The 121,910-nt window shown below is 47.6% G+C and overlaps 5 protein-coding genes, 1 long non-coding RNA gene and 1 other non-coding gene across 23 annotated transcripts; 6 read left to right on the forward strand and 1 right to left on the reverse strand.

Moving 5' to 3' along the window:
- The first annotated feature begins 18,593 nt into the window (after positions 1–18,593).
- ASIC1 (acid sensing ion channel subunit 1) lies at positions 18,594–43,813 on the forward strand. 3 transcript variants are annotated; one of them, XM_025284116.2, is made up of 12 exons: positions 18,594–18,897; positions 19,757–20,133; positions 20,731–20,926; positions 38,168–38,318; positions 38,943–39,070; positions 39,367–39,517; positions 39,886–39,942; positions 40,401–40,554; positions 40,959–41,050; positions 41,248–41,327; positions 41,415–41,519; positions 41,677–43,813. In XM_025284116.2, exons 2-12 carry the CDS (start codon positions 19,772–19,774, stop codon positions 41,779–41,781), a joined length of 1,581 nt encoding a protein of 526 aa, XP_025139901.1. In that variant the 5' UTR covers positions 18,594–18,897; positions 19,757–19,771; the 3' UTR covers positions 41,782–43,813. The 3 variants fall into 3 exon arrangements, with proteins under 3 accessions (XP_025139901.1, XP_025139900.2, XP_006075844.2); XM_025284115.2 differs by lacking the exons at positions 18,594–18,897; positions 19,757–20,133; positions 20,731–20,926 and adding exons at positions 25,802–25,938; positions 34,752–35,611 and having other exon boundaries at positions 39,364–39,517; XM_006075782.3 differs by lacking the exons at positions 18,594–18,897; positions 19,757–20,133; positions 20,731–20,926 and adding exons at positions 25,805–25,938; positions 34,752–35,611.
- Positions 43,814–44,538: 725 nt separating this feature from the next.
- Positions 44,539–56,981, forward strand: SMARCD1 (SWI/SNF related, matrix associated, actin dependent regulator of chromatin, subfamily d, member 1). Its single transcript, XM_025284117.2, has 13 exons — positions 44,539–44,911; positions 45,577–45,764; positions 46,035–46,077; positions 46,173–46,295; positions 46,745–46,867; positions 47,924–48,040; positions 49,557–49,658; positions 49,955–50,116; positions 50,196–50,293; positions 51,676–51,811; positions 53,827–53,949; positions 55,053–55,154; positions 55,283–56,981. Exons 1-13 carry the CDS (start codon positions 44,735–44,737, stop codon positions 55,334–55,336), a joined length of 1,548 nt encoding a protein of 515 aa, XP_025139902.1. The 5' UTR covers positions 44,539–44,734; the 3' UTR covers positions 55,337–56,981.
- A 2,329-nt stretch (positions 56,982–59,310) lies between these two features.
- Positions 59,311–65,696, forward strand: GPD1 (glycerol-3-phosphate dehydrogenase 1). 2 transcript variants are annotated; one of them, XM_006075779.3, is made up of 9 exons: positions 59,311–59,435; positions 59,997–60,183; positions 60,692–60,869; positions 61,676–61,816; positions 62,386–62,524; positions 62,766–62,878; positions 63,557–63,790; positions 64,012–64,118; positions 65,057–65,696. In XM_006075779.3, the coding sequence occupies exons 2-9, from the start codon at positions 60,143–60,145 to the stop codon at positions 65,151–65,153; spliced, it is 1,050 nt and encodes a 349-aa protein (XP_006075841.1). In that variant the 5' UTR covers positions 59,311–59,435; positions 59,997–60,142; the 3' UTR covers positions 65,154–65,696. The 2 variants fall into 2 exon arrangements, with proteins under 2 accessions (XP_006075841.1, XP_025139903.1); XM_025284118.2 differs by having other exon boundaries at positions 59,330–60,183.
- A 153-nt stretch (positions 65,697–65,849) lies between these two features.
- Positions 65,850–71,905, forward strand: LOC102394446 (cytochrome c oxidase assembly protein COX14). Of its 11 annotated transcripts, none has more exons than XM_025284124.2 (4): positions 67,715–67,868; positions 68,380–68,474; positions 71,362–71,399; positions 71,490–71,905. In XM_025284124.2, the coding sequence occupies exon 4, from the start codon at positions 71,511–71,513 to the stop codon at positions 71,682–71,684; it is 174 nt and encodes a 57-aa protein (XP_025139909.1). In that variant the 5' UTR covers positions 67,715–67,868; positions 68,380–68,474; positions 71,362–71,399; positions 71,490–71,510; the 3' UTR covers positions 71,685–71,905. The 11 variants fall into 11 exon arrangements, with proteins under 11 accessions (XP_006075840.1, XP_006075837.1, XP_025139909.1 ...); XM_025284122.2 differs by having other exon boundaries at positions 71,503–71,905; XM_044941735.1 differs by lacking the exon at positions 71,362–71,399 and having other exon boundaries at positions 68,380–68,482; positions 71,503–71,905.
- Positions 71,906–73,571: 1,666 nt separating this feature from the next.
- Positions 73,572–73,644, forward strand: TRNAW-CCA. Its single transcript has one exon. It is a non-coding gene; the product is annotated as a tRNA-Trp (tRNA).
- An 11,689-nt stretch (positions 73,645–85,333) lies between these two features.
- Positions 85,334–88,787, forward strand: LOC123333301. Its single transcript, XR_006550596.1, has 2 exons — positions 85,334–85,396; positions 88,602–88,787. It is a non-coding gene; the product is annotated as an uncharacterized LOC123333301 (long non-coding RNA).
- Positions 87,184–116,985, reverse strand: CERS5 (ceramide synthase 5). 4 transcript variants are annotated; one of them, XM_025284141.2, is made up of 11 exons: positions 116,620–116,747; positions 115,684–115,805; positions 97,925–98,030; positions 97,046–97,176; positions 96,296–96,353; positions 94,518–94,568; positions 93,236–93,328; positions 91,514–91,642; positions 91,304–91,410; positions 90,334–90,490; positions 87,184–88,101 (listed from the first exon to the last, which is right to left on the reverse strand). In XM_025284141.2, exons 3-11 carry the CDS (start codon positions 97,937–97,939, stop codon positions 87,952–87,954), a joined length of 891 nt encoding a protein of 296 aa, XP_025139926.1. In that variant the 5' UTR covers positions 97,940–98,030; positions 115,684–115,805; positions 116,620–116,747; the 3' UTR covers positions 87,184–87,951. The 4 variants fall into 4 exon arrangements, with proteins under 4 accessions (XP_025139926.1, XP_025139925.1, XP_006075834.2 ...); XM_025284140.2 differs by having other exon boundaries at positions 115,661–115,805; XM_025284137.2 differs by lacking the exon at positions 115,684–115,805 and adding an exon at positions 89,380–89,488 and having other exon boundaries at positions 87,937–88,101; positions 116,620–116,985.
- Between the last annotated feature and the right edge of the window lie 4,925 nt (positions 116,986–121,910).

Consider the following 121,910-nt stretch of genomic DNA (forward strand, 5'->3'; position numbering starts at 1 on the left):
CTGCGATTCATGGGGTTGCAAAGAGTCAGACATGACTGAGCGACTGAACTGAACTGAACTGAACTGAGTGACTTCACTTTCACTTTTCACTTTTACCTTGTACTGCCCCCCATCCCCCCTCCCACCAACACTAGTATACTCCCCTTCTCATTGTGCCCACCTCAGCTGACCCAGCAAGCCCTACTGCCTGCCCATACTTCATTCAGAGGATGCTCAGCTACTCTGAGTTCAAGGTGGCTGGAACTGTAGGGAGACAGGCTGAGAAAAGGAAGAGAAAAGTAGCTGGTTCTGAAAAAAGGCCAGAGATTTATGTAAACTGTAACAGGTAGCAACACTACTCATTTTTAACCCTGAAAGTTAAGTCAAGAGCCAGTTCTTAGAGTCAGGCCTGGAATCAGATCTGGGCTCTCTCCATCTCTGTTCAACTTCTACTGTCTGTTGATTTAAGGTTTAAAAAGGAGATCATGGATTCAAAGTTCTCTTCCCCAGCTGTTGCTGGGGAACTTTCACACACATTTCATTAGATTCTCTGAACAGTCCTATGGGACAAGCAAAGTATTATTCCCACAGAGAGGGGAAAGTTCAACTGCCAGTTCCCTCCCATTTTACAGACGACAAAGGTGAGTCTCAGAGAAGTTAAAAGACTTGTCTGAAGTCTGCGCAGTTTGGGTAAATAGGGGAAGTGCTGGAAGCAGAGCAGACTGTCATCTCTACTTATTCTCTGTTCCTTTGCTCTATCCTTCCCCTGGGTCCCTTTTGCAACCCCTCTAGGCTTGTTTTACCTGCTCTGAATGGAAGGAAGATGGGGTGCACTCTCGGCACTTCTTGGGGATGATCTTGCTCTCCTGCCCATCATCCAACCTTCTGCCTGCAGCTTCCTCCCTAGTTAGGCCCCTGCCAAGTCGCTTCAGTCGTGTCCGACTCTGTGCGACCCCATGGACAGCAGCCTACCAGGCTTCTCTGTCCATGGGATTCTCCAGGCAAGAACACTGGAGTGGATTGCCATTTCCTTCTCCAATGCATGAAAGTGGAAAGTGAAAGTGAAGTCACTTAGTCGTGTCTGACTCTTAGCGACCCCATGGACTGCAGCCCACCAGGCTCCTCCATCCATGGGATTTTCCGGGCAACAGTACTGGAGTGGGGTGCCATTGTTTCTCCCAGTTAGGCCCCTATAGGACTGAAACTGGCAGTCCCTGGGGCACATATCTACCCTGAATTCAAATTCTGGTGCAACCAAATTTAAACAGACCTCTTCCGTTCTCCAGGCCTGTCTCTGCATCAGTGACATAAGGAGTGGTTTAAATCCATGGTTCCCAAATTTAGAGGCCTTGGAGTAATCACAGGAGATTTAGCCCGTGGCGCCATAAAGACTATGAGTAACCCATCTGTGTGTAACTGATTGACTATGTGTAACTGTATGATTGCTGGGGGATGAATAAAATGCAAATGAGTTTTAATGATGAGATCCAGAACTCAGTCATTATGGTGCTTTCTCAATCAACAGATATCAAAAATACAACTGCTGGAATTCCCTGTCAGTCCAATGTTTAGGACTCAGCACTTTCACTGCCAAGGAACTGGGTTCAGCCCCCGTTGGAAATTAACATCTCGCAAGCCGTGCAGCATGACCCCTCCCCCAAAAACAAAACAAAACAACACTAATAACATGTCAAGGTCTTGGAAGTGTTTTGGAATGAAAAAGTTTGGAAATCCTTTGGAGTTGAGCGGCCATCCTGCAAAGCTACAAAAGGGAAGGGATTTTAGGCCACTAGGGGGCGCTGCAGCCTGGAAACGACGTGGAAACGGGGTGAGAAAGCGGTTCCAAACTGAGAGAGGATACCACCCAGGTTCCAGTCCTGTGTCTAGAGACAATAACGAAGACATGTTACACATAAGGCTCTGTAAGGGAGATGTACAGATCTGAGGGAGGTAAGGGACCCAGAGGGGACCCAGCATATTGCATACACCTCAGTCAGTCCCTTCTCGTTAGACCTGGAGCTCCAGTTCCTGGCCTGGCTCATAGGAAAGTTCTCACATTCCACTTCAGCTATCTTCAGACAAGGAAGGGAGGAGGAAAAAAAAGGTACCAACAAGGCACAGATGGCCATCCCGAGGGAGTGGTCTTGGCATGAACCTCCGGAGTGTGGGGAACAGATGGAGATCTGGGGAGGCAGGGACTCCTTTCTGAAGGAGTTGGGGAGCAGTAAGAAAGGAGCAGAAGGTCAGTTCAGGCAGAGATTCTGTCTGGAAAAGGAGTAATTATGAGAAGACCTTTGCTGAGATTGGGGCTGCCTCACCCGGCAGTAAGCAGCAGCAGCTCACTGCCAGAGGGGAGGACAGAGGCCAGCACCCTTCTCCACTTTCAGCCCCTTGCCCACCCCAGCCCAGCCCTGCTGAACCCCGGGCAGAGCTCTGACCCAGCTCAGGCTCTCCAATCAGAAGTTTCTCCCTGGCAAGGGCCAGAGAACTTTGAAGAGAGAAGTGGATTTCCACACAATATACCCCCAAGGCTGAGGCCCTGTCACACTCATAGACTGTCAGGATCCAGAAAACTTTCTAGTTTAACCTGAAGGTGCACTCAGACAGACAGGCACTCCCCATGACGCAACACAGGGGCTCTGCCCTGCCCTGGGACAGACAGACACACACACACAAGCTCAGGCTTGATTTTAGCCGAGCAAATGAAAGACCCAGGGCCAGAACATTGCCTCACTCCCCCAACTTCTCCTCCCTGCCAAGCTCCACTCACCAGCTGTTCCCTTCTCACAGCCCCCAAAGGCTCAGAGCAGCAGATTCCTTCCCATAGTCGTCTGTTTGCCCTACCCGACCCCTGCTTCTCTTCCTGGCCTCTAGACCACCAGCCCTGACCCCCAGGCTGAGTGTCTCTCAAGAGCCGCTCCTCCTGCCCTCCCAGACCCCGAGGCCTCCCACGAAGCCTTTTTGAGGTTGCCAAGCAGGGTTGGAGGGCATCACCGATTCAGTGGACATGAACTTGGGCAAACCCCGGGAGATAATGAAGGACAGGGAGGCGTGCTGCAATCCTTGGGGTTGCAAAGTGTCGGACATGACTTGGCAACGGAACAACAACAACAGAACCTGAGTGCTCACCTAAGCAGGGAAGACCAGAAAGAGAGGCAGCCAGGGGAGCATGGGGGCTTCACACTGGTGAGGCTTCTTGGGTAGCGGAGTGGACAGAGGATGGACAGGGTGGGTCAGTCACTCTGGAGTGCGTGGACAAACCCTGCCTTGCCCCATCTCGTCAGGACCATCTCCCAAGCTTACAATTTTGGCTCCAGCACATACACAAACACACATGCCCAGGCTTGTCTGCTCTGCAGAAGTCTGTTTCCCTGGGGCTCCAGGCCCTGGTTCTTCATTGCCCACCAAGCCTTTCCCATCTGCTTTCACAGGGGACCCTTCATCATGGGTCCCCCACAGAGATCTCCAAATTTTCTAGCCTTTTTCTGCCTTCCAGAGACAAGGCATATCAAATCTGCGATCACTGCAACTGTTCCCTTACAGCCCAGCCCCAGCGCCTCCCATCTCAGTGCCTCCCCCCTGCCTCAGGAAGGCTTCAAGGCTGGGAGGGAGGTCAGAATGGAGCCCATCCTGGTGAAATGAGAAAAGATTAGAGCAATACATTTGCTGTCAGTAGCAATAAGACTGCCTGAACAGGGGAGGAGGAGTATTTGATTTCAGGCTCTCCGGGGGTTCTTGATGGAGGAACACTGGCAGCCTGCAGCCCCAGGCCTGATGGAGTGGGGAAGGCTGGTCCCAGCCCCAGCCAACGAGAGGCCCAGGTGCCTCAGCCCTCCCATCTCAGTATTGACCCCATCCTCCACAGTCACCCGCTGGGTTCCAGCTCCCTCCTCTCTCCCCAACCATCATTTCTCCTTTTCCACTGCCAAACTTGCTTCCCCACAGCAGTTTTTCTACTGGTGCAGGGTGATGGAGCAGAAAGAACACTGCTCTAGGGGCTGGAGAGGAGGCCTAGGTTCTAACCCCTCTACTGCATCGGTCCAAACTGAAAGGCTTCCTGTGAGTTGCTAAGCATCTCTGAGCAGGGTGGGGCTGGAGGACAACATGACCTTTGACATCCTGAGGTCACTCAGCCATTCACTGCTTCAGTGGTGTTGGGCAACATCACTTAACCTCTCTGTGCGTGCATGCTTAGTCACTTCAGTCTGACTCTTTATGATCCCATAGATTGTAGCCCACCAGGCTCCTCTGTCCATGGGGATTTTCCAGGCAAGAATATTGGAGTGGCTTGGCATGCCCTCCTCCAGGGGATCTTCCCAACCCAGGGATTGACCTGTGTCTCTTACGTCTCTTGCATTGGCAAGTGGATTCTTTACCACTAGCACCACCTAGGAAGCCTCTCGCCTCTCTGAGCTCCCATTTATTCATCTATAAAGTAAAAGTGGAGCAAATAACAAAACCTAGCTATGTCCTGGGTTTCCCTGATGGCTCAGATGGTAAAGAATCCACCTATAATGCGGGAGACCTAGGTTCAATCCCTGGGTTGGGAAGATCCCCTGGAGGAGGGCATGACAACCCACTCCAGTATTCTGGAGAATCCCAGGGACAGAGGAGCTTGGTGAGCTACAGTCCATGAGGTCACAAAGAGTCGGACACGACTGAGTGACTAAGCACAGCCCAGCCATGTCCCAGGGCATTGGTCATATGAAATCTGTAAACAGTTGCATAATCTTGTTTATATGGAATTCGTGGTATGTTTTTTGGCTGAAGAATGGACCTGAGATTCATCCAGAAGCTCTAGATGTTTCTTTCCTGCCCTAGAATCCTGGCTCTGGACCCTGCCCTCCCCAGTGGGTAGAGCGTGTAGTCTCTCTGGCAAAGTGACGGTGACGGTGAAAATCACTCACTCATGTCCGACTCTTTGTGACCCTATGGTCTGTAGCTTGCTGGGCTGCTCTGTCCATGGAATTCTCCAGGCCAGGATACTGGAGTGGGTGGCTGTGCCCTTCTCCAGGGGAAATTCCCAACCCAGAGATCGAATCCAGGTCTCCCGCACTGCAGGCGGATTCTTTACTGTCTGAGCCACCAGGGAAGCCCTCTGGCAAGGTGGATCAGGGGATTTCTTGGTCAAACAGGCCTGAGCTGAGGCGCTGAATGTCCTGGACCAGTCCTGAAAGACATTCAGAAGGGGGGAGATTTTATTTTATTTTAATTTTTTGGCTGTGCCGTGCAGTATGCGGGATCTTAGTTTTCCAAGTAGGGATCAAACCTGTGCCCCTGGAGTGGAGACTCAGAGTCTTAACCACTGGACTACCAGGGAAGTCCCAGGAGGGGGAGATTTTAGGCACAGTTGGTCAATAGTATCTACTCCCTAAATCCTCCTATCCTTGGGTCCACATGCGAATGGTGCCCCCTGAAGCTGTGCAGTGTGGCACACTAGAGCAGTGTTCTGGAGAGTGTCCTCTCCAGCCCCTAGAGCAGCGTTCTTTCTGCTCCATCACCCTGCACCAGTAGAAAAACTGCTGTGTGGTCTGCCTGGACGGGACTGACACAGCTGCTGTCCAATCTCCAGGTGATGGACAAGGTGCAAGGCAGGGAGACTAGGGGATGGACTTAACATTTTATTTTGAGGCTGCCTGGAATCACATGCAGTGTTTTTCGTATGACGTCTGGTCTACGCAACAGCCTAAGAGGCAGGCGTAACTGACAGAGAATAACTTGCCTATTGGTGTCCACTGGGAGGAACTGTGACTCAGGTTGACTGGGTCCCGTCACTCACACTGCCTCCTGCTTGAGCAGAAGGCTGGAGGCTTCAGCCTCAGGCCTGCCTCCCCCTGGCTGAAGGTTATTGGTTGTGTTGTGCTCAGTCGCAAGCCCACGGACTGTAGCCCACCGGGCTACTCTGTCTATGGAATTCTCCAGGCAAGTATACTGGAGCAGGTTGTCATTTCCTCTTCCAGAGGCTCTTTCCTACCCATGGATCAAACCTGAGTCTCTTATGTCTCCTGCATTGGCAGGCAGATTCTTTACCAATGCGCCACCTTGGAAGCCTGGAAATGGGGCAGATTTTTAAGAGTATGGCTCTTCTAAACCAACTGAGCACAGAGAATGCTTTGGAAAGTGCAGAGGCCTGCACAAATGCATTAGAAATCCATGTGCTTCTTGTCTGGTTCCAACCTCGTTCTCCCGACTCTTCCTCCTCTGCTTGGTCTTCCCCTCTGGCCAGATCTCCTCGCGTCATTTTCCACCGGACACATCAAGCTGGTTCCTGTCTCCTTCCCCTCTGCCTATCCTGTCACCATCCTCTGAAGCTTCACTTCAGGGCCTCCTCCTCCATGAAGGCTTTCCTACCACCCAAAGTGGCAATAAGCATCCACTTCCTCGACTTAACTAGTCTCTTTTTATGAATGCGTCCTGATTTCCCCGAGAGAGACCCCAACAGATTCTCCGAAGACACAGACCGTGTCTCCTACTTCTTTGTAATCTTGGGGCTTGCCTAGAGTCTGGTACATAGTGGGTGTTAGAAAGACTATTGTAGCTGAAGGTAATGATTGTGGTGAGAGCTCTTATGACAGAATTCACATTTGCGTTGAAGGTAGAAGTGGGAGAACTTCCCTGGAAGCCCACTGGTGAAGACTGTGCTTCCACAGCAGGGAGCATGGGTTCGATCCCCGGCCAGGGAACTTAAGATACTGCTTGCCATGCAGTGTGGCCAAAAAATTTAAAAATTAATTAATTAAAAAAAAATAGAGGTGGGGATGATGGTGACCAGGGGTCATGACTGTGATGGCAGCCATGGTGGTGAGCTTGAGAGCGTGGTGGCGTCGGGTGGTGATATTGATGACATGAGTTTAATGACGATGGTAGTAATGGTGGTTAATGATGGAGACAGAGGCTGTACTAATTATCACTGCATAACAGATCACTCACAAAACTTAACAACTCAAACAACACACATTTATTATCTCATAGTTTCTGTGGGTCAGGAATCTGAGCATGGTTTTAGCTCAGTGCCTCTGGCTCCAAGTCTCTCACAAGAACACAATCAAGGTGTTAGCATGGGTTGTGGTCTCATCTATGGTCTCCACCGGAGGAGAATCTGCTTCCAAGCTCAGTTCCTCTTGGGCTCCTGGATCTCACTGGGTGTCGGCCTGGCTGGGCGGGGGGAAGGGGGGGGGAGGGTGGTCCCTTGCCACATGGGCCTCTCCAGAGGGTTGATGGCTTTCCTCAGTGCAAGAAAGAAGCCACATCTTTTTTGTAGCCTCATGTTGAAATAACATTCCATCACCCCTGCTGAGTCCTGTCCACTAGAAGTGAGTCATTAAATACAGCCCACTCTTGAGGGGTTAGGATTACACAGAGGCATGACCGCCAGGATGGAGGGGTCACTGAGAGTCACCTTAGGGACTGCCTACTATCATGGCCGTGAAGCTGATGATGACAGTGGAGGACAGTGGCTGTTCTGATGATGGAGAATGTGAACGACTGGGGATGGTAGGGTATCTGAGAGCAGAAGTATCAATGTCCAGTCCATATTAGAGTGGAAAAGAGGTTCCTCCAAACGAGACCTGGGGCTTCCCAGGTGGCGCTAGTGTTTAGAGCCCACCTGCCAATGCAGGAGACATGAGAGACTCAGGTTCAATCCCTGGTTGGGAAGATCCCCTGGAGGAGGGCATGGCAACCCACTCCAGCATTCTTGCCTGGAGAATCCCATGGACAGAGGGGCCTGGTGGGCTACGGTCCATAGGGTCACGCAGAGTTGGACAGGACTGAAGCGACTTAGGATGCATGCAAACTAGAGCTGAGCAGAGGAGTCCACTTGACTAGAGCCAGTTATACAAGACTGCTCTCCTCCACCACACTGCAGTCCATTCTCGGTCCAAGTCCAGGTCCATTCCCCTAGAGTCCTCCTTCCCCATTACTTTCTTTGCCAATTTCCCCACCCTAGGCTGATGCCCTTCTTTAGGCAATTAATGAACTAAATAATCGCCAAATGGAGAGCAATTACCACCAGCAATCGAAGGGAGGAGGGAAAAGAGAGTGGTCAGAGGCCCAAAGGAGACAGAGATTCTGCCGGTTTGGGGGCTGGGCTGTGGTTCTTTCAAGCTGGGTAAAATGTCCACCCCATCCTGTACAGAGCCCTCATGTCCTTGGTCTCCAGCTCCACTTCCCACTAGGACACAGCCCACCACCACCACCACTACTGAGCTCCCTTCTCGCGATCCTTCACATGGCTGAAGCTTTAGGCCACAGCTTCACTGAGCCCAGGGGAACCCAGCCCCATGCCTCTATCACTTGCCTCTAATCTTCTCTCCCTACTGCTGACTACCTGTTTCTTTCTTTTCTTTCTTTCTTTTCACCACACTGTGCAGCATGCAGGATTTTAGTTCCATGACTAGGGATCAAACCCGTGCCCTCTGCAGTGGAAGTACAGAGTCTCAACCACTGGATTGTCAGGGAATTCCTTTACCTGCTATTTCTTAAAATCCCCCCAACATCACTCCTGCTTCAGAAGGAGCTTACCTTTTCTGATGCTTCATACCTTCAACGACCACCACCAAGCCTCCTAATCCAATGCCATGGTTTTCAGGTCTGGCAAACCCAATAAAGCCTACTTCTCTGCAAAAGTCTCCTTAGGCAGCCAGATGATATTGGGTGTCAAGGGGCCAAGTTCTCTTGCAGTACATTTGCCAAGTTGAATGACAGGGATAAAATATATTAGCTTGAGAGGCAGGAGGCTAGGGCTCTAATCTCAGCTTTGTCACTCATTAATCATGCCACTTATATTCTCTGGCCTCAGTGTCCTCATCTGTTAAATGGTGGGAGTTGAAGGTGGGGGGTAGATTAGGTGATCTCTAAAGACCCTGCTGAGGACTTCACTGGTGGCCCAATGGCTAAGACTTCCAACTCCCAAGGCAGGGAGCCTGGGTTCAATCTCCTGTCAGGAAATCCCACATCCCAGGGTTTGATCCCTTGTCAGGGAACTAGATCTACATGCCACAGCTGAAAATCCGGTGTGCTACAACCGAAAGATCCCACATGCCACAACTAAGACCTGGTACAGCCAAATAAACAATCAAATATTTAAAAAGAAATGTATCATTTTTTTAAACTGTCTTCAAAAAAATTTTTTTAATAAAATAAAGATCTTGCTGGAGGACTTCCCTGGTGGTCCAGCAGTTAAGACTCCATACTTCCACTGCAGGGGGTGTAGGTTCAATCTGTGGTTGGGGACCTAAGATCCCACATACTGCACAGTGCAGCCAAAAAATAAAAGAAGAAGATCTTGCTGGTTCTAAACTTTGATTCTGAGTCCCATGAGGAGGCCGGAGGGTGGATGGAGGGTCAGCAATGCTGGAAAGCCAAGGGCCACATGGCTAAGGGAACAGTTTCTGTTTGCAAAGGCTCATCAAACTTGGTCACCATGGGGAGCCTTCAACCTTCGCGTTGTAAAAAACCCAGGGCCACTCCAGCCTTCCTTTTCTGGGTCTTCCCAGGCCCCCCAGCCCCAGGTGCATGCCCTCAGCATTGCCAGCTTCCCCTGTGGACCCTCTGCAGCACGTCCAGGCAGTCACCATCTCCCAGCCCTGTCTCCAACACTCACTTCTTTCCCTTTCTTTCCTCCTTCCAGACACACCCATACTGTCCCCACCTCGCTCAGACCAGACCTTTGCCTATTCTCTTCTGTGCATGCTAAGTCACGTCAGTCGTGTCCAGCTCTTTGCCACCCTATGGACTGTAGCCTGCCAGGCTCCTCTGTCCATGGGATTCTGCAGACAAGAATACTGGAGTGGGTTGCCATTCTCTTCTCCAGGGGATCTTCCCGATCCAGGGATCGAACCCACATCTCCTGCAGCTCCTGCATTACAAGTGGATTCTTTACTACTGAGCCACCGGGCTTCCCCAAAACACCCCTGCCTGTTCTGGGGCCTCCCACCCCCTTAGTCTATGTGACCTCTCTCCCTCCTGGTTCTTCTCTTTGACAGTCTCAGTTCCCTTTGCCTTTCAGCCCCCTTTCCTGCCTCCGCTCCTCCCGTTTACCACTTAAACCTATGTGAATTCCCTAAGGCTTTGTCCTTGGCCATCTTAAAATGACAACACAATAACAAAAGCAAAAACAACCACGATTTAATGGTGCTTATACTGTACAAAAGAGCCTTCACATGTATTTTCATTTGATTCTTTGAGGTAAGCCATTCTCTCCTGTTTAATAGAAGTCAGTTCTGCCTTCATAGAGTCTCTGAAAACTGTCTTTTCTTTTTTATTTTCTTTGCCACTGCCCTAATTCAAGCCCTTAATGCCTCTTCTTAGACCCTTGCTTCAGCGCCTAGCTGACAATAGCGTGAGTCTTAGCAGCTGCTGAGAAGGAAAAGGAGGTAGTTCCAGTTAACCAATTGACCAGGGGCTTTAGACTTAACTGAACCAGACCGGGCCCCACTCAGAACACAGCGGGCTGTACGGTAAAGATAAGGCCGTCAGAACCAGAATCATCCTAGGGAAGAGATTAGGGTCACACACGAAAATTCAGAATCTATGATTGGTCCAAGCGTCAAGAGGAGAGTTCCCGATGAAACAGGCCAAGGGCTGCATAATGAAGTCTAGGAGAATCTCCCTGGAAGCCCCACCTCACCAGGATCTTTGTGCCAGTCCCAAATCATCTCCAGTCAACCCAGTCTGCAGCCTTAGCCTGCTGAAAGCAGGTCAACCTTGACTCTCTAGTTTAAGTCAGGAAAATACTACCCCCAGCAGGGAAGAGAGTAAGAATAAAGAAAATAATCTTAGAAATACTAAACAAAGAAATTGAAATGCAGGATATTTTTTTTGTACTGGACTTTTGGGGGGCAATCAATGTAATACCATTTGTTTTGTCTGCTTTTAAAGATGTTTACGGAGAAGGCAATGGCACCCCACTCCAGTACTCTTGCCTGAAAAATCCCATGGACGGAGGAGCCTGGTAGGCTGCAGTCCATGGGGTCGCTAAGAGTCGGACACAACTGAGCGACTTCACTTTCTCTTTTCACTTTCATGCATTGGAGAAGGAAATGGCAACCCACTCCAGTGTTCTTGCCTGGAGAATCCCAGGGACGGGGGAGCCTGGTGGGCTGCCGTCTATGGGGTCGCACAGAGTCGGACACGACTGAAGTGACTTAGCATAGCAAAGATGTTTAAAGCTTTTAGGAAAACCTGATTTATGAAGAGTTTAATTGATTTCATTTGCAATCAAAGTTTAAATATTTGGGGGAATGTAATTTGCTAAATTCATAGGTTTTGGACATAGTGGTTGTATAAGTAGTATGATAATATTTGGAGGGATGTTAATAATTGAATAAAGATTAATAAATTGGACATCAAAGTATAAAAAATAATCAGTATTCCTCTCCATGCCCCAAAGTGCCCGAGACATTAAAGAATTTATCAGCCTAAACTTTCCATCAGTGATTTCTGCTGTCTTCAATTAATTTCCATCTATAACTAACACCTCTGTGACCCCATTTCCTCATCTATAAAATGGGATGATATCATTACCTACTAAAAGGATAGTTATGAGGATTTAATGAGAGAATTCCTTCCATTGCACTTAGAACAACACCCAGTATACAAACACTCAATAATGCTGGCTGTCTTTATCTTCCCCCAGTACCACTTTGATCATGTCAACTCCTGCTCAAAGGCCTTTTTTAAAAAATAATTTTATTTGTTTACTTTTGGCTGTGCTGGGTCTTCATTGCTGCGTGGGCTCTTCTCTGGTTGCGGTGAGCGGTGGCCACTCTTGTTGCAGCGCTCGGGCTTCTCACTGAAGTGGCTTCTCTTGTTGCAAAGCACAGGCTCTAAGGTGCACGGGCTTCAGTAGTTGTAGTGCTTGGGCTCAGTGGTTGTGGTTGCCAGGCTCTAAAGCACAGGCTCAATAGTTGTGCCACATGGGCTTAGTTGCTCCGCAGCACAGGGAATCTTCCTGGACCAGGGATCAAACCTGTATCTCCTGCATTGGCAGGCCGATATCTTTACCACTGAGCCACAGAGAAGCCCTCAAAACCCCTTAATTGCTCCCCAATCACCCCAGACAAATGCAAGCTCCTCAACATGATGTCAGGACCCTCTCTGTCCTTACCTCTCTCTGCTTCCCAGCCTTGGTCCTCACTATTGCCCCTCACCCACCAGACAAAGTTATTATCTCTTTGCTTCACCCTGGTCCCTGTATCATCACTTCTTCCATATTCTTCCTCTTCCCAAAATGCCATGCCTCCCTCCCTGCCATTAGGGCCAATCCCAACTCCTACCCATCCGTCAAAACCTGTCTCAAATGCTACCTCCCACAAGACCTGCTCCTGGTTACCATCAACTCTCTTCCTCCATGGAGCACTTCATTAGTAGCTCTTTCCTGGCAAACAGCACATTCAGTCTCCTGCACCAGAGCCAAGACTCACTTCTAATTGATCTCGGGAACACACATCTACCCTGCTCTGGGCCTGGTATATAATAGGTACTCAACTAACAGGCTGTGGCTTCCTCTAATTCTGGGTAGTTGTGTCAGCTAAGCAGAAGCAGCAGGCTCCCCAGTGTCCCTCTGCTCGCTGGCCTCCCTGGACCACGAGGGCACAGGAAACAGTGGCCAGGCCTGCGGGGACACGTGGAAAGATGGCAGGCACACGGGGAGCTGTATCTGCTTAGCTCATCAGTGATTCCCCAGAGTTCAGCCCCTCAACATTTTTTTAGACGCCTCTGTGCCAGGCTCTGTGGGGCAGACAGCAAGACCACTGCCACTTCCTGAAAAGGTACGCCCTTGTGCCCCAAGCTCCCGTGTGTGCACATACACGTGCCCCTGTGTGCACCCCACTCAGGCTGAGTCCCTCTCTCGACAAAGCGAGCGTCGTCGGCAAGCCCAGGCTGAGGGCCGTCTTTCCCCCAGTTTCCAAACAACTCCCCTGTCCGTGCCAGCGCCCACCGTCTGCTTGCCCTGCGCCTCCTCCTCCCTCTGTTGGGGCTGCCGCTGATGATGAAATTTGGCTTGCAACACTCTCTTCCTCCCTTTCCTTCAGGCCGGGGAGAGGATTAAGCCGCTGGAGTCTGAAATCGGAAAGATCCCAGCTTCTGCTCTCCAGCACCTCCCCACGCCCCCTCCCCTCCCCGCCCATGCAAAACCAGAAAATTAATCTCCCCTTCTGCCTGTGATATGGCGGGCTGCATTACAAGCTGGGCGTCGAGATAAAGCGAGGAGCCTCGGGACGGCGGCCCAGCACTGGGGCCCCGGGTGGGGCCGGCCTGGGAGATAAGGGCTTCCCAGCCCCATGAATTATTCACCCACACTGCCTCCTCCGGCTCAGAGGCCGCCCAGGGCGCTGAGATTGCACCTTCCAGAGAGGCCTGGTGAAGGTGGGAGGAGGGTCCATGGGGAAGGTGTGGGCTGTAGAGGGGTCCCCAGTGGGAGCAAGAGGGGAGGACTGTCTTCAGCTGGGGAACAGCTCAGAGACACAAGCTCCTTGCAGAGCCAACTGATGCAGAGGAAGGAAAGTGTCCCCAGCCTAGGGGACCCCAGATCCAGCCATGACCCCCAGGCTGCACTATTGAGCAGCTGCAAGGGCCAGGCACGGCCCAGGTGCTGGTATTCTAGAGCTGGAGATGCAGACCACCCCACCCCCAAGGTGCTCAGGACCCCATACACCTACTGATGCGGGCAGAGCACAGGCCACCCTCCCCTCCTCCGGAGGTCAAAGTAGCCACTGCCCACTCTGGGGGAACACCCTCCCTTGGGAAGGGGTTGTCAGGGGAGGACAGAGGACAGACCTACTCCCAGAGCAATCAGAGCCCACAAAACAGAGACGAGGGTCGCTGGAGCAGGAGGAAACTGGAGGTCAGGCTGCCAGCATGCTAAGTTGCTCAGTCGTGTCCGACTCTTAGCAACCCTGTGGACTGTAGCCCGTCAGGCTCCTCTGTCCACAGGATTATCCAGGCCATTTCCTCCTCCAGGGGATCTTTCCTGCGGGACTGATGCGGGATTGAACCTGCATTTCTTACGTCTCCTGCATTCGCAGGCCGATTCTTTACCACTAAGTGAAGCCAAGGAGGCCAGGGTTGGGTAAGGGATTAACCAGGGAGTTTTCTGGAAAAAGAAAAACTCCAGGTCCTCTACGGATCTTTTGTTTCTCCTTTGTTCACTTCTCTCAAAGACCCAGAATTTTAAAGCAGTGAGGGACCTTAGTGGGCTCTTCCCTATTTCCAAGTCTCCATTGCTCCATCTCTAGTTACCCTCTCTCTCTCTGTCTCAGTCTCTCTCCTCCACCTCCCTCCCCACATCTGCCCTTTCAATCTGCCTTGGCCCCAGTTTCTCCTCCTCTCTCTTGCTCTCTGCCTTTCTCTGTCTCCCAATTTATGTTTTCTCTTTAATCATCCCTTCCTTCTGAAGCTGTGACCCACCCCTGCCAAATGACAGGATGACACACAATTTGGGACTTGTGACGGGAGAAAGGTGGCCATCTGCCAGGCCCCCAGGGAGGAAAAGAGGAAAAAGAGGGCTCCAACGTGATCCTGGAAGTGCAGATGAACTGCCAAGACCCCGGGGAGGCAGCAGGGGCAGTATGGGGAGCCTCCCAAAGGTGTTCTGGTACAGGAAAGAGACTGAGTTACCTAGAGTGCCAGGAGAGAGAGGAGCTGGGAGCAGGTGAGGATCAGAGGAGACTCCTTCCAGGCTGCATTGCTGGGGACCCCACCCGGGAGGCAACCTTGAACCCACTGATTCCTGTAGCAGATACAAGCCCAGTGAACAAGGCTCTGTTCTGAGACCCACATTCATGCTGGAGGGGGAGGGGTGATGTGCGGAGAAGGGGAGGAGCAGAGGGTGAAGAGGGACCAGAATGAGAGGTGAACATGGAAAGGAGAAAAGGGTGGGCCCTGCAAAGATGGAGAAAGCAGTGATTTGGCTGGGAGACAGAGGAACAGCCAAGTGGGGCAGGGGAGAGATTAGAGAGAGGAATGAGGAAGAGAGAAGACAGGACAGGCTTGGGGGAGGAGTGTAAGCGGGGAGGAGTGAAGGGCAAGGGTAGCAGGGAAATGAGGGAAGAGGTAAGAGGAGCATTTGGACCAGAAAAGAGAATGAAGCGGGAGAAGATGAAGGTCAAGAGACAAAGTGGAGTCTGGAGGGGTGGAGGAGAGGTGTGTTGATGGGGCTTGTCTGCCTCAGGTCCACAGCCCCTTCCCACTGTCTGCTAATTAACTCCTTAATTGTCTCCACATTTGCTGAGCTGGCAGATGAAGCGGTTGCAGACAGATTGGGGTGCGTGTGATTTCACGCACTGGGGAGCGGAGAAGAGCTGCCGGGAGTCCCAGGGGGCCTTGCCCTCCCCTGTCTCCCTCTTCTCCCCCCTGTCTCCGAGAGCTGGAGGGCGCTTCTGCACCTAGAGCAGATGGGGCCATTTGTAAGGGAAGTGTCCGTGGGGAATTTGCCCCATTAACCTCTCAGGGATGAAAATAATACTTGCTACTGTTGATGGGACACCTACTGTTTACCAGGAAGACTTTTTTTTTTCATCCCTGTGGGCATTAGCCAGATTTTATGGTTTGTGGAGAAAAGGAGTCTCAGATGAGTTAAGGAACTTGTCTAGGATCACAGAGCACTGGTGTGACCGAGGTGGGATTTGAATTCAGGTCAGTATGATGCCAAAGCCCTGGGTGGGTCTTAGCCAGATGCCTTGTGCAGGGATGGACGGATACCTACAGGCCTATTTCTCTCTCAGCCCCAGAAGAGAAAGGCTATCGAGGTCGAGGGACTGCAGGCGCCAGAGAGGAGCAAAGTGTGGACAAGAAACTGGGAGGAAGCTAAAGGAGCGAGGATCTGTTAAGGCCTGAATAAGAGGGAGGTGGGCCCAGAGAAAGAAGAAATGTGACACTAATCACAATCCTTAGATCCCTCACATGTCATCTTACCAAAGCCAGCTTCCCTTTTCTCTCATCCCTGCACTTGTCAGTAGGACTTGCCCTTCTGCCACTTGATGCTGGTCCATCCTTCAATTTCACTCTTGGTTTTTGCTAGACTGGAGTCAGTTGTCAGCGTGTTCATCTCTCCTTTGACACTGAGAGAATTTGGCCCGTGACTCCAGGGCCAGTCCTGGGGCTGAACACAAGAAAAGCCACAGTGGAAGTTTGCCAAAATGTACAAGGATCCATCTCACCTCAAATGAGGAGGAAACAATAGCCGGGGTCTGATATACAGGAGTAAATAACGGAAGATTTGATCCAGACCTGTGGATTCTGAAGATCTAGATTTCTCAAGACTGACTGCTATATATCACAGATCTCGAGAAGCTGGGAAATCTGGACCCCACCTCTGGAGATTCTGATTTCATTGGTCTAAAGCGGGGCCACGGCAGCAGCATTTGAAAAAGCTACCCAGGTGACTCAGATGTGTAGCTTGGGCTGAGAACCGCTGTCAGATTCTACCCTGATGTGGCTGCACTGGTGGTTTTATTACTCGATTCAAACAGTAATGCTAATAATAAGTTACTACTTATTGAGGATTTACTGAGTACAAGCTAATGTGCTGAGCTCTTTCTATGCATTAGTTCATGTAATTCTCAGAATCTCCTGTGAAATAAATATTATCCCCATCTTACAGATGAGGAAACTGAGCTCAGAGAGGTCAAGGACCTGCTCATGCTAATGAATGGCAGAGCCAGGTCTGGGATGTGAGATTGCCCGATTCACACTCTTACTTTCCCCCAGACTCCTCCTGAGGCTGCTCCTTGGCCTCAATCAGTCCTTGCCTGCCTCCACCTCACCTCATCACCTTCCTTCCACCCCCGCTGCTCCCTCAGTAACATCCCAGGTGACTGAAGCAATTTGCAGCCATTTGAAGAAGCTTCCATGTGTCACTCAGCCTGCGAGGGTGGGGAGCTAGGGAAATTACAGATGCTTCAAAATGGCCCACCCCTCCTCCTGAAGTCATCTGGAATTCAGGAATCAGACTCTGCCCAAGATTTCCTCAGATTTCTGCTTGGGGCCCTCCCAGGCTGAAATCCCACTCCCAAATGCCCCTCTTCGTTGATTCTAAGTATCTGGGAGGGTGCTGCCACCCAGTGGCTGCCCGGGCACATGGCGGCTCTCTGGAACAGCCTGGTGCTGCTGGACAGCTCCCCAATTCAAGAGGAGAATCTAAGATCCTCCCTTCCTCTTGGTAGCACCTTGACCAAGAATCTAGTAATCGGATCCCAGTCTCCCTCCTCCTCAGCCCTAAGCCTACACTCCCTCTTGGGATCTCCAGCTCCCTTCCCTGTAGTTCCATGTGCCCCCTGCCCCCAACCCCTCACAACTTCTCATCCAACTTCTTTTCTCCATGCCAGCCCCTTCTCATTATATGTTCTCATTCTGACTTAAAACCCTGGGAACACACCTCTCACCTCCCTCTCCCAGAGCTGCACCAGCCCACAAGTGGAATGAAGGAGGGGCTAGAGATAGAATTCTTGTCCCCCACACTCCCCTCCTCATCATCTGACACCATCAGACCTCAACAGCCTTTGTGCTAAGAGCCCCTAATGAGCATCAGCAAATTAACAACTTCCCTTTGATTGCTCCTACTCTGTTAATTGAATAGCGAGGGCCCCCCAAGGCCTCTTAGAGAGGAGAAGGGAGGAAGAGGAGAGAGGTGAGCGCTACAGGAAAAGACCCCCCCCCCCAGGCCTGGTGTCAGTGGCTCAGAATTTAGCTCCAAACCTGAGTACAGCTTCCCTCTCCGTCCCTTCCTCTCCTGTCCACCTCCCCCAACCTCCCAACCTCCCACCTCTCCCCATTCCCTTCTCTTTCCCTGTTTCTTGACGTCTGTCCAAATTTCCTTGACCTCTGGCTATTTCTCCTTCCTTCTCTGCTCCTTCTTTAGCGGTTTGGCAATGAGAAGCTGCAAACCTGCCGCCGCCTTCCACCCCAAAGGCAAGGCCAGTGTTACCAGGATGGGGTTTCTGTGGCCAAGGCTCTGTGTTTGTTTATATATGTACATGTGTGTACGTGTCACTTGTAGGTGGGGAGCCAGGATAAAAGCAGGTGAATACTTGTAAGCTCATGAGTTTCTGCTCTGTGGGCCAGGCCTCCGGGGTGTGTGGGTGTCTGTGGGGGGGTGCATGTAGCTGTGAGTGGCGTAATGTGACTCTGGTCTGTATATGTGTCTATGTCTCCGCACGGGCAAGTGCTTGAATCAGTCAAGTGTGACTCGGAGCTTGTGTGTGTGTGTGTGTGTGTACGCGCGCGCGCACACGCGCTTGTGTGCCACCAGAGGAAGCAGCAGCAAGAGGCAGGAGCATCGATCCGAAGGAGACAGCGCGGGGAGGGGGACGCTGGGGGCAGACACCTTCCCTCCCGTGAGCGCGCGCGCGCGCGCGCACTCATACACACACACACACACACACCACAGTCAGACACAAGCCACAGGGCCTCGCAAGCAGGGAGACGGCTCCGGGACCCGAGGGAGGCAGCGCCGCCGAGCGCAGCCAGGAGGAGGGGGCGAGGCAGCGGGGGGAACCCTCGATCCCGCTCCCCGGTCCGGGGTCCCCGCGCGCACACCGGCCCAGAGACACCCTCGCAGACACTCGTAGGCGCGCACGCGCACCCTCTCCCCTCCCCCGCCGCCTCCCCTCCCGCCGCCTCCCGGCCGGACGATGGATCCCTGCAGATCCCGGGGCTGAGAGCACCGCGCACCGCGCCGAGCCCGGGCGGACCGAGCCGAGGCGAGCGAGGGAGCGCGCGCGGCGGGCGGGCAGACGGAGCCGAGCCGATCCGGGCCGGGCGGGCCGCTCCCTGCAGGGCTCTGCGCGGCGTGCCGCGGCGGCCGCCGGCTCCCGCTCCGGGCCATGAGCCCCTCCGCGGCTCGGCGCTGAGCCCACGTCCGGCCCCGCGCCCCAGGACCCGCCGCCGGTTGCCGGGTTCCCGAAGCCCCCTCAGGTGGGTCTCCGATTCCCCCGCCTTTGGCTGCGGGACTCCCCAGCGCCTGGAAGCCGGGACTTTCCTCCCCTGTCGCTTTCCCTAGCTTCTGGGGCGCCTCAGTGGCTGGGGAGGGGGGCGGGGGCCGAGCAGGGCATCTGGCTGCGTCGAGAAGCTAGACTGGGGTGGGGGGGGGGTGCGTCCGGGGCGGGGACAGCTCGCTGTCATAGGGAACCGCGCCCCCCATTTCTGTGCAGCCACCTCGGGCTGCCCTCTACCCCCCACCCCCCACCCCAAACATGCACACTTACAGCCTGCGCCGTTCTGAGAACTGGAGACGCCTGCAGGTGTGGACACAGGCTGGGCCCCTCTCTGCCTCCCTGGGGGTTTCTGACCCAGGTTTAGCTCGTGGGGTCGGGGTCGGGGGTGAAAACCCAGACCTAGGGACACCCTTGACCAGGAACTCCTGAGGCCGGGTTCAGCCCATTTGGGGGAGTTTCCGTCTCCAGGATGGGGTGGACATTCCTGTCCCAGAGTGACCCCACATCTGGAGGGAACTCCTGTGCCTGCCTGTGGGAATATGGGGACTTCCCTCTCGTCCTCGGATGACCACATCTGGGGTCACCCCTGGCCCAGGAGGCTTCCCTGGGAGGGCATTCTTTTGGCCTAAACTGACCCCCAAGTCCCTGCATTGGCAGGAACCCTCTTCTGGGAGGGTGTCCACGGGGCAGCCACCTTTGGGCTTGCCCACCAGAGAAGTCTTCTGCCCCCAGAGGCAGTGACCTCTGGAGGGGGGGACTCCGGATGGACCCAATTGGAGGGACACCATGTGCACTCTCAACCCAGGGCAGTGACTGACTCCCCACCCCTCTCCCCCCAGATCCCCTCGGCCAGGATGGAACTGAAGGCTGAGGAGGAGGAGGTGGGTGGCCTCCAGCCGGTGAGCATCCAGGCCTTCGCCAGCAGCTCCACCCTGCACGGCCTGGCCCACATCTTCTCCTACGAGCGGCTGTCTCTGAAGCGGGCGCTCTGGGCCCTCTGCTTCCTGGGCTCCCTGGCTGTGCTGCTGTGTGTGTGCACCGAGCGTGTGCAGTACTACTTCCACTACCACCATGTCACCAAGCTCGATGAGGTGGCTGCCTCCCAGCTCACCTTCCCTGCCGTCACGCTGTGCAACCTCAACGAGTTCCGCTTTAGCCAAGTCTCCAAGAATGACCTGTACCACGCCGGGGAGCTGCTGGCCCTGCTCAACAACAGGTGGGGGGCTCCCACCCATCCCCACTCCCACACACCCCATCTGGGTGCTTATTCTCTAGTCCACCATACAGCCTAGACAACCCTGCCCTCCAGCCCCCAAAACCTGCCACTCACAGCAAAGGAATTGGGGTACTGCCAAGCACCCAGTTAAGGGCACCCAATCTCTGATCCCAGCGTGGTTCAAAACAGCTCCGCCCTTATCCAGCCTGAGCTGTGCGACATGGTCACACTCTCTGGAGTGACCTCTGCCCACCCTCTTGCTACTACGTCTCAATTGTCTCCTCTCTTGGGAGATCCGGGCATACTGTCTTTAAAGGGTAGAAACCACGGTATGAAAGCCATAGTTCCTGCCTTGAGCTCTCTGCCCACCCACCCTTACCCCTGTGCTCAGATGCCCGACCCCTGGGCAGCCAGTGCAGATCCTCTGTCTTCTCAGACCCTAGGGGGCAGATCCTCTAGACACGCTCAGCTCTTCTTTTGGGCCTCTGCCCAGGGCTGGATGCTGCCCTTCCCCCTGGGCATGGGACACTGGAGGCAGAATGGAGGCAGGAACCGAAGATCCTGCCAATCCATGCACTGCTCACCCCTGGGCTCCAGGTATGAGATACCAGACACGCAGATGGCAGATGAAAAGCAGCTGGAGATACTGCAGGACAAGGCCAACTTTCGCAGCTTCAAGCCCAAGCCCTTCAACATGCGCGAGTTTTATGACCGTGCAGGGCACGACATCCGAGACATGCTGCTTTCCTGCCACTTCCGGGGGGAGGTCTGCAGTGCCGAGGACTTCAAGGTGGTGAGTGAGTCCCCTGGCTGGCGGGGCATGAGTCAGCCGGACCCCTGAGGAGGAGGAGACTAGGAGCCGGAGGGCCTCTGGGAGGATGTTGTATGTTCCTAGGGTTCACTTCTGGCAGAAGCGGGACTTTGTTTAGTTCAGGGGGGCATTTGCTGTTAGTGAGGGCCTCAGCCTTGTGTCTGTGATGGCAGGAAAGAGAGCCTACAGTGCATAGATGTGCGTGTGTGTGCGCACACACATCTAGCAGAGCCCCCCACCCCATCAAGCTTACCTTCTGGGCCACAGGTGTCAGAGCTGGGGGTGGCGGTGGATAAGCTGCAGCCTTGTTACTCAGAATGAGATCCAAGAACCACCACCTGGGAGCCTGAACAAAAGGTAGAACTTTGCCACCCCATTTCTCAGACCTACTGAGTCAGAATCTGCAGTTTAACATAATCCTCAGGTGGTTTGAGTTAAAGTCTGAGCTGCAGCATGAAACATGGGAAGTAAGGGAAGGAGCTTTCTCTTAAAAAATTGGACAGGTAATTCTCTCTGTGCCACCCCTGCCCCTGGCCACTACACACACACACACACACACACACACACTGTCTGGTTGGGTTCCCCCCTTGCCAGCCCATAGTCAGGGTCTGAGGAAGAAGAGATGATTTGGGGCTCATAGCATGGCTGAACTGGAGACTCCCTTTGCTTCTTGAAGTAGAGATGCCCCATAAATACTCATGCCCCCCGCCCACCACCACAGATGGGGCTGACTGGCATCTCATGTGACAGGTGATTATGAGTAAGTCATACAGGTTGCTGGAGGGTTGAAGTCAGGCAGAGTGTGGAAAGGGGCCAGAGGAACTGGAGCCATGTGTGAAAAAGAGTACCAAATGTGAGGATGATGCCTGGAACTCTTCTGAACACTCTCTAGGCTCTCCTTCAATCCCCTGGATGAATAGTCATATTTATCTCTATTGAACAAGTGCATAAGCTGAGACAGAGAGGTAGAGTGAGTTACCCAGATCACAGAGCTGGTTAGTGAGAGACTCAGGATTAGAACTCATGTCTCATTCAGTCCTAACGCAGTGTGCTCTTTGCATTAATATTGCTGACCCTGGAGTCACCATGTTCACTTCCAATTCTGGCCGTTGCTCTTGAAAGCCCAGTCTCCTTAGGACTCTTTTTCTATGTGTGCGTGTGTTAGCCACTCAGTCATGTCCAACTCTTTGCGACCCCACGAACTGTGGCCCCACCAGGCTCCTCTGTCCCTGGGATTTCCCAGGCAAGAATACTGGAGTGGGTTGCCAGTCCCTTCTCCAGTTTTCTCTCCATGTCTGCCCCTAGTTCTCCACTCTCAGATTCTCCCCTTTTGCTCCCTGCCCATTTTCTCCCACGCTTGCTTCCTCCCTAGCATTAGGGGAGCATGAACTGCATTTGTGTAGAAAGGTTAGAACTATGGTCATGCTTGTTTTTTCCTCTGAAGTTATTCAAGACTTCCCAATCTCTTTAAGCCTTGCTCTCAGACCAGTTTTCATGGGCCTTTGTCAATCCTGCTGGACAAAGTTTACATGACCACAGTCCTTGCTGAGCCAAGCTCATAGGGAGCTTGCTGCTGCTGCTGCTGCTGCTAAGTTGCTTCAGTCGTGTCCAACTCTGTGCGACCCCATAGATGGCTGCCCACCAGGCTCCCCTGTCCCTGGGATTCTCCAGGCAAGAACACTGGAGTGGGGTGCCATTGCCTTCTCCGATAGGGAGCTTAGTGTGATGCAAGAACCATTTCCTTCCCACTTTTTCTTCCTCAAAGCAGGTGAGTGCTAGATTCCCCAGAGCCCAAGACCAAAGGGCTCCCAGACTCACCAACTATATTTCCAAGGGTAGTAGAACTGTAGATGAAGGTGGAAATGAAAGCCAGAGCCCTCCTCCTCTGCAGCATATTTCACACAAGCAAAAGGGACCATCAAGAAAGACAGAGGGATGACCCTGGGGGATGGGATGGGGAGGGAGGCGGGAGGGGGGTTCTGAAAGGGGGGAACACATGTGCGCCGTGGCTGATTCATGTCGATGTATGGCAAAAACCACTACAATATTGTAAAATAATTAGCTTCCAATTAAATAAATTAATTTTTTTAAAAAGAGGGGACTTCTCTAGTGGTCCAGTGGTTAGGACTCCACACTTCCACTGGAGGGGGGGCGGTGCAGGTTTGACCCCTGGTTGGGGAACTAAGATACCACATGCCACGCAGCCAAAACAATTAAAAAAAAAAAGAAAACCTATTAGATCGAATGGTTTGTAGTGTTTGGATAAGGACAGGAATTTGTTGGCTTGACCTGGGAAGGTGCTAAGGCAAAAAGTGGGGTTACCATTAGGTCATAGAAAGTGTATAGTTGAGGCTTCATTTGTCCTTTATATCCAGGAAGATTCCTAGTGGTGATGCTAACATATATTTTGGTTCATGGAAATTGAGATACTGAACTGTGATTGGTCTATGTTGTCTGAGGGGACAACCCCACACAATTAGATGGAGATATGATTGGTCCACAGAGTTCCAGAGCAATGAGATTTCTTCCTCTTGCTGGGGAGAGATGCCTGGCTAGAATCCCACAGCCCCAACACTGGCACTTCTTGGTCCTGGGTTGTCAGGGAAGATTAGGTTTTTGCTGTTTCTAAGCCCATGTGAAAGACCTGACCTGAATCTCGCTGGATCCAAACTTCTCAGACCTTCCTTCTACCCTCTCAGGTTGCCCTCACCGCATCCCTTTCTACTCTGCCCAAAGGGATGTCCCTATACATGGGAGTCTGGCTGACATCTCCCTGGTGGAGAAGGGTGCTGGCATTCTCCAGCTCTCTGGCCCTAAGGGGCAAAAACACTCATGCCTGATATTCCACCTTCTTCCTTCTTAATTAACACCTGCCTCTCCATCCTTGCTGGTCTCTGCTAGGCCAAGAGGCGTGTATCCAGCCCCTGCACAGATGAAGCACTGATAGAAAACATCTGTCTGTCAGATCAGAGCTTAGGGAGACCATCCTGGCATCTTTTGCTCCCTTGAGAGTAGAGGTTCTTAACCGGGCATCCAATGCCAGCTCAACGTGTTCACAAAATAGAGCATGTGTGGACACATGTGAACTCTTCCGCAGGTTCCAAGGGGAACCTTCATCCAAAAACAGGACCCCTGAATCTGGAGGACAGTGCAAGGGGCATAGGAAGGGCATCCTATGGTCCACCAGCTCCCCCGGTGGGGTCTGCAGTCACAAGCGTTTCCCCCAGATCTGCTTCTGAATCCTGCTCAACCTCAGGGGATGACCTGGTGATCGAAGAAGTGGCTTGGCCAGGTCCATCCCCCAGTGGTGGCAGAGTCAGCTCAGGAGAGTGAGGGGAACCTGGGCTAAATCTGGGAGAAGCTGGTTTGGAAACCTTTGGGGACTGAAAAGGCAGAGGGCCATGGGGAAGAGCTTTCCACAGCAGCCCAGTTGGGTTGACCTCAAAACTTTCTCCTGAGCTACCAAAGACCCACCCACAGGCCCCCTCTTCCCTGGCCTCCTCTTCTCCTTCTTGATGGGGTGTCTGGTTGCCAGGGCAACAGGGTCTGAGACTCCACTCACCCCCCCCCCGCCACTTTGAGGCCAGCTAGGCCAAGGCAGGGCAGGGGTTCCAAGAGGGGGCCGGGGGCGCAGCTGTCTGCTGGTGTCTGGGTGGGGGCCGGGGGGAGCGAGCACAGTCGCAGCTGGTGCCAGCCTCCAGCTGCACCTTATCTGTCCCTGGCAGTGGGAGCGCCGATGTGGCTGGAATGCTGAACAGTTCCAAGGGGAGGGGGCTGGCAGATGGTGGCCTAGTGTGCCCTATGCCACCCCCCTTCTCCAGCTGAGACCCAGAACCTTCGCCTGGGGGACAGAGAAGTGGGAATTCATCTCTGAACCCTGCAAGAGATGGAAGGGAGAGGCAGAGAATGGAAATCTCTGGGTGGGTGTGCAGGGGGGATAGTCTTCTTTCAGGAGGGGGTGGACCTGGGGACAAGGGATAGGGGACAAGAATCCCTGGGGGACCCTGGAGTGGCAGCATAAGCCTCTCAGAGGAGAGGTGGAGTGAGGAGGTGGACAAATAAATCCCCTCAAGTTTCTGGACCTGGACAGGGAGCTTCTGGAGCACCTAGGGGAGGTGAGATGCTGATATGAGAGGGGCGATCCTGGGACCCAGAGCGTGGTGGCAGAGGTCATCTTAAAGCGAGCAGAGCCAGGCATGGTCGGTCCCAGGGAGAGCCAGGACTAGCAATGAGAGCTTCCTTATCTCCAGGGCTGGCTCTTCCGGTTCACTGACACCCCTCACTCCATACGACCCCACAGCAGCTCAGACCTTGGGTCCCTGGGGAGGGCCTGACCTCACTCCTAAGGTCTGTTCCCTCCAGTTGGGCAGGGAGTGGAGGGGCTGCGGTGGGGGGCTGCTCAGACTGCTACTCTCAGAGAGAGGAAGGAGGGTCATTGGGCTACCGTGTCCAGAAGCCTGGTGGTCTTTGTCTATCGGGGGAAGTGGGGGCGGATGGGGGAGCATGCAGGGATTGCGGAGGGACAGGAGGAGCTGGCGGCAGAAGCTAGCTGTGGGGAAGGGGCACCCCGCCTTCAGGCATTCTTGGGTGCCTCCTTCAGCCTTACCCTTCCCGTCTCTCCCTCCCGCTCTCAGAAGTGTCTGAGGTTGGAGGGGAGGCAACTGAATAGAGCCCATTGCAAGAATCCAGGGGACCCTGCATTGGGGTCTCTCTCATAACACACACACACATAACCCTTGGGTGACTCAGTTTCCTCTCTCACCGCCTCCCTCTCCTCCTCCCCCATCCCTTGCTGTTTCTGACTCCGCCCCTCTCCCAGACTGCTGTCAGCTAAGAGGTTACTCTAAGTTAATTGATCTCCGGCTGTTGGCTAAAGTAATAGGGAGTTGATGTAAGTGCCTCTGGGGGCAGAGCCGGAAATGGAGGGGTGCGGAGGAGCAGCTTCCAAGCCTTGGGCTTTCTTCTGCCCCAGCCAGCGGAGAACCACCTCTAAGGTAGGGCCACCTTGGCACCTGGTGTGCATCCAGAAAGCAAAGGGGAGGCCTGCTGAGAGGTCTGAATGTCTGTGCTGGCAGACTCTGGAGGTGGCTCGGAGCATGCTTCAACTTTGTGGAAGGCAATCTGAATTCCTGGGGATGGTGAGGGAGACTGGATGTTAGGCAGGAGGGCTGGAGTTGGGAGAGTCAAGCTTCGCTGAATTCCTTCCTGTGACCCTCTGAGCCCCTTAGAAGTGCCAAGCCCTGCGCTGGGCACCAGGGGGCAGTGGTGAGCATGCAGATGGTGTCCCTGCCCTCAGGGAGCTTAGAGCCACGTGCTGTAACCCCAGGAGGCACAGAGGGTAGGGGCGGTGCTCAGGGAAGCCTAAGGGTTTCAGAGCAGAGACTCACATGCCAAGCATGAGAGGACCCTCATCATCTGGGTGGAGTCCTTCCAATCTCCCCAGCCCAGCTCAGCTATTCCGAAACTCCAGTTGTACAGAAAGTATGGTGTCTCCCAACCCCAGCCTCCTCCCGCTGATGACCAGTCTAGTTCTCTCCCTCAAGGGTCCTTGTCTTTGGTCAGGCTCTGGAGGCAGGAGCTGTCCCTCACTGTCCATCTGAAGTGGCTCCAGGGGTCTGTACCCTTCAGCTGAGAACCTTGGGATCAGAACTCTGGCGAGGGGTTCTGGGAGGCAAAGCAGGGAAGGACACAGCTTGAAGGAGAAGAGTGTCTGGTTTGGGTGGAGGGTGCAGCTGGGCACTGGCACTCCTGGGATCTCTTTTGGGCATAGTTTCATCTGGCTCCATTTCTCAATTTCCTGTGAGCCAAGGGGGCTCTGAATGGATTTTTAAATTTGCCAGGGGGCAGCTTCTCCTTCAGCTTCTGGGACTCTCTGGCTAGCCCCTGCTGGCTCATGGGTGGAATGGGTGTGCAGTACGTTTCCCAGATATATGCATCAGGCATCTTTGTGGAAAATTTTGAAATGAACATGAAACTGCAGTGTAGTTTCAGTCACCTTGAGGGGAAGTTCCCTTAAGGAACTCTAAGGACAGAGACGCTCACCCCAGGCTCTCCAACGCCATTCCTGAAGGAGAAGGAGGGCAAGTTGTGTCTTTTCTGAGCTCCTATGAATTCTTGGAAAGACAACCCTTTCCCTAACCCCCTCCATGTGGCCAACAGTCCTCGAAGCCTGGGAGGCTGGGCTTTATGGCTGAGTATCGAGTGTCTCTGGTATGTCGGCTCTTTCGTGCCTGGCTGGGAACATCCCTGGGGAGAGAAAATGCTGCAGTGGCCTTGACCCTGGACAGCAGCCAGCTCAGGCTTCCTCACCACACGCTGCACATGTGCCCTAGGTGTACGAGAACCCGTATGCACCTCTCTATGTATGTCTGAAAGTGAGAGTGTGTGGATGTGGATTAGGTTGTGATGTGGACAGGGATGGATGTGCGTGGGGGCACATGCAGCTCGCTTCATGTGGCCGCGGGAGAGAGCGTGTGTGCCCATGAACCTCGGCCCCATGCAGAGCACATACCAGCAAAATCAATCCTCTCTTTCGGTCATGCTTTGCAGCTTACAAATTCCCTTTAAATCCTATGATCCTTATAATTCTGGGAGGCAGGAAGATGTTAATATCTTCACTTGAAAGATGAGGAAACTGAGGTCCAGAAGTGTTACATGAACTGCCTGAGGCCACAGAGCCAGTAAATGCCAGAGCGTAAGCTTGACTTCAGATCTTCTATGCCTGATTCTTTGTGGGTGACCACAGAAGTGGGAATGTGTGTAGTGGAAGAGGGTGCCCAGCTCCCCATCTGTAAAGAGACAGTGGGGGTGAGACAGGAAGGAGAAGCAAAAGGATGTAAAAGAGAAGATCCCCAGCCTCAGGATGACTGCACCATCTTGTGACTCCTGCTTCTTTGCTGCACCATTTGGCCAAGTCCCAACCTTAGAGGGCTTCCCAGGGCCCTAGGGGTAAAGAATCTGCCTGCCGATGCAGGACACATGGGTTTGATCCCTGGGTCAGGAAGATCCCCTGGAAAGGGGCATGGCCACCCACTCCAGTATGTTGCCTGGAGAATCCCATGGACAGAGGAGTCTGACAGGCTACAGTCCATGGAGTTGCAAAGAGTCGGACACGACTGAAGCAACTTAGCACAGCATACAGAGCACGGCCTTAGACGGACCCACTACTGGCTTCCTCAGCCACGCTCTACCAGAGGAAGTCACATGACAGGCAGGCTCAGAATCACATTGTGCTCATGATCAACATCCTTATAAGGGCCTGCAGCACTGCCCTGGCAACCCCACTGTTTTCCTGGTCAACCTGCTCTCCCCGTGATTACTGTAAATTTCTCCATGCTTCTCGAAGCGCCACCCTTCCTAGCCCTGCTCTCACCCTCAGCAGATGACCTCGCCTCTTGCTTCGCAGGGAAGATAGAAGCCTCAGATAAGATCTCTCTGCTTCTCTGGGTTCGTGCCCCCAGAGGGGAACATCCATCTTATCTAAGCTGAAATCTCAACCTATTCTTACCATCTGATCTCCTTTGACTTTTGTGGGAATTTTACCTTAAAGATCCTGCCTCTCCCTCCTTTATAGTCAGTCTCTCTCCAGTGGAACCTCCCCATTGATAGTGAAACATGCTTGAGGTTCTCCATCTTAAATGTATAGCTATAATGACAGCTAATATTTACTGAGCACTTACTATGTACCAGGCTTTAGGTTAAAATAAAAACAAAACAAAAAATCTCTCAACTCCACTACACCCCCCACCCCGCCCAGTTCCCACAGTCTCTCTCTGCTTTCTTTCACAGACAATATCCTTAAAATTGATGAATAGATTCCAGTATCTCCATTTTCTCATCTCGATCTCACTCTCTGATCCACTCAGGCTGCCTTCTTCCTCTGTCCTCAGCACTCCTCCAAAATGGTTCTCGTGGAGGCCGCTAGTGACTGCCATGTGTCCAAAACCCACAACCATTTTTTTATCCTTGATGTCTCGAAAATCATTCAAAATGGTTTACCACCACCTTTATTTTTTTTTAAGCAGGTTTGCTTTATTTATTTATGGTTATTATTTTTGGCTGTCTCGGGTCTTCATTGCGGCATATAGCCTCTTCATGGAGGGCCGCTGGCTTCCTCTGCTGCAGCGCAGGGGGGTTTCTCTCCAGTTGGTGCGTGCAGGCTTAGTATTTCCCCCAAAGTGAAAGTGAAAGTCGCTCAGTCGGGTCTGACTCTTTGTGACACCATGGACTGTACAGTCCATGGAATTCTCCAGGCCAGGATACTGGAGTGGGTAGCCTTTCCCTTCTCCAGGGGATCTTCCCAACCCAGGAATTGAACCGGGGTCTCCTGTATTGCAGGTGGATTCTTTACCAATTGAGCTATCAGGGAAGCCCAGTATTTCCCTGACCAGGGATCAAACCCTCATCCCCTGCATTGGAAGGCAGATTCCTAACACTGAGCCATCAGGGGAGTCCCCCACAACCTCTTTTTCACATGACTGTATTGCCTGATAACGGTATTCGCTTGATTCCCCTGCTTTGTCTCAGTGCTCCTGTGTCCTTGCCAGTTCGTTCTCTTCCACTTGGCCATTAAATGTTGGCACTACCCAAGTCTCAGTCTCAAGCTTTCCTCTTCTTCTAAATCGTGATTTAATGGTACAGCTTGATGCATTTTTCATTCGTATATTTTTACACTGGTGTATTTATGTAATATTTTATATATTACATCAGTGTGTACTTACATTGATTTAAAATTGTAAAACATGTCTAGAGTCCCAGAAAGTTCCTTCAGACCCTTTCCTAGTCAATCCTACCCACAAGAGTTAACCACTGTTCTGGCTCCTGTCAGTGGAAGTAAGGTTCACCAGCTCTTTTTTTTTTTTTTCATTAGAGGATAATTACTTTACCATACTGTGATGGTTTCCCCAGTTCTTGAACTTCCTAGACTATGTAACCTTAATGCAATATATACATGTTTGTGTTGGTCTTCTTTTGCTCATGACTACATCTGGAAGATTCAGTCTCTGAGTTAATATATAGTTAGTTCTTTTTCAATGCTGTGTAGTACCTCATTATGTAAATAGCATAAAATTTATCCATTCTACTCTTGCTAGACATGTGGGTTGTTACTAGTTTTTGGCTATTATACATAAATTTACTGTAAACATGCTGTTACTTGTCTTTAGGTTGCTATATGCACTCATTTCTCTTGGGTATATGACTAGGAGGGCTTCCCTGAAGGCTCAGTCAGTAAAGAATCTGCTTGCAGGACAGGAGACTCGGGCTTGATCCCTGGGTTGAGAAGTTCCCCTGGAAAGGGACATGGCAACCCACTCCAGTCTTCTGTCCTGGAGAATCCCATGGACTGAGAAGCCTGGCGGGCTACACAGTCCATAGGGTCGCAAAGAGCTGGACACGACTGAGGGACTGAGCATGCGTGCACAAGGACCAGGAGCTGTGGTTAAATCATAAGTTAAGATTCTGTTTAGCTTGAATGGATCCTACCAAATCAGGCCACTTTTCTGTCTTTTCTAAAAAACTTTATATTCTATTCCTGAGCGGTCTTGTCTTCACTCGTGACTTCAGTCACCATGTACACACAGATAACTGCCAAATGTATATCTCAGCCCAGCTCTCTCCTCTTAGCATCAGCTTCAGTGGCCAATTTTTCACTTAACATCTCCACTTGGATCTCCCCAAGGCTCCAAGAACCCAGCATATGCAAAGCCAAATTCATCATCTTAGCTCCCAAACTTGTCCTGTACTTGTGTTGCTGATCTAGTGAGCCATTCACCCACTTATGCAAACTAGAAACCATCCCGGGCACTCCATCTCCCTCTCCTCCCTACCCAGGTCTCCCAGTGTTGCCTCCTGAATATGTCCACTCCATCTCCATGTTTGAGGCCACCCCATGGCTCCATGTCCCACCTAGACTGCTCCAATGGTTTCCTAACAGAACTTGTAGAACCCCTCAGTCTCTTCCAGAGTGGTCTCTTTAAAACACTGCTCTGATTGCTTGAAATCCTTCCATGGGGAAATGGACCAGAATCCTAACCCTGAGGGGTCTGGTCCTGCCTGCTCTCTGGCTACATCCTTCTCCTCTTAGCTGTCTCCTCTTGGGACTTTGCAGTGACTCTGTGCTCTGGAATTTCACCCCCACCCGCACCAACACATACATAAGCAGACCTTTACCTAATTACTCCTCCTTATTCTGTAAGTATTTACCCGGCTGTGTTGGGTCTTAGTTGTGGCATTTGGGACCTTTCATGTGGCGCATGGACCCTCTAGTTGTGGCATACAGACTCAGTAGCTGAGGCACTTAGGCATAGTTGCTCTGTGGCATGTGAGATCTTAGTTCCCCAACCAGGGATCGAACCCCTGTCTCCTGCATTACAAGATGGATTCTGAACCACTGGACCACCAGGGAAGTTGTCCTCCTTATTCTTTAGATTTCAGTCCAAACATCACTGTCTCAGAGAAGCCTTCCTCAGTTTCTAATCTGGGTCAGATTCCCCTGGCACTCACTTCCACGGAATCATATTATTTTTTTCATAGCACCTATCATACTTTGCAATTAAGTATTTATTTTTGCAATTAAAAAAAAAACAAACACTGTCTCCCCCACTAGATCATAAGCTCCATAAGGGCCCAGTCCTTTATCTTTTTTCCCACAGTGCTCAGCACAAGCACACTCAGGAAAGATTTGATGAGTAAATGCAAAAATGGAGATGGAAGGGATTTAGTGAGGAATGACCTACTTATAGTGTCAAGCCCACTGCTTGCTCTCCATGAGACTTGAATGGGTCATTGTGCCTCAGTTTCCCCATTTATCAAATGGGGAGAGATTACTCAAACTTGCTTATTTTGCTGGGTTTTATATATGAATCCCCTGAAGCATCAACTGAAAAGCAGGAAATACTTCCATAGAGGTGAGGGGTGGGTGGAGTTAGAAGGAGATGTGGAGAAAGTCAGAGAGAGCTGGGTGGCCAGGCTTGGCTTGAGAGAGGTCCTGGGAAGGCAGTGATGCGGGGAGGAGCTGCGTCTTTGGATGGAGAGTGCAGAATCGAGTGGTGTTCTCAGGGTGTGTGCTGCCTGGGCACTTCTCCCGGGGTCCCCTGTGTGTGCTGGCGGGGGAGTCTGTGTGTTTGGCTTAACCCATTCCTCATCTCCCTATTACTGTGACAAATGTGGATTATCTACCTACCGGAACAAGATGAGGAGGAGAGAAGGTTAGAGGATGGAGGAGGGAGGAAGAGCAGTTGAGGAGGGGTGTGTGTGTGTGTGTGTGTGTGTTCCCTGCCCACAAGAGGGCTGTGTAGGTGTGGGTGTGGGTCTTTGTGTTCGAGTGGGGGAAGAAGTGTCCACCCACAGCAGATTTGCTGCCCTCAGGAGCTGCTCCGTGTGTGCTTGCCCTGCTCTCTGCGGAGGCCCAGCACAGGGAACTTCCCTGCCTTAGTTTCTTCCCTCTGGAAGTCCAATCTACTTCCTCTTCCAGGGAGGCTGCAGGAGGGGAACGATGCCCTCTAGTGGGCCTGGGGTGCAAGGGCAGCTGCAGTTTCCCCAGCCCAAGCCTCAGTTTAGGCTGGCCCACCCCCAACCGAGTCTGGAACTCACCTCTGAAAAAAAAGGCATCCTGGGCATGCACAAAGCACTGCAAGAGCTGAGGTTTGGTAAGCAGGAAGAAACGCACAGGGGACAGGAACCAGAAAAAGAACCCGTAAATTCATACAGGAGAAGCCTGAGGACAGCAGCTAAATGCGGGAGGTCTCGCCTCATCTCTACAGTGACTTAGCTCTGGTTGGCCTGGGTGTGCCTGGTCTTGTCCCTCCTGTTTCTCCACGTGGTCCCTGGGTCCTGCTCTTTCATCCTCATGGCCCCTTTCCTTAAGGAGCTACTGATGACTGTGCATGCCCAAAGGGACTTGAGCATCCCTGGATCCTTCAGTCTGTTCTGAGTAGGTACTCACTATGCCCTGGAATCAGGGGAGGCTTCTTGGAGGAGACAGCATGTGAGTAGGGTCTTGAAAAATTAGTAGAAGGTTTCCAGAGAGTCTAGGGAAGGCATGATACTGTGGATGAGCCTAGCGTGTCTGTGGAATGAAAGAGGGCCTGGTGGCTGGGCGCTGGTTGCTGGACTGGGGAGGGTGGGGAGGTGAGGCTGGGGGATAAACTGCCAAGGCCTTGTAGGTTTCGGGGTGTGGGGTAGGGGTTCAGGGGTGGGGAATTGAATTTTACCAAGAGGCCCTGGGGAGTGATAGAAGGTCTTGAAGCGGAAGAATGGTCAGAATTGCATAGCATGGACTAAAGGTGGGGAGAAACTGCAGGGAGGCGGGGAGTGAGGGAGACCAGCTGGGAGGCGTTTGTTTAGGGGAAAAAGGAGGTGGCCAGTCTGAGGGCAGTGGCTTAAGGATGGAGAGGGACCAGATCTCGAAGGCTGCTCTTCTTCTGGGGCCTCTGTGTCCCTGGCAGCAAAGCTGAGGCTACAGGTCCCACATCAGTCAGTTCTGCTGGAACCTGGCACCCTGCCTCCCATCCTTGACACACTCTAGGGTCTCTACATACAGACGGAGGAGGAGAGATGTGTGAGAGCAGGGAGGGGCAAGGAGGAAAAGGAGGGGAGGGAGCCTGGGGCTGTGGGTTGGTTAAGGACTAGAAAGGCCCAGGGAGACTTGCCTGACCCCCTCTGTTCCTCCTCTGGCCCTGTGGAGGAAGGGTTAATTCGTTTCCCCTCCCCCGCCCCTCCTCAGGTCACCTTCTAGGCCCTGGAGACTTGGCTGATGGCTCAAGTTCCTCAACCAGTGGCCCTGAGTAATCAGAGCACAGAAGGGCCAGGGGCCTGGGGGTGGGGACTGATGAGAGCAAGAGGAGCATCAGAGATGCAGGGGCTGGCGGTACTTGCGAGGCTGAGGATTTGGGGGTACCCCAGGTTGATTCCCAGCACTCTCTCTACCTGACCCAGGACCCTGTGTCAGTGTCTCAGAAGGGGAGGCCTGCAGCTGCTCTCCTGTACCGTTGTGGGTGGGCAAGCTGGGAGGGGGAGTGGTGATCTGCCAGGAAGCTTTTGAGCTGCGAGAGACAGGGTCCCTCCCCCCATTGCCGGGAAATGGCTATAAATGAGTCTGTGGTCAGTGAGAGACCTCTGCTAATGGAACCTGGGCTGCCCCCCAAGCCACAGAAGGGAGTGCAGCTCAATGTGTGTTGGGGGATGCTGACTGAAGCAGAGCAGGGGTCAGGGGAGGGTGGGGAGGATCCATGGTGTCAAGGATGGCTAGAAGGAACTGGAGGCTGAGGGAGCGATTAGGGGTTCAGGGAGTAACCGATGGTAAACTATGGTCAGCTCAGTGATGAGAAGCAAGTTGAGAGTCAGGGGAAAAATTAGAGGGGACCTGGGGTATAAGAGTGTATGGGGAGAAGTGGGGGATAAATTAGTTAATTGGGGAGATTATAAATCAGGGGGAGTTAGAGAAGAAGTAGAGCTTAATTAGAGGTACTGAGTGAGTATGGGGGCTCAGATAAGTCAGAGGAAAGGCCAGATCAGGTGAGAATGAGGGTGAGAAGGCTGAGGGATGACTGGAGGGTGAGAGGGAGCCTGAGGGGGTGTGTGTGTCTTCGGGGAGGGGCAGAGACTGTTGCTGGCTGAGCGAGAGCAGAGGACTTGGCTAGGTCTCATTTCACCTGGAGAGGTGGGTACCAGGAGCCCCAGGGCTTCTCCAGGGTTTCCAGTCTGTCCTTGACCCTGTCAGTCCTGCTGGAGCTGGCGACAGGAAAGGGGCTCCAGCCCCCCTCCCCTCCATCAGCCTCCCTTTCTCACTGCCATCAATTATTCATAGGCTCAGACACCCGCCCTCCCTGGCAGGGCAGGCTGGCCCTCCTCTCCACGCCCCGCCCCACCTCAGCCACGCTGCCACGGAGGCCCTGGCGAGAGGGGGGACGGCCAGCCGGGCGATCAGAGGACCGGAGGACCCTGCCTAGGGTAACAGCCCCGTCCCCACTCTCCCGCCAACCTCCCGGGGCCAGGAAGCCCCCGGAGAAGATGCCCATCCAGATCTTCTGCTCCGTGTCATTCTCCTCTGGAGAGGAGGCCCCTGGGCCCTTGGGAGATGTATGGGGTCCCCGTCAGCAGCAACAACGGGATAGCTCAGACTCAGAAGAGGAGGAAGAAGAGAAGGAAAAGGAGGCAGAGAGGAAGGAGACCAGAGAGGTGGACTCACCGATGGACCTGGTGGCCTTCGCCAACAGCTGTACCCTCCACGGCACCAACCACATCTTCGTGGAGGGGGGTCCTGGGCCGCGGCAGGCCCTGTGGGCAGTGGCCTTCGTCCTGGCACTGGGAGCCTTCCTGTGCCAGGTAGGGGATCGAGTTGCCTATTACCTCAGCTACCCACATGTGACTCTGCTAGACGAAGTGGCCACCACGGAGCTGGCCTTCCCGGCGGTCACCCTCTGCAACACCAATGCAGTGAGGCTGTCCCAACTCAGCTACCCCGACCTGCTGTACCTGGCCCCCATGCTGGGGCTGGACGAAAGCGATGACCCGGGGGTGCCGCTCGCCCCCCCAGGGCCCGAGGCCTTCTCCGGGGAGCCCTTTAACCTGCACCGCTTCTACAATCGCTCCTGTCACCGGCTGGAAGACATGCTGCTCTACTGCTCCTACTGCGGGGGGCCCTGTGGCCCTCACAACTTCTCGGTGGTGAGTGGAGCCCGCGGTGTCTGCCGTGTTCACGCTGACTGTGAGCGTGGCGACCGTGCTGGTGACCGTCCCGCCCCTCCTCCCTAGGCTACCCAGCTCCTGTGACATGCCTCAGAGAACCCTCACCTGGGAGCCCCAGGGTCTGCAGCTGGGCTCCATTTCCAGGGCTGTGCCAGGACTGCCCTCCCTGTTAGAATCCTGGACACACAGTTGGTAACTAGTTGCTGCCGCAAAGCCTCCAGCGTCTCCCCGAATATCCTCCAGCGTGTCCAGCCCTTTACCAAACCTCCCTATGATCCAGCAGTGTCCACACCTGACTCTGTCACTGAGGTCAGCCTTCGATCTGGTGGCCAGTGCCTATGTGTGGCCTTAACAATTTTGACTGTCATCCCCAGACTGGAGCTGGGACCAGTGCCACCTGGTCTCTGGAGGTGCAGGAGAAGGGTGTGGAAGGGAGGCAGAGGGGTAGGGGTACCCCCTGCACCCCAGCACCCCCGTCAGCAGCATCCTCACGTGGCCTTCCTGTGCTTCTCCTACCACCTGTGTGCATGTGTGTGTGTGCACATGCGTGTGTGTGTGCGTGTGTGTGCGCACGTGTGTCTGAGGGAGAATAACAGGTCTCCTCCAAATCCTCCCCTTCCGCTTCCAGTTCAAAGTGGCCAGGGACCCGATTCCCAGGGGAAGTCTAGGAACGTCTAGGGCCTTCCCTGGTGAGGGACCAAGTGACACCCCATCCTCTTCCCCAGCTCAGCTTCCAGTTTCATCTGGCCTGACAGGTGCCCTCCTGTCCCCTACAAGTGCCAGATGCCAGGCCTCTCCTCCCAGTACAGCCATCTCTCAGCCCCCCACCTCTTCCCTAGTGCAGGGGCTGGTGGGTGTCATCATGTCGGTGTATCGTGGACTGACTACAGACAGACAGGGACCTGGAGGTTTCGGGCTCTGGATCTCAGACAGGCAGGGAGTTAGAGGAACACGAGACAAGGAAGGGGTCAACCTGGTTTCTGGGATCTAAGAGTAGAGGAGGCACTTCTCAAGCAGAACCACCAGGTGGCAGCAGAGTCCACTGGTCCTCAGCACAGCCCTCGAAGCCGGCGCTCGGGCTGCAGGTCCCAGCCCATCTCAGCCACCAGGAGTTCCTCACTCCCTGGGTGAGGGGGAGGCAGGGGTGCGTGTTCAGCCTGGACTCTGTGACTCACTGCCACAAAACCTGGTGGTGGGGCTGGGGGATTAGGAGTTCTCTACCTCATCTCTGGACCTCACCCACAAAATAGGGGAGTGCTTTTGTTATTTTTTTCCAGAGGGGAGAGGAGGAGGCTGTTCTAGGAAGGGGGCAAAGACTCTACTGCCTAGCAACCCACACACCCTCCCCACCCTAGTCCAGCCTGACACTGTCTCTTTCTCTGGGCTGTGTCTGCACTCACCTTGTGACTTGCTTTGTGGACTCTGTCACCATGTCACAGGAGTGAAAACACACTCGCCTCACATAGGGGAACTTGGAGGCATTCTGGGATGCTGTGGGGAAAGGACCATGAAGAACTGGTTCACTTTTCTCTCTGTGGCTGTGTAATCAGAGCTGCAGTAAGGGCTGCTCTGTGACATGGAGTGGTGGTGGTGGTCGGGGGTCCTGCCCCCGGGGCTGAGATCTCTTCTGCAGCCCTCATCATTCTGCACCAGCATTAGCGAATATGCCAGGTCCTGGATAATTCTGGTGATAAGGGGACAATGATGGCCATGAGGGGCTAATGGCAGAGAAAAGGAGCACGCTTAGCGTGGTCTCGGGCAGAGCAGGGTTTCAAATGCCTGGTGGGGGGCGGAATTTAGGAGAAGAGAAGATATGTCTCAGAAGGCCCTGGGCCTGAGGAGAGGGTCCCAGGAGGGACCAGAGGTGTGGCAGGGATGGGGTCAGATGATGGAGCTATATATGCAGGGGTCCTGCAGGAAAAGGGTCACCCTTCAGATGGTTTAGTTGGAAAGACTGACAAAGGGACTGTTTACAGAGCTGCAGGAGAGTAAAGAAAAACAATGAGGGGGGCTGGGGCACCAGAAATAGTGGGAAATTGTCAGAGTCAAGCTAAAGGAACACAAAGAGGCAACAGTGGTAGGCAGGGAGCCCCCCTGGCAGGATTTGTAGTCAGGAAGGGTCTAAGCCACCTTCAGAACCCTCGCAGATAAATGGCTCGGTCTTTCCCTCCTGTCCTGGTAGACTACAGTCCATGGGGTGGCAGAGAGTCAGACACGACTGAACAAACGTCAGCAGCTCCCTCCTCCCATCCTCTGATCCCTCTCTGATACCTCTAATAGGTGGAACCCAACCTGAAGCCAGTCAGATAGCAAAGGCGCACAGGCAGCGCACCCTGCGGGGATCGGGCTTCCAGGGCACACAGCCGGCCAAAGGACGACGGAGTGGGTGGGAAGGAGGACAGATGGGGAATGGGCTGCTCAGGAGGGATTATTCCTAAAGAGCTGAGACTCCACTAGCTGGAAGGTCCGGAGACAGTCCCCGGAGGGCAGAGCGTATTGGCAGGACTCTCAGGCTCTCCACTCTGCCCTGGCCAGGTCTTCACGCGGTATGGAAAGTGCTACACGTTCAACTCTGGCCGAGATGGGCGCCCACGGCTGAAGACCATGAAGGGTGGAACGGGCAACGGGCTGGAGATCATGCTGGACATTCAGCAGGACGAGTACCTGCCCGTGTGGGGGGAAACCGGTATGTCGCCTCTCTCGGGGGGAGCCCCCTCCCTGTGGCTCCAGGCCTCAGCCTCTGGCAGGGTCTCTGAGGCAGGGCGTGGACTCTCTTCCCTTCCTCCCAGCATCTCCAGCTCCCACTCTACCTGACGGCCACACTCACATTTCCCTGGCTCCCCTTTTCTGGCTCAGTTACTCTCCAAGGTAACCAGCCATCATTTTCCACCCGTGGCCGCCACTCACTCTATAAATAACTCTGTCTCTTCTTGGGCTGCCTGCCGTCTGTCTGGTCTCAGGGGCCTTGGGACAGAGAGAGATGGGGGAGAAGGGAGAAAACGAGGGGCAACAATGGAGAGCCTCTGAGACAGTGAGAAATAATCTGAAACAATGAGATATGTAACGGAAGCCAAGTAAGAGAAGAAGTGTGTAGAATGCAGGCGTCACCAGGGCAGCATGGGGCTGGTGAATCCAGAAGGAGCAAACGTCATGCAGCAGCTCCCTGGGGAAGGGCCAGGGCTCCTTGGACTAACTATCCTCCCCTAGTCTCATCATGGTCGTCTCAAGAGAGGGAGGAGGCCCCTAGCTCTGAAGAAGGTTAGGGAGGAAGAAGAAGCCCTCCCAACACACACCCCTCTCATTCCCATAGATGAGACGTCCTTCGAAGCAGGCATCAAAGTGCAGATCCACAGTCAGGATGAACCTCCCTTCATCGACCAGCTGGGCTTTGGCGTAGCCCCAGGGTTCCAGACCTTTGTGGCCTGCCAAGAGCAGCGGGTGAGAGGGCCACAGGAAGCTAGTCCCAAGGGTGGGGCCTGGGGGCTCAAGATGGAGGCGGAGTGGTGGGCAATCAATAATGGGAAGGACAGGTGAGTTAGAGCCTGGGTAGCCATCTGACTAGTCAGGAGCGTGACTGGTCTAATGAATGGGATGCTCCGTAAACTCTGAGACCCTCAGAGGCTGCAGAGGGAGAGGGGGCAGGACTCCTGAGTTCTGCATCGTGTCAGAGGAGTCCATCAAGGTGACTCGGGGAGAAGTCCCCACACCCCCCAGCTCCCTGGCTCTCCCAGCAGCTCATCTACCTGCCCCCGCCCTGGGGCACCTGCAAAGCTGTTACCATGGACTTGGATTTCTTCGACTCCTACAGCATTACCGCCTGCCGCATCGACTGTGAGACGCGCTACCTGGTGGAGAACTGTAACTGCCGCATGGTGCACATGCCAGGTGAGGCCCCGGGCCCCTCAGCCCGCCATGCCCCCCAGCCCGCCGTGCCCCCACCAGCTCCCTGTGCAGGCCAGCCTCCGGCCAACAGGCGAGTGAGACCAGTTGGCCTCTCCTCACCCCGGATCCAGCACAGTCTATCCCCTATAGTTCTTGCCTCTCTGACCTCAACCCCTGGCTGGACCCATAGGGATTGGTGAGAAGGGTCCAGGAGAGATGGACTGTAGCATGGGTCACCTCCAGTACAGACTAGGCACCGACTATTCCTGCCCTCCACCCTCTCCCAGCTCCCAGCATTTAGGCCTCTGCTACCACCAGTCATAAGACCCCTTTCATCTCCATCCTGTACTGCTGTCTTTTCTCCTTTCCAGGGGACGCCCCATACTGCACTCCAGAGCAGTACAAGGAGTGTGCAGATCCTGCTCTGGGTGAGTGCCCCTGGCCCAAGGAAGTCAGGGGAGGGAAGGAAGTGCTGCCAGCTGTCTGCATAGGAGTCTCAGAGCAAGCTCTCAGGAGCTTCTAATAACTCCTGGATCAGGCTTCGTGTGCACCCTCCTGTCTGACTCTGGCAAGACTGGGCATAGCATCTCTAGAGGCCCTGTGAAAAATGAACAGGGGTCACCTGGTGGCCCTCACCAGCTCTCATCAGCACCTCAGCTGATTGACCCCGGAGCGCCCTGAGAGAAGGAGATATGGGGATTAAGAAATATCCATGGGGAGGCTGGGTGAGGGATCAGCACTGCTGGGCACAGGGCTGTAATGAAGGACAAGTCAGAAAAAAAGAAGGGGGCTCGAGCTTCCTTTGGGCAGAGCCAGGTTGTGGGTGTTGGGAAGGTGCTGGCAGAAGGGCACCACTCAATTGGCACCTCTCACCTGGCTGGCACAGACTTCCTGGTGGAGAAGGACCAGGAGTACTGTGTGTGTGAAATGCCCTGCAACCTGACTCGCTATGGCAAGGAGCTGTCCATGGTCAAGATCCCCAGCAAAGCATCAGCCAAATACTTGGCCAAGAAGTTCAACAAGTCTGAGCAGTACATAGGGTAAGGGCTCTGGCTGTGAAGGGTAAGGGACGGGCCCTGTTGGGGTTGGCAGACAGGACCAAACTGACAACACAGGGAAGGCCACCAAAGAGTCTCAGATGGGCATGGAGGGAAGATCAAGTCAGAACACGTTAAGGAGGCACCCCTTTCTCATTCCTCCTCTCTTCATCCTCATGGCTATAACTGGGATCGCCTTACAATTGGCAGTGTGTGGAGCGGCTTTTCAATTACCCCATCATATTTAATCCTCACAACACCTCTAAAAGGCAGGCAGGTAGCCACATCAGCAAGTTTTATAGATACGGAGACTGAGATTCGGTGAGGATAGCTTGCTGAGGTCACCCAGCTAGTAGGGGACAGAAATGCAACTTGAACCGAGGTCTCCTCTCCCACCCCCTCTGCAGGGAGAACATCCTGGTGCTGGACATTTTCTTTGAAGTCCTCAACTATGAGACCATTGAGCAGAAGAAGGCCTATGAGATTGCAGGGCTCCTGGGTGAGCTGCTGGTAGCACCTGTCCCCTTCCCACGACACGGGTATTGTGTGACACTTTACCACCCAAAGCGGGCTGCTCACCTCTGTCCCACAAGGCTTCCTCCCCTGCCGGCCCTAGGGGGCTTCTCCTGACCCAGTGAGCTCCGCCGCTCCCACTGTGTCCTGACTCCCCTGACCTCCCTGTGGGCCCCCCTGCAGGTGACATTGGAGGCCAAATGGGGCTGTTCATCGGGGCCAGCATCCTCACGGTGCTGGAACTCTTTGACTACGCCTACGAGGTGAGTGGGGGTGGGGTGTGGGGCGGGGCCACGGGAGGGGCGGGGTTCCAGACTGCCCACCCACCCGCCACCCCACTTCCGTCCCAGGTCATAAAACACAAGCTGTGCAGAAGAGGGAAGTGCCAGAAGGAGGCCAAACGGAGCAGCGCGGACAAGGGCGTGGCCCTCAGCCTGGATGACGTCAAAAGACACGTGAGGGAGCGAGAGAGGCGCGCCCTCCAGCCCCATCCCTTACCTGACCACCCCAGGACCACCCCCCTTGCCACCTCTTCTCCTTTGCCTCCCCCACGCCCCTGGGGCACCTGCGGCCCTTCCGATAACCGGTCCCTGTCCTGTGCCCTTCCCCCAGAACCCGTGCGAGAGCCTCCGGGGCCATCCTGCCGGGATGACGTATGCGGCCAACATCCTACCTCACCATCCGGCCCGAGGCACTTTTGAGGACTTTACCTGCTGAGCCCCGAAGGCCACTGTACCAAAGGCCTAGATGGGGAGGGCTAGGAGAGCAAGGGGGCCCCCAGCTGCCCCCCACATCTGCCCTGGGGACTCACTCCCCTCTCCCAAGGCAGCCCCCCACTCCTGGGCGGTCCTTTCCTCTTGAATGTGGTGAGGAAGGAGTCTGGAACCACAGAGTCCTCTCCCCGCCTCAATCCCTTTCTTTTCTTTCTTTCTTTTCTTTTTCTTTTTTTTTTAACAAAACTAATCTAAAACAGAAACTTAAAAAGAGAGAATGGGGCAAGTGACCTCAGGCTGCCCCTCTCTGCTCCATGCTGCCTCCCACAGCTCCCAGCCTGAATTCTGTCTGTCCGGCTGTCTGTCATCGGAGTGTCCACCTACATTTTGCTGCCACCAGTCACCAAAGCCCCCTTCCAGTGGGGGGTGGAGGGGATCCCTTGGGGTCTGGAGTTTGGTCCTAAACCAGAGAATGTACCTTGAAGGGGAGGGCTAGTAGGGGGGGCTTCCCCAGCCTTAAGAGACCCTCTGAGCCCAGTGACCCCCCCCCCCAACCCCAAGTCTCCAGGCAGGAACCCTAGTCCTGTCTGTTCTCCCCCCACCACCTGGTAACCTGTGAAGTCTCTAGGGAGGTGGGGGTGGGGGATCCCCTGAAGAAGTGGAGCTGGGACACGATGTGGCCCTGGTGCTGTAGGCCACATCCTGATACCTGCAAGTTCACCCCCCACCCCAGAGCTGCTGGAGAGAAATCGCAAGAGGCAGCCCTCCTCTGCCGTCCCATAAGAGATCCAGCTGGTTGGCCTCCAGCTCAGGGAGCCGGGCACTGGTGCCTAGCCTCACTGGTCCCTCTCCCCCAGGCCCCTGCAGAGGGCCACATCCATAAATTTTCTTATGGAATTCTCCCAAGTCCTCTTCTGAAACATTTGCTTCTCTCAACAACTTCATCTGCATTTTCTATTTCTATACGATACAGACTCTATATTGCTATATCTCTGTATATACTTTCCCCGACTCTGTCTCTATTTCATCCCCTTGTGTCTCTAAGAACAACCCTCTCCACCCCTCCTACAAGTTCCCCTTCTGTGTTTCCACCCCTTCCCTGGTCTCTGAATGCCTTCTCCTGTATAAAGAGTTGGACTCTCCCCTGGTGTCTGTACTGTGTACACACATCCCTCTAAGAAGCACAAGGAGACGACACGCGCATTGTAACCTTCGCACTGTCTCGGTGGCGACATAAAGGAAGCTGTGAATTACAAGCTCTGCCTTTTTCTGGCCTCACCCTGTCCCCCCAGCCTGGGTTTCCTTTGCCTTCCCTGCAACCTTAACATTCCCTCCCCTGCTCCACCCACCCCACTGTCCTTTGCCTGGCTGACTGCAGCCTCCCCAGGGAAGGGGTTGCTACAGCGAGAGCCCCCACCCATGGGATGGAGATCTGCTCTGCGCACTAAGGCAAGGGTGGCAGAGACAGAGGGAGCTGTGAGCTGATGACTGCAGCAGAAGCAGCAGGGTGTGGACCGGCAGAGGCCTTCAGTCAGTGGCCTTTGCCTCCTTCTGGATGCCCAGGCCTCTTTGCTCACCTAATACCCAAGCCCACCCCTTATACTTTCTGGTGAGGTACCGTTTGATAGTGGAATGAAAGAGACAGGCCTAGAGGGGACATTGAAAGCTCTGCTATTCTGTTCCTCCTTTCCTCCCTTAATGAGAAACCAGCGAGATAGAGGACCTGCCATGCCCCCTCCACCAGGCACTCCTCCCAGACCAGAGCCCTGCCCCTTCCCAGGCCTTCTCTGTCCAGCTGCCTCATAGCCTCCAACCCCAGAACAAGACCTGTGGCAGGTCATCTGTGCATTCGCCTGGAGCTGGAGAGTGAGACCATAGGATCTTTGGCAACTCTTGGTTCCCAGGAGTTCCTTAGAAATCAAACCTCTCCAGAGGGAAGCAGGAGCAAGGCCAAAGGGTGTGCAGTGGATGGGGAACAGCAGGCAGGGCTATGGGTGACGCATGCCTCTGGTCTAATAAACTGGGTTTTAACCATCTCTTCTTCAGTGTCGTTCTTCTCTTATTTGAATAGTATTTAGGCCTTCCCACTAAGTGTCTAGAGCTGATTTTGGCTTGGGGCCACACAATCAGGGGAGGAGTAAGGAGGCGGGAGCAGGGGTGCTCTGGTCCTCCTGGGATGGGACAGGCTGACCATCACACTAGGAATGGTTTGAACCACTGGGCAGGGAAAGAGGAAGAGGTCAAAGGCAACAAAGATCCCCAAAAGAAGTTCTAGCAGAAAGGATTCCTTGGCGAGGAGGGAGGGTCACACTTAGAAATAAACTTAAAATCTGGTAGCAGTTTAGGTTAAAGGTCAGGGGCAAAGCTGGGTTGAAGTTCCTGTAGTTATTGAGGCACTTTATGGAATGAGCCCCGGACTATGAACCGGAAGATCTGGATCCTAGGTTTCGACTTTACTGCTAACTTGGTTGACTTCACCAAGTTATTTATTGAGTTCACCTCGCCTGTTTGTAACATGGAATAAACAGTGCGTTCTCTTCAGTGTGCTGGGCTTAGAGCCGGAAGAGAAAGGAAAAACGCACTGCGTTTGGAAAGTTAAACGCACTGCGCCAAGATAAAGCCTTTACTCCATCACCCTCGCGTAGGGATGGTGCAGTGGTCCCCCTTTCCAGGTCCTTGTCTCCCTCCGTCGGCCTGGGGGCGCCCTTTCGCACGGCCTCTCTATCCCAGAGCTCTTCTCGATGGTTTTCCCTCCCGGATCGTGAAGGCTGGAGGGAGTGGTCACACGCCTTTTCCCCTAGTCGCCCCCCTCTAGCCCACAGTCTCGCTGCCCTGAGCCTCCCGTGCCGGCGGGCCGGCCGGGCGGACAGGAGGGCGCGCGGGGGGCGCGCGGGGGGGGGGCGGGGGGAGTTCCGGTTCCGGTTCTTTGTGCAGCTGCAGCAGCGGCTCCGGGAAAGATGGCGGCCCGGGCGGGTTTCCAGTCTGTGGCTCCGAGCGGCGGCGCCGGAGCCGCAGGAGGGGCGGGTGCGGCGGCTGCCCTGGGCCCGGGCGGGACACCGGGGCCTCCGGTGCGAATGGGCCCGGCGCCGGGTCAAGGGCTCTACCGCTCCCCGATGCCTGGAGCGGCCTATCCGGTGAGTGGGGCAGGAGGAGGGGCGCGCGGGCCGGGGGCGGGGCCGAGCGGGGGCCTGGGAGTGACAGGAGGGGGGAGGAGGAGGAGGGACGCGCCTGGGAGGGATTCGGGCGCCGAGTTGGGGTCGGGGGAGACGCTGCGGGGAAGGGAAGGGAGGCTGTTAGCATCCCCACCTGCTCCTAGAGGCATTGTTTTCTTGGGGAGTCAGGATGTAAAACCAGGGTGGACGAAGTGAGGCCAAACGTGGGCCTGTGAGACCTTGAGTGCAAATGGCCTAGGCAGCTCCAGTGCCCAGGAACACAAGGTGTAGCTGGCAAATTGAGGTCAGCTTCTGAGGAGATAGTGCCTGACAGTACTCTGAGTAAATATGGCACTAGAAGAGATGTCCAGTGTGCCAGACACAAAATAGACGGGGGAGAATTTGAGTATAGTCTTGCTGTCTTTGCTTTGGGGCTATATTCTCCCGTGGAGTCAGGGCTGGAGAGTGGAAGTTCCAATTACTTGGATGTCAGAGAGGTAGAGGGCTCTCCTCCCACCTCACCATTGTGCTCCACCTCACCCCACTGCCTTGTTTCATTCAAAGAACTCAGGCCTCCCCCACTTTCCCTTTCTTGGTGGGATTTGCAGGGGAAGCCATGACATCTCTAGGTCCTCTCCCCTCTGTAGAGACCAGGTATGCTACCAGGCAGCCGAATGACACCTCAGGGACCTTCCATGGGACCCCCTGGCTATGGGGGGAACCCTTCAGTCCGACCTGGCCTGGCCCAGTCAGGGATGGACCAGTCCCGCAAGAGACCTGCGCCTCAGCAGATCCAGCAGGTCCAGCAGCAGGCGGTCCAAAATCGGAACCACAAGTAAGATGATCCCAGGGTGGAGGGAGGGAGGGAGGAGGCCTGTGCAGATGCAGGTGCTGGGGTACCTGAGCAGAGAAGTGGCAGTGCTGTGTCAGCAGACGGTGCTCATTCTTGAAATAATCGCTTCGTGTTTGTTAGGGGCGGGGGTGTCTTTGATTTGAGACAAGCTTTGCAGTTCCTTCACTTTACTATAAATGGAGGTGCTGACAGCCTGTCTTCATGTTCTGGCTAGTTCCATCCCAACCTGATAACAGTATTTATTTCAAACAGTGCAAAAAAAAAGAAGATGGCTGACAAAATTCTACCTCAAAGGGTGAGTCCAGGCTATAGACCTTCTTGAGGGTGTGGTGAGTTGAAGAGTAGAGATGGTCAGCCTTAGATCCCAATGATATCTTTCTGTTCCCTAAGATTCGTGAACTGGTACCAGAATCCCAGGCCTATATGGATCTCTTGGCTTTTGAAAGGAAACTGGACCAGACTATCATGAGGAAGCGGCTAGATATCCAGGAGGCCTTGAAACGTCCCATCAAGGTAACACAGGAGAGTACTAGGCAGAGAGCCAAAGGAGAGGACTCGGGAACCTTCAGCAGGCTTAGGATGAGAAATCAAAGGCAAAGCACAGCTTTCCTTGGCATTTAAATTACATCTCTTCCACCTACGAACTGAGAGTTACATTAGAAGCATAAGAACAGAACAGCAAAGGGGGAGGGGCTTTTGATATTTCTTGCACCAGAAATATACCCTGTTGGTGTTTTTGCCGTAACTGCTCTGCCACCTTGGGAACCTGGCATCCCAGTGAATGCATTTGCACTCAGGCCAGTGGCCTGTGCTCCTCCTCATTGGAATCTCCATCCAACCACCCCAGGGACTGGGTAGACAGTAAGCCAGTCTGTTAGGAGTCATTGTCGGGTTTGGGGAGACCCTTGTCTTCAATCAAACCACTGAAGCCCCCCTGTCAATCCTGTTTCTGCCTTCCTCAGCAAAAACGGAAGCTGCGAATTTTCATTTCTAACACTTTCAATCCGGCTAAGTCAGATGCCGAGGATGGGGAAGGGACGGTGGCTTCCTGGGAACTTCGGGTGGAAGGACGGCTCCTGGAGGATGTGAGTTCAAGGTCCACTGTGGTCGGCGTCTAGGGTGGGAGCTTCTGGGAACAAGCAGTATTGTCTGGTTGGCAGGAAGCCTGACTGGTGCTTACAGCTCTTGTTGGGAACAGCAGGGAGAGGGTCACTGTGTTCTCTGCACTAACAGACAATGGTTCTTTGTGTCTGGCTCCCACAGCTTGGCCCTTTCTGTGGTATCACATCGAGAACCTTATTGTCCTGGGATTTGATTTGTTGTTTACCTCTCTCCTGATGCTGCTAGCCATTGGATTTGGCAGTATCTGCAGATTTTTCAGTTATTTTTTTTCTTTTAAACCAAGTGAATTTGCACTTAACATTTGGGTCATGCTTTCTTCCCTGAGTCCTTGAGGTCCTTGATTTCTGCTGTGCCCTCTCTGTCTTCCCAGCTCCTGTCGGAAACAGCTTGCAGTTTATGTGGGATTGATTTCTCTGACAAGCTCTTTGTTGTTTCATGGGGAACATCAGCTGTCAGGTGATAGCCCCCAAACTTCCCACCCCAGAAGCTCCTTGGAGAAGCTCCCCTGCCATTCCCTTACACTCTCTGGCTCTCTATTTTTAGCTGTTCACAGGCAAGCCAATATGAAAGCATTTTTCAGAAGAACCAGCGGTCAATGTCGGAGCCTCCGTTTTCTCTATATAGGTCCAGTCCATCTGCCAGTGGTGTCATGTCATCCAAATAAAGCTGTTTTTGTTCTGGCTGCTTATTACCTGTGATTCATTTCTCCTCTAGAGTCAGAATTTTCTGTGTTCAGACTCGCTTTATTATGTGTAAAGGTTTGGCTTAACTTGCATCATTTCCCTTGGGAAAAAGAGGTGGGCAAGGCAGTGAACCTAACACGTTATAGGCTGCTGCTTCAGGGTTCTGTTGCTACTGCAACTTGTTTAATAGACACCTACCTTGCCATCTCCTAAGATACACTCAGAAGACATTTTTGAGTTTTATTCCCATTGTTTTGTGTGTTCCTTGTTTACGGGACTGTCTTGGGGAATTTCTTCTGGCTTTTTCTAACACGACGTCTCATCTCTCTTCTCCAGTCTGCCTTGTCCAAATATGATGCCACCAAACAAAAGAGGAAGTTTTCTTCTTTTTTTAAATCCTTGGTGATCGAACTGGACAAAGACCTGTATGGACCAGACAACCATCTGGTAGAAGTGAGTAGTTCTGTTCTCTAGACTTTGACTTTATCAGTAGAGGATGATGGACTTGGGAGCTTAACTTTAATGTCTAGGGAGGGAGTGGGGGTGGGTACCTCCAGTGCAGTTTGCACATTGGCCTCCAGGTGGCACTAGCTGTTTGGTTTTGGTACTGTTTGGACCCAAGAGTTCTTATAGTCTGACTTGTCCCGCCTTTTAAATTTAATTATCTTGATTGCTGCCCCCACTCTCAAGAGAAAGTTTAATGGAGGCTTTTTATACATGCCAGGAATGGTGAGATGTAGCTATCCACACGCCATTCATCTTTTTTCCTGGTAACAAGTGCTTTGTTTAAGGGGGTTCATTAATAGGATTTAGTCCTTACCAAGGCTACTTTTCGGAGAAGGCAGTGGCACCCCACTCCAGTACTCTTGCCTGGAAAATCCCGTGGACGGAGGAGCCTGGTAGGCTGCAGTCCATGGGGTTGCTAAGAGTCGGACACGACTGAGCGACTTCACTTTCACTTTTCACTTTCATGCATTAGAGAAGGAAATGGGAACCCACTCCAGTGTTCTTGCCTGGAGAATCCTAGGGACAGGGGAGCTTGGTGGGCTGCTGTCTATGGGGTCGCACGGAGTCGGACACGACTGAAGCGACTTAGCAGCAGTAGCAGCAAGGCTACTTTTACAGATCTGCTGCTTGCTTTTGGTTCCTGCTTTGTTTAGATTCACATTCCAAATCATCAAAAATTCTTTATTATAATGCCTGATTACATAGTGTTCTAAAGACCATGCTAGCAACAGTGTTCTTTGTGATACAGTCAAAACCAGAATGAGATAGCCTAGCACTCCAAGTGAACTTAACCTGCTCCTTTCTTTGCCGGTGTAGCCGCAGCCCCTTAACCTCAACCACTAAGAAACATGGGAAGGTCTTTACCATCTAATAAGGGAAATAAGTCATAGAATCAATAGAAATTTGTAAATATATTTAACTTTATAGCGGTAGAGCATAGTGCTTGAGAATGTGGACTGTGGACTCCAACACACCAGAGCTCAGATAACAGCTCCACCACTTATTGGCTGTTGACCTTGGGCAGCTTGCTTCATTCTTGTAAGCATTAGTTTTCTCATCTGTAAAATAGGTTTAATTGTGCCTTTTTCATGTGGATGTTGTGGGATTCAATGTGATAATCCAAGTACATGTCCTAGAATACTCTGGCACATAGTAAGTACTCAGTAAATGATAGCTACGTTATTTTACTGTACATGTGTATATTATCCATTTTGTGGATAAAATTATCACTGAAAATACAGGCTAATTTAAATGTGACCCTGAGCAATCAGAATTAAAATGTCCGTCTACTTATAGACAGGAATCCCAAAGTCATATGCGGTGTTTTAAAATGTCTCATGCTGTTGCTCTTCTCCAGTAGCCTCATTAATCAAAGTTGAAAATTCAGTCATTACAGAAGCTCTTCCCTCCCACCCCAGCTCTTCCTCTGGGAGAGCACCCCCTGACATCTTCCTCTCTGTAGTGGCACAGGACCGCCACTACCCAGGAGACGGACGGCTTCCAGGTGAAGCGGCCGGGAGACGTGAATGTGCGGTGCACTGTCCTGCTGATGCTGGACTACCAGGTATCTGTGCTGCCCTGAGGAGGCCCAGCTTTCAGCCCCATCCCATCAGCAGTCTGACATTTCAAGGCAGTTTAAGTCTAGTTGCAGGTAATTTGCCATCAGACTGTTAGCTCCCTAAATGTCTTTAAGGGATAGGGTCTTAGTCATTTCTGAGTTCCTCTTCTGTTTTTCTGCTCCAGAGAAAGCACAACATGAATGCCTGTTGAACGGCATGAATGTATGGCCACACCAAATGCCCCATAACAGCACATAGACTCAGCTCACTAGCTTCACCTCTATACCCTCGTTCTCTCTAGCCTCCTCAGTTTAAATTAGACCCTCGTCTGGCTCGGCTCCTGGGCATCCACACCCAGACCCGTCCGGTGATCATTCAAGCACTGTGGCAATATATTAAGACACACAAGCTCCAGGACCCACATGAGCGGGAGTTTGTCATTTGTGACAAGTACCTCCAGCAGGTAAGAAAAGTTTCCATTCTTTTCTCAAGTCCACTGCAGCACTAGTTGTACTCTTAGCTGCTTCTCCTCTTTCCCATAGATCTTTGAGTCTCAACGTATGAAGTTTTCAGAGATTCCCCAACGGCTCCATGCCTTGCTTATGCCACCTGAGCCCATTATCATTAATCATGTCATCAGGTAAGCATGTGTATGCAAGGCAGTGGTGTGCTGGAGCTGGCTTGTACCACCTGCACAAGTCAGTTCTCAGAATTTAGGAAAATTATAAGCAGGTTATTAAACACGGTCGGTATTTAGGATTATATAAACTTGCGATTAAATACAATATATAAAAAATAAGTGTAAATGTACTCAGAAAGTCGTCATCTCTGAGTTATTATGTTGGTTTACTGGTGTTTGGGCTTCCCTGGTGGTTCAGATGGTAAAGAATCTGCCTGCAGTGCAGGAGACCCAGGTTCAATCCCGGAGTCAGGAAAATCACCTGGAGAAGAGAATGGCAACCCACTCTAGTATTCTTGCCTGGAGATTTCCATGGACAGAGGAGCCGGGCCAGTTACAGTCCATGGAGTCTCAAAGAGTCAGACACGACTGAGCAACTGACATACACATACTGGTGTGTGTGTTTTCGAAGTTACTTCTGTCTGTTGTGCCTGTGTGGTGGAAATACTATCTAATGAGATGTTACTGCACATCCTTTTCCAGTTCCTCGATCAGTGATATAATGTTGGCATCTTGAAATCAACCATGTTGAGAATATTTAAAACACAGAAATTAGCAAATGCTCCAAGTCAGGCTTTTTCTTTTTGTTCTTTTTCTCTTTTGGAGAATCAGTTATTAGAATTTATCAGCTCATCACTGATGAACTCCTGTCTTTTCTGGTAGGACATTCCATTCTGAGACTCCAGCTCCTTTACCTCTGTCTGCTTTTCTGTTCAGAAGATGGTGAACAAGGCATGTCTAGGCAGATAACAGAGTGAAAGAAGGCACTTTCTCCTCAAAGCACCATGTCTTTTGGCTCTACATAGTCTTTGCCTTCTTTCCCTTACTCCGTATTAACTCCAGTAAAGCCTTCCTTTCACTAGACCCTGAATCATCATCACTCAGCTGATAGTAATTCCTACAACCCATACGCTGGGTCAGTAGAAGCTAGTTTGTCCTATATTCATGTGATTAAATTTAGGCCACGTTTTATTTTGTGTGGTGTATATTTACTTGAATGTATTTTCAGAGTCAGTTTAATAAGTGAAGATACTGTAGCAGGGGTTTCTTTGTGGGGAAGGAGAAACTTACTTTTCATTGTCTGTCTTTTGTACCATTTGACTTTTTACCATTATTACTGAGGCTTATATGCAATATATTGCACCCATTTAAAGTCTGATGATTTTTGACAAATGTGCACGTCCTATAGCCACCACCACAGAGAGAGTATAGAGCGTTTCTGTCACACCAACAAGGTCTCTGGTACCCTTTTGCAGTCAGCCCCTTGCCCTTCAGTCTAAGACTTGTGTAATTAGGTCTTAGGGAACAAGTCCTTTACCAGGCCCCCTTGGTTTCCTCCTCAGTGTTGACCCGAATGATCAGAAAAAGACAGCTTGTTATGACATTGATGTGGAAGTGGATGATACCTTGAAGACCCAGATGAATTCTTTTCTGCTGTCTACTGCCAGCCAGCAGGAGATTGCTACTCTAGACAACAAGGTAGGGATCATGGCCTGGATAGTTGGGTGTCACCAGCCCTCTATCACAGCTTCTTGGCTTCTTTTATTTTTGATATTAGTTCAAAATATATTGATACTCAGTATATGCTGGGCACTCTGTTTGGTGCTGGTTGGAGCCAGATACACATAAGTTCTGATTCTTAACTATACCTCTTAATAGCTTTGAGCCTCAGTTTCTGATCTGTGAAACCATAATACCTATTTTTCTAAAGTTGTTATGAGGATTAAATGAGACAATGTATGTGAAGACATGACCTTGTATCTGGCACATAAAAGCAAATGGCAAAACAAACAAACAAACAAAAAAAGCAAATGGCAGCTGCTGCTTCTATTGTTATTACCATGAACATTATTAGACATAGTCCATGCAAGTAAAGCCAGAAAGGCTCTGGGAACACAAAGGAAAACAGGAAGGCTTTCTTGGAAGATGTGATGCCCCAACCTAATCTTAAAGGACATGGGAGTCAACATGGGAGTTGGACTATAAAGAAAGCTGAGCAGCAGAGAATTGATGCTTTTGAACTGTGGTGTTGGAGAAGACTCTTGAGAGTCCCTTGGACTGCATGGACATCAAACCAGTCCATCCTAAAGGAAATTAGTCCTGAATATTCATTGGAAGGACTGATGCTGAAGCTGAAACTCCCAATACTTTGGCCACCTGATGCGAAGAACTGACTCATTGGAAAAGACCCTGATGCTGGGAAAGATTGAAGGCAGGAGGAGAAGGGGCCAACAGAGGATGAGATGGCTGGATGGCATCACTGAGTCAATGGACCTGAGTTTGAGCAAGCTCTAGGAGTTGGTGATGGACAGGGAGGCCTGGCTTGTTTCAGTCCATGGGGTCGCAAAGAGTTGGACACGACTGAGCGACTGAACTGAACTGATGGGAGTCAACAAAAGGGGAGAAAGGATGATGGTACTTAAGGGCGTGGGGGGCAGAGGGAGCCCAGAAAGAGGGAGCAGGGTATATGCAGGCCCAAAGGTGAGCAGAGAACCTGGCATATTGAAGAAATACAAGCTCTTCACTGTGTTAGATAAAGCTCGGGGTGCCAGGGAGAAGAAACGAGAGGGAAGCAGGAACCTAGTCCTGAAACCACTTTGAGGCAGGGTAAACTGGTTTATACTTTGTCCTGAAAATGGGAGGGCCTGGTGCTGTTTTATTTTGAACGCTCACTGGCAGGACAGTGGGAGGTGAACTGTAAGGGGGTTGGATCTGGGGGAAGGAAGCCTAGGTGGGGGATGGTGCAATAATGCGCATGACGTATGGTACGGGCCTAACTTTACAGCACTGATCGTGAGGACGGACGTGAGTAGCTAGGTTTGGAAGGTGTTGAGGTGGAACTGTAGGGATCTGGACACTTGATGGAGAGGTGGGGTGAGGTGTGAGGGAGAAGAGTTGTTATGAAGACCTCCAGGTTGTCAGCTGGAGTGTGCAGTTGTACTCCTTCAGATTGGGAGCGGGAGAAGCAAGTCTTGGGAAAAGGTAGTGATTTTGTTTTGGGGAGTTTAAGGTCCCTTGAGGTGTCAAGCAGATGCATTAGTAGGAGCTTAGAAAATGGACTGTGATCTGCAGCCTGGGGACTCGTTACCCTGTCAGTGGTGCTGGAAGACATACAAGTAGATGAAATTGCCAGGAAGAGCATGGAGTATCAGCGAACAAAACCCACGGACCACAGCTACAGAGACAGCCCTGTGTACCACTCCTTTTCTGCCTGAGAGTTTCCAGGCCCATTTGTGCTGTGGATTTAAAATTTCCCATGTAGTGTCATCCACAGTGGACATGGTGCAGACTGGAAGGAAAACTTCACTCACGGGCGGTGGACAGACGGCGCCAAGCGCCAGAGCAGGTGGGGCCCTGGGCAGCAGTGCCATTCTTGGGCTGCATTCTGTTCCTTGGCTGGGAGAGGCACAGGAGAAGTCATACACTGCCTGCCGCTTACTTTGCTTTTCCCCAACGTGGAAATGTTATGAACTTCCTTTCTTTCTTCCTTTCAGATCCATGAGACAATAGAGACTATCAATCAGCTGAAGACCCAGCGGGAGTTCATGCTGAGCTTTGCCAGAGACCCTCAGGGTTTCATCAATGACTGGCTTCAGTCGCAGTGTCGGGACCTCAAGGTAGAGAACCGGGGACAGGTCCAGAGAGACTTGGGCCCGAGAGGCACGCGTTTGCTCTGTGTCTGTGGCATGTGGTGGAGAGCCAGGGAGGCGAGGGGCCAGGCTTTCTTCAGCGTGTCCCAGTAGGGAAGTGGGAATGAAACCGTCAGGTGTTTATCTCATCTGTACTGTGTGCTGTCACTGTGCACGTTGTAGGGGGTGCAGAGTGCAAAACTCGGCCTCTGCTTTCAAAGTAGCATCCATTCTGTTAGAGAAACCAAGCTAATGGGATTTTAAAAGTAGTAAATCATGTACGACATTATCAGAATTTCACCGGTACCAATAAGATAAAACAAAGGAGAAGGGAGACTGGTGAGACTAGGATAGCTTGGAAAGGCTTTCTGGAGAAGTTGGGATTTGAGAGAGGGGTGCTCTCTGAGAGGAGCTCCCAGAGCGAGGAGCACCGCAAGCTCAGCAGGAAGGTAGGAATGAGCACAGTATGTGAGGCGTGCCCTCAGTTCTCGCCTGTCCTGTGCTGACTGCAGTCAGCCTGACCAGAGGAGCAGGGGCCGGGGGTGCCAGGAAGGATCCCTGAACAAGGCAGGGACTTGTCCACAGCATGGGTGGCTTGGGGTGCTGTTTTAGTGGTTTGCTATGGCTGCCGTAGTAAAGTACCACAGCCCCGTGGCTTAAACAAGGGAAATGGATGGTCTCACAGTTCTGGAGGCTAGAGCCTGAAGTCAGTGTCAGCAGGGTTTGGCTCCTCCCAAGGGTGGGGAGGGAGAGTCTGTTCCAGGCCTCATTCCTGGCTTTTAGTCACTCAGGTGTTCCTTGGTTTGCAGATGGTGTTCTCCATGTGTGTTCACGTTGTCTTTCCTCTTTACGTGTCTCTCTGTGTCTGAGTTTCCCCTTTTTATAAAGATACCCATCATTGGATTAGGCCCACCCTAACGACCTTATCTTAACTTGATCATCTGCAGAGACCCTATTTCCAAAGAAGGTCACATTCACAGATACCAGGGAGTTAGGATTTCAGTATCTTTTAGGGAACACTATTCAGTCCGTAACAGATGACAAGGAAGGAAACAAGCCTGTTCTCTCTCCTGCTTCCCATTCTCTCTCAGGTCATGACTGATGTGGTGGGTAACTCAGAGGAGGAGCGCCGAGCAGAGTTCTACTTCCAGCCTTGGGCCCAGGAGGCCGTGTGTCGATATTTCTACTCCAAGGTAGGCACCTAGGGTGCAGAGGAGAGACTGACAAAAGGCAAGGGGTCTGCACCTGGTGGGGGTCAGTGGCGTCAAGAACAACTTGTGGTTTGTCTCATCCTCCACTCCCTGCACTATTTTCTCCTTAGGTGCAGCAGAGACGACAAGAATTAGAGCAAGCTCTGGGGATCCGAAATACATAGGGCTTCTCCCACAGCCCTGATTTGGCTGCAACGATTTCTTTATTGGGCCCTGTGCTGCCTGCCTCATGGCACCTGCCTTGGTCTTGCTTGGGGCTTTCCAGGGGATGCTGTCGGTTCTAAGACAACACCAGAATGAAGAGGGTCTCACGTGACACCGGCTCTCCTCTTCTCCCACCCCATCCCTTCCTATCCCCAGCTTCCCTTTGCCCCACAAAGTTCCCATGTGCCTCTCCCCTCCCCTGGTCTGCATAGGACCTCTAGATAGTATTAGAGAGAGAACCTGTAGTGGTAATCAGTGCATTGAATGGATTGGGCCTAAGGCCAAGTGGTCTTCAAGGGGACCAGCTACACTGATCCTGCCCTTCAGAGACCCAGGAGTTGGGAGCTGTAGCCCCTTCTCCACGACTCAGGCCTGGGGGCACTCTATAAGCTAGTTGATCTTGGCTCTCCTGATAACAGAATCCAATTTCCTTCCTTCCCTCCACAGGTTTGGAGCAAACTCTCCCTTCACTTGTTGCCCTCTAGCACTAAAGGAACCCTGGCTCTCGGGCTCCACTGAGCCCCAGGTCAGCCTGCAGCCCTCCAGAGGGGCCTGTTCTCTCAGTGCTTCTCTCCTCCCTTACAGGGGGTCCACATCAGTATTAGAGTTTGTTCTCGTAGTATTGCTCCCTCCCAGCACACTCCCTGTAGCTGCTGTTGAGGATTCCCTCCTGTCTGTCCCAACTGAGGGCATTCGGATGGGGGAATCTTGCCTTTCCCTGTCAGAGCCCCGGGGACCTCACCTAGGGTGCTGTCATTGCCAGCGGAGGCTGTTCCTTTCTGCTGTAGTGTGGAGGTGTGATTCATTCATTCACTCCGCCCTGCCTCTCCCATCCCTTCTTGGAGAAACAGGCCTGCAATCAAACGGGTAAAAGCCCTGGGCCACCCCTGTCTTCCTGTCCCTTGTCTGCCCAGTTGACACCCACTGGTGACTGCTAGGGCACTGAGGAGTGAAAGCGCCTAGGGCTGGAGAGAGCTCTGACTCGGGTCTGTGACTCTCCCCTCTCCCTGCTTCACGGGATTGTGACTCCCCAGCCCCCGCCCTCAAGGCTTCAGACCCCTCAGGTAGCAGCAGGACCTTGTGTGATCTTGGCCCCTTGGAACTGAGATGGTTTTGCATCTTTCCAGGAGAGCCTCAAATTCTTCCAGGTTGTATCACCCCCCAAGTTAGCATATCCCAGGCTCGCAGACTCAACACAGCAGGGTGGGAGACAGCTGGGCACAGAGGGGGAATTCCGTTCGGCATGGGCTGTAAACCTGCAGAACTGACAAAGCCCCTGCTTCCCCACCCCCTCCTCAGGCTCCTGCGAGCACATCCCCCAGCCCTGTGTCCCTGCCTGTTCTACGCTGGGGACAGCAGGACTCGCTCCTCATCTTCTTCCACTCATTAATCCCCCCCTCCCTGAAAGGTTCTCCCCACAGTGACACTGGACAACCTCTGTCCCTGGGGCTGGAACCATGAGAAGGAAGCTCAGCACTCCTACAGTGTCCCTGTTGAAGATAACTGTTTTTATTAACTGAATTATTATGTTTTTTTCATGGACCAAAATTTTTTTTGTACTGCCCTTATCGATGTCACCCAGTTTTAATAAAAGAATCTTCTGAAGAGTGGGTCCCCCTCCGTACTGATGGAGAGCTCTTCCCTGAGTGTTCCCAGTGCCATTAGCCATGCTCATGGTGTTTGTTCATTTGACAAGTGTTTATTGAGCACCTGCTGTGCGCCATCTGTGGTTCCAGGCACTGGGGATGTGGTGGAAAATAAGGTTTCTACCCTATGGGTCTCAAAGTTTTACCTTCGAGCTTGTTCTGTCAGCCCCAGTGGTCCAAGCAGGGCAGATGCTGGCTGAGATTAGCAGGCTTCATCACTGCATCTGAGTCCTGCCCTCAGTTCCTGTTAAGGAACGTTCTGACAAGACAGTGGCACTGCCATCCTCTTCCTTGCCCTTCTGCGCTCCCCAGGGCACCCGCTGGCTCAAATGCACTATCCTTGGGCACCTGTGATCCCTTACACTCGATGATCCTCAGCCTCTCGAGTGCTCAGGGCTCCCATCTGCTGTATCAGGGCTGGAGATGTTTGTGTTCTCTGTGCCTGTCACTCTAAGGGTCCACTTTCTCAACCCTGAGTAAGATTTTGGTTCTTAAGACTGGCGTGGACGTGCTCTCCTATCATCCTTGTACTGTAGATGGCCAACCCCTCACTGGTAGAACTAACACTCTCCTCAGGATTGGTTCCCAGTAGCAGAAGCAGGAAATTCTGCCTCTGTTGCCATTATAATAGGCTTGCTTCCCACCGGGTGGCTCTTTCCTTTCCTCCCCTGTGCCATTATCTAGCTTGGTTCTAACCAAGAAGGGAATTTAGGATTCAGGACGAAGGCAACCACATTTCAAAACTGTAACTAAAAAGTTAACCTTTGCCTCTGTGGATGTGAATACTCAAGTATTGCCTATGTGCAGTCAAACCCAGCAAGGATACAACCACTGTTGCCAGTCTGGAATGTGGGGGTTTATCAGACATGAGTAGGAAAAGCAGAGAGAAGTGTGTGTGGGTGATAACTTGAAGTGGAAAAAATTGATGTCAAGGACATTGAAATGGCATCTGTTTTCACCCAGGCTAATTACATGTGTAATGAATGGCTGATGAACCATTATTAATTTCAAGCAAATAATCTACAGTTTGCTCTTGGGAAAAGAACTCTTGTGTAACAGATAAGTTCCTGTGACAAGCCAATTCTGAATCTCTGCACACTTCATTCCTATATAAATGAACAAATTCTTTGTCTCCATACTACTAAAAATGATGGTAGGGACAAAATGAGAGATGGAAGCAGTTAGGCAAAAACAGGAGGTTATTTTATGCATAAACATCCATTCTTTGGGGTTCTCCTCCTATGTGCCAGGGACAGAAGCATTCTTTCTCTTCATCACCCGTAATCGGAGCTCCCAGCTGGCAGCCTGGCACTGGTGCCTTTTTCTCGATGCCAGTGCAATAACAGTAGTCTGCAGGAAGCTGGCTCTGTAGTAGGCTTAATTTTATTCCTAAGAGAAACAGTCAGCTACTGATTTCATTTATGTCCCTGTAAGGGAACTCCCTGGCCATCGGAGCAGAGTATGGTGGGCTTTTCCAGGGCAGTCCCTAGAACTTAGAAAACCATTTCTCCCCAGTCTTGCTCTCAGGGCCACTGACCCTGATTCAGTGGTTGCACACAGACTCCCCTCTGGCCCAGTGCTTATCACAGTTTGCGGCCAGCAACAGCCCAGGGGGACGGAAACACCCACTCAGCAGTCGGCCAAGCCAGGAGGTCAGCACGTGAGCACACAGTGGTGTCTGCCTTCCAGGCCAAGGTGCACAGACAGCCGGAGCGTTGGGGGCCTTTGCCCTGCTCTCCACATCAGCCTAGAAACTGAAGCTCCCGCTTAAACGTTGCTGTGGGCAACATAGTGCCTCGAGCTACTCAGTGTGCCCCTTGCATTCTCTCTCCTCCCAAAAGCACACACCCCACTCAGTTACAGCATCTGAGACCACAAGGCCCTACAGAGGTCACAGCTGCCCCAGGTCCTGCCTCCCTCCCCTTTCTGGCTTCTGCACAAGAGCCACTAATCTGAAGGAGCCCCTGGCATGGTAGTAGCTGGGAAACCCAAGAGAGAAGTGAAGGAAGCTCAGTGCCTCTCAAGGGCAGTGAACACTTGGGCTGCCTTCCTTCTCCTGTCCTCCTCAAGCCCAGAGTCTGCAAAAGACTTGTGGACCACTTTGCGTCCAACTTTAACCCTTCCTGCCCTCCTTTCTCTCCAGTACTCTTGCCTGGAAAATCCATGGACAGAGGAGCCAGGTGGGCTGCAGTCCATGGGGTCGCTGGGAGTCAGACACGACTGAGCGACTTCACTTTCACTTTTCTCTTTCATGCATTGGAGAAGGAAATGGCAACCCACTCCAGTGTTCTTGCCTGGAGAATCCCAGGGACGGGGGAGCCTGATGGGCTGCCGTCTATGGGGTCGCACAGAGTTGGACACGACTGAAGTGACTTGGCAGCAGCAGCAGCCCTCCTTTCTGGAAGGCATTCAGGTGAGGAGAGGCCCACTGGTGGGTTCTGTTTCTCAGGCTAGCGGGGTCTTCGTATCCTTCGGCTGCCCTAAAGCAGGCCCTCCCCTCACCTTCTGTGGCCTTACCTTGCATAAAGGAGCTCACACCCCCACCTCACTCACGCCAGCGCTGCAGTGGAGCTGGAGTGGGACCAGTGACACATGACCCATCACTGCCAGAGGATAAATCTGCAGAGCAGTTTTGGGGGTCCTGGGAGATCACGTGGGGCAATTCCTATCTTGGAAAACCAAGCATGCCTGTGTCTGCTGCTATGACTGAATACAGCTTATTCCAGGGCTAGGGGACAGAAGGGAGTGCAGGGGACTGGTCACTTGTTCCTTATCTGGGCTTGCTCTTGGCAGACCTCAAGATGAGCCCATTGTGGGGAGGGAGGGGGGTGAGGACCTGGGCTGGAGCCAAGGGAAGAAGCCTGCCAGCACCGTCAGCTGGCAAACCGAAGAGGAAAAGCAGGCCTGGTCTGTGCCCCATTCCTGTTCCCCACCTGTCTCTCTCCCCTTTCCCCCCTTTCCCTGGCCCTGCCAGACTCTGTCTCCCTGGGTGCCTGCCTTCCCTCCCCTGGAGGGCGGGGCTTGGCTGCACCCACGTGTGTTGGAATTATATGCTCCCAGCCAGCAGGGGAGCTGGGGAGAGTGGCACCCAGCTGGCGGCTCAGGCAGAGAAGCAGCACCATGACCGGCAAGAAAGTCTGCATTGTAGGCTCTGGCAACTGGTAAGCAGCTCTGTCAAGGAGTGTGTTGGAGGGCAGGGTGGCTCCCTCAAGTCTTCGGAAGTCAGGGAGGGAGGCTTGGTGAGCAGGAAGTGCTCCGGCTCCCGCTGCTGTCTCTTGCGTACCCTACCAGAACAGAGGGCGCCCCGACCCCTCCTGGCCCTTGCCTCTCTGCAGTGGCACCTGTACCTGTCCCCCACAGGAAGGGAGCCTCCAGAGGGCTCCCTGCCTGAAAAGCTGCATGGGCGGCAGGGGGAGGGGTGGGGGGGTGGGGCAGTGTTGGGAGATCAGAGAGCTGGCCCCCTTCTCAAGCAGCAGTGTCAGGGAGACTGAGTCTCCTTTCTATTGCCTGCTCATTAGAGACACGGTGTCATAGGGGAAGGGGTGACAAGGGAGGTGGCAAGTAAATAATCCAGTGGATACTGTGATATCCTGAGGTGGAGCACTGTCCCCTCCCCTGCCACTGTTCCTGCCTCACTCCTCCACTTTCTGTGCTCCCTGCTCCCGCCAGGGGCTCAGCCATCGCCAAGATTGTGGGTGGCAATGCAGCCCAGCTGGCACACTTTGACCCACGAGTGACCATGTGGGTGTTTGAGGAAGACATCGGGGGCAGAAAGCTGACAGAGATCATCAACACTCAGCACGAGAATGTCAAATACCTGCCAGGGCACAAGCTGCCCCCCAATGTGGTGAGCCCCAACACCCCGTAGAAAGGGAGAGGGAAGCGGAGGGGGTGCTTCCTGCCAGGAGGGGGCCGTTTCATGCGCCACTGGACTTGAGAAGCATCTCAGGAGGGCTCCTCTGGGCACAGGGTACCCTCGTGCACAGCTCCCAGAGCACTCTGGGACTGAGGACAACCCGAGTGCATACCCCTGCATCTCCACTTTGCCCGGTGGGCTCCCAGGAGGAAAGGGAGGGGGAAAAGATGAGGAAGTTGGTCTCCATGACAACCAAAGGCAGGTTCTCTGGTTCCCAGACTTGGGGTTCGGGTAGTGCCTGCCTCGGGCTCTAATCCTGTTACTCATTCACTGGGTGATTAGCAGACATGGAGACTGCTCCTTGGACTTAAGGTCTTTGGTCAAATCCATGTGGCTTACTCCCCACCTAGAAAGGGCAAGCAGGGAAGAGAGCAGGAAGACTGGGGCTCTCCATTTCCAGTTGGGGGCCCTAAGGAGCAGGGTGATGAAATCTTACTTGTCCTCTTCCTCCTGCCAAGCCCAGCTCTCACTGTCCCACAGCCAAGGGTTAGGAGAGGGCTGGGAGGAGGTTTCCAGGAGTTCTCAAGAGTCCAGGACAGCTGAAGTATAGAAGAAATAATGGTGAGGGGGAGAGAATAGTGTCTTGCTCCTCCAGGTTCAACCCTTCCAGATTCAACCCCCAAACTACCCTTCCTTCTTCCCCACCAGCCTCACTCTGGCTCCTAGATCTCCTGAATGGGGCTCCACAGGGGCTAGAAGCAGTCTGGCAGGCCCACGAGCACTGGTCACCCCCACAGGTGGCTGTCCCTGATGTGGTCCAGGCTGCAGCGGATGCCGACATCCTGATCTTTGTGGTGCCCCATCAGTTCATCGGCAAGATCTGTGATCAGCTCAAGGGCCACCTGAAGGCCGACACCATTGGCGTGTCTCTTATTAAGGTGCCAGAGACACCTTCCTGTGGAAGGGGGTACAGCCACCTGCTGTGGGGCTCAGGGTTGGTGAAGTGAGGCAGAAAACTGCACAAGTAGGCCAGGGATTTTCTGAAGAGAGGAGAAGAGTTCGCTTTGGGGAGGCTGGGGAAGCAGATGCCGGGGGCCACTGGGAAGAGGAAGTTGGTTGGGGAGTAGATAAGGTGTCAGTCTGGAGGCAGGTGTCTTAGGGAATTTAGATGTACAAGGGATGCCTAGGGGATATGAGAAGCAGGCTGGTTTGAGGAGCTGAGAAGGGATGGAAGCTGGTTTGGAGTACTCGGGGGTGGGGTGTTCAGGGGTGTGGAGGGGTACATTACCTTGGAGAAGTAGGTTGCAGGAGGATTTTTGGATGCTTTCATTTTCACATGAAAATGCTACCTGCTCTCCTCACAGCAAGCTCTGGCTGCGCTGGACTAGGGGAGGACCTTTGGGGAGGGACACTGACGCACACCGAATTTGGAAGGGGCAGGATTTCTGGGTGGGAAGCCCTCAGTTGGGGTAAAAGGCACCTGTCCTGAGCTCCATCCTGTGCCCAGGGGGTAGACGAGGGCCCCAAGGGGCTGAAGCTCATCTCTGAAGTGATTGGGGAGCGCCTTGGCATCCCCATGAGCGTGCTGATGGGGGCCAACATTGCCAACGAGGTGGCTGATGAGAAGTTCTGTGAGACAACCATTGGTGAGACCCCCACCCACCTACATACATAGTGCAACTCTAGTTATATCCCCTCCCCAGGCTTTATTTCCCACCCACCTAGCCATCTTCTCCCCAGAAGGCAGGCGAAGGAAGAAGACCCCCAGCATTAGAGATGAGGGGGGTTGGACGCCCCTATGGAAAGAGTTGTAGGTCCTGCTTCAGGCAGGTGCGGGAAGAAGAGTCAAGAGCCCCTTCTTAAAGCCTTACCCCTTCCTCAATTTAGGTAGCAAGAACCAGGCTCACGGACAGCTTCTGAAAGAGTTGATGCAGACACCCAATTTCCGCATCACAGTGGTGCAGGAGGTGGACACAGTAGAGATCTGTGGGGCCTTAAAGGTGAGAGGGGCACAGAGGCAGCTATGGGGTGGGGAGAAGGTCCTGAAAGAAGGCCTAGCTTAGCTGTACAACGTTGCTGGGACTCCAGGTGCTCACTCCCCATCGTCACTGAGTACAGGACACATGGGAAGCACTGCAGAAGCAAAGCCAGGATCACTCAGGCCTGCAATCGCTTACCTTCAGACACTGGGCTCCCTTCTTCCTTTCCTCTGTAGCCCCTTGTGGGACACCCTATCCCTGGCTCAAAGGGCTGGTCTGGTGGGGAAGAGGAGATGCCCTGGTAGAGCACCCAGGGTAACGGGAGATGAGATGTCCAGGACACCCAGACAGACTGATGACCAGAACTCTGGCTCCCAGACAGAGCTACGGATGACTATCAGGGACATAAAACAGCCATGGATGGGTGGGCCAGGTAGACTGGTTTTCAGGGAAAGTCCTCAAGGATGGAGTATAGGGCAGGGCTGGGGAGCCAGGAAGCACAAGTCCAGGCTAAAAGAAGGGAGTGCAGCAAGGGGGGAAACCAAGAGTGGAAGGAGTTGAGGAGCCCACCCACCTTCCTTCATTATGAAGGAAGTGGGCATGTCATGGCTGATGGAAGAAGCACGAGGCAGGTGCTGAGGGTCCCAAGTGGGGCCTGCGGGAGGGATCCTTTCTCATCCATGACTCCACTCTTCAAAGAATATAGTGGCCGTGGGGGCTGGCTTCTGTGATGGCCTGGGCTTTGGCGACAACACCAAGGCGGCTGTGATCCGACTGGGACTCATGGAGATGATCGCCTTCGCCAAGCTCTTCTGCAGTGGCTCCGTGTCCTCTGCCACCTTCTTGGAGAGCTGCGGTGTTGCTGACCTCATCACTACCTGCTACGGAGGGCGGAACCGGAAGGTGGCCGAGGCCTTCGCCCGCACAGGAAAGGTGGGCCCTAGGGAGAATGGAGCAGGGAGGGTGGGCCCTGTAGGTGTTAAGGCAGAGGAACCTGGCTTGTGGCATCTCTTGAGCACAAACCTTAAGATTGTTGTGAACACTCCCATTTCTTTCCTCTTAAGACCCACCTCCTGCCAGAGCCCCAGTCTCTCCATCTCACGCTGACAACTCCCCTCTCCCATTTCCATCTGCCCGTCCTATTTTTTTCACAGTCCATTGAGCAGCTGGAGAAAGAGATGCTGAATGGACAGAAGCTGCAGGGGCCCCAGACAGCCCGGGAGCTGCACAGTATCCTCCAGCACAAAGGCATGGTGGACAAGTAAGTGTCGGGCCCAGCCCCACTCATGAGGGAACCATGGCCAGAAGTGCTCTCCCCGTTCATCATCTTCCTGAACCCTCCTCACTGCCCACTGTGAAGTGGGCAGAGAGGGAAAGGTTGTCTTATGTTTGCAGACAGAGCCAAGAGCCTGGAGAGGGTCTAGTGGGCGCACTGTCCCCAGCTAGTGCATTGTCTTTGAATTCTTTCCAGTCTAGTGCTCTTTATACCACATTGCTAGGACCCTTTACATGGCCTCCCGCTGTCCTCTGCTATGTGGGTGGACAGGAATAAGCTTCTGTGACTGTCCTGCCTCTCTGTCCATCACCCTCAGTCTAAGCCACTTCTTTGAGGCCATCCCTTCTGTCCCCAAATACTGTCCTGGGTGGTGAGGTGTGTGGAAAAGGACAGTCTTCTTTTCAGGGAGCACAGAGACAATGGGGGTGATGAACTGATCAGAGCAGAGCTCTGTTGATTTGAGAAAGAATCATAGAGCAAGAGAATTCGAAACAAGCTCAAAAGATCAGCTCATGACTGGTCAGGTAAAGCCTCCTGGTAAAAGGAGCAGCCTGGGAAGAAGGAAACTGGCATTTACTAAGCACCTTCACATAACTCATAATCACTTCTTCACTACTTTGTTATACTGACTCCCTTTTACAGCTGATGATAGTGAGGCTCAGAGAGGTTAAGTGGCTTGCCAAGTTGGAACAGAAAGTTGATGCCAGGAAACCATGCAGGCAAGTTCAATATGATAGGGAGACGGGCAATAAGAACCTGACCCTAAAACCCAGGGCTAGGAAATTCAAATTCTCAGCAGTTGGAAATTGAGAGCCAGGGTCTGCTTGAGCTTGAAGGCGGGAGAGCAGGGAGTAGAGGGTTAGGGGCTGGAGGATTGGGGGCTTGTCTGGAGGCCAAGCTGGCTCTGTCCTTCCCCATTCTAGGTTCCCTCTGTTCACAGCTGTGTACAAGATATGCTACGAGAACCAGCCAGTGGGGGAATTCATCCACTGCCTGCAGAATCATCCAGAACATGTGTGAGCAGGCCTGAGGCCCAGGCCAGGCAGCCTCTTTATCAATGCAGACAGGCAGAAGCTTGGGGTGCCTGGCCACCAGGAGCTCCGGGACTCCCCAAGGAGCAGCGTCTTTCCAGCTTTTTACTGAGTGACAGGAGGCTGAGGGCCCGGGTTCCTGCCTGGAGATCCTGAAGCAGCCCACAACCTCTCGGCCATCACATCTCACCAGAAATGGAGTTGCCTAGTCCCTCTCCAAATGGGGAGCTTTCTCCCTGTCCTGTGAGAGGGGCACAATCAGCCCCAGAGTGGCCTGCTTTGGGCCTGTGAGGGGAGGAGCGGAGGGAAAGGGAGGCAAGGCAAGGGCTGCTTCATGCTGCCTCACATAGACCAGAATTCTTGTCCCCATGCCTCAGCTACAAGAGGGATGAGGCAAGGGCTGCAGGGAGGGGTCTGGGCTTTTGAGCTGACATGGCGCCAGGGACCCCTTTGCTCTGACCTCTGCCAGGCCCCACAGGGCATCAATGGATCTCTCAGTGTTTGTTCACAAAATACAAAGATCTCAAACAACCGCCTTCTAGCTTCTCCTAGCAACATCTGTGTCCTCAGAAAGCTCTGGTCATCTCCCCTTTCCCCCTCCCCCAGGCTGCCCTGGCACCAGGGTTGCTGCCACGCTGGCATCTCTGGCCATGGGGCTTGTCATTCTCCCTCGGGACTTCCCGGTCCCTAGTTCTTTGCCAGCTCCTCCCTACCATGCGTGACCTTTCCAAGCCTCTCTCACCCTCCCCACCAGTACCCTCTTTGGGGAGCAGGAACTTAATCTGCTGACAGAGCTACACCTTTTCATAGCAAACTCAGATCACCCTGCTCCCTTTGACCTTTGTAACTGCTCTGCCTCCCTTCTTGGGAGCTCTAGTGGGGGGAGGTGTCAGCTGGGTCCCTCCTGCTGCTGTGTCCCCAAGACATCTTGGATCCTTACCTCCTCCTAAACCCTATACCCAATTCTCAGCTACCTCTAGAACAGCCAGGGCAGCTAACCAGCACCTGTACTTGGAGGCCAAAGGGCCAAAGAGTGGGTAAGGGAGGACGAGCAGGTCCCCATCTTGGTGGTCCTGACACTCCAAGGTCAGCTCTCCTTTGTCACCGGAAGGCCTTCTCATGCAGTATTGACTTCTCTAGCACCTCAGGAGCTGGGAAACTCATGGAGGAGGAAAAACAGTCAAACCACACTACCCCCTGGGGTGAGAGGAGGAAGGAGAGGTCTGTGCTTGGCAGTGGCCTTGCTCCAGGCTGGAATGGCATCAGGGGAATGTCACAGGTCAGCAGTTTGAGCCCCTGGCTATAAATAGAGCCCAAGGGCTCCTGTCACGTACAGCAGAGGGTCTCAGCTTCCTGTGTGGCAGTGCCTGGCACACTGTGGCTCTGGCCAGCATTAAGTTAATCTTCCCTTACTCCTGGACAAACCAGGCAGGGGCTTGAGAAGAGGAGTCACCCTCACCAGTGAAGGGCAGAGCTTCCTGGGTCAGGCAGTGAGGCTGGGCCCAGGTCGGGTGCTGACTGGATCCAGAAACCGCCTCTCTAGGAGGTCAAAGTCAGGGCAAAATAACAGCTCCTTCCCTAGGCTACAGCTGCGACCCTCTTGGAGAGTCAGAAACCTTTGCTTATTTTTGTTCACCATTAACTGAATCTGAGGCTTCTGAATCAGGCCTACTTGCCTATCCAAAAACCGATTTGGTTTTTCCAGAAACAAGTTGGGGAAGGACACTTAGCTGCACATGGCGGTGCATGTGCAGTGGTGCATCACTACATGCGTATGTTTGCACTCATGCCACGGGAAAAAGGAAGAAAGAAATCTTTCCTCGATTGTCCTAGCCACTCCCGGCCCCTTGCTGGGGTGCCCACGCAGTCCCGCTTTCCCCAAGTGGCATCCCCCCCCAATCCTTTCCGGGCGCTTTGGGGCTATATCACGCCGCCTGCAAGCGGGGAGGTCACATATGGGACAGAAACATTACGGAAATGCGACCCTTGCGCCCACTCCGTGCCCATGGCTATACCTGCTGCAGTCCTGGGCGGCCCAGACCTCGCGGTGCGGGTCGGATTCCTACCTGAGCTGGGTTTACGGGCGGGCGGCGGGGAAGAGGGCAGCTCCAATCTGTAGGGGGCGCACAGTCCCCTTCAGAGGGCTGACTCCGAGACAACCTACCTAGCTACCGGAGACGTCACTGTGCCACAGGCTGAGGATTGGCTGGTTTCCTCAGCGTTGGAGAGAAAGATCGCCTTTTCTCTGGTGACTGAGTATCCTAAAAGTTCTGGTTCCAGAACTTGGGTCGCCAAAGACCTTTTCTCAGTGAAGAATGACTACAACCCCCAGAAATCAACGGGCCTCTCCGAGAGGAAGACTCGTCTGAGGTTGCGTACTAAAGGCGCCTGACCCGGAAGTCGGAAGTTCAAAGGCGGCAACCAATCAGAGCTGCCACCGGCGCGGGCTCCCGCCTTCATGGGCGGGTTTATGCTGCGTACGAGGCGCAGGGCTCTATCCTCGTCGGGAGCCAAATTCTAGAGGGTAAGCGGGGCGAGGGGGCGGGAGGAAGGGTGGTGTTCGGCACCAATAGCGCCTCAGCATTCAGTGTTGTTCCTGGGCCACTATTCTTACTCGTCTGGTCCCGGGTGCCGCTTCCGGCTATGCTCTGAGGTCGCGCAGGCTGGAGGCCTCGGTCGGACGGCAGGGAGCGGCAGCATCCAGGTACGCCCCGAATCAGGCCGGAGCCCGGGCCTCCGGTACGCTGAGGCGCGCCCGCTGGGGCCGGCCTTTGCTTACCGCATCCTCGCATGCCCAGTCTTCGGTGTCCTTGAGGTTTACCGCGTATCGTGCGCTGCTTCCAGCCCAGCATCCTCCTCGCGGCCGTAGATTTCTGTCAGGCCTTGACTCCACCGCGCGTTTTGTTCTCCACGCTCTGACTCTTAGTAACTCTGACCCTTTCTCGTCTTCTAGTCCGCTGTGCCCTGAAATGCAGCTTTCCCGGGCACCCGTTCCTGTTTATCGATTAACTGGCTCCACTCCTTTGCTGCTTTCAATTCCTGGGATATCTCTCCCTCCCTCTTCACTGACGTAAATCCTCCCAATCCTTCTCTAACGACTGCTGCCCGCCCGTCTCCACCTTTCTGCTAACTTTTCTTGAGCCCTCGCTTTGTCTCTGAAGTCTCAAAATGCCTCTTTTTTTCTGGTCACTGCTGTCTTCTACTTTGTCTAACAGAATTTGGGATGCACAGCTTATCCGCATCAAACCATAAACTCCTTTGGGACAGAAGCCACCTTCTCTGCAGCCTTCATACGTAGCCCGAGTGAAAGGTAGATAAGTGAGTAGTAAATCTAAGCTGAGGTGAATGGACCCATTTGAGGAAATGAGTTTTCCAGAGGAGAGAGATCTGAGCTTTGAGGTTCTCCCGTGTTCAGGGGGCAGAAAAAAGAGCCACAATTTGAAAACGTTTTTATAGATTACACCCTTGTGTCATTTTTCATTATGGTTCTTGTTTTCTTTTTGTTGTTGTTATTCTGAAACCAGTCTAACCCCGTAACAGACCCTTGAGCTTTATTGAGAAACCTGATGCCCCATAGATGAGAAGGTTCTGCTAACCTCAAAAATTTTCATTTTCAAGGTTAATCCTTCTACTTGGACTTCTAATTTCCTCTTTTTCTGGGCCATCCTAGATCTTATTCCATCCCACCCACCTCACTCAGTTTAGCCACCAGTTTCTTCTTTTCTTCTCTGGGAGTTGGTGATGGACAGGGAAGGCTGGCATGCAGCAGTCTGTGGGGTCGCAAAGAGTAGGATCCGACTGAGTGACTGAATTGAACTTCTTCTCTGAAAACATTAAAATCTCCTTATCAGTAAGCAAAACAAAACTAGAATTTACTTGACCTTGTGTTACTCTTATCATTGCCATTCCCTTAACCAGCAAATCACAATATCGGTTCTTATCTTTGGGGTGAAAGGGGGTTATGATCCTTCTAATCATCTGTTTCTATCCTAGAAAAATGCATAGAAATATTGGGGTTCATGGGCCTTTTTCCTTCTGGCCCAGTATACCCGAAAGATAAAGCATACCTGTGTTAGTGGCAGTAACTTGTTAGAGCAGTGATTTTCAACCATTGTCATGGTTAAATGAAAGAGCATTCCACATGTTTCTGGAATTTCCTACCTGTTTTCCTTCCCTAATTGTTTTCTTTCTTCAAACTGGTGTTCCCTTGACTTCACTCTCTTTGGTTTTATCCTCTAATTTGGTATCACTTATTATTTCCATATGTATCTATAGCCTAGCCTCTTTCCCAGGATTTGTTCCATATTTGCATATCCACGTGCCTGACAGACATCATCATGTGAATTTTGCGTTAAGCATCTTAACTTGAACATGTCCAATTCATGATCTTGGCTGACGCTTCCTGCCTCCACCACCATCCCCATACACACATATAGACACACCTGTTTCTTCTCTTTTCTATTAAACGGTATCCCACTCCATAAAGTTTCCTCAGTTGTTGACTTGCAGACACATCAACTTTGCCCTAGCCCATCCAGTTAATAAGCCTTGTTCTACTTCCAGAATAATTTCTTCATCTGTGTTCTCCTTTACTACTGCCCTGCTTTAGCTCAGGGTCTGAAGAGTTTTTGTTAATTTGAAAATAGAAATCTCAAGTTGGATTAGACAGAAGAGATTCTAGAAATTTTTCATCAGTAGATCTTCTATCACTCTTCTAGGCAAGATCTACCATCCTGTTTCCAGCCTTCTTCCTCCAGCTCTGAGAAGAGGTGGTCCTATAAGTGGTTAGCATCTGGCCAGGGTAATGGGGGATAGGATAAGAAAGAATAAGTTAGGCGGAGTTTGAAGGCTGCCAAGTCTCTTTGCTGGGAGCTTATTACTTTAGTGTCCTGCTGTGTGTGTGTGTGTGTGTGTTTCTGTCTCACAGCTTAGAGGCCTTTCAAACTTCAAATAACCTGAAAACATCCCTTTCTTATCTTGCCCCTGTGCCATTTGGTTTTCTTCCTCTGACATTATTTAATGTTACTTTCAATAGCCACTTGGAATTATGATTCAAGGAAGCTGTGCCTCAGCTCAGCATTGGGATCCACCCTCAAGGACTGGCTCAAAGGCAGTATTCAACTCATGGGACTTACTTTGAAAAGTAATTAGACATCTTACCCTACTCGAGATCCCCTCAACCAGCTAATTCTGAACTTCTCTTCTTTCAAATTCTTTAAGAAACCTATTCTCACTAACTGCAGTCAGAGTTTTAATTCTCTCAGCAGAGTCCCAGATTGAGGAACATTTTGTTCAAGATGAGAGATTCTTTCTCTTGTTCCCTAGCTCAGACTATCCAGGGAACACTTAAATTAGAAGTAATTTATCTCAAGCAAATGTGAGTTAACATTTGCTGGGGCCTCAGTAAGTTTGTTTTTAGCCCTTGGGTTAGGTTCTTGGTTTTATGTTTGAAACTTAGAATTAATGCTGTAGAAGGTTATGTCTAATTGAAACAATATAAACATACTATTGGCACTATTTCAAGGATACTATGGCTTTAACAGATGCTTGAAGACCAACCTGGGAATCTGAGCCATAAATAAGATGATTTTATGGGAAAACAAATTGGATATTGCCCAGAAGGCTCCTATGACAGAATAATATACTGCTAATATTTAATCTCTGGCTATTTCCATTAATTCCTTACTGGCCAGAAAAACTGATGTGTGCCTAAAGTAATACACCAATTAAGAACATTTCTAGGTGGTCTATACCAATCACTTCATTCCATTAACATGGAGGGTCAAGTGTTAGCTGTGATGTCATTCATATACACCTGGTTTGAGCTATGTTTCTGTACCTTGTATGCAGACTTTGTTTGCCCTTTTGAATCTTAAGAGTTCCCAACAATATCTTCCAGTATGTGCTGTGCTTAGTTGCTCAGTCGTGTCCTACTCTTTTTGACCCCATGGACTGTAACCCGTCAGGCTCCTCTGCCCATGGGGATTCCTAGGCAAGGATATTGGAATGGATTGTCATGCCCTCCTCCATGGGATCTTCCCAACCCAGGGATTGAACCCAGGTCTCCCACATTGCAGGCAGATTCTTTACCAGCTGAGCCACCAGGGAAGCCCAAGAATACTGGAGTAAGTAGCCTATCCCTTCCCCAGGGGAATCTTCCCAACCCAGGAATTGAACTGGGGTCTCCTGCATTGCAGGTGGATTCTTTACCAGCTGAGCTACCAAACTCTGCCATGTGAGTAGCAGCTATTCAGAATAGAGTGCAGCCAGATAAGCAGGGGAGGGGGCTGGGCAGATGAGGCCTTATCCTTGGGTCTAAATCCAGTCTGTCTTTTTAGGGGACAACATGCCAACTGCCAAGCAACTAGCTGACATTGGCTACAAGACCTTCTCCACCTCCATGATGCTCCTCACTGTGTACGGGGGTTACCTCTGCAGTGTCCGAGCCTACCACTATTTCCAGCGGCGCAGCTCCCGGCGCCAGGCTGCAGAAGAACAGAAGACCTCAGGAGCCCTATAGAATTGGGGGGCTTTTTTCCTTGAGCAGAGAGGCCTGAGGCATGCTGTGGAAAGACTGCACCTGCAATCATTTCTGAGTCAAGAGGACCAGGGCCTTACTGGCTTTCAAACTCTGTGGAAAATACCCATGTTTTCTCTGGAACAGCCAGTTTGGAGAGGCTATCGAATCAAAATAGGATGGGAGGGTGAGGCACACCTATAGACATTAAATACTTTGCCATATCTGTGTCTTGGTGCTTTTGTTTACTTGAATAGGGCGTGGACCACAGAGGTGGGACCTTGACTATCCATTTTCTAGTCACAGAGTTCCATATCTTGGGCTCTGCCTATTAAGTAGTTCTAGGAATAGTAATATCAACTCATGATCTCAATGAAAAGACTGCCCCAGCACCTGTATAAATCCCCTGAGAAGACTCTGTAAAGACCAAAGCTCTTTTTCAGTCAGGGGCCATTTCTGGACCAGTTATTATGTCCAAGTAATGGGGTTCTGTGGTCAGCATGGCCACACGTGTCAAAGGAGGCAGAGGCTCTTGTTTAGTAGCTGTATCAAAATTGCATGAAGTAGAAGAGGGATAGTTCTTAAAAATGTGAAGGACTTCTGGGCAGCCTATAGTAATGCAGTCTATCTCCTTAGGGACAGTGGGTATAAGCATCAGGTTTGATTTCTCTTCTTACAAAGAGGATATGAAAGAACAGCATTTGAGGTAAAACCCAACTATGAAGAGAGACTTACTATTTCATTTTGAGCTTTGAGACTTGCTTGTTCATGTCATTCTCGGTAATTGCCCAAATAATCCCCATTATTTGACACCTGTCCTCTCTTTGCTCTCGTGTACACACTGCTCTGACTTTTGTCTCTCTATTCCTAAACCTATCACCTGAAACTCCTTTTCCAGGATTTAGAAACGCAGCTTTCCTATATCCTCAACCCTTTTCCTCTCATCCTTTCTGGACATGCTAATGAAGGACTTCACTGCCTTCTCACTTGCCTGTATAGTAGGATCATGGTTCTCTCAGCTCCCCAATGCCACTTCCAATAAAAATAGTCCTTTCTGAGGAGCTTTCTTACATTCTCATTTTCACTGTTTTAAAACTTGAAGACTTTAACTCTGTGGATTCCTTCTCTTTTCTTCCCATCTGTTCCTTTTTGGCTGAATTGGCTTCCCTGTCCAGCCTGTGCCCAGAGCCAATCCTCTTAATAGCGCCCCTGCCTCCAGCCTTACCCTTAGCCCCAGACCTTGTTCCCTTAGTTATCTAATTCACCCTCTTCCTCCTCCTCAGTAGATATGCGTGCTTAAGTGGTAGTTTCTAATTTAAAAGACTGGTTTGAAGTTGAATGAGAGATTTCATATTAAGTTTAATACTCGGGTACATGACAATAAGTGTCACCTATTCAAACCTGCTGCTGCCCTCCACACCTGCATTTTCCAGGCTGACCTTTTCAGCTTCAGATAACAACCAGCTGCTTGCTATATCCACTCGAATCTATAGTCCTCTCTTACATGACATGTCTACAACTAAGCATTTCTTCGTATCGCCAGGACCTACTCGTGTTTTTTTCCCCCTTATTTTCAACTATCATCTACGACAGAAATATAGGGGTTTTATTACATTATTCCCTGTATCCTACTGCCAACCAAGTAATTGTCTTACTAATTTTTACCATTTAAACATCCATTTGGTCAGTTCTACCACTGTCATTTCTTGCTTACACTTTTGCAGAAGACTTTTAGTTCAGAATTCCAATCTTGACCTCATCGGATTTGCTGCACTGTTATCTGATAATTAGATCTATATTGGCAACAAAGGGAGATCATGGCATTCTGCTTCAGATCCTCTTTGAAGCTCAACCATAGACATCAGGTTAAGAATCGCTGACTCAGGTACTTCCCTGGTGGTCCAGTGGCTAAGACGCCACGCTCCCAATGCAGAGGGCCCAGGTTCGATCCCTGGTCAGGGAACTAGATCCCTTATGCTACAACTAAAGATCCACATACTGCAACAGAGATTGAAGATCTTGCATGCCACAACTGAGACCCATCACAGCCAAGTGAGTTAAAGAAGCCCTCACCTATATGGTCAAGTCCAAACTCCTTAGTATGGTGCATCCTCAGGTCCTTCAGATTTGACCCACCTTTATGTTCCTACCTCACCCTTTAGGTTCTCGTAACATCAAACCCCTTGTGTGGTTGCACGTTGTTTCTTGTCTCCATGCTTGTTCGTGCTTTCTCTTTAAATGGAACCTCCTCTCCATCTTACGGTATCCTTTTTCCAAAAAGGTTTCTCTGATCTATAGAAGACACCACCTTTTCTCTTAAAAAAAAATCTTTAAAAGCACAGATATATAAGACAATTTTGAAAAGAAAGAAGATGGGTTGGGGCTACCAGATACCAAGACACCATAAAAAGCTAATAGTAATTAAGTGTTGTGGTATTAGTACCGGAGCAGACAAATAGACCAATGGCATAGAAAAATAAACTCAGACACAGATCTATCTATACACACACACACACACACACACACACACACACACACACATATGAGAAATTGAATATGAGAAGATACATCACAAACCCATGAGGAAACCCATAGTCTCTGTTGTTATGGATACATAAGTGGTTGTAAAAGTATAAAAAATGGATTGTAAGGACAACAGTAGTCATTATATTGGGGGTGAGGTAATGTGGAACAGGGTAGAGGCTGAAGGAGGCCTTAGATGGAAACTGTTTCCTCTATTCACAAAACTTTCAACACCAGATACGTTTTTCCCACACCAATCAATGTTCCAACTCACCAGACTGTCCTTAGTTCAATTCTGCCACTAAGTTACCTGGAGTTAACACAGACACCACAGGTTAAGGGCCTCAATCCCAGAAGACTACCCCCAACTTGAGATATCATTCACAAGTAGTGGGTCTCCAGATTACCCACTTTTGCCTGACAGCTATAGATACATTCCCATGACTCCTGCTCAGGCTTAACAGTTTGCTGCTGCTGCTAAATCGCTTCAGTCGTGTCTGACTCTGTGCGACCCCATAGACGGCAGCCCACCAGGCTCCCCCGTCCCTGGGATTCTCCAGGCAAGAACACTGGAGTGGGTTGCCATTTCCTTCTCCAAGGCATGAAAGTGAAAAGTGAAAGTGAAGTTGCTCAGTCGTGCCCGACTCTTGGTGACCCCATGGACTGCAGCCCACCAGGCTCCTCCATCCATGGGATTTTCCAGGCAAGAGTACTGGAGTGGGGTGCCATTGCCTTCTCCGGACAGTTTGCTATGATGGCTTATATAACTGAACTCAGAGAAACTATTATTACCAGTTTATTATAAAAGATACCAGTCAGGAACAGCTAAATGGGAGAGATGCCTAGGGCACAACACCCTATCAGCACCTCAGTATGTTAAATCCAGGAGCTCTCTGAATCCCACTGTTAAAAGAGTTTTAATGGAGGTTCCATTATATGGGCATGATTGAATCATTAGTCATCTGATGATTAACTCAGTCCCTAGCAGCTTTCCCCTCCCAGGAGATCAAAAGAGTAGGGCTGAAAGTTCGAGCCTTCTAATCTGTCTTGTCTGTTTCCTCTGTCAACCAGCTTCCATCCTGAAATGATTTAGGGGCTCACCACGAGTACTCATTAGCAAATAAAGACACATCACTCTGCAGATTCCCAAAGGTCTTAGAGGCTCTGTGCCAAGAACCTGGGACTAAGACCAAATATATATTATATCACATCACAGGTCTATTAATTTTTTCTTTTACAAATAAGATTTGAAGTAAGACAAAATGTTAGCGGTATTAATTCTGGGAATTGGAAATACGAGAGCATGTAACATTACGCTTTTCTCTTTTTATTCCAGTTTCTCAAAGAGTTGAGGGGAGAAAAATACTTTTGATAGCTTCCTATTATTTACTGCAGAGGTTCTCAGCAGAAGTGGCACTCCCCACCTCAAACACACACACACAACAAAGGTGAAAGTGTTTGATTGTCGCAATGACTGGGAAAAGGTGAAAGTGATTGTCGCAATGACTGGGAAAAGGTGAAAGTGTTTGTCGCAATGACTGGGAAAAGGTGAAAGTGTTTGATTGTCGCAATGACTGGGAAAAGGTGAAAGTGTTTGATTGTCGCAATGACTGGGAAGCATCTCTGGCATTTGGTAGGTGGAGGCCAAGGTTACTAGACTTCTTACAGTGCCTGGGATAGTCTTGCACAACAAACTGTCCCAAGTCCTACACAGCTATCAAATGTCCTCATAAATATTTAAGTGAAAAAACAATTTATAATTAGCTGAGAATATAACCTCCCACAAAGTATTTTTGGTACAGTTTTTGGTATACTCTGAATTCTCTAGGTATGCAACAAATGTAGAAATGAAAGAGAGATTGTACAGTATTTGCTTTATTTAGAACTTTTGTTCACCATTTGAAAAAACCATTTCACTGATGGTAGAGCCTGTTCCTGGCATTTGGCTCTCTGACAAAACATGATAGTATCAGTCTCCATTTGTAGCCCTTATATTCACGGTGAATGTACAAAAGTGCAAGCATCTGAGTGCTAGTATAACTATACCCAATATTTATGTATGGAAATAACTTTATTATAAATTCTTTTCAAAAAGTATCCTTTATATTACTATAGGATATGCTGATTTTTAAAAATTCCATGTGCTAAGTTAAATGTTAATTGCATTTAAGGATAGTAAAATGAGTGTTACAAATATTTGTTATACAAAGTAGATGGTTTAGAAATAATCCATTCATATTTGGTTGATATTTGCTATGGTACTGGGTGATGGTTCAATTCATTTCAACTTGGCTAGGCTGGCGTGCCTAGTTGTTTTGTGAAACATCAATCTGGATGTTGTCATGAAGGTATTTTTTAGATGTAATTAACATATCAGCCAACTTGGAGTAAAGCACATTGTCCTCCATAATCTGGATGGGCCTCACCCAATCAGCTGAGGCCCTAAGAGCAAGGACAGAGTTCCTAAAGAAGGAATTCTGCATCAAGTCTATAGGATATAAACCCTACCTGAATTTCCAGCCTGTGGATCTTACCTCACTCAATCAGCTCAGGCTCTAGAAGCAAAGACAGAGTTCTTAAAGAAGGAATTCTGCATCAAGTCTGTAGGATATAAACCCCACTTGAGTTTCCAGCCTGTGGATCTTAGACTGTAACATCAACTTTCACCTGTATTTTCAACCTGCTGGCCTGCTCTACAGATCTCAAGACTTACCAGTCCCTACAATTGTATTAGCAATTCCTTGAAATAAATCTTACTCTCACTCTTATTCTCTCTAATGTATTAGTTTTGTTTCTCTGGAGAATTCTAATAGAGTACCAATATATAGTATGCCAATATTTATCTGTCCAGTCTTATTTCCTGCCTATGTTCAGTCCTCTCCTACCTCATTTTCACTTGGAGTACCTACTGTCTTTTCAAATACAGCTTGTCAAAACCTAAATTCAAGCAATTGTTTGGTATTTACTACCCTGCGCCCGAGGTCAGGGGCAGTGGCCGAGAGGAGCTTCCCTGCGCCTGAGGTCAGGGGCGGTGGCCAAGAGGAGCTACCCCGAGCCTGAGGTCAGGGGCGGTGGCTGAGAGGAGCAACCCCACGTCCAAGGTAAGAAGCAGCGGTTGCGCTTTGCTGGAGCAGCCTTGAAGAGATACCTCACGTCCAAGGTAGGAGAAACCCAAGTAAGATGGTAGGTATTGCGAGAGGGCATCAGAGGGCAGACACAGTGAAACCATAATCACAGAAAACTAGTAAATCTGATCACACGGACCACAGCCTTGTCTAACTCAATGAAACTAAGCCATGCCATGTGGGGCCACCAAAGACAGGCAGGTCATGGTGGAGAGGTCTGACAGAATGTGGTCCACTGGAGAAGGGAATGGCAAACCACTTCCGTATTCTTGCCTTGAGAACCCCATGAACTTGCAGCCATGAAATTAAAAGATGCTTACTCCTTGGAAGGAAAGTTATGACCAAACTAGATAGCATATTAAAAAGCAGAGACATTACTTTGCCAACAAAGGTCCATCTAGTCAAAGCTATGGTTTTTCCAGTGATCATGTATGGATGTGAGAGTTGGACTGTGAAGAAAGCTGAGTGCCAAAGAATTGATGCTTTTGAACTGTGGTGTTGGAGAAGACTCTTGAGAGTCCCTTGGACTGCAAGGAGATCCAACCAGTCCATTCTGAAGGAGATAAGCCCTGGGATTTCTTTGGAAGGACTGATGCGAAAGCTGAAACTCCAATACTTTGGCCACCTCATGTGAAGAGTTGACTCATTGGAAAAGACTCTGATGCTGATAGGGATTGGGGGCAGGAGGAGAAGGGGACGACAGAGGATGAGATGGCTGGATGGCATTACTGGGTGGATGGCATTACCGACTCAATGGACATGAGTTTGAGTGAACGCCGGGAGCTGGTGATAGACAGGGAGGCCTGGTGTGCTGCAATTCATGGGGTCGCAAAGAGTTGGACACAACTGAGCAACTGAACTGAACTGAGCATGAACTGTATGTATTTAATGAAAAAGAATAAAAAAAATAGACTTATGTGCTGTCAAATTAAGATGAAGGAATATAATTAAGTTCATTGGTTATTACACTAAGTATCAATGGACTGGATTCTCTCATTAAAAGGCAAAATGTAATAGATTTGGGCTAAAAAGGCAAATCCAAAATATATATAGTTTCCAATACACATACTCACTAAACAGAGAAGTTGAAAATAGATGGGTAAGACGTATCAGACAAATGCAAACCAATGTAAAGCAATAGTGGTAATATTAAGAAAAGTAAAAAAAACACTAAATGGAATAAATAGATCATTTGGTAATACAAAAAGACATAAATTATGGAGAAGGGTGGTTATCATAAATTTGTCTGCAACTAAGAAACTAAAGGAAAAATTCTTAGGAATACAGGGAGAACAGGATAAAAATACAATTATAATGAGAGTCTGTATTATACTTTGTTCAGGACTGAACACCACCAGAGGAATAAAAACAGAAGAAATGAATAATACAAACAACAAGCCTGATACACAAGTATGTGTATATATAATAAATACAGAATAGATAATTTTCTGTATCTATAGAATACTTATAAACACTGATTATTTAACTACTCAAAAAATTTTAAAACAAATTTAAAAGAAATTTTACAGATAGTATTCTCTGATCACATCCAATAAAATTATAAATAAATGATAACCTCAACTACTTGGAAATGAAATATTCCTGGGAAACCTTCAAATCAAAGGGAAAAAACAAAACTGAAGATTTTTACCTTCTTTAAAAGCAATAAAACAATATTTCATACAAAACTTCAGGATACAGCCCAAGGTCATGTCAGGAAACATGCCCTTAAATGCCTGTGCAAGGAAAAAAAAAGGTAATGGGCTTTAAAAATAGAGACGAAAACCACTGGCTACTGGGTCAAGGTCGAATTCCCTGTCATGATATTTAAGACCTCTTTTTACACTCCCAAGCCACCAGCCCTTTCACAGCACTTCTAATATTTAAATAATACAAGGAAATCTTTTGTTAATGAATGGCAATACAAGTTTGTATACTCGTTTCCTATAAAAAAAATTTTAAGTGTCTATATCTTCTTACCTAGTTATTTCTGTGCTAGGACTCTAGCCACACAACTGTACGATATATTCATTCAAAGGTATTATCTGCAGTATTATGTTAATAGTAAAGAAAAACTTAAATAAGTTCAGGAATTAGTTAACAGATAATGGTATACTCATAAAATGGAATGTTATCAGTCAAAACCAGCAGAATATGTATGGTATGATCTCTCATTTTTGTTTTAAAAGAAACACATTTGTATACATTTGGTTATCTGATAAGTGGTCCCAGAAGACTATATACCAAACTGTTAATAATGATTAGGGTGAATGGAGAGGTCAGGTACTTAATTAGTTGCATTTTTTACAATGAGCATATCTGATTTTTAAAGTAAAAATATTTTTTGAGTTATATGAAAGCTGAGGGAACTTAGAAATAACACTTATATACTTATTTCTCAGTTTTAACTGACTTGAACATATTGCCAGACTTGCTTCAACAGGTTTTTTGTTTTGAAAAAAGTGTTCATTTGTATCATATCTACTAGTTTTTAAGTTTCTTAAGGTATATGAATATATCCTCAATGTAACATATTTTCAAATATAGACAAATAATTGTCCCTCCGCCCCCTACCCAACACCCTTCCTATTTCCCTACTCAGAAATTACCTGTGTTAACAGTTTGGTATGTTCCTATTACCATTTTCAATGTGTTTACATGTACATAAAGAAATATATGTTGATTGAATTATCTTTTATCTGGTCTCTTCAACTATTCAGAGGCCAAAGCCTCAGGAGAGAAGGACTAATGGGCAGACCTTGGGACCCCACAGCTCTCCCCACTCTGTGTTAGGATCAGCTTTGGTAGCAGAGCCACAGCTTGTCCTGGGAACCCTACTCTAGGGAGAGAACAGCCATACTACTAGGAGCCACAAGGAATACATCCACCTGTGCGAGCCACAATTCCTTATAATAAATTATTACTAGCAAAGAAAGTCATGTTATTGCTAGAAAGTTTCATATTGTTTCCTAAACATCTTTCACAGAAGCCAGTTGAGTGAAGGTTGATTCCTAATCTACTATAGGCCTAGGGCTTATGGCTAAACTCTTCCTGATGAGGCCTGCCTTACAAGAGACCTTACTGAGCTAAAAGGAAAAACAGAATTGTATGCCGATGGCTGGGGTGAAGGTGGTACAGATAACCTTACTATGTATAGGCCTAAGCCAATTCATAGGCCCCCTTTAAAAAAAGCCATTTCCTTTACCTCTTTAAGGTCAGCTCCTAAGTCCTAGGAATACCCTTCTACAAGAGGAGTTTTAGAAAACTCCTCTTGCTACTTAAAACTTTGTGCCTCCCATGATCTACCAGCTAAAATTTAACTCTAGCCTGATAGTCAAGGTTCTTCACAATCTGGTCCTAAGCCACCTTCTTATTCTCATCTCTTGCTACTTTGGTCCAACTCCAACATATTATAGAGTTCCCTGAAAATGCCACATACTTGTTTTTACATTGGAAAAACTTTTTAAAATTATGAATTATTCCAAACTTATTGAAGACCACCAAAAATAAAATTTCATATGAAATGCATACTCTCCCTCCATAAAGATAAGCAGTATCCATCCTTGTATGTTTCTGTATGTTTACTACAGAAATACCCTAAATATATTTTTGGGTTAAACAAGTAATGTAACTTTCCATCAGATGGGACATATATATATATATATTTTTTTTTTTTTGCAGCTTGCCTTTTCACTCAACATTATGCTTTTGATATTTATCCTTTGCAAAGGTTAATTTTACGTGTTGAGTTGGCCATAGAACACCCAGCCAGTTGGTTAGAGTATTCCTGGTGCATCTGAGAGGGTGTTTCTGGATGACATCGATATTTGAGTCTGTAGACTGAATAAAGCAACTGCCCTCCCCATTGTGGTTGGGTCTTATCCAATCCATTGACAGCCTAAATAGAAAAGGTAAAGTAAGCTCATACAAGGCTTCCCTGGTGGCTCAGTGGTCAAGAATCTGCCTTCTAGTGCAGGAGACACAGGTTTGATCCCCAGTCCGGGAAGATCCACCGCAGAAGGAAATGGCAATTCACTCCCTATTCTTGCCTGGAGAATCCCATGGACAGAGGAGTTTGGCAGGCTACAGTCCATGGGGTCACAGAGTCAGACACAACTTAGCAACTGAACAACAACAAGCTCATACAACTGAACATAAAAAAACCACCCAATGGACAGAAGACCTGAATAGACATTTTTCCAAAGAAGATACACAGATGCCCAAAAGGCACATGATGCTCAACACTGCTAATCATCAGGGAAATGTAAATCAAAACTACAAAGAGATATTACCTCACACCTATCAGAATGGATACTGTCAAAAAGACCACAAATAAATGTTGGCAAGGATGTGGAGAAAAGGGAACCCCAGCACACTGTTGGTGGGAATGTAAACTGGTGCAGCTATAGTATTGGAGTTTCCTCAATAAACTAAAAATGGAACTACCATATGATCCAGTGATTCCACTCTTTGGTATAAACCAGAGGAAAATGAAAACACTAATTTGAAAAGATAATATGCACCACAATGTTCATAGCAGCATTATTTATAATAGGCAAGATATGGAAGCAATCAATGTGTCCATCAACAGATGAATAGATAAAGATGTATTATACACACATACACACAAAAAATGGAATATTACTCAGCCAAAGAGAAGAATGAAAATTTGCCATTTGTAACAGCACAGATGGACTTGGAGGGTATTATGCTTAGTGAAATAAGACAGACTCTATGTTATCACTTATATGTGGAATCTTTAAAAAATATATATATGTCAAACTATTATAAATCAATAACTTTAATTTTTTTAATTAAAAAATATTTGCCTGACCAGGTCTTAGTTACAGCATGTGGGATCTTCAATCTTTAGTTGTGGCATGTGGGATCTAGTTCCCTGACCAGGGATCAAACCCAGGTCCCCTGCATTGAGAGTGCAGAGTCTTGGCCACTGGATCACCAGGGCAGTCCCTTTAATTTTTTTTAAAAGGTAGAGTAAGAGGGCAGTCTTGCTACTTGACTGTCTGAGCTGGAACATTTGTCTTCCCCTGCCTATGGACTTGGACTGCAGCTTTCACCACCGGTTTTCCTAGTTTTCAGGCTTTTGGACTCAGATTGGAACTATACCATCAACTATAGCCTTCTTGGATCTCTAGCTGGCTGACTATAGATCCTGAGATTTCTTAGACTCCAAATCCACATGAAACAATTCCCTGTAACATATTTGAAAATTCATACATAAATATATATATGTCCTACTGGTTTGGACTACACATCCATATTAACAGGAAAACTTAGCTCTTCATTTTAATTGTATAATATTCCAATTACATGAGTAGATTAATTTATTCCATTTCTCTAGTAGAAAGATCACTGATCTTTTTCCAATTTCCCCCCACTTATAAACAGCAATGCGATTAATTTCCTTGTTCTAGTTTCTACAAAAGATAGCTTTACTAGTTATTAAGTTGCTTTTCCAAAAGTTATGTCAATGTTACTCACACTGGCAACATTTCCTCATTCTGTTGGTGTAAAGTGGATTCTATTCATTTTACATATCATTGATTTATAGTAAGGTTGATCACCTTTTTATTGATTATCCATTGGCATATTCACTCTCTAGGAATTACCTATTCATATCCTTTGTTCCCTCCCCTCTCTCCTTTTCTTCCTATTGGGTTGTCCTTGTCATTTCTTTAATTATATACACTCTGGATACTTGTATTTTGTTAGTTATATGTGCTGCAGACTTGAGATAATCTTTTGGAACTTTTCTGTTTGGTGCGGGGGGTGTTGGTGGTAGTGTATTAGTAAGAACTCCAGCATTGTCTGCATCATTATGTACAGGTCTTCCCAAAACAGGCCCAGAGATAATTAATCTGAGATCAATTTTCCTTCAAGTTCTTACCTGGGGATGGGGTTAGGGATTGTGATGTTTCCCAGACCACAAAGGAAGTATGCATTTAGGTTCTCAAATTCACATGAAGTATGGGCCCAGAATTTGAGAATATTCTCAAGAGCATCCTGACCTCACAAGCCCAAGCATTCAAACATCTTTGCTTTCTCCTTTTGCCAACTGCATGTATTTTTCAGTCCCCTCCTTTTGCTGTGGCTTTAACTCGAGGTCTCAGTTCAGCTTCCTGCATGGGGCCACAGTCTTATCTCTTGTCAGCATTAAAACCCAAGTCTTTATTCCTTCAGTAACTGCATCAGGTGTTTTGGCTTCTGCTCTAGTTTTCAACTGCTTTGCATCTTTTGTGTCACTTTCTTAGAAGCTCAGCTGTGCATTAAAGGGGGAAAAAAAAAAAAACCCACCTCAAGTTTACCCACCATTTCTAGATGTTTGTCTCAAGTTATTTCATATCAACCAGAACTGATATCTCTCATATACTCCCATCTCTCCTAAACATAATACCTTCCTATTCCTGTTTTCCTGGCAAAGTTCTACTCATCTTTGATGGTCCAGCTCCACTTTCAAGTTTTCTCCCACCTTGCCAAGAATGATTTAGAACAGTTGCTATCACATTGTATCTTTTTTTTTTTTTTCCTTTCCTTACTGGTGTCTGAGCTCTCTGAAAGTAGAAACCAGATCTTGTTCATCTTTGTGTCTCTAGCTTCTCTGCCACAGTGCCTATCATCAAGTAGGCACTTGATAAATATTTCATTGAAGTGAAAGTATCTTCCTGCAGACATATTGGATCTAAAGTCTGAAGAACTTGGTTTAAAATAAGCATACTACCACCCACTAACTACACTCATGATTGTTTTTAGGACTGTGAAAACTCATGATATGTAACAGGCAATCTGTGTTTTTTGAACAACTTCTGAGACTGTTTTGTCACTGTGGCAAACTGAATTTTTCAAAGGTGAATGCAACCATTCTCCATGCTCTTTTTAAAAAAATTTTTGTCTGCACTGGGTCTTCATTTTTTGGCACATGGGCTTTCTCTAGTTGTGGTGTGGAAGGGGCTTCTCCTGTTGTGGAACATGAGCTCAGAGGAAGTGGGCTCAGTAATTATGGCACTTGGGCTCTCTAATTGTGGCACATGGGCTTAGCTAACCCACAGCCATGTGGTATGTTAGGTCCCCAACCAAGGATTGAACCCACATTCCCTGTATTAGAAGATGCATTTTTAACCACTGGCCCACCAGGGAAGTCCTCTCCCATGCTCTTCTGCAGTGACCTCACCAATCCTTCACCAAGAGGCAGAATCTACCTCAGCACTCCCTGGTATCTAGGTGGTCCCTGTGACTGCTTCAATCAGTAGGATACAGTGGAAGTAATGTGTGCCAGTTCCAGTCAACATTCTTTATTTTTGGCCACACTGCAAGGCTGTGGGATCTTAATTCCCCACCAGGGATTGAACCGGGGCCACCACAGTGAAAGCACCAAGTTCTAACCATTGAACTGCCAGGGAATTCCCTCAATCAACACTAAATGGCCTAGTGACGTCTGCTTCCTGCATTATGCAATGCAACCATTTGAGCAAAGCTCAAGGCAGGGAAAGATATGTTTAGGTGTTTTAGTTGACAGCCCCAACTCTTCCTAGGGAATGGCCAGCATTAACTTCTAGCCAGACTATTAATCATCTTCGACATCCAGCTCAGTTGAGTCTCTAAACTACTCCATTCCCAGCTGCCATCGGACTGTAACCATATGAGGTATTTCTAACTGGGCTCATTCAACCAATCAAACCATGAGAAATAAACTGTTGTTTTACACCATTATATTTTAGGTGCACATAGTGAAAGTCACTCAGTTGTGTCTGACTCTTTGTGACCCAATAGACTATACAGTCCATGGAATTCTCCAGGCCAGAATACTGGAGTGGGTAGCCTTTTCCTTCTCCAGGGAGGTCCTCCCAATCCAGGGATCAAACTCAGATTTCTCGCATTACAGGCGGATTCTTTACCAGCCCCAAGGGAAGCCATAAGTGAAGCCCAAGAACACTGGAGTGGGTAGCCGCCTATCCCTTCTCCCGCAGATCTTCCCGACCCAGGAACTGAACCAGGGTTTCCTGCACTGCAGGTGGATTGTTTACCAACTGAGCTATCAGGGAAGACCGGGTATGTCTTCCCAATTTATAGCAGCTTCCCACTTAGGGTCAAGGTACAATCCAAACACTCATTTATAGAATGCAGATAATAATCCCTACTTTTACAAGTGTTCTGAAGTTCGCTTTTTGATGTTGTGAAATCATCTTCAAAGCAGTTAAGCACTATACAAACGTGTTATCTTTTCAGTAAATAATAAAGTTAAAACTTCATGTGGGATCTAGTTCCCTGACCAGGGATCGAACCCACACGCCCTATAGCAGAAATGTGGAGTTTAATGGCTGGACCTCCAGGGGTCTCTCAAATTCTTTTATATTCAACAGTGGAGAGGTAATGCCTTGCTTCTCTTATAAACATTCCTAGCTCTCAGGTAGGGATGATGTGTTTGCATCTAAGGCATGAAACCTTCCAAGGCCATCTATAAATCTGGCCTCATGACAGTTTTGCCATCCCAGTTAACACTATTGTCTTCAGTTCTGTAGTCAAACCCTCCAGCACTCTCTCACTTCCCTCCAATTCCAACTATGTGCTCAGAACAAGCCTTGTTCCTATAACCGACTCTAATCTCAATTCAGTCATCCAAAGTTAACTCTAATCAGTCTATGCCTCTGGCTAGATGTTTCTCCAACAACTATTCTTCCTTACATAAAGTCTTGAGAAGTGTTACGGTATAGTGATTAAGAATAGAGACTCTGAGTTTGATTCTTTACTAGGTGTTTGAATTTAGCAAAGTTAGCCTATTTTGCTGTATTTTAATCCTCTGTAAAGTGCTCGATACCATACCTGTATGTAATAAAGAGCTATGTGTTAACTATTATTATTTTAATTATACCACGTGTCAGATTAACTGGGCCAACTAATTCAATCGTATTTACAAAGCAATTGTTCCAACTTCAAAAGGCATACATATCTTGTCTGACTTTCCAAAGTATTTTCATATTTCACAATTACTATTCAACAATATGGTAAGTTGAGGAATTAAATGTAAGACCTTAGTCTTTTAGTCTTCCTGACTAGTTCTGACTAAATAACTACGTAAAATTTTTTAGAACTTAATTTGCCCTTGTGCTATATATATATATATATATATAGTAAGTCTTTTTAAAATCCAGCCACTCAGTAAGATAAATTTAGTAGGGTCAGTATCCCAGTAATGTCAATGAACATCAAATGAGTATCTGATTCTTAGAACAATAACCTACAATAACCTATTTCTTTCCATTTTTATCTGTCTCCTTAACAATGAAGCACTCCATATGTCTTAATGTACACAAGAACATCTGGAAATATTTTGATAATCTGAATATTCACTGAATGGAAAATATTCTAAGAGATAAATACTACTATTGGTAATTTTGCCTAAACCTCAACTACAGAAAAATCCAGATTAGGAAAATTGTTTCTCCATGGGCTAGAAGAGAAACCAGAATTAAAATAGAAAACACTGGTTTAGACTCACTTATCTCCATCTTAAGATATTAACTGGCAGTCTCTATACTCAATAAAATGGGAAATACAGGAAATACTCAGGTGTCTTAGCTCTTCAACCAGTCTTTGCTGCTTTGGCAATATACATGCTTTTATTTGCTCAGTATTTTTTCTTATGATCACTACACATGTTTATTTTTTGTTAAAATATAAAGCCTTAAAATGCAGGTGCTCTCTCTCTAGCATCTATGCACAGAAAGGAAAAACTTGGGTGTCCAATGGCCTCTAGAATCAGACCTGAAAAAGTTATTAATCAGACTATGGATTCAGGGAACTGGGGATAGAGTCACTAAAGAGGTTGAGACAGCAGATGAGGGTTGAAGCACTTTTAATCACAGAAGAGTAAACAATAATATAAACCGTTAACAGCTCACCCAGTAGCTGTTGTCCTCCAGCCCTCAGCTCGCCTGCTCCTCCCACCCGCCACCCCCACTTCCTGCGTACCATTGAATAAAGAGCAGGGTATCAGCAGCTGTCCCTGTCACTACCAGGTGGCAGGAAGGGGATCTAGCTAGGGGCCTCAGCAATCCTGGCCACCTATTTCATGGTTGTCTGTTTGCATACAACTTCATGCGAAATATTCCAGCTCCAAAGAAGAAACAGTGCAGAAACGTGGAGCTAAACTCAGCTGCTCCATTCAGATGGTCAGGGCTCAAGAGCCATGGGCAACCAGGGAGGGGACACTCTGGAAACAGCATAATTCAAGATGCAGCCAAATCTGGGACTGAGGTGGGTTCAGAGGAGACCAGGCAAGGCCTAATGGCCCTAGTCCAGAAATGTGCCCCAACCTAGGCAACGAGACTCACGCATATGCACAAATGCACATGCAGAGGCGCGCACATACACACACACGCACGTGCACACACAGAGCAAATAACATTACTTAAAGAACCTGGAGGCTATTAAATACAAAATGGCCGAGTTTTTTTTTAAAAAGTGAAAATATTTGCTTCTTTGATTCTCCTCAGTGCCCTGCACACCCCCTAGACCCAGGAATGTAGATGTGGGGAGGCCCAAGAGGAGTAGGTTGCCAGTGGCCCTACAAGTCCATCTATGCTGAAGTCCCCATACCAACCACCTTACTCTTCAGCCCAGTAGCTGCCTCCCATGTGACCATTCACCCGATTGGCACCATTGCTGGAGCTGCGGCCACAGGGACCTTTTGTGCTGGTGGTTATATCTTCTTCCTCTGAGCTGCTCTCCACATCACTGCGATCATCCTTAGACACCTGGGAGGGATGGGGCCAAAGGTAGGAAAGGTAAGGACAGAACTCTTCTAGACTCATAAGACAGAGCCCACAGAGCCCATGTTTGGGCACTGTTTCCAATCTGGCCTACTTTCTGGTGGCACCTGACTCAAAATACTATCGGGACCATACAGACTTATGAGTACCTGCCTGCTTTCTGTGTTTCTCTCTCATCATCTCTAATTCTGTTCTCAATGAAGTAAGTAGCCGTCTTGGTAGAGGAGTTTACCTTCCAGGACCAGCCTAAAAGAGCTAAAAACATTCACATACCCTTTCTCTTCTACCTCAAAAAGAGAAAAGGCCAGCACAACAATACAGGGCTGTCGTCATCACTTCCACTGCAGTTTTGGTGATCTAGAGTTTTGCTATATCCCCAAAGTTGATCCACAATTGGGTCTTTTTAGGTGTTCTACTCTTCCTGGGCTCAAATATTAACATCCAATGCACTTGTTTCTTCAATGTTTTCCCTTTTCTCCTAACAGGATTACCTCTCTAGTATCCTGAAGATACACAACATGGTGAAAAGAAAAGCAGACTGGCAGTCAGCAAGACAAGAATCCCAGTCCCAATCATGCTATTCCCTATGAATCTTCACCTTTCAAACTCAGCTTTTTATTCTGTATTTTCAAATGAAGGATTTGGATTAAAGCAGTGTTTTCCGATCTAAACTATCCTGCATACCAAGCAAAGTATTTCAAATTTTCTACCATGGACCATAAAAGTAAAAAGGAAAGACACCCAGTGAGACCTATGTCAGGCTTTTGCCCTCCAGAACTGAAGGATAATAAACGTGTGCTTTTTTTTCCCCTAAATAAATAAGAGAAGGAGGTGATAAGGAAACAATACTACAATTGCTGTTACCAGAGGGTGGGGTACTTGCTTTGGGTTAGCTCTAAGATTCTATGGCTTATTATAGCTATTGACCTCTGAACCCAGATCACGAGTTGATTATCTGATCGTCAGGAAATTTCCACCAGAGGGCAGTGTGTTAGATTTGAGCTAAAGGGAAGCTCAAAAAGGAGGGATGCAGGCGGGACAGAAGGGAAAAACAGAAATGGAAAAAAAAAAAAGCAGACTCTACTCTTGCCTCAATTTAGGAAAAAGAATCTGGCAACTTGAGCTCCATTCAGCAATGCCCCACAAGGTCAGGAGAGAAGGCATGCTCCATACAATGCAGGGAAACAGAAAGGAAAGCAGGAAGGAAGAGAAACATTCAGATAGACATGCTTCACTGAACACTAGAAGCACAGATACACTTACATGCAAGAGATGAAACTGTCCAGCTCCCACCAGGCATAGAAAAAAGGAAGGAGGTGAGAAAAGAGTGGAGAGTACAGAGTCTGGGTCTAATCCTTCCTGGATAGGTCACCTGGTCAGGGAAGAAAAGCAGGGGAAAAGAGAGATGTCCAATAGCTACACCAAGATGCACAGGCACACTAAGCAAGTTCTGAAACCAATTAAAGCCATAAGGAACAGTGTCACAAGAGATCATATATTCCTGGGAAACATTCCATCCCTTTGTCCTAGAGTCCGTATCCTCCACCAGAGCCCCTCCCCTTGGGATTGTATGTTACTGAAGGCTGAATCCCTCAGGCTAATCACAGTTTGACTGACTGCTTCAGAATTTGCAAAATTCAGTTTTGAGTTTTATCACAGAATGACGCCTTTCTTTGTGCTTTTGGGCTCTTGAAGTAAAGTGGGTATTTGAAGCCCTAAAAACCTATCTCACTTAAGACCCTGCCTCATGCAACAGTAAGTGAGGCTGGTACTTAATTCCTTACATAAACTGTATCTTGAACACCACAGTGTGGCCATCTTGGGGTGGCTTGTGAATTACCATACCACTTCTAGGCAATCTAACATCTTGGCTTCTATACAGTTTATATCTTGGAACTCTGCGTATGATTTCCTTACATCTTGGAGCTCTGCGTATGATTTCCTTTGAAAAAAGGCTTCCATGCTAAAAATAAAAATATGAAATCCATGATGTAGGTAGGTAAGGGGTAGGTTGAAATGGTCTCCAAAACCTAATCCTGTTTATTATTTAACAGAAGTCATTCCTATGGGACAGGAAGAAGGCAGATCCTGCCTCTGACATCTAAGTCATGTCTTAGATGGCTAAACACTCATACCTAAAGAAAAGATGAAAACCTTAGAGCCCTAGGCTTTTTTCTTGGTAATACCCCAAAGAAAGAAGCCATCTTTCACCCTTACCTTTCCTCGGATCAAGGCTTTGAAAGCAATTCGTGCAATTAGGTAGGACCAGATGACATGCAGAACCTGTAGGACCAGGAGAAGGCCATTGAAAAGCCACCAGGAGGAATAGGGCCCGATCATCTCCCAACTCTCAAAGAGGGTTGTGTTCAGGATCCTATAAGAGGAAGGTCAATGGTCAGATTCTAGAGTCAAAGCCAGACACATAAGGATGAAGTTGAATTTCCTGGAAAGCAGAACCTTGTGTTTTCACACCATACCTTCTATCAGTTGAAGTTCCAGGGATATTCATGCACAGTGAGAAGACAGTAAAGAAAGGGGCCCATGGAGTTTTCTATCTTTAGGAATAATGGAAGATATACAACTCTTAGCAGCTGACAGAGTAAGTCAGATTACTAATCACTTCAAATAAGTCATATTACTAATCCAAATATGCAGAGTATCACCAATTTGGGACAACAGTTTTAACAATAACCCTAGGAATAATTCAGATTCTCACGCACATACAGGACAGCTGATGGCCAATTCCCTCAGACTAAGGAAAATCTCCAACCCACAGAGTCAATGACTTGTAATTTAGTCGTGAGTGTAGAAGTGAGAGTAGTGTGGGAGTGGGAGTGGTCAGGATGGGAGAGAGTATAGAGCAGGAAAATAAGCAAAAGCCTGAGAAGTCCACAATCAGTGCAAAAGAAGGCAGAGGAGTTACTTAGGCATAAAATGAGGACTATTCCTCAGAGATGAATCAGGAGAGCCATAGCTAAGTGAGTTGGATGCTCTCGGTCTACATCATACTGTATTAGAAATACTGTACAGGGGAAATGAGGTCCTTCAAGAATCCATAGAAGTTCAGGTTAGGTCAAGCAAAAAGCAGAGCAATATTTAGGGTTAGGGAATCTTGATGTCTGTTCCCTAAACTGGTGACCAGTTTATTGTTACATATTTACCACAGCTCCACAGCCCTAACACTTACCAGAATGGATAGATTCCTAGGCGAGTCACCACAAAAACAGCACTGAAGATTACAAAAAGGGTGTCACAGAGACGCTGGTACTTGGCATAATTGGCTAGCTTGGCTGCCTGGAGAAAGAAAGATAAGAATTGAATTGGGGAGAAAGCCAGTTCTCAGATAGGAAGAAAAGTAAAGAGGACTAGTGAGGAAAGAGTCATTGAGGGGTCTTACCTCCAGCAAGAAGTCTGAGACATCATGTAGACACAAGACCAGCGTTCCCACTCGAACCATGTTGTTGATGTAGGAGAAGGTAATAAGCCCAATGGTGGCCAGGTGATGCACAAACATGATCAGAAAGTCCTAGGAAGGAATGCAAATAGCAGAGGCAGGTAAAGGCAAGGCCGCAGAGCTGCTACACAACTCAGTGCCCTGCACTGTTCTCAGAGGGCCTCATCCCACCCCTTACGAGTTTCATTTTGTTTCAATTCTCCCCTAGGGAGCTGCCTAACATTTCACCCAAAACTATCTACATCAGTGACTGACCCATAATCTACACTCAATCTATAGCTCAAAACACAGAAAAGAGCAATTTTCTTTGGTAGTTGCAGAACATGTAGACTTCAAATGCTTAGTTGATACCTGGAGATAATTTCCCAGGTGGTAGTCAGGCATATAAGCCTTATATCTCTCAGATTCCTTAAGTATCTAAGACTCTTCTGCATTGATGAAGGGAATTTCAACCAAAGGGACCTAAGAGAAAGGGGAGGTTTGTGGAGGGGAGAAGCTATTCCAAAACATTTCAGAAGCACTTCCTGCTCTCAGATTTAAAGCTCTCATTTCCTCTTGGGTTCAAATAACAAGGTTAGATCCTGAAAAATCTCTAAATACCTGAGTTATTACACATATCTAATAAATACTTCTCAGCCCAGTGAAGGATAGAGGGTGGGAGGAGGCAGGTAAATTGCATCAGAGAAGCAAGGATATAAAGTCTATGCTCTCCATATGGATGGATACAATCACACGTTCTAGCTCTTGAGTTGGGGATGAGTTCACAAGTACACATTCTAGAACGTTTTAAAACCTACATACATATTATAAACCTTTTTATATGTGTCATGTATTAAAATGAAATTTTAATAAGGAGACCTATGTCTCCATAGGAGGGTGTGTAACTGTCCTGAGTAACCAAAGGAGGGTGAGAGGCATTTAAATTATATATCATGCTTCTAGGTTACACAACAACTAATAAGCCAGATTAATGTCAATCCATTCCCACAAGTGCTAACCCTGATTTTCCTTACCAAAGATAACCATGAGTTAGTGACAGATTAGGGTTAGAGCTGTTGGAATTGCATTATGTCAGGTGGATGCCAATAAAAGGTGAAGATTCTGCCCTTTCTGTATACTTACAAAAAACTTAAGCCATTTGCAACTTTGCCATTTTGTAAGCAAGTCAACTCACTTCTCTGAATCTGTTTCCTAAACAACAGCAAGAAAAGGCTAAACTAAAACATCTAAAACCCCTTCCAACTGACATTCTTTTAAGTAAGTGGGGTCACCAAGAAGAGAGAACAGAGAGGGAACAAGGGTCACTAATGGCAAAAGTTTTTCTGGAATCGAAGCTTTTCCTGGATCAGGCCTTGCTATCCCTAAGTTTTGACTAGTTTCTTGAGCTTTATATGTGTAAGAACCTTGGAGAAAAACAAAGAAAAGGGTATGCTTCTTAGCTGGTTAACTGTTTGCATCCTGGGCTGCCCTGAATGACTCAAATATACTTCACTAGTCAGGGCTCACTTCTGAGAACATTACAAAGAGCTAAAAGTCACACTGAAGCTACTTTCACCCTCTTTTGTGGTCCTAATCAGGACAGAGAATCCATCACAATGACAATAATGGTAGCTGCCGGAAAGGAGGGTGCCATAAACAGGGTGTTAAGGGAGCCAACGTCCTTACCTTTCTTTTAATGTCTGTAAACTGAGAAAACATAAGAGACCAATAGAAAGCCAATTCCATGATATAATAGTAATAAAGTCCACTTGTGAGAGGCTGGAAGAGAAAAAGTAGTAGTGAGGATACCAGCTAGTCAAAGACTCATTCCATGTTCCCAGCTTTCTTTGTGTCAGCGAACTCATACCCCCGATTATTAAATACTCTTCCTCTCCATCATCTTCCAAGATGTGCAATAGCTAACAGACTGGACTGGTGTTGACACTTAAAACTCTTCCCTTCCACATATACATCTTTGTGTGCTAAATCACTTCAGTCGTGTCCAACTCTTTGCAGCCCTATGGACTGTAGCCTGCCAGGCTCCTCTGTCCATGGGATTTTCTAGGCAAGGATACTGGAGTGGGTTGCCATGCCCTTCTCCAGGGGATCTTCCCGACCCAGGGATAGAACCCACATCTCTTATATCTCTTGCATTAGCAGGGGGTTCTTTACCACTAGCGCCACATTGGAAGCCCATACACATCTTTGGCTCATCTTTTAGAGATCAGATAGGCTTCCCTGGTAGCACAGCTGGTAAAGAATCCGCCTGCAATGCAGGATACCCCAGTTCAATTCCTGGGTTGGGAAGATCTGCTGGAGAAGGGATAGGCTACTCACTCCAGTCTTCTTCGGGCTGGTAAAGAATCCACCTGCAATGTGGGAGACCTGGGTTTGATCCCTGGGTAAAGAGTTGGACAGGACTGAGTGACTTTCACGGTTAACAAGGACATGACTGAGCAACTAAGCACGCGCGCGCACACACACACACACACACACACACACACACACAGCACAATCAAATCAGTGTGTCTAGAATTCTGGGCAATTTTCAGGGGATTAAATACATCGAGGCCTTTCCTTCTTCCACCCTGTTAGCAACCCCTTGACATTTTTCTACTTTAGACTAGAGCCAAGATGCTCTTATGGGATTCAAAAGGGACCCCTGAACCAGAAAGCACCTCATTAAGTGCCAGGAAGCTGCTTTTCTTTCCAGCCCAATTAAGGTGAATATCTGGAACAAACAGATCACAAGATTTCACGGCTGTGGGGACCCCAAAAATACATACTGTGAACATATGACTCCAAGAGACTCAGTCCCTAATCCCTCAAGAATCTCAAGGGACTGTTCTATCTGCCCTGGGACTGGTGATGCACCCTCCCCAACCCCATCCTACACACGCACGCACGCACACACACACACACACACACACACACATAACGCCCCTGTCTTAAAGGGCTCAGATCTTACCTGATAAGGGTAACTGTGCCAGCACTGTCGGGTGTCCCAGAACCAAGGTGACTAAGAGAAAACAAATAATCCAAGTCAGTTTTCAGAATTCTGTCCTGGCCCATCTACCTCTTTCTCTCTATACTTTGGGCAAAGAGACGGGAAAGAAAATGGAAGCCCCCTAGACAGAATTTAGGGATCCTTAAAGGCTAAATAAACAATTATACTTTTTTGCTAGAACAAGAAAGTGCTATTAAGACGAGAGAAACCGTACACAAGAGCAAAGAGAGTGCTAGGATAGCTTTTGGAAACATCACAACCTGGAATATATAGGAAACTGGGAGGCAGGAAGACAGTGATTTCATTTAATAATCAAAGGAGATCTCTCTGTGCCAAAGATTCAAAAGTCAAAAGCAATCATCTCCAATGGAGTTTCAATTATGTCCTTTAAGAGGGTTGTCCATTTCATCTAAGTTGTTGAATTTATTACTATTAAACTGTTCATAATGTGGTCTTACTATTCTTTCAATGTCTACAGGACCTATAGTGATAGCCTCTTTTTCTCCCTGATACTGATAATTTGTTTTCTTGTTTTTTTCTAAAGGTTTATCAATTTTAATTAAAACTTTCAAAGAACCAACCTTTGGCTTTAGTAATTTTCTCCATTATTTTCTAATGCCTATTTCATCAATTTTTGCTTTTCTCTTTTTCCTTTCTTTTAACTTACTTTGGGTTTACTTTGCTCTTCTTTTTCTGGATCTTAAAGTGAAAACTTAATCACTGATTTTAAAGTTTTCTTCTTTTCTAATATAAACAATTAAAGTTATCAATTTCCTCAAAAGTATTCTTTAGCTGCATACCACAAACTTTGGTATGTTGTATTTTCAGCATCATTCAATTAAAAGTATTTTCTAATTCCCTTGTGATTTCTTATTTGCTCTTTGGGTTATTCAGAACAGTTGTTTAACTTACAAATATTTTCTAGACATCTTATTATTATTGATTTGATTCCTGTTTTAATTCCATTATGGTCAGAGAACATATTTTATAAGATTTCAAAATTTTAAAATATGCTGAGACTAATTTTATGGCTTAGTGTATGGTCTATCTTAGTGGATCCTTTACATGGACTTGAAAATAATATATATCCTTCAGCTGCTGGTGTGGTGTCCTATAAATGTCAAACTGGTTGGACTGTTATTTAAACCTTCTACATCCTCAGTGATATTTTTTGTCTAGTGATTTAACCAATTAAGAGCATTAAAATCTCCAAATATGATTGTGTAATTGTCTAGTCCCTTCCTTCAGTTCTGCTTCCTTATGTTTCACGTATTTTGAAACTTCAATTATGCATTTAGAGGAAAATACTGTGGTACAGTAGGGAAAAAAAAAAAAGACTCATGAATCAAAAAGCCTGAAATTCTTCTTTGACTCTGATAATCAATTGCAAAGCAGGAATAATACCTACTTCAATGAGTTACTGACGTCATTTCTTTAACTGTCTCCTCCTTGCAAGAACAGGACTTTTGTCAAATGCCTTGTAAACCATCATGTACTATGTCAATTTAATTAATACTATTATTATTAGCATTATTTAAGGAGAAACAGAGTCATGAGGTTACTGATGTCAGGCCCCAGACAGAAGACAATTTATTTAGCTTATAAACCTGGGCTCTAGGCATCACAAAGAAAAAACAAAAGAGAGTAGAGGACAAAGCTCTAAAGGTATTTAACTCTTATCTCTAGGGATGCATGAATGATTAGACCCCAACAGAGAACCAGAGAAAGTTCAGACTCACCGACCAGAGAAATCTAATTCCGTAGCAGAATATACATAAATAAAAAGTGAATCTCCACCTAGATGGATGAAGAGTAGAAGTTAGACAAACAATTACTCAAAAGAAAGTCTTTGAGCTAAAGAATTCAAGGTTGCACATTTGGGGACAACACCGTTTACTGGTAAGAAACTGATGATACACGGTTACCTAAAAAGCCAAAGAGATAAAAATTTTCCAGCCTCTGTTTAAAAATAGATTTCTACAAATATATACTGGTTTCAGTGAACTTTTCTTTTATATCAGACTCCCCAATGATAGTGCCTATTTTTTTTTTTTTTTTTGCATGACAATGAGATATAGTGCTTGGTGTCCAGAGGATAATCAGTAAAAAACCCAGTGAAATGAACTATAGCATGTCCAGAAAAGGGATGCTTCCTATTAAAATGTCAGCCTATAGCAAGCTGGAACTATCTCTACCAAGGTATACGAGGGTGTGCATATCTACCTACGTAAGTTAAAGTAGAGAAATTCATTCCCAATTTCTTTGGGAAACGTGAACGAAATGCAACTACAGCTAGCTTAGGGACAAGTATGTCTAAGAAACTAAGGGTGACCAAGCTTTCAGTTCTCTTCTTTCCAGCCTATAACAGAGTTAGCCTTCTGCATCCATTGACTGTTATCCTAAGAGGAGAAGTGATTTCCAAAAAGAAAACCTTAGTCCAGTCATACCCCACCCTTCTCCTCACTCCCCACCTCCTTCCATACACCTACATGCTTTCACAAAATTTAGTGAGCGTTGGGGGCTTGTCCTGATTCCTCCGATGGCGAAACCAGCATTGGATTTTTCGGACATCCCAGTCTAGTTGCTTTGACAGGCCCTCCAGCCTTTTCTCATCAGGATACTGTAGACGTATGACCAGAGTCAGAACATTGCTTTTTCTTCAAATCTACTCATTAAAGCCCTTTGACAAGCTGGGTGGCAGAGGGGTAATAACTACAGTGACTTAAGTAATGTTTTTCTTTCCAGGTTTCATCCCCAAAGTCATTTTTATGTAAGAAGTACTATTTTACACATCAGGAAGCTTTACCATTCACCTATACACATAGCTATTTGGTTTTCTCCCTCTAGCCCAAGTGAGTAAAAAAGAAAATATTAAAAACCCAACCTGGAAGGGAGGTTTAAGAGGGAAGGGACATATGTATACCTATGGCTGATTCATGTTGATATTTGGCAGAAACCAACACAATTCTGTAAAGTATTTATCCTTCAATTAAAAAAAAAACAAAAATCCAACCTGCAAAGGCTATCAGTACCATCTCTATCTTGATTATGCAACTAGGTAATGACAAGAGCTGAAGCAGGGAAAAACAAAATCAAAATATGATGTGTGTCTTGGGGAGTAGGGGTGGTGGTGACTGCTAGGCCTAAATCTCCAATGTATGTAATTTTGAATTATTTAAGGTATCCTAGCCCAAAGGTATTTCCTTGAGTGGATAAAGTTCTCCTAATAGCTCTATGGACTATCCAAATGTGAAAGATCATCCCGTCCTATCCTTAGCCTTGGAAATACTTGCTCTCTATCCTCCCATGCCCTATGGGGGATGAACCCTAACAAAAATCTTCCTGTTTTTTTTTTTTTGCCCACTTACCTTAGTAATAGACATGAACACCTTTTCAAGGATAGCATTAGGTTGTGCCTGATAAGGACCACTGTCCTGGATGCCAACATGGAGTGCACAGGGTTTGGCAATAAACCTGTAATGGAGAAAACCCAAAAGCCAATTCTAAAAATCGTTTGCTAAGCATTAAGCAAAAATTCTGATTAGGGGACTGATAAGAGGGAAAGGGGGAAACACTTGGCAAGGAGCCAGAACTTTTTGATTTAATCCTGAATTCTGCCATTGATTCACTTGAGAAGTGACCTGTTTAAGAAATATTGGAACATAAGCTCTCTTTCCATTTTTCCCTGGTTCCCTTTATCACATTTTGAGCTTTAGAGTAAGAAAGACCTAGATCAAATCATTAGTCTACCATTTACTGCCTGTATGAACCTGGGCAACTTATTTAATCTTGCTAAACCTCTGGACATGGAACAACAGACTGGTTCCAAATAGGAAAAGGAGTACGTCAAGGCTGTATATTGTCACCCTGCTTATTTAACTTATGTGCAGAGTACATAAAGAGAAACACTGGGCTGGAGGAAGCACAAGCTGGAATCAAGATTACTGGGAGAATCAGTAACCTCAGATATGCAGATGACACCACCCTTATGACAGAAAGTGAAGAAGAACTAAAGAGCCTCTTGATGAAAGTGAAAAAGGAGAATGAAAAAGTTGGCTTAAAGCTCAACATTCAGAAAACTAGGATCATGGCATCCGGTCCCATCACTTCATGGGAAATAGATGGGGAAACAGTGGAAACAGTGGCTGACTTTATTTTTCTGGGCTCCAAAATCACTGCAGATGGTGACTGCAGTCATGAAATTAAAAGACGCTTACTCCTTGGAAGGAAAGTTATGACCAACCTAGACAGCATATTAAAAAGCAGAGACATTACTTTGTCAACAAAGGTCCATCTAGTCAAGGCTATGGTTTTTCCAGTGGTCATGTATGGGTGTGACAGTTGGATTATAAAGAAAGCTGAGGATAGAAGAATTGATGCTTTTGAACTGTGGTGTTGGAGAAGACTCTTGAGAGTCCCTTGGACTGCAAGGAGATCCAACCAGTCCATCCTAAAGGAGATCAGTCCTGGGTGTTCATTGGAAGGACAGATGTTGAAGCTGAAACTCCAATACTTTGGCCACCTGATGTGAAAAGCTGACTCATTGGAAAAGACACTGATCCTGGGAAAGATTGAGGGCAGGAGGAGAAGGGGACGACAGAGGATGAGATGGTTGGATGGGATCACTGACTCAATGGACCTGGGTTTGGGTGGACTCTGGGAGCTGGTGATGGACAAGGAGGCCTGGCACGCTGCGGTTCATGGGGTCGCAAAGAGTTGGATACAACTGAGTGACTGAACTGAAACCTCAGTTTTTTTTCATTTGTAAGATGAAAATAATATCAACATTCTTGCTACTGAACATAAGGCCAACAGATAAATAGCATTACTGGCTTTTCCTAGCAGCTTTTTAGTGCAGAATTTCAAACCCCATCTCATATCAGCAAAATTAGGATCTGCACTAACAAGATTCCCAGGGGATTCATTCGTACTCCCATTAGAAGCGGGTCTACTTTACTTGAATCTTGCAGGTACAATGATATAACATATATGAAGACCCTGACACAAGGAAGCACTTAATAAATGATAGTTCTCCTTATATCAAACCATTAAGATCTTAAATGGAGGGAAAAGTAGAACTGAGGCTGACCTCTTCCTAAACAAATATCCCTGGTCATGGTCACCTTCCTGCCTAATCAAAAGACTATGGAAATTATTAGAACTTTAGAAGCTCTGAAGAAAAAAAATCCAGAAACTACAGAGAGTGGTAAGAAAGAAATTACTTATTAGTACTCAGTTCTAGTCCCAGATCTACCAATAAGAAGACACATAAACTTAGTCAAGTCACTTGATTATTGAGTTTTGGTTCTGTCATCTAAAGGAGATGACAAAGATTTTTCCTAAGATCCATGATGATATCATTGATTATAATTAATTTATAACTTTTAGATTTGAAAATTGAGGAATGATTCCTTGGCTCTTTAAGAAAGATCTCCCTCTTTTCCACAACCAAAGATTTCTACGAGCCTCAGCTCTAAGAAAAGCTTTATGTTATCACTTTCAGAATAAGTCAAAACCAGTTCTAGCTCTCTTAGCATCTTAGGGAGTTGTATGATGAAAATAATAACTGGAAGGTGTAAGATGGAGGGCTCTTGACCTATTTTATTTAACTGCATTCAAATCCAGAATTTATCTCTAAGTGAGGGACTGAAAATAAGAAGCTCTGTTTATTATCTTTCTCTGTGAAAACTTCTTTTACCTTTATCACCAAAGTTCCTAAGACATGGGGAAACACTGATTCAGAGCACAAAGTAATCCACATCTGTAACCCATTCTTCTCTTTTACACAAGTAGTATAAAACTTTTATTCAACTACCAATACTAATAGAAACATTAGTTTATATTTCCTGGTATATAATTCTGTGTATAAATATTTTAAACTCTTACCCAGGTTTAAATTCCTTGAGAATATAGAGAATACTGCTTTTGTATTTATCAAGGTTCTGTGCTCAATAATTGCATACTGAGTGATAGGTGTAGCAAATTCCACCCTTGCTGTTGGAGCTCAGTTTGGACCCAGCATTGATCAGTACCCAGAAGGGTAATTACTTCAGGCAGCCATACTTGAGACTTCCCTGGCAGTCCAGTGCTTAGAACTTCACGTTTCCACCGCAAGAAATGGAATTCCTTGGGTGGGTTCAATCCCTGGTTGGGGAACTAAGATCCCACAAGCTGCATGGTGTGGCCAAAAAAAAGGTAGCCATTCTTTGTTGTTGAGTTGGTGCTATATCATATCTGAGATAAAAGAACTGAATCATCTTTCTGAATGAAGAAGTAGACCTGAGAACAAAAAAACAGTCTTTCCAATTCCTATTCTTATTCCCTGAAGCAGGCCTCTTCCTTCAGTCAGGAGATTAAAGGCCCTGGGGCTAGGCAGATTTTACCAGCTAATAGACTTCATGAAAGTTACCTACAGAATGAGGATGATAATATCTGCTCCACAGGGTTATTTTAAAGATGAAATGACACAGTTACAGTAGAGCTCAGTCATATCTGATTCTTTGCGGCCCCACAGACTGCAGCACACCAGGATTCCCTGTCCATCACCAATTCCTGGAGCTTGCTCAAACTCCTGTCCATCGAATTGGTGATGCTATCCAACCATCTCCCTCTGTCGTCCCCTTCTCCCACCTTCTATCTTTCCCAGCATCAGGGTCTTTTCCAGTGAGTTTTCCCATTAGGTGGCCAAAGTATTGGAGCTTCAGCACCAGTCTTTTCAATGAATATTCAGGACTGATCTTCTTTAGGATTGATCTTGCAGTCCAAGGGACTCTCAAGAGTCTTTTCCAACACCACAGTTCAAAAGCATCAATTTTCAGTGTTCAGCTTTATGGTCCAACTCTCACACCCATACATGACTACTGGAAAAACCACAGCTTTGACTATACGGACCATTATGTATGCCTACCCAGTACCTGACACTTGTAAACATTCATTAAAGGCAGCTATTATTATTTTTACTAGAAACAGTTTGGTCTGGGTACTCCCTGATGGTATCTCAAACAAAGTGAGAAGAGCAGGAAATCCTCTTTCACACAACAGGGACAGGTTTGTACCCTGATCACTTAGGCGAAGCCAAGATAACTGCTTTATTATCTAGACCTTGAAGCAGACTTAATATCCTAGAGCTGTCATAAGCTCACATCCTGTCCTCATTAGTTCAGAGTTCAACGAAAGACACAGAGCTACTGGCATCAAGTCAGTGACAGCTGGACAGACATTAAGAAAATCTACTTATTTGACAAAATATTTATTGGGCACTGATACTGTGCCAAAGCATGAAGCATAAAACCCACAATAAGGAATTATGATAGAAAAATAACTTTTCCTGTGTTAAAAAATTAAAAACGGGGGACTTTCCTGGTGGTTAAAACTCCACACTTTCACTGCAGAGGGTACGGGTTTGACCTCTGGTTGGGGAACTAAGATCCCACATGCTGCATGGCACAGCCAAAAACAAACAAACAAAAAAACATTTCAAATCAGAAATCTGAACAAAACAAATACTAGTAATGCATTCATTCCGCATCACTTACCTGGCATTTAGAATAACAGAAAATAGGAATCTAGGTAGGTCTAATTCCAAAGAACCTAGAATTAGCATTCATCATTTCTGCTAGACCAGCACTTCTCAAAGTGTGCCTGGAAGCTTGCGACATTTTTCAGGAGCTCTGCTCTGCAAGGTCAAAATTACTCATAATAATTCTATAGTTTCATAACAGTTCATTTCTCTCTCATTCTCTTATAAGTGTACAGTGAAAATTTCCACAGCTTACATGACACATAGCAAGAGACTGAAGGCAGAATTGATGAGAATACAGCTTCTAGATGCCAAAGAGACTCAAAAATGTAAAACTAATACTATTTTCACATTTTTTTTTTGTTTGTTTTGGGAAAGTGCTGAATAAGTTTTCATAAAGCATTAGTTAACATTACCAATACTAGATATTGTTATTTATAAGCAAATGAGTAAATACTTAAAAATTTTTTTAAATTTCTAAAATGGTACATATTGATAGTTATTATCCATATAAATAAAAACTCTAGGGTTCTTGATCATTTTTAATAGTGTAAAGGAGTCCTGATATACTAGTTGAAAACTACTGTCCTGGATAACATAGAGAACTCAAACTTATCTTGTGATTTTTTGTTCAGTCCAGGATCAATCTGTTGCCCAAGTTTTAAATAATTTGAAGACTAGACTGCCCTTTGCCTGAAGATCTGAGTAAGTAGGCATTTAGTGGTCTACAGTGGCAAACTACTCCTTTCCACCTGCCACACCAGGAACATGAGTCTAGTGATCCAAATCCTGATTGTAATATATCTATTCTGCTCCATAGAGATCATTTCATTCTGCCCCTTTCTTGCCCTCCAGATATGTGTTAGCAGCTGACCTAAGCCTGGGTTAATTTAAGATGAAATTACTCACCACTTTGCTCTTACATACTAAAGACAAGAGCTAGACCAACAATTCTTTTTGACCCACTGCAACATCATTGACGAATATGAACTATATACAAATATATTTGAAAGTCTAGATTGAGTTTCTCAACTAATGTATCATGGCAGGTAACACAGATGGGCTATACTTTTTTCTTTTTTAAGGCTCATTTACTTTTAAAAATATTTATTTATTTATTTATAGCTGTGCTGGTTCTTTGTTGCTGCTTGGGCTTTTCTCTAGTTGTGGTGAGTGGGGACTATTCTTTGTTGCAGTGCTCAGGCTTCTCACTGTGGTGGCTTCTCGTTGCAGAGCACGGATTCTAGAGTGCATGGGCTTCAGTAGTTGCAGCGGTGGGCTCAAGAGTTGTGGTTTCTGGGCTATAGACCACAGGCTGAATACTTGTGCTGCATGGGCTCAGCTGCTCCTCGGTATGTGGGGTCCTCCCAGATCAGAGATCCAACCTGTGTCTCCTGCACTGGCAGGCAGATTCTTTACCAGTGAGCCACCAGGGAAGCCCCTAGATGGGCTATGCTTATGTCAAGATGTTGCTCTCAGCTCTCAGGGTGATCCACGGGTGGATGGTAGCCAGAAACCCTGTCTGTAGCCTTTGGTCTCATGTACCCATTGTGCATGCACATATTATTTTCTATGTGTGCAGCAACATGATTGAGTTGGGAAGCACTGGCTTAGATCAATTCTGGAAAAATACAAAAATGTCAAAACTGATATATAAAAAAGAAAAATAACCATCAAAGAAACTGAAATAGACAACAAGATGAAGACAGGAAAAATACAATAAAAAGAGAAAGGTCTTATACAGACTGATGAAGATGGTATATCATTAAATGAAGAGTACTGAGTAAATATTTTGAACCTGAATGCTGCCCCCATCCATCTTCCACACACACACACACACACACACACACACAGATGAAAACTGAGATATTTAAAGGTAAATGTGTAGTCCCATAGAAAACATTCAGAAAACAAAGATCATGGCATCCGGTCCCATCACTTCATGGGAAATAGATGGGGAAACAGTGGAAACAGTATCAGACTTTATTTTTTGGGGCTCCAAAATCACTGCAGATGGTGATTGCAACCATGAAATTAAAAGAAGCTTACTCCTTGGAAGGAAAGTTATGTCCAACCTAGACAGCATATTCAAAAGCAGAGACATTACTTTGCCAACAAAGGTCCGTCTAGTCAAGGCTATGGTTTTTCCTGTAGTCATGTATGGATGTGAGAGTTGGACTGTGAAGAAGGCTGAGCGCCGAAGAATTGATGCTTTTGAACTGTGGTGTTGGAGAAGACTCTTGAGAGTCCCTTGGACTGCAAAGAGATCCAACCAGTCCATTTTGAAGGAGATCAGCCCTGGGATTTCTTTGGAAGGAATGATGCTAAAGCTGAAACTCCAGTACTTTGGCCACCTCATGCAAAGAGTTGACTTATTGGAAAAGACTCTGATGCTGGGAGGGATTGGGGGCAGGAGGAGAAGGGGACGACAGAGGATGAGATGGCCGGATGGCATCACTGACTCAATGGACATGAGTCTGAGTGAACTCCAGGAGTTGGTGATGGACAGGGAGGCCTGGCGTGCTGCAATTCATTGGGTCGCAAAGAGTCAGACACGACTGAGCGACTGAACTGAACTGAACTGATAGAAAACAAATTCAGAAAGTCCTTCCCCTTTACAACTGAATGCTTTTTCCTTCCTTCCATCTTTCCTTCCTCTCTTTCTGGCCACACCACTTGGTTTGTGGGATTCTCTGATCAGGGACTGAACCCACACTCTCGGCTGTGAAAGTGCAGCAGAGTTCTAACCGCTGAACTGCCAGGGAATTCCCTACAACTGAATTCTTAATAAACCAATCACATAAAAAATGTGAGCAGCTTCTGTAGAGTTGAAAGGGAAGGAGAAAGTAAAAAAGATACTCAGGCAGAGGGAATAGCATGTGCTAAAGAAGAGATAAGAAAGGGCTTAGAAAACTATGCAGTGTACAGATTGGGAGTGGGGGTGGTGACAGATAGGAGAAAAACTATACAAGCAGTTAGGGGCCAGATCACAGGTGCCTTGCATGTTATGTGAAGCTTGAACTTCATCCCACAGTTGATGGAGAGTCACTGAAAAGATTTTAGGCTATTGTAAAAAATCCATGCTAGATGTAATGAAGCACTGAACTAAGGCTACAGAAATCGAAAGGCAAGGTTGGATTCAACCCAAGAGATGGCAAGAAAGTGAAACTGATAGAACTTGGTGACTGGGTAGATGTAAGAATCAAAAGAAAAATGAAAAATCAAGGGTGCCTTCTATGTTTCCAGATTGGGAAACTAAGTTGATTATGGTGCCTCAACCAAGTAGAGAATAAGATAAGAAAAGCAAATTTAGGAGTGAAAGATGAGTTGTCTGTATACTGAATTTGAAGTACTTGTGGAACACTGAAATGCAATAGTCTGGTAAGGCAAATAAACCTGGAAAAGGGGCTTAAGATAACATATACACAAAGATATGAGAAAGAAGAGAGAGAATGAGAATACAGGTGGTAGCTAAAATTATGAGGGTGGATTGACTGCATAAGAAAGGAATATAAACTAAAAAGAGAACGAAGGTAAGAATACTAGGAAACACAACATAAAAGGTGAATTTAGGTGGTGGGAAGGTCAGAGGGGGAGTCGTATCAAACAAGGCAGAGATCAAGTAAGACAAGAATTTCAGTATCCACTGGATTTGGCAATTTGGAGACCAGTGATAACCTTCACCAAATAAATTCCAGTGAAATGGAGACTCTAAAGGACAGGAGTGAATTAGAGCAGTAAAAATATAAAGAAGAGAAAAAAAGAAGTGGAAATAGCTAGGGCTCTCTCACGAATCTTGACTAAGAGAAAGGAATATCTTCACTTAGTGCAACAGAACCACTTTATCTAAAACTAATATCCCTGTGCTTTAGATCCATTCTCTTCCTGATCAGAAATTTTATTCTATTTAGTCCTCTTTTTTTCCTATTATTTTCAGCCTTGTTCTCTACTTGTTTCTTCTCAGACCTTGAATACGCTCAAGTTTTCCCATCCTAAAACAGCTCTTCCTGTCCCTCACAGCCTTTGGCTCTCACCATCTCACAAAGAAAGTTCTTGAAAAAGTTCTCTCCTCATGACTTCTCTTCTAACTCCTACTCATTCCTGAACCCTCCTGTGTCTTTCATCTGGCTTCAGTCCATATTACTCCACTGAAGCTGCTCTTGCCAAAGTCGTTACTGATCTTACTGTGAAATCAAACAGATACTTTTCAGGCCCGTATCTTACCTGACGACTCAGTGCCATTTGACATTATTGAGCATGCTCTCCCCCTTGAAATGCTCTTTTCTCTTAGCTTCCTTTCTGTCACACTTTTCCCAGTAGAACTAGATTTTTTAGTATGCACTGCTAGTTTGGACAATGTGCTATGCACTTTGGAGAAGTTATTTACTTTTCTGGTTATTTCAGTTTTTTCATCTGTAAACGAGGAATAACAACAGTATCTACCTACTTCATAAAGTTACTATGAAGATTTAATGTTCAGTACTTAGAATGGTGGCTGGGACAAAGTGAGTACTTAGTAAATGCTAACTACTGATATTTTCAGGGGCTTCCCAGTTGGCTCGGTGGTAAAGAATCCATCCACCTGCCAATGCAGGCAAATCGCCTCACCTTGCTGGCTCCTCACCGCCTGCATCTGGGCGGCTACCCCTCTGCCCAGGAGGTGATGTCCACATGTATGCACTGATATGATCAAATACTGTATGGCTATCATACCTCTTATCTTCTTTTGGGTTTCTTCTTCCTTTTTGTTGTTTTTCAGTCGCTAAAGGTAGCTCGTGCTCAGCTGTGTCCAACTCTTTGTGACTCATAGGCTGTAGCCCGCTAGGCTGCTCTGTCCATGGGATTTTTTCCAGGCAGGAATATTGGAATGTGTTGCCATTTCCTCTTCCAGAGATCTTTCCAACCCAGGGATCGAACTCACATCTCCTGCTTGGCACGTGAATTCTTTACTGCTGAGCCATAAGGGAAGCCCTTAGTTGCTAAGTCTTGTCCAATTCTTCTACGATCCCATGGACTATAGCCGGCCAGGCTCCTCTGTCTACAAGATTTCCCAAGCAAGAATACTGGAGTGGGTTGCCACTTCCTTCTCCAGGCAATCTTCCTGACCCGGGGATTGAAGCTGCATCTCCTGCTTGGCAGACAGATACTTTATCACACTGAGCCACCTGGGAAGACTGCCTTTTCCAAAAACAGTTTCCTCAGGGTTCCATGCAGATTCTTACTTTATTCTATACACTCATCCTGCGTGATCTGAGTCAATTATGGCAGAGAGTCTGTATGGTTCACAGACCCCAGAGCACCCCTGAGATACACTCTGGGGGCCCATAAAATCAAAACTGTTTTCCTAATACTATTAAGACATTATTCGCCTTTGTTATGGTGTTGACATTTGCAATGATCATGCAAAAAGAGCAATGGTGGATACACTTACAGAGCCTGAACACAAATCAAAGCAGTGGCAGCCAACTGTAGGAGTAGTTACTATATATTTTCTTGCTATAGCCTCTTGGTTAACAACGACGTTAGTTTCACTAAAGCAGGCCCTTGATGAAGCAATACAAATGATTAATTTTATTAAATGCCTTACTCTTGGGACTTCCCTGGTGGTTCAGTGGCTAAGACTCCATGTTCCCAATACATGGGGCCCAGGTTCAATCCCTGGTCAGGAAACTAGATCCCACATGCTGCATGGGATTTTTTTGCATGCCACAAGAAGATCAAAGACTCCACATACCACAACTAAAACTCAGAGCAGCCAAATAAACAAACAAATATTTTTTTAAAAAGCCAATCCTTGGGTACATTTTAAAAAAAGTAGTCTGCGATAAGATGGGAAGTACACAGAAAGCACTTTTACTGCATACTGAGGGATATGGCTGTCTCAATGAAATGCACTTGTTTGACTGAATTGTATGTTCAACTAAATCACTTTTTTCAAAGAACACCATTTTTATCCACAAGAATGACTGACAGAAAAACTAAGGTTATTCAGGACCTGCGTACTTAAGATACATTTTCTTAAAAGTGAATGAAAAGAGCCTGTTACTTAAACAAAAACAAACATTCTTTCCATTGGTAAAATTCAAGCTTTTAAGTGACAGTTTGAATTTTAGAGAATTCATATCTGCCTTTGAGCTCGACAACATCCCAATACATACTTCAAGGCTTTTCTAATGAGACTGTTACAATGAGATTAACTATATGATTTTTATTAGTGCCATATTATGAAATGTACATTTAAAAGATTTGTATAACTTAGGGAACCAGTATTTTTTCACGTGACCAATACATGACATCCATTCAAAGTGTATGACAGACTGGTGGATTTTAACCTGAATGAAAAGCTCAATGATATGGTTTCAGATTCCACAATGCAACCAACCTTTCTTGTGTTTTGGCATAATAGCAAAGATGAAATACTTTCCCTTTCCAGTAACATATCTGTGTAAAGTCAGCTTTTACTTATATACTTCAACCAAACCAACATATTACAAGGGATTGAATGTAGAAGCCAGAGAGGAAAATCCAGCTATCTTCTACTAAGCTAGACATCAAAGAGATCTGCAAAAATATAAAATCAATGTTCTTCTCACTGAATTTTTTTTGTCTGGAAAATTATCTTTCAAAAATACGTTATTTATGTTAATGTAATAGGCTTATCTTTGTTATTTTTAATGAAATAATATCTCTTAAATTTCTCAATTTTGATTTCAAATATGAAAACATTGATAGGTATATGTAACCCACATTTACAAAATCTTTTTGGGATCCTCAAACAGTTTTTAAGAGTAAAAAAAAATAATGCTGAGAACAAAAGATTTACAAATTTCTAAATTATACTATTTATTCATTTACATGCAGTTGACTCCTAGCCATATATTATTTTGTATATTCCCTAAACATATGCATCCATATCAGTGTATTTTTCTGAGTAAATTCTTAAGAGGACAGGGCTTGCTGTGTACGAGGTGCTGCACTTCTCAGGGATGCCTATACCACCAAATCCAAAATTTCTTGCATGGTCCATGCACAAGTAATCTTTGCAGGTTTTTTAAGGACTATTTTTTTTTTTAATTGGCCAATTTGCTCTTAAAACAAAGCAGAAACAAACTACAAAAAAGAAAACCTTTATGACATATACTATCCTAAGCCACCACAAGGCATATACTGGATTATACCAGACTATTCTTCACTCCCATTCCCATCAGTTAACTTCACTTAGATCTGTAAGAATTAAGATGATTAATAACTGTGCAATTGGATGAACCTACTTGGTACTGTCATGAGAAAAGAAGGATCAACATTCTACTTATACCTTAACCTTATTATGAAGGAAATAAGTCTCAAGATTAAGAATTACTTAGAGTATATATTAAAATGTTTCACTAACACAAACTAATTTAAGACTAAAGTTGTAGTTTTATTATAGAGTAGCTAATGAATATTTTATAGAGCAGCAGTTCTCAAAATATTGCTGGAGAACAGCTGTGTGTCAGTGAGTGTGTTCTTGCTCAACTGTGTCCAACTCTGTGACCCCATGGACTGTAGCCCACAAGGCTACTCTGTCCACGGGATTTTCCAGGTAAGAATACTGGAATGGATTGTCATTTCCTTCTCGAGGGGACCTTCCCGAACCAGGGATCAAACCCATGTCTCCCGCATTGGCAGGTAGATACTTTACCACTTCGTCATCTGGAGAACAGCTGCAGTTCCCTAAGACTCTCACTGTTTCATAACTCTTCCTTTTCCAACTACGTACATATGTTTTTTTTCATTAAACATATTTACCTTTTTATTTCATTAAACATATTCACCTTTTTTAAGTGGATGAACGCTGGGCTGGAAGAAGCACAAGCTGGAATCAAGATTGCCGGGAGAAATATCAATAACCTCAGATATGCAGATGACACCACCCTTATGGCAGAAAGTGAAGAGGATCTAAACAGCCTCTTGGTGAAGGTGAAAGAGGAGAGTGATAAAGTTGGCTTAAAGCTCAACATTCAGAAAACGAAGATCATGGCATCTGGTCCCATCACTTCATGGCAAATAGGTGGGGAAACAGTGGAAATAGTGTCAGACTATTTTTTTGGACTCCAAAATCACTGCAGATGGTGACTGCAACCACGAAATTAAAAGATGCTTACTCCTTGGAAGAAAAGTTATGACCAACCTAGATAGCATATTGAAAAGCAGAGACATTACTTTGCCAACAAAGTCCGTCTAGTCAAGGCTATGGTTTTTCCAGTGGTCATGTATGGATGTGAGAGTTGGACTGTGAAGAAGGCTGAGCACCGAAGAACTGATGCTTTTGAACTGTGGTGTTGGAGAAGACCCTTGAGAGTCCCTTGGACTGCAAGGAGATCCAACCAGTCCATTCTGAAGGAGATCAGCCCTGGGATTTCTTTGGAAGGAATGATGCTAAAGCTGAAACTCCAGTACTTTGGCCACCTCATACGAAGAGTTGACTCATTGGAAAAGACTCTGATGCTGGGAGGGATTGGGGGCAGGAGGAGAAGGGGGCAACAGAGGATGAGATGGCTGGATGGCATCACTTAATTCGATGGACATGAGTCTGGGTGAACTCCGGGAGTTGGTGATGGACAGGGAGGCCTGGTGTGCTGCAATTCATGGGGTTGCAAAGAGTTGGACACGACTGAGTGACTGAACTGAACTGAACTGAATTATACTACTTAATACATTTGCTTAAACCAGAAACACAAATGCATGCCAAATAATAGATAGATAAATAGTTTAACAAAAAGCTCTTTCTTAAGAAGTTTTTACCATCCTTCGTAATTCAAGAAACAAGTGCTTGTGGGACATTAAGCCTGTATTTCAGTTAATAATGTTAAAAGGAACCAAGTCCACCTCTTCTAAACTCCCATGACTTAATCCTGTGCACACACTCATTACTCTATTTTAACCACTGTTTTTCTTGTTCTCTTCCTGCAGGCAGGCACTATGACTTACTTTTTCACTCTTGGCACACAGTTTGATATCTGATATACACTAAGTTCTCAATACATAATCGTTGAAGAATGAACAGATGAACAAATGGGTAAAAATTTAATTCTCAACTAAAAAGGTAAAGTGTTTCAAGGAAATGTGCCACCTGTCTTCCTGAGTCATAAGATAACCTACCAGCTCCATGTCAGAGGTCACTGATTTCTGGAGAATCAGTAGAAATTGAAATTAACTAATTTCATTCTGTAACTGGAGACTTCCCCCAAGAAGTATTAAACACAACCACAACAATGTGATTTAGTTTGAGACCCTATGTGCCTATAATTGAGACTTCTTACAAATGTTGACACTAACCCAGAGCTACAGACTATAAGTAATACCCTTTTTAAGAAACTCCATAGTTTTGAGAAGAATATAACAGTGTGGTTATTCTTATTGCCTTATCAGGGCTGTGTAGCACTTCATGTACTTGACAAACTTGTTTGTCTACAGATTAACTACTCTGAGGTGATATATAAAAAACTCTAAAGCAATACTTGGCTAGAATGCATGGTTAACCAACAATGACTCAAAACAGACTATACCTAGTTATTTAACTCATTCAGAAGAAGATTTACATTCAAAAAAATCCATTACTATAAATTTTTTTTAAGAAAGCCCCATTGTTTAAGTCTGGCCCAATAAACCCAGGACAAATCACCTTCTGGTGCTAGAAAATTGAATCAAATGTGAATCTATATTAAAATTCTCTTCTTGATTATTAATACTTGTTTGAATGACTATCATCAAAACTGGTCAACAGAAATAATGTGTTGTCAGCAGAAATCACTGTGTCAACAGAAATAATTTGAAATCTTCTAACAGCCACTTTTAAAAAAGTAAAAAAGAAACGGGTGAAATTAACTTCGAAAATATACTTTGTTTAACTCGATATATCCAAAATATGATCATGTCAATATGCAATCAGTGTTAAAAACTGAGGTATTTTACATTCTTTTTTTTTCTCCTGCACTAAGTCTTCAAAATTTAGTGTGTATTTTACAATTAGATCACATCTTAATGCTGACCAGTTGCATCTGAAACCCCTCAAAGCTAGTAGCTATTGTACTAGCTGGTGGCTACTATACTGGAAACCACAGCAGTAGATAATTCACAGAGAATTCTTCATATCTAGGAAAACTGCCTTTATATCTAGGAAAACTGGTTTCAGATTTTTTTTTTGTTAGTTAAAAGTGACTATGGTTAACTCCTTTTGCAGTAACATCCCAATTAACTTTCCCAAAGATAAAGTAGGAGTAGATTTAAGTACAAGAGCCCAAAACTCAGTGAATTCTTTAGAAGGCAGCTTTATCTGCCTAAAACTATCTCTGATGAGAAGTCAAAATAGGTACATCTCCCCTTCCCACTCTAGAGGACAGGTACAGACTTCCCTTGATGCCGCGCCTCTTCATTAATTTCTTCTTTACCCATCTAGGAGACCCTAGTTTTCTGACTCAGGAAGTGGCTAAGGCAAAAATATCTGACGTGTTTCTTTTCTGTGATGAATATACTGTTGCCAGGAACCTGACCTTAGTTGTGACAGTATTCAGGGTTGTCTGCAGAACTTCAACACCCACTGCACAGAAAGGGCTGGGGAAAGTCTTCCAAGAGAGAAAGGCTTCTGATTATCTGGAGCTTAGTAGGAGGCAGATTCTCAGGTAAGGGCAGAGTTACATAGGCTTTTTCAATCTCACTCTGCTGGATCTGCAAACCTGATTTAATTCTGTGATTTACAATTCAATAAAGCCCAAAAGAATATCTTTAGGAATGCAGTGGAATGGGCAGTCTCCCTTACAACCTAGTCAGCAGCTGTATCCATTCTTCCCAAAGTACCTCTCCAGTCTGGAGGACCAACTAATTCTGCATCACAATGTTGGAACATGACATGGACCTAGAAGGAGGGCAGCTGGTCTGCTAGAAAGAGGAAAAGTTCTTCCTCCATTCAAAGGAAGTGGAGAAGAATGGGGGAAAGAAAAAAGAAAAGGCAGTATACAGCAGAGGCAGCCAGGCTTACAAGAGGAAGATGAAATGAGTGGCTAAAAAATGTGTATACACACGCGCACACGAGCACACACACACAAGAGTCACTGCTTTTGTTTCTAGTTATAAGATAGGACTATACATGAGTCTATTTAGTGCCCTGTGCCACAGAATGGTATTGAGAAAGCTCCTTTCTCAATATGCCAGTGAGGTTGCCTTGGAGGTAACGAGAGAAAAGGGGATTGGAATAATGAATGAGCAGCAAGGAGAGGTATAATCTATCTCCTGTATAATTTACAAAACAATTTTCTCTGGCAACATAAAGCTCCTACTGCAATACCATATTCAAAATAAATGACCCTATGTAGCTCTGATGGTATCAATATTAAGTCTCAAGCTCATATTTGAACCCAAGGAATAAGTGCTCAGGGACTATGTAGACATTAAATTTCAAACAATTTTACCTTTAAGATCCAATAGATCCAATTTATGAAAAAAAAAAAAAAAAAAAAGATCCAATTTATGAACACGCCAGACCTAGCTTGGACTATTCATTCTCTCAAGTCTCAATCATTAACATAATATTATAACAAGTTTTAAAGAACAGGTGGAAGAGTTTCTTATCTCTCTTTTGATAGGATAAAAGGGTGGCATGAGTGTGTGCATGGGTAGTGGGAAGAAAAAAGAAACCACAGAAAGGTGCCCAACATGCAAATATAGTATGGTGAAATTTAACTAAGAAAAAAGGAATTAGTTTCGTCTCTCTCAGTCAAGACAAACATCTATTGTATGCTGAAGATCTAGATTCTGTTTACTCCTCTGGGTATCTGAGTAGATGAGGGTGGATCCTTCTCAAACATTCAATCAGTATTTACTGACCACACGCCACATCTAAGGTATTTTGCAAGGTGCAAGCCACCACAATACAACCACTCAGCAGAGGCCCACAAAGGAAAGCCTCTATTCTTGGGTAGGACATAATCTACCATCTGCAGTTCTTTAGTGAAATGGCTAGATACACTTTATTTATGGTCAGGTGGCTTTCAAATCATCCCTATCAGATGAGGTTGCAGCTCTCCAGGGAATGTGGGAACTTAAAAAAATAAACGCTCTGTGTAGCTGATGAAAAGAAAAAGTAAGAATAAACTGTAAACTCTATTTATTCTTTAGGATATTCTTAAAACAGAGATAATTTATCAAAGTGCATAATGTAAGATATTAAAATATGCAGGACAATTTGAAGCAACAAATGCAAAGTTCAAGTCAAACACATTATATTAACCAAGAATAAGATGAACATGGATCTGTTCTCCAAATCCTAGAATACTAGGAACAGCAGTATTAAATCTTAATTCTCGAAGGGAAGTTTAAAGTGGCCATATAGTACAGTGGAAGGAGAATGGGGCTGAGGAAAACAATCTGAATCTTGGTTCCACCTCCTCCTTCAGGTGAGTATGCAACATGTGAAAAGCTGAAAATGTTTCTAAGCCTTAAGTTTACTGTTTATATAAAAGGAAGCTGGAGTTCTAGCTCTTACAGCCTATGGTTGTCATATGAATCATTTTTAGAAACTAAGTAGTTAGGACTTGAGAAAGAAGAAAACGTAGGAAAGAGACTAACTGAACCAGTACTTCAGCTGTAAATTCTATTGCTAACTAAGTGGTTAGATCTTAAAGAGAAACAAAAGAGCAAGACTGTGGCTAGGGTTAAACCTTCCTAAGATCAAACATGAGATGAACAAGGTACCTATTCTTACTATCCAAGAAATACCATACTAGAATGCTTTCACATCAGTATTCCCACCCATCCCTTCTCCCCTGACACTGGAGCACCATAGAAACATTCGGATAGAATTCCCACAGGTAAAAAGGATCCTTTCCAGTGGCTGTGCCAGGGGATATGTAAGTCTTCACAGTCACCTGGGGAAACTCTTTGGAAATTTGAATATATATCCAAGTTTATATAAAATCAGTGTTTATAAGCAACAAGTTATCTCCTCTTACCACTAACTTGGGGAAAACTTCCATATTGTTAAACATTTATATGAAAAGCAGAGGATCTTTTGCCTAGGATGATGAACTTTTTTTTTCTTTCCTGAACTGTGTATTTCCTTTTCGGTCATTATACTTTCTCTTTTTTTTTCAGCTCTCATACACAGATGCTATGATGGAGGGTACCTGGACCTAGTTTACTCCTAAGAGGGACAAGTGGTTTGTGCCTCCACCTCAGGAACACTTAATATAATGACTATACTTAAAGAACTGCAATGCTAAGTTGCCGAGGACCTAGAAAAGGCATTTGGTTCTTTTGGCTTCATTTGCTTCAGATAAAAGCATCTTTATTTTTACACTTGAACCTTTGGTAGAGCACTCTGATGAAAATACATAAACACTGTGAATAAATGGATGGATGGTGGGCAACACATAATACATTTTTGTGTCAGAAATAGTGGGCAAAGAAGTAATCCAAAACAGATTAATATTAATTTTTCAGACAGTAACAGAGTAGTCTATCTGCAATATATGCCCATCCTCGAAAGGGCATTCGTGCTCTAGATACTGGCCAAAAGAAAGAAAGATGTCAAAAGTTCCACCCTCATTACCTGAGACCTATGCAAAAAGTCACCTTTCCAGGCGGGGTGAGTAGGCTTGATCAAAATCACCCACAGCTACAAGTTCACACTGTAAAATCACCACCACATCAAGTCCTCGGTGAGTATCTTTATCTTAGCAGACAGGAGCCGCTCACTCAAAGAAAAGTGAAAACACTTCTGTCAAGAACACATGGTCGCTGAGAAGCTGGCTCAACACAACAGTCTTACAAGCCCTAAGGCTGTCCATCCTTTCAGTATGATCACTCCTCCTTCCATTTCAGGCCTCCAAGGCCCGTTCTGCAACTCATTTGACACCTTTCCGTGCTCTTGAAACCTCAGGCTCCACCACACCCTGCCAGATTTCTACTCCTACGAGCTCTGGCACAACTTTACTGAAACACACACACACAAACACACACACACGTCCATGAGCTGACGAACCAAGGCTTAGGGCCTAACTAATCCTGTGCCTCTCAATTCCCAGAAACTAAAGTGCCCTCACAAATCTTAGCTTCCCATGAACCCGCTCCTTTCAGCTTGGCTCTTGACGGCCCCAACTAGTTCTGGTTCTCTTAGCCCTTTCTTGTTTCCCGCCTCGGGTTCTCGGTCGCAGCTCACATTCAACCTGTCCCTGTTTCCTGGTCTGCAGAATCCTTGAAGATTGGGGAGAGGCCTATGAGACACCCCCGCAAGTGACCTCCGGGTTCTAAAACTAAATGGGTCCAGCGTCCCCTGCGACTCTCACTCTTTTAATGTCCAAGCCCCAAACTCCCTGTCTTTACCTAGGCTCCACGACCACCGCGGCCACCCTCCCGAGCATCTCCCGCGCGGCCCGGACTCTCCCAGGCCCCTGCTTCCGGACTTTCCTGCAATTCGTCTTCCGGTCCCGGACCTCGGCCTTTCGCCCTGGACCGGCTTCACCAGCCCGCGCCCCCGGCCCTTCGCACCGCTCGCCCGCGGGCTCTCACCGCTCGAAGAGCAGCCTCACGGAGAACACTCCCGCCGCCAGTGGGAACACCGAGAGGATGTGCCGGGCCCGCGGGTAGCCGTAGCCGTCGCCCTGCCCCTCGAAGTTAGCCCAGCTCACGTTCTGGGGCAGCCAGAAGCGCTCGTTCCACAGCCAGCCCCACAACAGGCCCAGGGCTCCCGCCGCCGCTGTCGCCATCTTACGCCCGCCCCGCGGCCCCAGCCGCCACAGCTTCAGCTGCCGCCACAGCCAACGGAACCCGCGGGGAGGCGGCCCCGGGGCGGGGCCGCACCGGCGGCCACCCCCTTCCGGCCCCTTCTCATCCTCGGCACGTCTCAGCCCGCCTCCTCTGCGGGGCCGGGCCTCTTCACCGCCCATCCCGCCTCCCCGCCCACCTTCCTCTCTGCAGCTTCCCCCGCCGCCTCTTCTCGGGACTCCGCCCTCTAGTCCCAGCCACTCCCCTCCTTTTCCCGCCCCGCCTCCACCCAGCCCTGGCCCCACCCCCGAGGCACTCAACTTTGGTCTCACCCTTTTTTTGCTACCGGTTTCGACCGAGCTTTTCCTCCTCCCTCTCTCCCGTCCTGCTATGGCTACACCCCTTATTTCAGGCATGGCTCTTTTATGGGGACATTTTTCTCAGTCCAGCCAGCTTAAAACGATATCTGCTCCTTGGAAGGCCATGTCTCTCTCTCTCCCTCCCGCTCCCAGCCCCATTTCTCACTAGGGTTTATCTCCATCTCAGCTGGTCCCGCCTATCAGCAGCGTTCTTTTTGCTTTCTCTCCCTTTTCTCTCCACACTTTCTCTCCCTTCTTGCCTCTCCACGATCTCAACCCACTTTCACTGTATATCGCTTAAAGTGGGCTTTCAAAAAAAATTCTTTTATTCTCATGGGAAAAGGAAATAGAAGGTATATAAAGGAAAAAGAAAGATGTTGATGCCCAACGTTTAATGGAGTTTACTATATGCCAGGAACTGCACTAAACGTTTTACACACAGTATTTAACTTCCTCATTCTATGAAGTGGGTGTTTTATTCACTATTTTATGAATAAATAAACTGAGGTCCAAAGAGTAGCTTGCCCGAGGTTATATAAACAAGTGGTAGAGGTGAGCTTCTGAAATGGAAAGTCTTTAGACTCCAAAACCCTGAGGCTTTATCCTACAAACTTCCTTAATTCTACATTTCCACATTGAACATTAACCTCTTTTGTGGATCTACATAAACAGTGAGGGGAGCCATAGGCAAGAAACCTTCAAAGCTCTGAACTCTAAATTGTTCCTCAACTGCTGGAGAACCTGAACCCTGGGTGCCACCCATTCAAACCTAGCTACAAGGTTAATTACCACAGGCTACCTAGAATGATCTGAAAGAGATTATAGAACTAATCTTGTTTAAAGACAGAGTATCTTTATTCTGTAGGCATGCTTGCAGCAGAAGATAGAGTTTCAAAGGGAACAGAAGAGAAATAAAAGGAGCCACCTTAAAGAACAGACTAAAAAATGTGCTTTAATTCCAGTGGTTCTCAAACCTTAAGTGTGCTACAGCTCAGACATTAGCTTGTTCCATCTCCTACATCGAGTCCAATCACTTCATGGCAAACAGATGGGGAAACAGTGGAAACAGTGAGAGACTTTATATTTTGGGGTTCCAAAATCACTGCAGATGATGACTGCAGCCATGAAATTAAAAGAACTTGCTTCTTGCAAGAAAAGCTATGACCAACCTAGATAGCATATTAAAAAGCAGAGACATTACTTTGCCAACAAAGTTCCGTCTAGTCAAAGCTGTGGTTTTTCCAGTAGTCATGTATGGATGTGAGAGTTGGACTATAAAGAAAGCTGAGCACCAAAGAATTTATGCTTTTGAACTGTGGTGTTGGAGAAGACTCTTGAGAGTCCCTTGGACTGCAAGGAGATCCAACCTGTCAATCCTAAAGGAAATCAGCCCTGAATATTCATTGGAAAGACTGATGCTGAAGCTGAAACTCCAATCCTTTGGCCACCTGATGCGAACAACTGACTCATTTGAAAAGACCCTGATGCTGGGAAAGATTGAAGGCAGAAAGAGAAGGGGACGACAGAGGATGAGATGGTTGGATGGCATCACAGACATGATGGACATAAGTTTGAATAAGCTCCAGGAGCTGGTGATGGACAGGGAAGCCTGGAGTGCTGCAGTCTATGATTTTGCGAAGAGTCGGACATGACTGAGCGACTGAACTGATCTCCTACATAGAGAATTTGCTAAAAGTTTGCTAAAAGTTTCCTGGGCTCCATCCAAAGTTTTGATTCAGGAAGTTCAGGGTAGGCCCAGGAATGTGTATTTCTAACAAACTCAGAGGTCATGCCACTGCTGCTGGTCTAAAACCATGCCTGAAACCGTTTTAATCCAAACTCAAATAGTTTTGATGGTAACCTCCTTATAATCAAGATAAAACAAAGAACACACTAACTTCCTGTAGGCCTGTATAAGGCCACAGGAACTTATACCCTGTGATCTTGGTCTTAAGACCTAGTCCCAGAAAAACACTTTTGTAACATTCCTCAACCTCTTGGTTGTAAGAAAACATATTGCTGATGAAATACGTGAGAACAAACTTAGTATAGGTCTCACTTAGGCCAGGGGTGATTTGACCTGCAAGCCGGCAGAACTAAGTTGGCCCTTGTAGCAGTCATGAACAGAGTCTCCTTAATCATTTCAGGTCCCAACGCAGGCCTTTTCCTGCTTCACCAACAGAAAAATTCACGTCATTCTACTGTCAACCTTGACATAGTCCAAGAAACTGCCTTCATTCAGAGAGCTGAGAGAATAAATGCTTTTTGTTTGGCTGTAGGTGCTTTTGTTTTCTAAGAATATTTAGTATCATCTGGACTATTCCAAAGGCTTTGACTGTGTGGATCACAATAAACTGTGGAAAATTCTGAAAGAGATGGGAATACCAGACCACCTGACCTGCCTCTTGAGAAAACTATATGCAGGTCAGGAAGCAACAGTCAGAACTGGACATGGAACAACAGACTGGTTCCAAATAGGAAAAGGAGTACGTCAAGGCTGTATATTGTCACCCTGCTTATTTAACTTATATGCAGAGTACATCATGAGAAACGCTGGGCTGGAAGAAGCACAAGCTGAAATCAAGATTGCCAGGAGAAATATCAATAGCCTCAGATATGCAGATGACACCACCCTTATGGCAGAAAGTGAAGAGGAACTAAAAAACTTCTTGATGAAAGTGAAAGAGGAGAGTGAAAAAGTTGGCTTAAAGCTCAACATTCAGAAATCGAAGATCATGGCATCTGGTCCCATCACTTCATGGCAAATAGATGGGGAAACAGTGGAAATAGTGTCAGACTTTATTTTTTTGGGCTCCAAAATCACCGCAGATGGTGATTGCAGCCATGAAATTAAAAGACGCTTACTCCTTGGAAAAAAAAGTTATGACCAACCTAGATAGCATATTGAAAAGCAGAGACATTACTTTGCCAACAAAGGTCCATCTAGTCAAGGCTATGGTTTTTCCAGTGGTCATGTATGGATGTAAGAGTTGGACTGTGAAGAAAGCTGAGCGCCAAAGAATTGATGCTTTTGAACTGTGGTATTGGAGAAGACTCTTGAGAGTCCCTTGGACTGCAAGGATATCCAACAAATCCATCCTAAAGGAGATCAGTCCTGGGTATTCTTTGGAAGGAATGATGCTAAAGCTGAAATTCCAGTACTTTGGCCACCTCATGCGAAGAGTTGACTCACTGGAAAAGACTCTGATGCTGGGAGGGATTGTGGGCAGGAGGAAAAAGGGACGACAGAGAATGAGATGGCTGGATGGCATCACCGACTTGATAGACATGAGTTTGAGTGAACTCTGAGAGATGGTGATGGAAAGGGAGGCCTGGCGTGCTGCGATTCATGGGGTCGCAAAGAGTCGGACATGACTGAGCAACTGAACTGAACTGAACTGGTCGTTCTCTTGATATAAGAATATCCTTTTATTGTATTGATAATGGAACTAATTCTTGTCTCCACTCTCTATACTTATATCTATCTTAGCCCTTGAAAGGCAAGGAAAAATTCTTCCCAGGATAATTGCAGTCCTCACATACCTATATATGGTGACATACTCAACTCAGTGGTAAAGAATTTGCCTGCAATGCAGGAGACATAGGAGATGCGAGTTCAATCCCAGGGTAGCGAAGATCCCCTGGAGGCAGAAATGGCAACCCATTCCAGTATTCTTGCCTGGAAAATTCCATGGATAGAGCAGCCTACTGAGCTACAGTACATAGCGTTGCAAGGAGTTGGACACAACTGAGCAGGCACACACTCAACTGATACCCTCTAAATGCCTACCATAGGCCCTCACTTTTTGTATAAGGTTAGTAGATGTAATGAGTACCATGTGGATGGGTTAGAGCAATAGTGAGTCACGAAGTAAAGGTAGCTAAACTCAAACCAGGGTTGGATATTTTGTAAAAGTCAGTAGGTACTTCTGGATTAACTGTTCATTGAACAGGGCTTTCAGGGCTTTCTAAATTACTTCAGCCTGTAGTGGCGTCAAGAGCAGAGTTAAGAGCAGATAGTAGTATCCAGCCATCCACTTTGATGACCAGGCAAGAAACTGGAACACACAGCAACCCTGGAAAATGTTAACAGATGACTCAAAAAGCATTTTTATCTCCAAGGAAATCTACACTCCCATTTAAAAAAGAAAGTAAGGAAAAAAAAAAAAAAAAGCACCTTACTACTCAGGGCAGTTGCCTCTGCAAACAAGGAAATCAAACTAGCAACTATACCTCTGCCTGGAGCAAAAAGCAAGTCCATTTCAAGTCCAGCAGAGGCATTTGAAGATTCCATTTAGCATTTAGGCATAATTATAAGGTGAAGTATACTTTACGTGGAGAAGGCAATGGCAACCCACTCCAGTACTCTTGCCTGGAAAATCCCATGGACAGAGGAGCCTAGTAGGCTGCAGTCCATGGGGTCGCTAAGAGTCGGACACGACTGAGCGATTTCACTTTCACTTTTCACTTTCATGCGTTGGAGAAGGAAATGCAACCCACTCCAGTATTCTTGCCTGGAGAATCCCAGGGACGGGGGAGCCTGTTGGGCTGCCGTCTATGGGGTCGCACAGAGTCGGACACGACTGAAGTGACTTAGCAGTAGCATACTTTACCTTATTAAGGTGTTTTTTGTTTTTTTTCTTTTTAAATTGGAGTGTAGATTTCCTTGGAGATAGAATTATTGACTACACTACAGCTTTGACTGTGGATCACAACAAACTAGAAAATTCTTAAAGA

Source organism: Bubalus bubalis, chromosome 4 (assembly GCF_019923935.1).
Source record: "Bubalus bubalis isolate 160015118507 breed Murrah chromosome 4, NDDB_SH_1, whole genome shotgun sequence".
Lineage (NCBI taxonomy): Eukaryota > Metazoa > Chordata > Mammalia > Artiodactyla > Bovidae > Bubalus > Bubalus bubalis.

Bases quoted from the DNA above. Each gene is read 5' to 3' on its own strand.
- CERS5 (XM_006075772.3), bottom strand. From the start codon at position 116,816: ATGGCGACAGCGGCGGCGGGAGCCCTGGGCCTGTTGTGGGGCTGGCTG. The intron at 94,569-96,295 runs GTGAGTCTGAAC...GTTTTCTCTTAG, and splicing joins GAATTAGATTTCTCTGGTCG to TCACCTTGGTTCTGGGACAC. The intron at 90,491-91,303 runs GTAAGTGTTAGG...TTCCTCTTATAG, and splicing joins CTAGGAATCTATCCATTCTG to GATCCTGAACACAACCCTCT.
- GPD1 (XM_006075779.3), top strand. From the start codon at position 60,143: ATGACCGGCAAGAAAGTCTGCATTGTAGGCTCTGGCAACTG. The intron at 60,184-60,691 runs GTAAGCAGCTCT...TGCTCCCGCCAG, and splicing joins ATTGTAGGCTCTGGCAACTG to GGGCTCAGCCATCGCCAAGA. The intron at 60,870-61,675 runs GTGAGCCCCAAC...TCACCCCCACAG, and splicing joins ACAAGCTGCCCCCCAATGTG to GTGGCTGTCCCTGATGTGGT.
- ASIC1 (XM_025284115.2), top strand. From the start codon at position 34,955: ATGCCCATCCAGATCTTCTGCTCCGTGTCATTCTCCTCTGGAGAGGAG. The intron at 38,319-38,942 runs GTATGTCGCCTC...TCATTCCCATAG, and splicing joins GCCCGTGTGGGGGGAAACCG to ATGAGACGTCCTTCGAAGCA. The intron at 40,555-40,958 runs GTAAGGGCTCTG...CCCCCTCTGCAG, and splicing joins AAGTCTGAGCAGTACATAGG to GGAGAACATCCTGGTGCTGG.
- SMARCD1 (XM_025284117.2), top strand. From the start codon at position 44,735: ATGGCGGCCCGGGCGGGTTTCCAGTCTGTGGCTCCGAGCGGCGGCGCC. The intron at 45,765-46,034 runs GTAAGATGATCC...TATTTCAAACAG, and splicing joins GTCCAAAATCGGAACCACAA to TGCAAAAAAAAAGAAGATGG. The intron at 48,041-49,556 runs GTGAGTAGTTCT...TCCTCTCTGTAG, and splicing joins CAGACAACCATCTGGTAGAA to TGGCACAGGACCGCCACTAC.